The sequence below is a fragment of the Nicotiana sylvestris genome, chromosome 8 (assembly GCF_000393655.2).
Source record: "Nicotiana sylvestris chromosome 8, ASM39365v2, whole genome shotgun sequence".
In the NCBI taxonomy this organism is placed as follows: domain Eukaryota; kingdom Viridiplantae; phylum Streptophyta; class Magnoliopsida; order Solanales; family Solanaceae; genus Nicotiana; species Nicotiana sylvestris.
This window is the reverse complement of record NC_091064.1, coordinates 215,246,390-215,390,568: the sequence shown is the minus strand read 5'-3', so window position 1 is coordinate 215,390,568 and position 144,179 is coordinate 215,246,390. Positions and strand designations below refer to the sequence as shown.

General features: G+C 38.2%; 6 protein-coding genes across 6 annotated transcripts; 4 read left to right on the top strand and 2 right to left on the bottom strand.

Moving 5' to 3' along the window:
* The first annotated feature begins 8,280 nt into the window (after positions 1 to 8,280).
* Positions 8,281 to 11,632, top strand: LOC104232713 (uncharacterized). The gene is made up of 2 exons (XM_009785972.2): positions 8,281 to 8,479; positions 10,583 to 11,632. Exons 1-2 carry the CDS (start codon positions 8,281 to 8,283, stop codon positions 11,551 to 11,553), a joined length of 1,170 nt encoding a protein of 389 aa, XP_009784274.1. The 3' UTR covers positions 11,554 to 11,632.
* A 4,963-nt stretch (positions 11,633 to 16,595) lies between these two features.
* Positions 16,596 to 17,462, top strand: LOC138876339 (uncharacterized). Its single transcript, XM_070155251.1, has one exon. The coding sequence runs from the start codon at positions 16,596 to 16,598 to the stop codon at positions 17,460 to 17,462; it is 867 nt and encodes a 288-aa protein (XP_070011352.1).
* Positions 17,463 to 94,022: 76,560 nt separating this feature from the next.
* On the top strand, positions 94,023 to 94,876 carry LOC138876338 (uncharacterized). The gene is made up of 2 exons (XM_070155249.1): positions 94,023 to 94,229; positions 94,433 to 94,876. The coding sequence occupies exons 1-2, from the start codon at positions 94,023 to 94,025 to the stop codon at positions 94,874 to 94,876; spliced, it is 651 nt and encodes a 216-aa protein (XP_070011350.1).
* Positions 94,877 to 95,540: 664 nt separating this feature from the next.
* On the bottom strand, positions 95,541 to 100,360 carry LOC138876337 (uncharacterized). The gene is made up of 11 exons (XM_070155248.1): positions 100,130 to 100,360; positions 98,782 to 99,357; positions 98,473 to 98,676; positions 98,156 to 98,266; positions 97,946 to 98,051; positions 97,777 to 97,857; positions 97,578 to 97,658; positions 97,414 to 97,497; positions 96,943 to 97,324; positions 95,909 to 96,319; positions 95,541 to 95,787 (listed from the first exon to the last, which is right to left on the bottom strand). Exons 1-11 carry the CDS (start codon positions 100,358 to 100,360, stop codon positions 95,541 to 95,543), a joined length of 2,514 nt encoding a protein of 837 aa, XP_070011349.1.
* Positions 100,361 to 101,680: 1,320 nt separating this feature from the next.
* On the top strand, positions 101,681 to 113,386 carry LOC104214923 (AT-hook motif nuclear-localized protein 5-like). The gene is made up of 5 exons (XM_009764650.2): positions 101,681 to 102,753; positions 103,380 to 103,447; positions 103,962 to 104,093; positions 112,543 to 112,704; positions 112,792 to 113,386. Exons 1-5 carry the CDS (start codon positions 102,270 to 102,272, stop codon positions 113,011 to 113,013), a joined length of 1,068 nt encoding a protein of 355 aa, XP_009762952.1. The 5' UTR covers positions 101,681 to 102,269; the 3' UTR covers positions 113,014 to 113,386.
* A 221-nt stretch (positions 113,387 to 113,607) lies between these two features.
* LOC104214924 (putative ripening-related protein 1) lies at positions 113,608 to 114,510 on the bottom strand. The gene has a single exon (XM_009764651.2). It carries the CDS (start codon positions 114,464 to 114,466, stop codon positions 113,876 to 113,878), a length of 591 nt encoding a protein of 196 aa, XP_009762953.1. The 5' UTR covers positions 114,467 to 114,510; the 3' UTR covers positions 113,608 to 113,875.
* Positions 114,511 to 144,179: the final 29,669 nt, after the last annotated feature.

Here is a 144,179-nt window from a genome sequence, read left to right as displayed (position 1 = left end):
TAACTCCTAAGTTCTCAGTAGTCTGTGAAATTAACGAAGGATAAAGAACCAATTTTTATGTTTTACTGAAGAAACAAGAAAGAAAAGGGCACCTAAGGTTTGTGCTATAACAGCTAGTACAAAAAGCTAAATACACTCTTCAAGAAAACTGAAAAACATAAAAGTAAGTAAAGAAAACTTACTGCTAAGCCCACAGACTTTCATGGAAATCCTTTTTTTCTTGTAACAACGTTTGAGTTTTGGAGATGATGAGCTAGTGCTACTATTTTGGAGAGACCTTCTTCGAGCCAAGCTTAACCTTGTCACCACCATTTTTCAACCACTTCTTCAAACCTCTAATTCTCTCTTTCTTCCTAGAGAAAAAAATTTAGTATATTATCTCAGAAATAAGTAGTGGATTTTGAAACACTTTTTGATTTTTGAAAAACTCATTTTTGAATTTTTTTTCAAGAACTTACAAAATTTCATGGACAAAAACATTTTTGAAAAAAATAAAAAAATAAATTGTGGACAAACAAGGCCTAAAGCTCGAATTGGAAAATGTACTTCATATAACATAGAATTTGTTTTGTTCATATTTCAGAAAGAAGCTTGTGTCAGCGTGCGTGTACTGAATTCCTTTGGATAATGATACAAAACAAATGGAAATTCTCAGAGCTTTCATATCTGATTTTTCTTTAGCCTTGTAAGGATTTATTCAACGGCTGTGATCATATCAAGTGGTAAGTTTTCATATTTCCTCAATTGAGCTCTACAGAAAAGCTATAAGGAGATTGAACTGAAACTAGAAATGGTAGCTACATTTGTAAGTAGCTGAAAATAAAATGTGCTCAAGACGTCATAAGATTCTTCAAAAAGACCCCCGAGTTGTGGTCTATACTAGGGGTGTGTACAAACCAAACCAAAAAATTGCACCAAACCGATTAAAAACTCAAGTAGGTTTGGTTTGATGTGGTTTGATATTGAGTTGATGAAAACCGAACCAACCCGATCCATGTACACCCCTAGTCTATACAATGTTACAGCCTTTTTTTTTACTATTCCACTACGTCACCAAGGGAGGTGGATGGGGATCGACGATGCGCCCCGATTGGATGTGGAACGGTGTTGAGCCGGTACATCGATAGACTTAGGGCATGAACTAGCATAGACTAGGAGGCGTCCAAAGCCCAGGCTTTGATACGCTCGTGAAACGCCATCTCCTTGATTGTGGTAGGCAGCGCGCACCTCTGGCGTGCTTCGGCATCTGTGCACTCCGAGCCCTTGCCCATGGGCTCCCCATTTTCATCTACTTTATATGTAGAACAATCTTTCACCAAAAATTATCAGCCCCATAATCATTTAACTAATGCACCTAGTCTATGTTCACATGAATCTATTGTGAAGTTACAATCATGTTCACATGAATCTATTTGAGCGAGGTCGAATGTGAGTCGATTCGAGCAAGGTCGAATGTTTGACTCTTAAGTGATTCGAACGAGGTCGAATGTGAGTCGATTCGAGCGCCGTCGAATATTTGACTCAAGTGATTCGAACGAGGTCAAATGTAAATAAATTCGAGCGAGTTCGAATATGGGTCGATTCGAGCGAGGTCGAATGTTTGACTCTTAACTTGGCGTAATGTATGAACTTGGCAGAGATTAAAAAACTCATGTGTTTGCGATTTTTGCTTTGTCTATACATTCATTGGGGAAGTTTACATGTTTTTGCTCTGTTCATGCATACATTGGACAAGTTTACAAAAGTCTCAGTCCATCTAGTCCCTTCATTGGTCGGCCTGGAAAAGTAGTTGATAGGTTGAGCGATGAACTTTTACCTAAAACTTCGAGACGCTCCCTTCGTCGCCTCGTTAAAAACCTCCCTAAGAAAACCCAATTAGGACAAAACTCGGGTAAGGGAAAAAAGAGTACGATTCGGGGGACGACTGTCCTTAGAAGTTGAAGTATTTGAGGTGGGCGACGTTCCAATTGTTTGCTAGTAATTTTCCTTCCATTGTTTCCAGTTGGAATGACCCTTTGCTTACTGCCGCTGTGATTTTGTATGTGACATCCCAATTCGTTCCTAGTTTGCCTTCTCGTGGGCCTTTACACGCTTGTGTTTTGGTTTTAAGTATGTAGTCCCCGACTTTGAGTGGCCTGATTTTGGCTTTTTTGTTGTAGTATCATTCTGCTTGTTGTTTTTGGGCTATCATTTTTATGTAGGCCATGTCTCTCCGCTCTTCGGCTTCGTCGAGGTCTTGACTTCATTTTTCATCGTTGCTTGGCCCGCTCTCGTTTGAGTACCTTAGGCTTGGTTCCCCGACTTCAACCGGTATTACTGCATCACTCTCATAGACTAATGAATATGGTGTTTCTCCTGTGCTCGTTTTTGCCGTAGTGCGATATGCCCATAGCACTTTCGGCAGTAGTTCCGGCCACAGTCCCTTGGCGTTCTCGAGCTTATTTTTCACGATGTTCAATATTGTTTTGTTAGAGGATTCCGCCTGACCGTTACCTACGGGGTGATATGGCGTGGAGAGTATTCTTTGATGTGCCATTTTTCGAAGAACTCGGCGGTCTTTTTCCCGGTGAACTGGGGACTGTTGTCGCAGCTGATTTCTTTGGGGATGTCGAAGCAGCATATGATATTTCTTCATATGAAGGTGATTACTTCATGCTCGCGTATTTGGGTGAATGCACCTGCTTCTACCCACTTAGATAAATAGTCAATTAAAACTAAAAGAAATCGTACATTACCTCGTCCCGCCGGGAGGGGTCCGAAAATGTCCATTCTCTATTTGATGCAAGGCCAGTGCGAAGTGACTGAATGAAGGTGTTAAACCGCTTGGTGAATTATGGGGGCGTATATTTGGCATTGCTCGCACCTTTTGACGAAGTCGGCGACTTCCTTTTTCATCGTGGGCCAATAGTAGTCTGCTCGTATGAGGCATCTGAAGAGAGCTCAGTTGCTGGTATGAGCTCCGCAGTGGCCCTCGTGTACTTCTTCGAGGACGCGCCGTGTTTGATTTGGTCCTAAGCACTTTTCTAGGGGACCACCAAATATTATTTTGCACAAGTTGTTATCAACGATGTTGTACCTGTTCGCCTGTATTCGAAGTTTCTTGGCTTCTTTTTTGTCAGGTAGGAGCACTTCGTCCTGCAAGTATGAGGTAATACAATTGCGTCAGTCCCAAGTTAGATTTATAGATCGTACCTCGATTTGGTCTAGTGGTGAATGGAGGAGAGTGACCATGTCTCCCTCTCCGGTTATGCTTTTGGTGGCCGCTTCAAGTTTGGCGAGGCTGTCTGCTTCGATGTTCTACGCTCGGGGGTATTTGATCGAGCTGGCATTCGTCGAACTCGGGTAATAGTTTGCAAACTTCGGCCTGATATATTTGTAACCATGGCTCCTTAATTTGGAAAGTCCTTGTGACCTGATTGACGAAGAGTTGCGAGTCGCATCGAAGGATGACTCACCTTGCTTCGTACTTGAGTGCTAATTTTAACCCTGCAATCAAGGTCTCATACTCAGCCTCGTTGTTAGTCATATCAGGGCATCGTATGGATTGGCGAACCATTTCGCCTGTTGGGACCTCGACTACGAGTCCCAGTCCAAATCCTGATGCGTTAGAAGCGCTATCGGTGTATAAAACCCATTGGTCGTGTACTTTGGTGAAGGTGATGGCGGTTTCCCTTTCAACCGCGGACATTATCTTCGCACTGAAGTCGGCAACGAAGTCAGCAAGAACTTGCGGCTTTATCGTTGTTCGCGACTCGTGTTCGCTCAGCTCTATGGCCCACTTGGCCAATCTACCCGACAATTCGGGTTTGTGCAAGATACTCCTTAAAGGAAAAGTCGTGACCACCGAGATGGGGTGGCATTAAAAATAAGGTCTAAGCTTCCGCGAAGCTACGACCATGGTCAGAGCTAACTTTTAGAGGTGGGGGTACCTCATTTCAGCGTCGACCAAAGTTTTGCTAATGTAATAGATCGAAGATTGCGTACCTTTATTTTCTCGTACTAGGACGGCACTTACTGCGACGTCGGACACAACAAGGTAGACGAGGAGGCGCTCTTCGGGTTCTGCCTTAGCTAGCAACAACGGCGAAGACAGGTAGGCCTTTAATTCTTTTAGGGCGTTGACGCATTCGGAATTCCATTGGAGTCTGTTATCCTTTTTGAGTACGCCAAAAAATTTGTGGCATCTACCGGAGGATCACGAGATGAATCTCGATAGGGAGGCTATCCGGTCGGTCAGCTTTTGCACTTGCTTTTTGCTGGTCAGTTTTTTTGGGATCCCTTCTATGGCCTTGATTTGGTCAGGATTGACCTCGATGCCTCGTTGTGATACCAAGAAGTTGAGGAATTTTCCCGATGTCATGCCGAAAGCACATTTCCCGGGGTTTAATTTCATGTTGTACCTTCTGAGTATGTCGAAGGCTTCCCTCATGTGGTCGATATAGTCTTCCTTTCTCTTTGACTTGACCAACATGTCGTTTATATATACTTCCATGATCTTACCAAGTTGATCTTTGAACATTTTGGTCACCAGCCTCTGGTATGTTGCCCCCGCATTTTTAACCCGAACGGTATCACTCTGTAGCACTACGTCCCCTAATGGGTTATGAAGGTGGTTTTTTCCTGATCCTCCTCCTCCATGAGGATTTGGTTGTAGCCTGATTAGGCATCAAAGAAACTCAGTAGTTCGTTCCCGGTTGTGGCGTCGATGAATTGGTCGATATGGGGTAGTGGGAATGAGTCTTTTGGGCAGGCTTTGTTCAGATCTGTGAAGTCCACGCACATTCTCCACTTATCGTTCTTCTTTTTCACCATGACTACATTGGCGACCCACTGAGGGTATTTCGATTCTCTAATAGAACCGTTCACTAACAATTTCTTGACCTCTTTACGAACTGTGTCGTTTATTGCAGAGTTGAGCTTTCGTCTGATTTTGGGTAAAACGGGTTGACGTTGAACTTGTGAGTTGCTATTTCCTTCGGGATACCTGGCATGTCTGCATGTGAAAAAGCAAATAGGTCTACGTTATTTTTTAAAAATTGATGAAATTTACCTGGATCTTGGAGTTTATGGTCAATGAAAGCTTTCTTGTTGTGGTCGTCAGTCTAATTGGACGAGGTCAAGGTCCTCTACGGTTGACCCCGTGGCTTCTATGATTTCAGGGTCGCTGATGACGTCCTTCTTTTCATATCCGCCCGACCTCGATTTTGTTAATTGATATGCTTCCTCGACTTATCCTTTCAACAGTTGGGTGTACATGCAGTCTTGGGCGATGCGGTAGCATTCTCGGGCCGTGCATTGCTCTCCTCGAATACAGAATTTTCCCCAAAGGGTGGGAAATTTAATGATCTGGTACAAGCTAGAAGGGATGGCTTTCATGGCGTGTATCCATGGTCGGCCTATGATGGGGTTGTATATTGTATCCTGGTCCATGATGTGGAATGTGTTCTCCAAGGTGACGTCGCCGGCCAAGACAGATAGTGTGATTTCTCCAGATGTCCGCTCAACTGCATTGTTAAAACCTGTTAGTGTGATGCAACGTGGCATTATCCTGTCCTCGAGCTTCATTTAGGTGAGAACTTAAGGATGGATGATGTTTGCGCCGCTTCCATCATCGACCCTGATACGTCTTACATCAGTATCAAGAATACGTAAAGTAATGACAAGGGAGTCATAGTGAGGAAATACCAAACCGTGGGTATCCGGCTTATCGAAGATGATACTTTCTTTGAGTTCGTCATACCGGTCGTGGGTGATTGACCGCTTGAGCTTGTGAGTAGTGGTGAACTTCACGTTGTTGATGGATGCGTCGTCGCCTCCTCCAATAATCATTTGAATGGTCCGAACCGGGGAAGGTGGTTTGGGGGGCCCCTGATGCTGTTCTCGCCCTCGGGCAAAGTTGGCCCTCCCTCGATCGCTCATCAACTCTTTTAGGTGCCCTTAGTGAAGCATGTTCACGACCTCCTGTCTAAGGGTGATGCTGTCCTCGGTCTTGTGACCCTGTTCCTGGTGAAATTCGCAAAGGGCGTTTGACTTTCTAGTGCTTGGGTTGGACTTCATCTTCTATGGCCATTTTACCTTTGGGCCGAGTTTTTCCAATGCTTAGACTATTTTTGAAGGGGAAACACAAAAAATGTGAACTGATAATAAGGGGGCATACCTCTTTCATTTCGGTGGATTCCCGTTCGTGGCCTGGATGGACCTTCGTCGTGACGTGGAGGCGGCATGAGAGTGCCTCTGACGTAAGGCTAATGTCTTTCTTGATTAGGTCGTGACCAATAATTCTTAGATCTAGCTAAGAGTTTAAGTGATAGCGTTTACCTAGTGCTCAGAGTTGTCTATTCAATCATTAAATGCGCACTTTGGAGAATAAATGAAGAATGAATGATGAGCAATAAATATGGGAAATGACAATAAATGTAAATAGGAAGAACAATTCACCAAAATATCAAATGATGTGGAAGATTCTTCCTTCTGATAACGAAATGTGACAGTAAACAAGAATATGAACAATGCTTTCTTGGATTATGTGAGTGGAAAGGAAGAATAATCGATAAAATCAATCACTATGGAAAGGTGAACTTTGTATTTTCTTTCAAGGGTCAACTTCTTACAATGGTTTTTTCAGAATGAATCTCACGTGCCTCCTTCCTCTCTCTTTTTTTCTATTTACATGGGATGTTCTCTAAAAACCCTAAAAAGTACAACAAAGGGAATATTCCCATATCTAGTCCCGAGACAGCACTAGCTGTAATTCCTATTCCTCGCTATTCGACCTCAGCTTCAACGGCTTGCTTAGTGATTGCTCGTTGTTGGGTTTCGATCAACCTCGGCTTTGCCGCCCAAAGTCGACCTCTTCTCACTTAACGACCTTCCCAAGCCTGATTTCAGTCCGATTTTGACCCATATAGTGGTGTGTAAGCCCTGACATTTTGGGCGTCGCCTAGGCGTAAACCCCAACGTTCTAGGCATTCATTTGGGGCGTAAGCCCCGAGAACTTTTCCAAATTTGAGCGAAAGTTGCTTAATAAATCTTTTTTGTTTAACTTAAACAGCCAAAAATTAACTCATACTAAATTTTCAAACTAAAAATCTCAAAAGCGAAAGGTTTTTTCTAATTGTTTATCCCAATTTCATAATCTTTATCTTTATCGTTTACAACGGAGTAATAAATACACTTTAAACCTTTGTTGGCAAAGTGCATACTACAAAGCAACAAGTTTTGTTCTCCAATTCTTATTTTGCTTTCACGCTTGAATTTTTCTTCTTTATGCTTCATTTTCTTTAAGTTTTTTTTTTAAATTTACTTTTTCATGTTAGTTTTAAATAAGAGTTTCTTTTGGTATCATTCTAGTTTATATATTATTTTGATGACTCTATTATGGCTATTTATATTATTCAATGATTTGTGATTTATTATCTAGTTTTAGATTTTTAAACAATAACTTTATATTATTTTTATTTTTATTCTTTGAATTATTAGGAACTAGAATATCATTTTTATAACTCTAATTAGTATGTCCTATCATTGTCATGTTAATTATAGGTGTAAAGCATCTTTACGTCTTTCACCTTTTTAAGTAAAAAAAAATCTTTTATATGGTCCATGCACATCTTAGCATGTTTAAAATAGATATATACATTTTTTTTCTACCAATTTTATAATTTTCTTGAATGTATTACACTTTTAATGTATATTTTAATTTAAATATTTATTTTTTAATTTATAAAATATTTAAAATTAAATACCCATGTTACGCCTTGCGCCTCATGGTTTTTGCGCCGCCCGTGTTGGATAAACGCCTTGCCTCTTGCCCATGCCTTTTATAACACTATATATCATCATGGGCCATCGGTTCAAGAGATTAAGTAGATTATCTCGATATAAAATTTAGAATTATATTTATCTCGTGTTTGGTTGGAGGTATTAGCTAAAATTAATATTATTATTTTTATACCAAAAATCTTAGTATTACTTATCCCACGTAGAAGGTGATCCAGGTCATAACCTTGATTATACTCTTAGGATGTGATCTTCAGATATCCTGTTTTTGAATGATAATATAATAAGAATATTAAAATAATGAATTACTGGTTGAAAAAGTAATTTGATAGAGATTGTGTCAAAATTTTGATTTATGGTAAGCATTTTAGTACCTTAGTAAGTGAAAGTGAAAATTGTGTAAGAAATTTTGCTATAAATTACGTTAGAACTTTCAGAAATGAAAAGTGTAAGAATACAAACACTGCATTTACCAACTGAGTTTTACGCCTTTTGTTCATCATGAGGATACCTCCAAAGACTCCTCAAAGTATCTCACGCGCCGCCGCTATCGCCGCCACCACCACTTCGTCACCTCCAATGTCTTCTGTCACCTCTGCTGAACTTCCGGGTGGTGGGTCAAGGAAAAGACCTTCACCCGACCCGACCCATGTTCCTCATCGTGGTTCTTCACAGAAACCGAGACCAACTTCAGCATCGGGTGAGCAACCCTTTAACCCCCCCCACCCCCCACACGCCCCATCCCACTTTTTACCATTTAAAGGTTTTAGTTCTTTTAATTATTTTTTACTATTTAATGTCTACTGAAGTATTTTAATATGACTTGGTATCTGGCAAAATAATCTGACTCGAACACCACCCTTATAAAAAAAAAAAGTTTTATTTTCAAAATGACAATGTTTTAGTCAAAGTTTAACTTCATGACTTCATTTTGTTTATTACTATTTGACATCATTTGACAGGGTTGGAAGGTTATAAAGACATGAGCCGAGTTAATTCGGTTTTATTAAAATCAAACAAAATTAATTATATCGATTTGAATTGGTTCAATTTTGTCGGGTTTTTCGGGTTTCTCGGTGATATCAATATTATTTCAGTCTTACTTTGTTAAAATTATAGATAAAGTTTTGATGAGTGAATATATGTTTAGTAAAATCAAAAAAAACTGACAAACATATGATCTATTAAAATATTCTTATTGGAGAATTTTTTTAGTAACACATGGTAATTATTTTCTTAGTCGTCTAACAATAATTATTTGTTGATATACGCTTTCAAGGTTATTCGAATATATGAAACCTAAATAATGATATATTATGTTTAATTTTAAAATTACCGATAAGATATCATCTCAAATTCGCAAAAGATACAAGAGTTTAATAGATCTTGAAATATAAATATAGAAGAACAAAGGAGTGACTCATTTCAATAACACTTAATGAGAAAGTGATATGCAAATCATTATTTAAAGTAAACAAAAATAGATTCACTTCATAGTTTTATTAAATATTACATCCATGAGAGGATCACAAATATTTCTAGATATTTTTTAAATTTTTTTTTTATGTAAAGTCTTAAAAGTATGTATAATAATTATATATTTATATGTCGGTTTGGTTCGAATTTTTTTACTCAATACCAAACCTAATCAGGCTTTTTAATCAATTTGAACACCCTTAATACAGGGCATGGAGGCTGGATTTTCTTTTATTGTACAAAATAATATTAAAAGTAATGCCATAAAAAACTGGTTAGCATGTAAAGCCACTCGTGGAAGAGAAGAGCAGGGGTGGAGATCTTAGTTGAAAAGAGTATGAAATTGTGAAATAATACTGAAAAAAAAATATAGAAGATGAGATGAGAGAGAATGTAATATGATGTTTAAGTATGATTTAAGCTCTGAAATTATCAATCTATGTTATCACTTACTCTAATAACAGATTCTTAAGAATACTTTGTTGGAGTTCATTTTGTCTAGTTACTAATGGAAAATTGAACTGTTTAAATCCACATTCGACTGGATATATACAACAACAACAATATACTCAGTATTATCCCATATCGTGGATTCAACTGGATATATACGTTACTTAAACTATGTGACCGGTCGCTAAAGCAATGGTTGCACTTGTTACCTCGAAATCCTGGATTACCCGTTCTTTGTAACCAAGCCTGTAAGAAAGAAAACTATAAACTTGAAACTAAAGAACTTGGAAGAACAATCATATTCTGCTTTAGTTCATTGCAATAGCTTTAAGTATCAGTCGCGCTAGTTGTTTTGTAAACTTTTAACTGTGTGTTACAGAATTATTTTGCTAGTTCTTTCTTGTATTGCCTGAAATTTGGCAGTATATAATTTCCTTGTCAAGTAACACTTGGTGTAAGAAAGAAAGAAAGAACCAAAAAGAAGAAAGTAACATTTGGTGTTGCAGTTTTGTAAGTTCCTTGTTTTCTGCATCACCAATCATAGAACATGGTATAATAAGCTTCCTCAGCTGAAACTATAATATGGATTCCGTTCGGGGCTCTGAGTCCTGCTGCTATTTGTCACCCCAAGCACAATCAAGCATGTACATCTAGTGGAGTGTATGTAGATACTTTCTTTTGAAGTATTTAGAGGAGGTAGATCCACATATAACTAATGCGCATAATCAAAGATATATGTTGGTATGGGTATAATTTGCGATGTTACTTCGTATGAGGACCTCCTCTTTTAACGAGTCCGCTGTTCTTGTTTCAACTCGTTTGTTTAGTGATTAGGTTACTCTTAATTTGGTCCTTTACATGTGTTAACCTCATGCAGCTGGTGTTCAAGATCATCCAACATCATTAAGATCATCAATTCATCAGCCCGAAACATCAACCAAAGCCAAAGTATGCAAGAGAAGTCCGGTGGAAAAAAGTCAGTCGGGGCAAATTAATACTTCACCAGCTATGCAGCCACAACCAGGATTAACGACAGAAGTAAAGGCGGAAATTGAAGATGTTGCACCTGATAGTATTCAAGGCGGTAATGGTGAAGGTCCTCCTCCTCGTACTACTGGCATTCAAGGGACAATTGTTAGTCCCTCGATACAAGAAGAACTGCGCACGACTAATGGTGCTCAGTTGGATCACAAAACAAAGAAAGAAGCTGATTTAAGTAATCAGCCAACCTGCAGCATTGATGTGAATTTCCTTCAACAAGTAGTGGTTGCTTTTAAAGAAGTAAAAGCAAACCAAGAAGAAAGCACAACATTGGTGAAAGAAACAATTAGCTTGAATCCAAGTCTTGAACCAACTTTTCTTGCCATCCGAGAAAAACACGGTGACATTACAAAGGATTGTCCTCTGGAGTCAGGCCAAATGCTGAGTTCTGTTTTAGCAGTTATATGTAAAGTTGTCCAAGAACTCCAAAAGAAACATTTGACTGATGTTGATTGTAATCTCTTGAACTCCTATTACTTGGTAGTCAAGGATGCTGAGAAAATGAAGGTGAATGTCAACTGGTTACGAGCTCGGCTTGATGAGATTAAAGATGCAGTAAATTCTATTGTCGAGACAAAAAATCTCAACGATGAGAAGAATAGGCTTGCGGAACTGATTGAAAATGAGAAAAGGAATCTGGTATTTATGAAAACTGAATTGGAGAACCTTAAGGTTGAAATTGCAACAAAGGAAAGTCAGCTTAATGTGGAAACACTGGTGAATCAAGAGCTAAGCGGTATGATTAGTAATCGGGCACTCGAAATTCAGCAGCTTCAAAACATGCCCTTGATGGAGGCATTTCAATAGTTCTAATGTGTCAAAATGTTCTCTACTCTCAGAAGCGGATGTAAAGTTTGAAGTTTATGGATTCTGAATTCATGTCGAACTCATAGTTTATCTTAGTTACTGGATTTACAATTTAATATTTATACATATTTTATGAATTTTCTAATACAAATACAAGTTTTAAGTAAAAGTTACTGGGTTTGCCTGCCGCTAATGCTCTCCCTCCACCCCTGTCTATTCTTAGGCTCTTAGATTTCCCCTCTAGCTCATTCATACCTACATGTTAAGGGTGATTTTTTTTATTTTTAGTTATGGTTCAGATATCTCCCCAACTTGTTTGGAAATAAGGACTGAGGGTAATTATTGTTGTTGTTATGGTTCAAATAGCTCATCGAATTCAACTCTCACATCTCATTAGTTGGTGCGAGAATTTTGTGTCGGATACAGCAAAATGTCCAACGGGGAAATATAAGCATTTTTGCTACCACGTGCTTTCAAATTCCTCTTTTTCTTCTCTGACTAATGGTATTATGGCTGTCATGCTGCATACGCATGCCTTAGCAGTAAATATTTTTTGATAAGTGGTATTAGCACATTTTGATAAGTGCCGATATACACCGCACCGAGGAAATTGGGTTGTGAGGCTAGTAACTATATTCAACAATTATTTGTCAACATCGTTCCAAAGCCCTACTAAGTAAAGGGGATGTGTTTGGTCTCAAGCATCTTCGTCAATACTCCATTTGTCCTCATTGGCGGGGCTTTGGGGGGGGGGGGGTGGAGATAATTAGTATCTTGTTGATTGTTAATTTTTAACCATTAACGGTATAGAGAATTTTCGCTTGATCAGTATATTTTCACATGCAACAGATACTTGGCATTATTTTCAAGGTTACTAATTCAACTTTTTATGAGCGGAACTGCAATTTTTATTGGCTTTCTGTGTCTCATGAAATGGTGTGGCTACTTCCTTTTGAAATGTTTGAGCTTAAAGGAAGACATAGGAGTTGTCTGTGGTACAACAGGATGATGCCAACACTTTGGACTCGTTTGGCCATAGATTTTAGCAAAATATATTTGGTTTTTTTTGCAAATACATGTTTGGTCATAGATTTTATCTATATTTTGGTAAATTCCCAAACCTAAAATCCAAATCCCAAAAGCTGGTTATGGTCCAAAATATCACTATTGCATTTTTTTAAAATTGTCCTAAACTTTTATATCTTATAAAAGAGCCCGACCTTTATTATTTTGTAATGCTGCTTCGTCTTCTTGGTCATCTGATAGTGTATTATGTAGTTCATTATAAAAATGATAATTTTGTACCAAATTTATTTATATTCAGGATTATGATTTGCGATAATATAATGAGTATTATTGATAAAGGTATTGTTGGGTATTTGTGATAGTTTTTAGAATTTGTGGATATAAATCATGTTTCATGTTTTACCAAAAAAAAAAAAGGCGAAATACATAAAGCACCCCTTTAATTTGTCCTCAACGATCAACTAAACACCTCAACAAGTGTCAAAACGGGCTTACCCAGCCCAGCCCAAGCCTCGCGGGCTTTTAAATTTGGTAGGCTAGGATGGGCTAGCCCGCCATATGAATAGGCCTTAAAATGTCCGGCCCAACACAGCCGTAAGAGGGTCGCGGGCTAGGACGGGCCGACCCTTTAATTTTTTTTAGAAAAAAGAATTTCTTTAAATCCTTAAATATTTTTTTTGTGACATAGTTGATTAATCATATAAACAACTTCTGTTTGCTTAGAGCGTAAAAAAAGTTTGATATTTGACGAGGAATCTCGTAATTGAAATGCAAATTCTTTATATTTCTAGCTCTTCTTTTTTAAAGTTACATGAATATTTTCTTAATATTTTCAAATTCAGAAATTGCTTCATCTCGCCATATAGGGGTGTTCATAAAAACCCGAAAAGTCGAACCAAACCGAAAACCAAAACCGACCAAAAAAAATGATATTTTTTGGTTTAGTTTGGTTTTGGTTTTGAATTTTAAAAATCGATCAAATTTGGTTTGGTTTTGGTTTCAATCAGAAAAAAACCAAACCAAACCGACTACAGGAGTAGCTATTTAAAATTTATTATTACACACACACACACACACACACACACACACACACACACACACACACACACACATATATATATATATATATATATATATATATATATATATATATATATATATATATATATATAAAAGTTTCATTTAATGGTAAATGTTAATAGTTTGCACTTTTAGTATAGTTCTTTACCTTTACATTCTAATTTGATTGATAATTATTTTTTGTTAAGTGTAAGAATCCATTTCGTGTTAAAAATAATATATTTTTAATTAAGTCTTTAAATTATTCATCACTATTTAATTCAATTATCATCAATATATCTTGGTAAATAACAGATTTCTTAAAGGGCAATTGATTTGATAGTGTTACGTTGAAATGTGGTCGCTGAAATATGTGTTTGGTAGTGCATGTCTTATATTTAACAAAAACCCAACAAATAACCGAAAAAACCGAAAAACCGACATAAACCGAATCGAGAAAAAACCGACTTAATTGGTTTGGTTTGGTTTTAATATTTGAAAAACAGACTTACTTGGTTTGGTTTCTTTTAAGGGAAAAACCGATCCAAACCGAACCATGAACACCCCTATACTGAGGTTTTTTAATATAGGATTAATATCATTTGTTGATTTCATCATTATAGTCCATAAATTTTTTAAAATTCCTGAAATTTGCTAGTGGTTAATTTTTTTAATGTGTATTTAAAATTTATCTTTTTCTATACTGAAGAGCAGTTTAAATATTAATAATATATTAAAGTACAAACTGATCATTGGCCACTTAAAGTAATATTTGCTTTCGAAAAAATATAATTATTGGCCAACTAAAACTTTTTGAGTTCGTTATTAATTAAGCAAAAGAAAAATTAATTTTGTCATATCATATACATGTCAAAAATCTAAATTCTAGTCTAAAGATGGGGAACGAGGATTATAGTTAATAGTTTTTTTTAGTTTTTACTTTTTTAAAATATTAAATATTTAATAACCAATTAATTTGAATTTAATTAATTTTTAGCCCACGGGCCGGCTCAGGCCCAGCCTCGGTCATGCCTCAAGAGCCAGCGGGCTGACTTGGGCCGAGCTTATAAGCCTCAGTCTTATATGGGCTCAAAAATTCCTAGCCCAATCCTACCTAAGTAGCGGGCAGGGTTGGGTTGGCCTCACGAGCCAAGCCATTTTGACGGCTATACCTCAACTGGCCAATTTATCATTTTGGCACTTCAAGTAACTATTAATTATATCAAGTAAATAACCTAGTGCAGCATACCATATGCGCGAATTAAACTTACCTAATGAACCAATTAAAAAGTGACACGTATCATTTTGATTAAAACACAAAAAAACATCTGAACCCTTCCCCGCACGCTCGCCCAACCTAACTTCCCTTATTCTTCACCTGAAATTGCAACACAGCAGCAGCGATGGAGGAATCCTAAAGCTTTAAAGGTTTAATATCTTCTCATACTAATTGACAGAAACTTTTCAACTCAAAATAAAATCTTTTTTTCATTCTCCACCGTTTATTTCTAATTTTGTTCCTTCTTTCTTGTTCACATTTTTGTATTCAAAACAAGTTTTTGAGCAATAAATTTGAAAATATCAACAATCCTCAATATCATCTTCTTCATTGTAGAAACCAAGTTTTGGTTTTTCTGGGCGTTGTTATCCGTCGTCTTCTTCACTAACGAAGCCAAATGCCATTACTCCCTCTACAACCTCAATATATTGAAGAACTCCATTTCTTTATCCGCAAAATTCGGCCACAATCGAATTTGGAATACCAAATCGGCATCTACTCACATTGTATACGGTAGAAAACGGGGCTACCCGATTTATAGGCTCGAGGGCGAGGGCGAGGTCGAGGTCGAGCCCGATGGACCAGACTCGAGCTCAAAGACAGAATGTGATGCCCGGATATAGGAGCATGAGGAATATCGAAGCCGAGTTTCCTCGACCCCGAAATAGTAACGTTGCGTATTTGTAACAGAATGAGCTAGATTCCTGCCACGTCCCCAAAATCATGGTGCAAATCCCAGAATAGGATTGTACGATTCTGTACTAGGTGGTTAGATAGTTGTATCAAGAATATTCCTTACTGTAAATAGAAATATACCTTATTTAGGGTTCCCCTATTATATAAATAGGACCCCAACCATTTTGTAAGAGGATCTAATCACTGAGCAAAGAATATACTCTCTACTTTTTGGTCTATTGTTTGTCAGAATTGTCTTTAGCTCAATTGTTCTTACTTTATTTTCTTACTTAATTGTTCTTACTGTTCCAAGCCCGCTTCGAGGTTACTAAGCTCGAGGTCACTGCTTTTGAGTAATACTGGTTTGATTCACCTATCTCATTCATTTCTACTTCATATTTCTTGATTATTAATTGGTATTGAACTAAATCACATATCTTTAAAACCACAAATCAAGTTTAATTGTTACTCATATTTTCGAGGTAAATAGTTTGGTGCCCACCGTGGGGCTAAAGATAATAGTGATTATTCTTTACCAATTCTCATTACACATGTAGTTTTTACACTTTTTCTTGTCAAGATTTTTTGATTCTCAAGCTGAAACATGTCTAGCTCACAAAATATACTTGTTCATGACAATGAAGATCTTGGAGAAAACGGCAATGCAGGGGTTGGTGTACCACCGATGAACCCAGGGGAAGTGCCAATTATGGAACCAGTTGATGTTAGTTCACACATTTCTGTAAACACGGATTTAGGCACAGACCCCGGGGGAATGCATGCAAGGAAGCCCCGATCTGGTGGCCAAAGAGCACCAGGAATAGGAGATAGGGGAGTCAGCCTCCAAGTGATATTCGAGATGATACAAGCTTAGCAAATCGTCATCGCTCAATTTTAGAGTCAGAATAAGACTCCAAATACAGCTGAACTAGTAAATACTCGGCGTACTGAACCGCCGCTAGAAAAGCCAGGTGAAAGTGGCTCGGGGACTGACCCCACGATTATGAGGATGCTCGAGGAACTCATCAAGAGAATCGAGTCCGGGGAGAAGAAGATCGATGATAATGACAAAAAAATGGAGACTTATAACACCCGTGTTGATCAAATATCGGGGGCACCCCCGATCTTAGAAGGACTAGACTCTAAAAGGTTCGTGCAAAGACCATTCCCCTCTAGTGCGGCTCCGAAGCCAATTCCCAAGAAGTTCTATATGCCCGAGATTCCCAAATATAACGGGATGACCGATCCAAATGAACACGTTACCTCGTATACGTGCGCTATCAAAGGAAACGACTTGGAAGATGACGAAATTGAATCCGTACTACTGAAGAAGTTCGGGGAGACTCTGTCCAAGGGTGTCTTGATATGGTATCATAACTTACCCCCTAATTCTATTGATTCGTTTGCTATGCTTGCAGATTCTTTTGTAAAAGCACACGTCGGAGCCATTAAAATTGCAATGAGGAAGTCAAACCTTTTTAAGGTAAGGCAGAAAGAAAACGAGATGCTCAGGGAATTTGTATCTCGGTTCCAAGTAGAGAGAACGGATTTGCCTCCGGTCACCTATGACTGGGCCGTTCAAGATTTCGCTCAAGGTCTCAACACTCGGAGTTCTATAGCTTCACGTCAGCTGAAGCAAAATTTGCTCGAGTACTCGGCTGTTACTTGGGCCGACGTACTTAATCGGTACCAGTCAAAGATTAGAATCGAAGATGATCAACTAGGGACTCCTTCAGGGTCCGTTTATCCTACCATGCCTATGGGTAGGATCAAAGGGGACGTCGATCGAGAGCCAAGGTCGAATAGAGATCAATATCAACCGTACAATGGGGACCATGGATGCAACGGGTCTGGGTTTCGCACAAAGTGAGAAGAGAAATGGTTGAGGTCAAAATTCACGAGGGCCTGATCACATTAAACCTCCAAAATTCGAATAAAGGTAAGACAGCATTCCGATTCTCTCTATTTTTTCGACTAACACTTGTAGGCTATTGACAAGGATCCGCAAGCTTTGAATCTTAGAGCACGCGTTGCACTCTTTTTCCCTTGGACCGGTTTTTGTCCCAAATGAGTTTTTTCGACAAGGTTTTTAATGAGGCAACCATTGTTCGTGCTGGCTTAGGACAGTTCAAAGGTACCCGATGTTCCCTGAGATAAGCCTCGAGATCTGGGAGGCATTACCCTTGAATGTCCACTTTGTTGCAAGGAAATTACTCCATGAAAACAGGGCCTCGATAGGAAAATATTGTAAGGGTCAAACGGTCAGTTGAGGCGTGCCCATATAGGTTACTCGAGCCATAACGTCAAACATATGCGCATATATAATCGTCCATTGAGAGTAGTATTTTTCCTTGCCGATATCTCATGCTTCTAGAAAAAATTTCTATTTCATACCCTTGATTTATTATGTAAATAGGCTTAAGGGACGATCACAACAGAAGTTCAAATTGCCAACATTTCGAGACCATAAGACCTTAAGGGCGATCCTCGATTTTACGGGCCAGGACCACCCCACTCAGGGACTGACTCTTCGGTCAAGCTCGAAGTGAAACAGAAGATAAGCCCAAAAGGCAAGTTCCAAACTACAAAGGCTATGACCAAGTTAATGCGAATCGGGGGCGTCCGAAATCCGTAACGAATACAAAAGCCCAAGGGACATCTTAACCCGAGTTCGAGCAATTCTCATTCGAGGACTATCTACGAAGCCTAAGGACTAACTTTACTTCGAGTTCGAGCAAATCCTCACTCGATCATAAAAGCCCACGGGCTATCTTAACCCAAGTGCGAGCATACCTCGAACACTCGGGGATATACCTACTCGAGTTATCCAAGTTCGAAATTATAAGACCTCAAAGAGGCACACACACACCCCACCCCACCCCACCCCCACCCCCACCCCGGATATATAGGCCAAGGCCATCATATTCGGGGACTAACCTTTCAAATAAGTTCGGGAGGCTATCGGGAAACAATTCCAAGAGACATACCCGAAGGCTACGGCCATATTAAAGACTACGGTCATGTAAAAGGCTACGGCCAAAATAATGCGGCTCGGAGACGTCCGACTTCTGCCATAAATTAAAAGGCCTTCAAATACTTCGAAAAAACGATTAAACCCGGCTACCCTAGGCAAAAGCAAAAAGGGCTTTGATAAAATCAGTCCTTGAATAATTTAAAGGCTTCGATAACATCAGCCTTCGAAAAAAGCCTCAAAAGGAATTAACACAAATGGGTCCTGGTTGATTGAACCTTCAAAAAACCCAATGGATACAAAAAACACATGCTAAGGCATAAAAAGTCACTAAGTCTTTTAGCCAAAAAGAGGGAAAAATTATAGTCGTCTTAGAGGTAGAATTGGCCCGACTTAAAGAGCGCCCACCTAAAAGAGCCTAAGGGCCAATATAAAAGAGCCTAAGGGCCAATGTAAAAAAGCCTAAGGGCTAACTTTACTTCGAGTTCGAGCAAATCCTCACTCGACTACTAAGCCCGAGGGCTACCCGAGTTTGAGAAAATTCTCACTCGGGGACTATCTATGAAGCCTAAGGGCTAACATTATTTCAAGTTCGAGCAAGTCCTCACTCGATCATAAAAGCCCAAGGGCTATCTTAACCCGAGTTCGAGCAAACCCTAACTCGGGGACTATCCATAAAGCCTATGGGCTAACTTTACTTCGAGTTCGAGAAAATCCTCAACTGGCCATAAGGTCTAAGGGCTATTTTCATTTCATTTTCGAGAGTATATTCTTTGCTCAATGATTAGATCCTCTTACAAAATAGTTGAGGTCCTCTTTATATAATAGGGGAACCTTAAATAAGGCATATTTCTATTAACAGTAAGGAATATTCTTGATACAGCTGTCTAACCGACTAGTACGGAATTGTACAATCCTATTCCGGAATTTGCGCCATGATCTTGGGAACGTGGCAGGAATCTAGCTCATTCTGTTACAAATACGCAACGTTACTATTTCGGGGTCGAGAAAACTCGGCTTCGATATTTCTTATGCTCCTATCTCCGGGCATCACATTCTGTTGAGCCTAAGAGCTACTTAAGTTCAAGTTCGAAAGGTCACTCAGGGACCATTGATCAGAAACGTTCGAGGGCAAAACTTATTATCGGTCATTACCATCTTAAACTTTGGACATTCAAAGAGAGTTTTGTGCTAAGGCGTTTTTACTCGCTCAAAAGGGTAACAGATTCGGAAGCCATGGAAGGAAAAGAAGGCTTTGTATAAACCTCTTTACAAGAAGTTATAGGTCACAATCGAAAGTTTCTTGCAAGGGCCGATCAACCTCAAATTACTAAGAAGAATGAAACCTAAGTAGCACGGTCCTTGTTGGCAGAAGTGCCTTTGACCTCAGAATCTTCCCGCCGTCGGACTCGCTGAAGGTTCTTGAAGTTTTCCTCGAAAAAGCCAGCTTCCAAGCTTTTGTTTCAGTCGTTTGCGTCACGATGATGATGCCGTGGCAAATCGGGATAAAAATCAAGGACTCAATTCGTTTCTTGTCGTTACACTCTAAGAAACACAGAGACTATCTGTATAAGGTAGAAATCGGAGCTACCCGATTTATAGGGACTATCTGTATAAGGGAAAAATCGGAGCTACCCGATTTATAGGCTCGAGGGCGAGGGCGAGTTCGAGCCCGATGGACCATACTCGAGCTCGAATACAGAATGCGATGCCCGGAGATAGGAGTATGAGGAATATCGAAGCCGAGTATCCTCGACCCCGAAATAGTACCGATGCGGATTTATAACAGAATGAGCTAGATTCCTGCCACGTCCCCAAGAACATGGCGCAAATTCCGGAATAGGATTGTACGATTCCGTACTAGGCGGTTAGACAGTTGTATCAAGAATATTCCTTACTGTAAATAGAAATATGTCTTATTTAGGGTTCCCCTATTATATAAAGGGGACCCCAACTATTTTATAAGAGGATCTAATCATTGAGCAAAGAATATACTCTCTACTTTTTGCCTATTGTTCATCAGAATTGTCCTTAGCTCTACTGTTCTTGCTTTATTTTCTTACTTAATTATTCTTACTGTTCTAAGCTCACCTCGAGGTCACTAAGCTCGAGGTCACTGCTATTGAGTAACACTGGTTTGATTCACTTGTCTCATTCATTTCTATTTTATATTTCTTGATTATTAATTGGTATTGAACTAAATGACATATCTTTAAAACTACAAATCAAATTTAATTGTTACTAGTATTTTCGAGGTGCACATACATATTCCCAATTTGCGAAGTCACATAAAACTAAATTAAATGTTGAATTGCAAAATAATATAAGACAAATAAGAGAACATCCTTTATCTACAACCAAGACAATAGACCTAGGCTTGTAACAATGTATGACTGCACTCACAAGTGCACATACTTCTGGATCCTTTCACCAATAAAGCTTCATATTGAGAGGAGAAGGAGGTGTGAAAATTGGAGGAGGAGGAGGTGCAAAATTAGGTAGGGTCCAAAATTAGATTAACCTATCCAAAAAATAAACAACCAAGTGCCAAAACAAAATGAAGTCCTTCTTCCATTTTGTTTTGTTCTTAGCTAAATACTAGTATTTTGTAATTGATTCTAAGAGATTGCAGGTCATTTACTACAACTTTCTGCCATTTGATTTCAAGTGTATCTTCTCTTCTTCTTCTTTTTTTTTTTTGTTGTTGTCGTTTACTCGTTTTTATGACAGTATTCGAGTGAGCATGTACGCACTTTAAATATTTCATCGGGTACCTCATGCGTCACACCGAAACAAGTATAATTTTTAAAGTTTAAATGGTTGAATAGAAATCACCTAGTTAGTTATTCTTTTTTCTTTGTTTATTTCGGTTCGCTTTTTCAAAATAAGATTAATTTAGTACGGGGCAAGCTAAAGGAATCAAGTAGAAGATTCTATGATTACCCATATCTATCAAAGTAAAAAAAAATGGTGTACTTTTCTAGCATGGCCAGCTTGAAAAGACTGAGAAGAATGCAAGTTGTCAAACAATTTCATAATTTAGTGTTGTAGTTTTCTTCATTTAATTATCACAAAAAGTAGAAACCTGCAGACCCTTTTTAAAAAAAAGTTTCAACTGTTGGAATTTACTTGTCCATCTTACTCGAAGCTATATAAAATTACAGTTATAAAATTACATTCTCAATTTATGTGATGATATTCGGATTTGAAGAGTCATACGGATTATATTTTGACTGTAAAGTTTTTATGTCTTTTAAATATTTTGAATTATATTGTCACTTGTAGTGTTTTTTTATATAGTATTTAAATATGTAAATTTTATTTTCAAAAATTTAAAAATTTTATGTCTAAATGCACGGAATATGTCACATAAATTGAAAAAGAGAAAGTATGATTTTCCACGCTAATAATTTGAGATTCAATGGTGCTCTTTTTATACATCACCAAAAGCATGCTTGGTTTAAAGTTAGCAAAATATTAGGATTCAAGCTTTGTAAATAGAGAAACTTCTAATAGGGAGCACTACCCGCTCAATAAATCATACTTGATGGCTGACGCGAATCCGAATTAGTTGGTTATATTGGTATCAGATATGATGGTTACGCACACAAAAAAAAATTGCAAATTTCTGAAAGCTTATTAGGAGTAAAACGCAGCATTTGCTTGTTAACATACGTTCTATTAGCTAGCTTTTTTATTTGATATTTCAAATGCACAGTTTTCTCCTCTTTTACAACATGTAATTGTCTTTTGTTTTGGGGTCTTGAATTTTCTTTTCACAAATATTTGGTGGGATTAAACTTTTAATTTAAAATATAAGATATGGGACTCGTATATATGACGCTTAAACTCAACATGACAAATAACATAATCTATTTGACAATTTTATTAGTTGCAAAATTCCAAGAAATTTGGTGAGGTAAAATTGGGAAAAGAACCGGATTCTTGATTTTTGTTGAAATTTCTTCAAGATTTGAAATTCTGGACTGAAAAAGCCGATCTGGGTTCTTGATTTTTGTTGAAATTTCTTCAAGATCGAAGTTCTAGACTGAGATTTTAAGCCTATTCCAATTTATGAGTTTTTTTAATAGACCTGAGGAAGATGTATTTTGGTGGAAAAATCAAATGGGTGTTGATTAATATCGGTGAAATTATTTGGGTGAAGCTAAAAATATTGAAAAAGCTTTTAGTAACTTGAATCTAGAGTACTGGGTTGATTAAGCATGATTAACATTGGTTTTGAGAATCATATCAGTTGAAAAAGGAAATTGAAGGTGAAATTCAGTTTTCGTACACAACATTATACATCATTATACAATATTATACAGCATTATACAAAATTATAATAAGTGTATAATATTATATAATATTGCATATTAGGTGTGTAAATAGTGTTATACAACATTACTCTTTCTATTCGCGATTTCTATTCGACTTTGGTGCAGTGGTCTTTCTCTTTGAAGTAAGTTTCTCTTTCACATGTGCAGCTAAAGCTAATTTTGCTTTTCTATTGTTGCTGAAATACTAGAATACATTATTATACATTCCATATACGAGTTTATACTAAGTTATACATTTTTATACACTAGTTTTAGTGTACGTGCGTTGTACGTGTATACAACGTCAATCAATTAAAACTTGTATACAAGAACAATTGATTATGTAAAATAGCAAATGTCATTAAAATAAGAATCATTTAACAACAAAAATAAATGTGATTACATAAATGTAGTAATTAGATTTTTTTGAGCTTACAAAAATAAATAATTCAGTTAAGTTAATTATAGATATTTTATTGTATGAGATAATAATATGTTAGTATATCAAAGGATCTAATCTAACTTCTCTTTCATAGACGATATTGTTGGTCCTAAAAAGCCAAATCATTTAAAACAAAAAAATGATTCTCTATCATTTAATCATTGATGCATTTACTTTAGAATAATAATAACAACTTACTAAGTAAAACATTTAATTAAAAAAACCGTGAAAACTATTTCTTAAGTTAATCAACGTATTTAATTATAACAATCGATTTAAAGTTGTAAATAGAACAAAAGATTCAAAAGAGTAAATTTATCGAAAATAAAAAATCTGAATGAAGAACATACTAACTTCAATGAACTATATGCAATCAAACTTGTGAACATGTAGGCATATAATGCAAATACTAATAGTATAAAATTCAAGAACAAAATATTAATAGAAAATATAAAATAAAAACAATATATACATTTAGTTAATTCAAACATTAGTTTGAATATTAGAATTTAGAAACATAAGAAAGATCAAACTTTTTTCAGAATTGTCGAACACAGTATGCACGCTTAACAAAGCAAACCTGAAAGACAAAGTTGCACTCTAGCATAACTTACCACAATCATTGGTTTTGAGCCTACAAATAGTGATCCGGGAATAAATATAATTCATATAGTCTGAATGCAATAAAAAAAGGACAAAGTTTATCCAACAAATCATTAAAATTTTAATTGATTTCTAACTCCTCTATTAGGCAAAGTACACAACATTTCATATTACAATTTTTTTTAGCATGAATTTATGAATGTGAGATTAACAAGAAGAGAGAGGGAGAGATTCCTTTCCATTAACAAAGAGGAGAAATTGCAGTTATTTTTATGAATAATACTTCTTGTACAGTCTTGATTCATGCCCAAATTCAATTTTCTACCCAAAAGACAAGTTTTTATAAGTTGTAAAATTTAAGCTTGAATCTGTTGAAAAAAAAGAAGCTTGAATATTAATTTACTTTCTGTGTTTACACAATACAAATAAAGATCTCAAAAATTTAATGAAGAAAGATAAATTCCTTTAAAAAGAAAAACAAATCCTAAAAACAGGGAAGGGTATGCCTCTAGGATTCAATCACAATTCTTTTGTATCTCGTAAGTACCAAAAAGAAAAGAATTATGAACAAAAGATGTAAGAAATTATAGTCCTTAATATTAAGAATTATACATAAACACATACTCCTAAACTTAAAAGGAGGTACAAGTGCTTGAGAATTTTACCAAAAAAAATTAATTCCTAAACCTAAAAGGAGGTCCAAGTGCACAAAAAGTTTACCTAAAATATTTATAAAGTATTGATAATTCTTTTACCTAACATAATTACAAAGAATTAATCTTTTTCTTCTAAAGAATTAATTGGTTAGTTTTTTCTAAAAAAAAATATATTCCTAAACCTACGTCAAACCCTCAATTTTTAATAACTTATAACGAAAGGAAAAAAACTCTTAAACCTAAAAGAAACTGAAATTACTCAAAACTCTTACCTAGATTACCTAAAAAAAAATTAAAGAATTAATTGCTGAAATGTGACAAACAAAAGTATCCCCAATACGTAAGAGTGCTTCAAAGTTTATGTAAACGACTTTTTTGGAACATTTTACAAAATATTTAGATCTTTCTTTTACAAGTTTACTATGTTACATAGTTTAAATAAGGAAGAATATTATACACAAAATCTAGTTAATCCCGAATTCCTAAATATTTAGAAAAATATTAAATGACTATTACTAATATTAGAGAAATAATCAAATGACTATTTTGTCTAGTATGAAATCTATTTCTAAAGGGTAAAAAAGACAAACGATATTTTGCTAAAGGTCTTCGTGTTTTAAATATAGTATAGATGTACGATATATGTGGACTTAAAACTGATATTAAATTTGTTCTTACTTTTTCTCGAACAATCGATGGATAAAGTCAATTTTTTGTTGATTTCTCTGCCAAATTGCGAATTTGTAGGAATGTTTTTCAATTTTTATTTTTTATTTCTTTTGTTTTTGCTATTTAGAACTTGGGATAGAAGAAAATTTAAATTTTTTTCAAGTTGCATTATAGTTGGTTTGCATTGTTGTAATTGCAATAAGAATGTATATGATCGATTTAAGTTGGTTGTGTGCAAAGAATAAAAAATCACATATAGATATGTAAAGTTATATCCAGACGATGATGTCATATTGTAAGACTTTCATGGGCTATACGGATGAAAACTTAAAATGATGGCTATGCGAATAAAAAGCACCTACGCTGACTGTACTTTTGTGCAATTATCCCTATATACAATATGGGTCTCAGCGTGTAAAATCCCAAAATATGGGCTCTTTATGGTTATAGAACTGGGTCGGGTGATATAAAGTGTAATTGTTCCTTTATCCTATTAAATTATTTTTTATTTATATAAATTTTTTAGTATTTCCATGTTTTATGTAATCTTTTCAATATAAAAAATTAGAATCCTAACCAAGAAGTTGGTGATGTTGTTAGAAAAACAAGTACACTTTGCATCTTAAAATTCATTCCATACAGTTAAAATATAAATTAGTGCACGGTGATTAGTACAACAGGTAAAGGGAAGACTAAAGTTTGATACATTTGAAGAACTTTTAGAAGTGCGTATTAAATATCTTTATCTTTCTCTCTACTAGATTTTATTTTGGGATTATCACTTTTAATCTGCGTCAGAAACTATTTACATTTGTGGATACAATAGAAATTGGGGCCACCCGATTTCATTCTTTGGTCGAGATAGTGTGATGACCCAAAAGGTCATCACTTTTAGAAATAAATTATGTGTTTCGAGGCTTTAAATTATGTGTGCAGTCTGGGCGCGTAGCCGGAAAGCCATTATGTGAAATCTATGAAAAATAATGAATTTTGACTTTAAAATGAATTTAAGTTGACTTCGGTCAACATTTTGGGTAAACGGATCCGGACCCGAAAATATGGGATTTGGGCGTATGCCCGGAATCGAATTCCGAGGTCCCAAGCACGAGAAATGAATTTTTAAAGAAAATTATTTTCTAGAATATTTATGAGTTTTTGGAAATGATATGTGTTTAAAACTTGATGGTATCGGACCCGTATTTTGGTTCTGAAGCCCGGTACATGTCTTATATGTGATTTAAGATGAGTCTGTGAAATTTGATAAGAAACGGAAGTCGTTTGAGGTGATTCGGGCGCGTAGTTATGAAAATTAATACTTTGAAAGTTTTGAGATTTTTCCTAGATTTCTATGCTAAATTCGTTGTTTAAGAGGCTATTTTGGCGATTTAATCGCATGGATAAGTCCATATGATGTTTTTGAGTTAGTATGCATGTTTGGTTTGGAGCCTCGAGGGCTCGGGTGAGTTTCGAATGGGTTTCGGAAGGTTTTGAACTTAGAAAAAAGTTGCAGGTTTTTACTTTCTGGTGTTCTGGTGTGTTGTTCTTTGCGTTCGCGGAAGGACTCTCGCGAACGCGAAGGGTAAGTCAGGCTGAAGGAATTTTTCTTCTACGCGAACGCGAGAAACAGGATGCGAACGCGAAGCCTTGGGGGTGTTTCCCTGCGCGAACGCGGACCTGCTATCGCGAAGGACTTTGGGCCTCGGCAGGGGGAAGGAGATTTTGTTCTACGCGAGCGCGGCCACTGGCCCTCGAACGCGAAGGCTCGAGGAGTCAAAGCTCCGCGAACGCGAGCTTGAGATCGCGAATGCGATGGTTAATTGGGCCTGACCCATCGCGAATGCGACAGACCCATCACGAACGCGATGAAGGTCTGCCCAGTGATTTTAAAACAGAAGCAAAAACGGGATTTTACCAAAATTTCATAACTTCTTCTTCTAAACTCCAAATTGGGCGATTTTTGAAAGAGAACTTCACCACAAATTCATAGGTATGTAATCTTAGACTCATTTTCTTCAATTTCCGTTAACACTCATTAGATTTCTAGGCCTAAATCATGTTCTTAAGGGTAGAAAATTAGGGATTTGGGTAGAGTTAGGGTTTTTGCATAATTGGGATTTAGACCTTGTTTTGGGGTTGGATTTTGGAACTAATTGCATATTCGGGCTCGTGGGTGAATGGGTGATCGGGTTTTGGTCCGAACCTCGTGTTTTGACCACACGGGCCCGGGGTCGTTTTTTGACTTTTTGGGAAGAATGATAGGAAATCTGTAATTAAGCATTGGAATTGGATCGTTTAGCGTTTATTGATGTTATTAAGTAGATTATGTCTAGATACAATTGATTTGGAGCCAAATTCAAAAGGAAAAGCGGTGTTTGAGGCTTGAGTTAGCCGTGGAAGTTCGAGGTAAGTGTTTGGTCTAACCTTAGCTTGAGGGATTAGGAGTTGTATCCTATTTGCTACATGTTACTTGTCGAGTACGACGTATAAGTATGATGACGAGTATCTATACATTGGTGTCAAGCATGACCGTGAGTCTTAAATTGGAATTGTTGTGGTCTTAATAAATCCTACAAATGCCTAAGTTGTTGGTTCTCTGTGTTGAGCAAGGATTATGATTATTCTCGTGGAAATTACTTATGATTGAGTATGGGTGCTAGTTGAAGTAGTTAGATGTTGGAACAAGTTTGGTTATAGTTGATTTTCCCTTGCCAGGACATATTTACTTATATTGTCGATACCTTTGCCAGGATAGTGTTGTTTCTTTATTGATCCCTTGTCGGGACTCTCGTTGTGATTGGTGTTGAACTGTATATGTGGATCGGGTTGCGCACCGCAATAATATTATATTTGGATCGGGTTGCATACCACAACAATATTATATTTGGATCGGGTTGCACGCCGCAATAATATTATGTTTGGATCGGGTTACACACCGCAACAATGATATAATTAGATCGGGTTGCACACCGCAACCATATTATGTTTGGATCGGGTTGTACGCCGTAACAGTGATAAATGATGGATTGGGTTGCACGCTGCAATAGTGTTACTATGATTTGGATCGGGTGGCGCGCCGCAACAATAGATAATACAAAGTGCTTATAGATTGGTTACGAGTTCCTTATTATTTTGCTATAAATTCTAAATTGTTCTTTACGTTTCCTCTTAAATTACTGTTGGTAAAGGATATTCCCCCGCAGCATGTCCCCCTCCCATCTTTACTTGCTTATTTCTGTTTTACTTTTCGTTGTATATTACATAACTGCACAGGTTTATTTGGTAGTCTCGTCCTAGCCTCGTCACTTTTTCGCCGGGGTTAGGCCAGGCATTTACCAACACATGGAGTCGGTTGTGCTGATACTACACTCTGTACTGTCTGTAGATCCCGGAGCGGCAGCTTTTGGACCATAGCTTTGGGTGGCTACCTTTAATCTAGTCAGAGATCCCGAGGTAGTCCTACAGGCGTCCGCAAGCCCAGCGTTCTCTTCTATCTTTATATCCTGTTTTCATCTACTTTAGAGACAAATTGTACCTTTCTTTCAAGACATTTGTATGTAGTATTCGTAGAAGGTTCGTGATATTGTGACACTGGTTCCGGGTAGAGGTGTATGTTGGTATTGTCGTACTTGTTTTTGGCTAAGTCATCAGATTACGCCTTCCGCATGTATTTATTTATCGTTAATTTTTCACTGTTGATCGCATGTTAATTTAAATTGTTAAAATGGGCTAAATAAAAGAGTTAGTGAATCTATAATGCAAGGCTTTCCTAGCTTTTATGAGTAGGTGCCATCACGACTCCCGAGGGTGGAAAATCCGGGTCGTGACAAGTTGGTATCAGAGCTCTAGGTTACATAGGTCTCACAATTCATGGACAAGCTTAGTAGAGTCTGAGGGATCGGCACGGAGACGTCTGTATTTATCCCCAAAGGCTACAGAGTTAGGAAAAACTTTACATTTATTCCTTCTTGTCGTGCGGTTTGGTTTCTCAATGCTAATTGAATTTCTACTCTGTTCTTTCACAGATGGCGAGAACACGCACTTCCTCATCCATCGATCAGTAGCCCGAGCCCCCAGAAGCTACTCCCACGAGGGGCAGAGGGCGAGACCGAGGTCGTGCTAGAGGACGAGGTAGGGGCAAAGCTCAGCCCAGAGTAGCAGCACAAGCGGCGGAGCCTAAGGTTGACTTTGATGATGAGGTTCTGGCCTAGACAGTTCCGGTAGGCCCAACTCAGGTCCTAGAGGGGTTTATTGCTACCCTAGTACTCCAGGATGCTCTGGTCCGTCTGGTGGGCCTTATGGAGAGTGTCGCCTGGGCAGGCTTACTTCCTGTAGCACCAGCCGTCTCTCAGGATGGAGGAGGAGCCTAGACTCCTGCCACTCGCACTCAGGAGCAGATGGCTCCCCAGTTCCAGACTCCAGCAGCTCAGTCAGTTGGAGCAGTTTAGCCGGGTGTGGTAGCTTAGACCAGTGATGGAGCAGCTATATCTGTCGATGCTTTGTGGAGATTGGACAGGTTCACCAAGCTCTTCACTACTACCATCAGCGGTGCATCTTCTGAGGATCCCCAGGATTATCTAGACAACTATCATGAGGTTCTCAGGAACATGGGGATAGTGGAGACCAATTGGGTCGACTTTGCTACTTTTCACTTGTCTGGATCCGCCAAGACTTGATGGAGAGATTATTGTTTGGCTAGACCAGACGGATCACCAGCTTTGGCTTGGGAGCAGTTTACTCAGCTATTTCTGGAGAAGTTTCTTCCCATCACTCAGAGAGAGGCCTATCGGAGGCAGTTTGAGCGTCTCTAGCAGGGTTTTATGATCGTTACTCAGTATGAGACTAGATTCAACTTGTCCCGTCATGCTCTTATCATACTTCCCACCGAGAGAGAGAGAGAGAGAGGGTGAGGAGGTTCATTGAGGGACTTATTCAGCCGATTCGACTTTAGATGGATAAGGAGACAGGGAGTGAAATTTCTTTTCATGAGGCGACCAATGTGGCCAGAAGAGTGGAGATGGTTCTGTTGCAGGGAGGTAGTCAGGGGTCTGACAAGAGGCCTCATCATTCAGGCAGATTCAGTGGTGACTCGTCTGGAGGCAGGGATTCGTATGGTAGAGGCCATTCTCCTAGGCCCTTTCAGTCTGCACTTCAGGTTTCTCACGGCGCTTCAGGTGGCCATGGTTCTCATATGCAGTATTCAGATCAGCAGCCCTACAGTGCACCACCAGCTCCTATCAGTGCACCTTCGCTCCAAGTTTTTGGGGTGGTCATTCAGGTCGCCAGGGTCAATCTTAGTTTCCTCAGCCGAAACACTCAAGTGGATGCTTTGAGTGTGGTGAGTATGGTCATATCCGGAGGGCTTGTTCGAGAATGGTGGGTACTCAGTCGCTACAGCAGGGTTTCCGTGCTATGGTTCAGGCACCAGGTGTTCCACCACCCGCTCCGCCAGCTAGGGGTGGGGGTAGAGGTGCTAGAGGTGGAGGTAGAGGTATTAGAGGTGGAGGTCAGACAACTAGAGGTGGAGGCCAGCCAGCAGCAGGTCGTCCTAGAAATATAGTTTTGGGTGGTGGGGCCCAGCCCCGATGTTATGCTCTACCAGCCAAGCTTGAGGCTGAGGCTTCCGATGCAGTTATCATAGGTACTGTTCTAGTTTGTAGCAGAGATGTTTCAGTTTTATTTGATCAAGGGTCTACATACTCCTATGTGTCATCTTATTTTGCACCATATCTGGTCATGCCTAGTAATTCCTTGAGTGTTCTTGTATATGTGTCTACACCGGTGGGTGATTCTATTGTGGTATATCGAGTCCATCGTTCTTGTATAGTTTTGATTTGGGGTCTTGAGACTCATGTAGATTTGTTACTTCTGGACATGGTTGATTTTGATGTCATACTGGGGATGGACTGGTTATCACCTTACCATGCAATCTTGGACTATCATGCCAAGATTGTGACCTTAGCCTTGCTGGGTTTACCTCATTTAGAGTGGAGAGGGACTCTTGGTCATTCTACCCGTAGTGTTATCTCTTATGTGAAGGCTCGGCGTATGGTCGAGAAGGGGTGTTTGGCCTATTTGGCATATGTTCGTGATTCTAGTGCTGAGGATCCTTCTATTGATTATGTGCCTGTTGTTCATGAGTTCCCTGAGGTATTTCTTTCAGACTTGTCGGGTGTGCCACCCGACAAGGATATTGACTTCTATATTGATTTGGCTCCGGGCATTCAGCCCATTTCTATCTCGTTGTATCGTATGGCCCTGCCTGAGTTGAAAGAGTTGAAGGAGCAGTTGCAAGACTTGCTTGAAAAAGGTTTCATTAGACCTAGTGTTTCACGTTGGGGTGCGCCGGTGTTGTTTGTTAAGAAGAAGGACGGATCGATGAGAATGTGTATTGATTACCGGCAGTTGAACAAGGTTACAATCAAGAATAAGTATCCATCGTCGAGGATTGATGATTTGTTTGGTCAGCTTCAGGGTGCCAAGGTATTTTCGAAGATTGACTTGAGATCTGGATACCATCAGTTGAGGATTAGGGCCTACGATGTCCCTAAGACAGCTTTCCGCACTCGGTATGGGCATTATGAGTTCTTGGTGATGTCATTCGAGTTGACAAATACCCCAGCAGCTTTTATGGATTTGATGAACCGAGTGTTTAGGCCTTACTTGGATTTGTTCGTGATAGTCTTCATTGATGATATTTTGATCTATTCCCGCATCCGGGAAGAACACGAGCAGCATCTTAGAGTGGTTCTTCAGACTGTGAGGGATAGTTAGTTGTATGTTAGGTTTTCGAAGTGTGAGTTCTGGTTGAGTTCAGTTGCATTCCTGGGTCATGTGGTATCAGCAGAGGGTATTCAGGTTGATTCGAAGAAGATTGAGGTAGTCAAGAACTGTCCTAGGCCAGTATCAGCTATAGAGATCCGGAGTTTCTTGGGGTTGGCAGGCTATTATCATCGGTTTGTGGAGGGGGTTTTGTCTATTGCAGCCCCGATGACCAGATTGACCCAGAAGGGTGCCCAGTTCAGGTGGTTGAATGAGTATGAGGCGAGCTTTCAAAAGCTCAAGACAGCTTTGACTACAACACCAGTGTTGGTTTTGTCCACAGGTTCAGGGCCATATACAGTTTATTGTGATGCATCTCGTATTGGACTTGGTGCGGTGTTGATGCAGGATAGCAATGTCATTGCCTATGCTTCGTGGCAGTTGAAGATTCATGAGAAGAACTATCCGGTTCACGATTTGGATTTAGCAGTCATTGTTCATGCGTTGAAGATTTGGAGGCATTATCTGTATGGCATCGCGTGTAAGGTATTCATAGATCACAAGAATCTGCAGTACTTGTTCAAGCAGAAGAAGTTGAATTTGAGGCAGAGAAGGTGATTGGAGTTGTTAAAGGACTATGATATCACCATCTTATATCATCCGGGAAAGGCCAATATGGTGACCGATACTTTGAGTAGGAAGTCAGCCAGTATGGGTAGTCTTGCTTATATTCTGGTCGGTGAGAGGCCGCTTTCTTTGGATGTTCAAGCTTTGGCCAATCAGTTCGTGAGGTTGGATGTTTCTGAGCCCAGCCGCGTGTTAGCTTGCACAGTCACTCGATCTTCTTTATTGGAGCGTATCCGAGATCGGCAGTATGATGATCCCCATTTGTGTGTCATTAGAGACACGATGCTGCACGGAGGTGCCAAGCAGGTTACCTTAGGAGATGATGGAGTTCTGAGATTGCAGGGTCGAGTTTGTGTACCTAATGTGGATGGACTCCGAGAGTTGATTTTAGAGGAGGCTCATAATTCCCGGTACTCTATTTATCCGAGCACCGCTAAGATGTATCAAGATTGGTGGAAGCATTATTGGTGGCGGAGAATGAAGAAGGACATTGTTGCTCATGTGACTCGGTGTTTGAACTGTCAGCGGGTTAAGTACAAGCATCAAATGCCCGGTGGGTTGTTCCAGAAGATTGAGATTCCTTAGTGGAAGTAGGAGTGTATTACTATAGACTTCGTTGTTGGACTCCCACGGACTCAGAGGAAGTTCAACGCAGTGTGGGTTATTGTTGATAGGCTGACCAAGTCAGCACACTTCATTCCTGTGACAGTCTCCTATTCTTCCGAGATATTAGCTGAGATTTATATCCGGGAGACTGTTCATCTTCATGGTGTGCCCGTGTCTATCATTTTGGATTGAGGTACGCAGTTTACCTCACATTTCTGGAGAGCAGTTTAGCGAGAGTTGGGCACATGGGTTGAGTTGAGCACAACGTTTCATCCTTAGACGGACGGGCAGTCCGAGCGGACTATTCAGATTTTGGAGGATATGCTTCGAGCTAGTGTCATTGACTTTGGAGGCTCGTGGGATCAGTTTTTGCTTTTAGCAGAGTTTGCCTACAAGAACAGCTACCAGTCAAGTATCCAGATGGCTCCTTATGAGGCTTTGTATGGTAGGCAATGTTGGTCATCGATTGGATAGTTTGAGCTGGGGGAGGCTCGGTTGTTGGGTACAGATCTAGTTCAGGATGCCTTGGACAAGGTCAAAATTATTTAGGACAGGCTTCGTACGGCTCAGTCCAGGCAAAAGAGTTATAGCGACCATAAGGTTCGTGATTTGGCTTTCATGGTTGGTGAGCGGGTATTACTTCGAGTGTCGCCTATGAAGGGAGTGATGAGATTTAGTAAGAAGGGCAAGCTTAGCCCTAGGTTCATTGGCCCATTTGAGATTCCTGATCGAGTGGGAGAGGTGGCTTACAGACTTGCGTTGCCACCGAGCTTATCAGTCGTGTATCCAGTATTTCATGTGTCCATGCTTCGGAAGTATCACGGCGATCCATCCCACGTGTTAGATTTCAGCACCGTCTAGTTGGACAAGGACTTTTCCTACGAGGAGGAGCCGATAGCTATTCTAGACTGGCAAGTTCGCCAGTTGAGGTCAAAGAGTTTTGCTTCTGTTCGTGTTCAGTGGAGAGGTCAGCCTGCGGAGGCATCGACCTGGGAGTCCGAGTCCGACATGCGGAGCCGTTATCCCCATCTTTTCCCCAACTCATGTACTTTCTTCTTATGTCCATTCGAGGACGAACAATTGTTTTAGACGTGGAGAATGTGATGAGGTCATAACTTATTTTAGAAATAAATTTTGTGTTCGGATGCTTTAAAAACCTCTTTTTGCATCTCCTTGATTTGTGTGCGCAGCCCGGGCACATAGCCAGAAAGTCATTATGTGAAATCTGTGAAAAATGATGAATTTTGACTTTAAAATGAATTTAAGTTGACTTTGGTCAACATTTTGGGTAAACGGACCCAGACCCGTGATTCGATGGTCCCGGAGGGTCCGTAGAAAAATATGGGATTTGGTTGTACGCCTGGAAGCGAATTCCTAGGACCCAAGCACGAGAAATAAATTTTTAAAGAAAATTGTTTTCTGGAATATTTATGAGTTTTTGGAAATGATATGTCTTTAAAACTTGATGGTATCGAGCCTGTATTTTAGTTTCGTAGCCCGGTACAGGTCTTATATGTGATTTAAGATGAGTTTGTGAAATTTTGTAAGAAAAGGAAGTCGTTTGAGGTGATTCGGACTCGTAGTTGTGAAAATTGATACTTTGAAAGTTTTGAGTTTTTTCATAGATTTCTATGCTAAATTCGTTGTTTAAGAGGCTATTTTGGCGATTTGATCGCATGGATAAGTTCATATGATGTTTTTGAGTTAGTATGCCTATTTCGTTTGGAGCCCCGAGGGCTCGGATGGGTTTCGGAAGGATTTGATCTTAGAAAAAAGTTGCAGGTTTTCAGTTTCTGGTATTCTAATGTGTTGTTCTTCGCGTTCGCGGAAGGACTCTCGTGAACGCGAAGGGTAAGTCAGGCTGAACGAATTTTTCTTCTACGCGAACGCGAGAAACAGGACGCGAACGCGAAGCCTTGGGGGTGTTTCCCTTCGCGAACACGGACCTGCTATCGCAAACGCGAAGGTTTTTGGGCCTCGGTAGGGGGGAAGGAGATTTTGTTCTATGCGAATGCGGCCACTGGCCCGCGAACGCGAAGGCTCGAGGTGTCAAAGCTCTGCGAACGCAAGCCTGAGATCACGAACGCGATAGTTAATTGGGCCTGACCCATCGCGAACGCGACAGACCCATCGTGAATGCGATGAAGGTCTGCCCAGTGATTTTAAAACAGAAGCAAAAATGAGATTTCACCAAAATTTCATAACTTCTTCTTCCAAACTCCAAATTGGGCAATTTTTTAAAGAGAACTTCACCACAAATTCATAGGTATATAATCTTAGACTCATTTTATTCAATTTTCATTAACACCCATTAGATTTCTAGACCTAAATCATGTTCTTAAGGGTAGAAAATTAGGGATTTGGGTAGAGTTAGGGCTTTTTGCATAATTGGGATTTAGACCTCATTTTGGGGTTGGATTTTGGAACTAATTGCATATTCGGGCTCGTGGGTGAATGGGTGATCGGGTTTTGGTCCGAACCTCGTGTTTTGACCACACGGGCCCGGGGTCGTTTTTTGACTTTTTGGGAAGAATGATAGGAAATCTGTAATTAAGAATTGTAATTGGATTGTTTAGAGTTTATTGATGTTATTAAGATGATTATGTCTAGATACAAATGATTTGGAGCCAAATTCAAAAGGAAAAGCAATGTTTGAGGCTTGAGTTGATCGTGGAAGTTCGAGGTAAGTGTTTGGTCTAACTTTAGCTTGAGGGATTAGAAGTTGTGTTCTATTTGCTACATGTTACTTGTCGAGTACGACGTATAGGCATGGTGACGAGTATCTATACGTTGGTGTCAAACATGACCGTGAGTCTTAAATTGGAATTGTTGTGTTCTTAATAGATCATACGAATGCCTAAGTTATTGATTCTCTGTGTTGAGCAAGGATTATGATTATTCTCGTGGAAATTACTTATGATTGAGTATGGCTGCTAGTTGAAGTAGTTAGATGTTGGAACAAGTTTGGTTATAGCTGATTTTCCCTTGCCGGGATGTATTTACTTATATTGTCGATACCCTTGCCGGGATAGTGTTGTTTCTATATTGATCCCTTGTCGGGACTCTCGTTGTGATTGGTGTTGAACTGTATATGTGGATCAGGGTGCGCGTTGCAATAATATTAATTTGGATCGGTTTGCACACCGCAATAATATTATGTTTGGATCGGATTGCACGCCGCAACAACATTATGTTTGGATCAGGTTGCACGCCGCAACAATATTATATTTGGATCGGGTTGCACACCGCAACAATGATAAATGATATGGATCAAGTTGCACGCCGCAATAGTGTTATTATGATTTGGATCGGGTTGCGCGCCGCAACAATAGATAATACGAAGTGCTTATAGATTGGTTACTAGTTCCTTATTATTTTGCCGTAAATTCTAAATTGTTCTTTACGTTTCCTCTTAAATTATTGTTGGTAAATGATATTCCCCCGCAGCATGTCCCCCTCCCATCTTTACTTGCTTATTTTTTTTACTTTCCGCTGTATATTATATAACTGCACAAGTTTATTTGGTAGTCTGGTCCTAGCCTCGTCACTACTTCGCCGGGGTTAGGCCAGGCACTTACCAGCACATGTGGTTGGTTGTGATGATACTACACTCTGCACTGTGTGCAGATCCCGGAGCGGCAGCTTTTAGACCATAGCTTTGGGTGGCTGCCTTCAGTCCAGTTAGAGATCCCGAGGTAGTCCTACAGGCGTCCGTAGGCTCGGCGTTCTCTTCTATCTTTATGTTCTATTTTCATCTACTTTAGAGACAGATTGTACCTTTCTTTCGAGACATTTGTATGTAGTATTCGTAGAAGGTTCGTGATATTGTGACACCAGTTCCGAGTAGAGGTGTATGTTGGTATTGTCGTACTTGTTTTTGGCTAAGTCATCAGATTACGCCTTCCACATGTATTTATTTATCGTTAATTTTTCACTGTTGATCACATGTTGATGTAAATTGTTAAAAAGGGCTAAATAAAAGAGTTAGTGAATCTATAATGCGCGGCTTACCTATCTTTCACGAGTAGGCGCCATCACGACTCCCAAGGGTAGGAAATTCGGGTCGTGACAGATAGGAATGTCGCGTCAAGAACTAGGACATCGAGTTCGGACTGAGGTCAACACCGAACGGCCAGAAAAAGACGGACTTTGAGTGATATCGGTATAACCTGATGACGGAAAAGGCGAGATATCCGCGATTGGTCGAGGATCGTGGCGTGAATCTCGGAGCGGGTCAATCTATGGAGGTTAATCAGATGTTAACGTGATTACCTGCTATAATAAGAAATGTACCTTATTTATGACTCCACTATTATAGAAAGAGCGATCTCATTCATTTGTAAGCATCATCATTGTTCAGTGATAAGAATATATACACTCATTACTTTCCTGCTATTTCACTTACTGTTCATCGGAGTTGCTTTATCATTTATTATTCTTACGATCCCACCTTGAAACTACCCCAAGTCGAGGTCAAGACCTGGCTAGCATACTAGTTTGATTTATTTTATTCTCTAATTTATTCATTTATTTTCTTACTTATCAATTAGTATTGAACGAAATCACATATCCTTAAAACCATAATATAAGTTTAATTGTTATCCGAATTTGAGGGTAACAATATGGCGCCCACCGTGGGGCTAAGGATAATAGTGATTGTTCGGTGCTGATTCTGATAACACACATTATTTTACGCTTGTTCTTATCAAGTATCTTTTCTCTCAGGTTAAAACATGTCAAACTCACAAAACGCACCCACACATGGTGAATATGATCTCGGGTTTCACGGGAAAAATGACAATGTAACTGCTCCAGGAGCGGATGTGCCACAGGCTAATCTCGGGGGAGCACCGGTTGCCAATCCAGTGGATGTTAGTTCGCACATTGCTTTAAATGCTGACCTAGGCGCAGACCCCGAATGGAATGTGTGTAGAGAAGGCCAATATGGTAGCCAAGGTACACAGGGCAGATGAGACAAAAGAGTTGGTCTCCAAGTGATATTCGAGATGGTACAGGCTCAACAGGTCATTATTGCTCAGTTACAAAGACAACATAGAACTCCGAGTGGGGTCAAGCCAGAAATCACTCGCCGTACTAAGCCATTGCCAGAAAGGTCGAATGGTAACGAATCGAGGACGGATCCTGCAATAATGAAAATACTCGAGGAGCTCACCAAAAGAATTGAGCCAGGAGAGAAGAAAATCGAAGCTAATGATAAAAAAGTAGAAACATACAACACCCGAGTTGATCAGATACTGGGGGTACCACCAATCTTGAAATGGATGGATTCGAAAAAATTTGTACAAAAGTCTTTCCCTCTTAGTACAACTCCGAAACCCATTCTGAAGAAGTTTCATATGTTGGACATACCTAAATACAATAGGACCACCGATCCCAATGAGCATGTCACCTCCTACACATGTGCTATCAAGGGTAACGATTTGCAAGATGATGATATTGAATCTGTTTTATTGAAGAAGTTGGGGGAAACCCTATCGAAGGGAGCAATGATTTAGTACCACAATCTATAGTCGAATTCCATTGACTCGTTTGCCATGTTGGCGGACTCTTTCATAAAGGCACATGCCAGAGCCATAAAGGTTGCGACAAGGAAATCAGACCTTTTTAAAGTAAGACAGAGGGATAATGAAATGTTGAGGGAGTTTATATCCCGATTTCAAATGGAACACATGGAGTTGCCACCGGTCACAGGTGATGTAATGACCCAGTCGGTCGTTTTAAGAATTTACGCCTTGATCCCTTATTAGCTGCTTTTCCCGTGTTTGTTTCTGTTATTTTGATTTGTCGGGATGTTTGGTTTTGAGATTCGAAGTGTTTTGGGACACTTAGTCCCTAAAAGAGAACTTAAGCTTTAGCATTTGGACCATAGTCGGAGTAGTGTGAAGACGGCCTCAAAATGGAATTCTGTCGGTTCTGTTAGCTCCGTTGGGTGATTTCGGGCTTAAGGGTGTTTTCGGATTTGTGTTTTGGAGGTTCGTAGCTTATTTAAGCTTGAAATGCCGAAAGTTGAATTTTTGAAGTTTCTGATTCGATAGTGAGATTTTGATATCGGGTTAGGAATGGAATTAAAAAAATTTGGTAGCTCTATAGTGTTGAATTTGACGTGGTTGCAAAATTTCAGGTCATTCAGACGAGGTTTGATAGACATTTTGATCGAAAGCGTAATTTGAGAGTTTTTGGGGTTTTTTGGCTTGAATCCGATGTTATATTAGTGTTTTGATGTTGTTTGAGCATTCCAAAGGTTGGAAAAAGTTTGAATGATGTTTTAGGATTGGATGGCATGTTTGGTTGAGGTCCCAGGGGGCTCGGGTGTGTTTCGAATGCTCAACGGGTCATTTTTGGACTTAGAGAATTGCAGAAAATGCAGCAGGTCTCCAGTTCTGGTTTCCTTCTTTGTGTTTGTGAGTGGGGTCTCGGGTTCACGAAGAGGAGCTGGGGCTGGTGGAAGTTTAATGATTCGTGTTCGCGAAGGTGGTCCTGCGTTCACGAAGCTGTAAGGTCTTATACCTACACGTTTGTGAAGATGGTCCCGTGTTCGCGTAGGAGGGGGAAGATGGTCACCGCGTTTGTGATAGGGACATCGCGTTCGCGATGAAGGAAAACTGGACCAAGCAAATTTGTGCTTCACGAACACGAGGGTCCTTCCACATTCGTGAAGTAGGATTTACCTGGGCAGAATATAAAATTTCAAATCGAGGGTTTAGCCATTTTTATCAAAACTAGAGCTTGAGAGCTCGGATTTGAGCGAGATTTTGAGGGATTTTTAGAGATATCAATTGGGTAATGATTCCTAACTCCTCTTAGCTTATAACCCATTAATATAAATGTGAATTCATCATCTAATTTCGGATTTGGGGTGAGAAATTGAGGGAAAATTTCTTAGGCCTAATTTTCGAGTTTTGATTGGGCATTTGACATCGGATTTGGATAATTTTGGTATGGTTAGACTCGTGAGTGAATAGGGGATCATAATTCGTAACTTTTACCTGATTCCGAGACGTTGGTCCGGGGGTGTTTTGGTCATTTTTCCTAATTTCGCGTATTAGATTAGAATCAATTAGTGGAATTAGTTACTTGAAGTTATATTTACATTATGCAATTGATTTGAATAGATTTGGGCCATTTGGAGTCGAATACTCGTGGCAAGAGCGTGGTTTCAGGTTGATTTTTGAGCCAGTTCGAGGTAAGTGGCTTGCCTAATCTTGTGGGGGGAACTTCCCTTAGGATTTGGTATTGTTGATATTTGAGATGCCTTGTACGTGAGGTGACGAGTGAGTACTTGTGCTAATTATTGAAAATCTTGTTTTCATTAAGTAACTATAACTGTGTTTCCTTTCCTGTTTATACTACCTGCAAGTTAAGCCTACTATTAGCTTAGGGAAACATATCTAATTGATTTACTTGCTCAAACTGCCTTATTTGGATTATGTGCAGCATGCAAGGTTACAAATACATGTTTTACCTTGGTTCAAAATTTGAATTGAATTGAGTATTCTTCGTGTTGCTGCTGTGTGTTTACTTTGGAACTAAGGGACGGTATCCCGGGAGATCCCCCAGCCTGTTTACTTTGGGACTACAGATTTGTATTCCGGTAGATCCCCCTGCACATTTATATTGGAACTATGGGACTGCACCCAGTAGATTCCCCCAATACTGGGTATTTACATTTGGGACTACGGATCAGGATTCCGGTAGATCCCCGCACACTATGAGTTGGACTACGGGACGACACCCGGGAGATCCACTGGATATTTACATTTGGGGACTACAAGACGGTATCCTGGGAGATCCCCGGTTGTTATCTCTATGTTGAGTTGTATTCCTTCTGTGATTATTTTGTCTCTATTATAGTTGTTGTCAATCCTATTATCCTATGTTACTTCATACTGTTAGCATTTAATTATATTGACGTATTCTATACGGTTTTACCTCGTTTTTCAACTATAATCAGTAGGGCCCTGACTTTCTTTGTCACTACTCGACCGAGGTTAGGCTTAGCACTTACTGACTACCGTTGTGGTGTACTCATTCCCTTTCGCGCATGTTTTTCATATGCAGATCCAGGTACTTCGACTCAACCCTACTACCCTTGAGGCGAGGCGATTCTCCAAAGACTTCGAGGTATATCTGCCGCGTCCGTAGACCGAGGAGTCCCTTTCCATTCTCTCTTATAGTATTAGCGCTTCTGTATTTACTTTTGTTTAGACATTCTGGAGTTAGACACTTGTAGTTATTTAATAGCTTGTGATTTCATGAGATTCCGAGTTTTAGGAAGTTATTCAGTTTGAGATTTATATTGTATATGGCGAGAGGCATCTTTAAACCTTCACTATGTTTATTCCACATTTTTATTTGTTTTATCTGTTGTTTTCCCTTTTTCGCAATTGTTAGGCTTACCTAGTCGTAAAGACTAGGTGCCGTCACGATAGTTCACGGAGGGCGAACTGGAGTCGTGACAGATGATTGGTCCATTCAAGCTTTCACTCACGGATTGAATGAACGAAGTTCGATAGCATCACATCAGCTGAAGCAAAATTTGATCTAGTATCCGACTGTAACTTGGAAAGATGTACACAATCGATACCAATCGAAGATCAGGATCGAGGATGACCAATTAGGAGATCCTTTCGGTTTAGTGCACTCAAACAGGTCAGCAGCCAAAAATCATAGGGACATCGACAGAGAGATAAGATCGAACAAAGATCGATATCAACCGTACACCTCAGATCGCAGGAACAACGGTCTAGGATGCAATCCCGCCCGGAACGATCGAAGAAGCGATCGAGGACAGAATATTCGGGGACTCATGAGTAAAAGTGGTTTTGATAAGTACACGATCCCATGGAGGCACCTCGATTTTCGGAATATAATTTTAGTGTCGATGCATCAGGCATTGTATCGGCAATTGGAAGAATCAAAGACACCAGATGGCCCATGCCTATACAAGCCGATCCTTCTCAAAGGAACCCCAATCTGATGTGTAAATATCATGGCACGCATGGTTGTCGCGCCCTCTTTTTCTCGGGAAATCGGATTTATGACATTTGGTATGGGACAACTCGTTCCTTTTGGGAGCTAGGTTTTTTCAATTTTGAGGAGTCGCCACCTAATGATTTAAGGTGCATTAGAACACCAATGGGGTTCAATTCTAAGTTTCGTTTGAATAACCAGAGATAGGGTAAGGGCTTGAAATTATCCCAAGGGGAAGGTGTTAGGCACCCCTCGGGATCTACTAGTGTGGTTCCCGGCCAGACAGTTTATTGTGAATTTAGCAAATAAACAAGTATGGGCTCAAATATTAGGGGATTTAAACGCATAAAAAGAAAGAACAATTAAAAGAAGAGTTTTAAAAAGGAATTTGCAAATAAAGGGAAAGGGGGTTCTAGGTTTATATTTAATATGGATCACATCAATGCAATACCCGGTATGACACTCCTCAAAAGAGGGGATACACGTGGTACTAGCGTACCGGTCATTATATCCATATCTACCCTTCCCACCCTGTTAAGGTATTAAAGCGCGGATTGGTCTCGATTATTATTGCATGCTATTACCCGTCTCATTCCTATTAGTTCCGGAGGAGCTTAGGACTACTATTCCTAAAGGGGAGGGATATTAGGCTGATTGGTTTCAAAGGGTAAAAATCTAAGACGACATACAAAACACATACTGCATGTTGTGGAAAGCATATAAACAGGTAAAGGCCCATATACACCTCCTTAAACAAAACAAAAAAGAAACACATAACTAGCATGACTTGCACATACTTTTTAGGTCTGATTAAAATACTAAAGACGAGGGGAGTTTGATTATTAAAACTAATCTGTTTATTACATAACTCAGATAAGAAGTCTGAATCAAGCCTGCCTGCTGGTTGTAGCAATTAACAAAGGCGGATTCAGTTTTTTATGGTTATTACTCTAAGACTTGCCTAAGTGTTTAGATGGGATCCTATAGGCATGATATCTAATTGATTCAGAATGCGGCGAAAAGTAATAACTCAAACTGAATTGTTTGAAATCCCATAGGAATGCTTGCTAAACCTCGTTAAAGAAGGGAATTAGATTATTTAAAAACTGATTCAGAATAGACTGATTTTTAAAACAGACTAGTTTCAGATTCTGCAGGCGATGATATCTACTATTGCTGATTTTAAGCCCTATGGACATGATATCTAATATTGAATGTGAATGGAAATGAACCGGATTTACTTGAAAATCCCTATAGGCATGATTTCTATATATTACTGATTTCGATATTATGAAGATGACACTTATTTATAACCGTTTAGAACCTAAATCATGATATCTAAGTGGCATGCAGTATGTAAATATGTCCTATATGCAGGTTATTTAGGTGTGACATTGACCATGAAGAAATTGAGATAAACCCTACAGACATGATATCTAAAAAATGTAGAATTGAACATAAAGAATTTAAAACAGTCCTATAGGCATGCTTTCTACCATTGAGCATACATAGTTACCCAACCATTTTCACTAGCCAGCCCCCAAATGTTTATTACAAATTATTACAAACCAGAAATAATGAATTACACTAGAAAAGTACAAAGAAAAGTTACAACCAGAGGAGGCCTGATTCTTGACTTCCTCTCTGAGTTATGGAATAAACCACCTCAAAAATGCCATTGATCCAAAACCTTTCTCGGACTTGAGTGTGTCAAAGTTCCCTAAGGATCTCAATAGGACCCCGGGCAGTGCTCATACCCAAGTTACATTACCAGAATAGGGATGAGTGCAGTATGGAAATGCCAGCCCTTATGTGTCCAAGTTCAGAGGGAGATCATGGGTCCCAAGTCAAGGCTCACACAAGGGGGCAGAACTTAAGTCTAAGAAGATAGTGAAAGTGCAAAAACAGAGTTTTAGAAAAACTGAGGGTATAAAGGAGAGGAAAGGATGATAGGGAGACATCCATTAACATTTTACAAAGTTAAAAATTTCATACAAAGGGGTCAGGGGATTGGGAGTCCATTGCAATGAGCCTATACACTTAGGTATGGGTTACCATTGGGCATGCACAACAATAGGAAGTGCTGACATGCCTGTAACCCAATCACAACATATGATATAAACATGGAGGTTATGATCCCAGGGAATCAGGTTTGGGTCATGCACAGCAATGTCCAATGTTGTGATGCCCCAAACCAACCACAAGTATTAAACACATTGGGGTAGGGATTTAGGATTCACAAGTCATGATACATTAATTCAGAACAGGAAAAAAGGGAAATTACAACATGCTTTAATAATGGTACTGGGTTAAATACAAACAGTAGACAAGCAAGGATGCAAGAAACAGTAAATAAGCATGTTGGTGGTGGTGCAGAAGCTTAATTAAAACATACCAGTAAGAAATGAAAATGCAGAGAAAAAGAAGCAAGTTTCCAACAACCTAGCCTGGGCGTTCAACTGGCTTGGTAAGGCAGCAATATAATAGTAACAGAGGAAAAAGAGAGAGATTTAATGGAGTGTGTGTTTGAACTCAAGTGTTTATGCCTTGTGTTCGTGTCCTTGAAAGAAAAGAAGTACAAGGTATTTATAGTTTTTGAAAACGAGTAAGAGAGGTAATAAGCTACAAGCATAGAAACAATCATGATTCAGAATCAATTATACAAGTGATTACCTTTAATTAAGGGATCACTTGCTTAACGGGCAGTGATAGGTTCTAAATAAGGAAGGAAATCAATTTGTCAGCAGGCTGACAGTTGCCATAAAAGAAGTAGTAAAACATTAAGTAAGCAATCGAGTCTAGGTACAGAAATACTCTAATTTTGGAAAGGATTCAGTAAGGCAAAACAGGAAAAGAAATCAGTTAACCTTAACAGGCGTGTGAAATCAGAATTTCACAAAGGAAAAGTTTGAAATCAGTCACAAGTTTGAAGATTAGTCAAAGAAGGAAATTCAGCATATAAATAAGGTGCATAAACACTATACATACGAGGCCAAGCCTGTTGGCAAAAGGAAATAGCATACAATAGTAGCACAAAATCCAATAGATAGCAACATTCGAAGCATGATAGTCTAGTAGGTCAAGTCACATTAAACTAGTAGTGAAGAAAACATAGAATATAAAAGGCATGCGAAGATCTCATAGTAGCAGGTGAGAAAAGCCCCCTTTAAAAATTAGGGTTTCGAGCATAATCGAGTTTTAGAGATGATAGAAACCAGAGTCAGAAGAATCACACAAAGGAATAAAAGGTTTTGAAATAAAGAACTTCAAATTGAGTCATGCACTTAAACGAACAGTCTTAGACTCAAAGTCATAGGATTTTCAACAATAGTAGAGTTTTAAATGAGGATAAAGAAACAAATCGGACAAAACTCAAGCAAACAAGCAATCGTCTAATAAACAGTCAAAAGAAATTAGGGCTTTTAACATGCAAACTTAGGTAGAAGAATGATATGAGCAAACATAGCAAAACATGTCAAAAATCAGAGGAAAGTTTTGAAATAACTTAACAAGAACCCTAATGAGAAAAGATAAGGGGTTTTGAAAGCAGAGTTTTAAAAAGAAACTTCGAGAAAAATGCTTAGAAGTCCAAAGCAAACATAGATCTGAAGCAGATCTAAGAGAAATCGAAAGAACTTTAGAGGATAGGGTTTCAAAAGAACCCCAAGTGATGAGAAAGGCCTTAAAACCATCGATCTAAGTAGGAGAGTCAAAAGTCTGACTCGAATAGCCATGGCTGACCGGAGAAAGGTCAGAGACGACCGGAGAACAGTCATTGAGCAGAGACTGGACAAAACCCTTTTAGGATCTAGTTAGAGAACAGTCATTGAGCAGAGACTGGACAAAACCCTTTTAGGATCTAGTTATGAGACCACAGGAACGAACACATAGGGGCCATGAGAGGTTGATACAGGTCTCCGATGACCTTGGAAGGCCATGGATTAGAGCGGATTAGGGTGGCGGCGGCTAGGGTTTGATGTGGTTATAGAGAGGATTTGGGAGAGGAGGGGTTCAGAGGCAGCAGATTATGAAGAATGAAATGGTTTTGGGGGGTCTTTGGGTTTAATTAGGAAAGGTACAATGGGAGCCGTTGATCTAAACGATCAACGGCTGGGATTAGATGGGAGTCTAGGTGGGTCATTTAAATGGGTTGTGGGTCGGTTTGAATGGGAATTGGGTTAGGGTAATTGGGCTTCAAATTGGGTTCAATTGGGGTTCAAAATTGGGCTATAATTGAAATAAAATGGGGCTAACATTTAAATAGCCAATTTTTCCTATTTTTGATTTATAAAAAATAGTAAAATAATTTCTGAAAATAAATTAAAGGTACTAAAATGATTTATAGTACATAATTATCAAATTAAAAATACTGGACTTAATATTTTATGGATATAAACGTAATTAAATCTAAAATAGGCTAACATTGCAATTACATGCAATTTAGCTTTAAAAATACTAAATCAATTTGTAAAAATATGCAAAACATATCTTAGCTATATTTTAGTATAAATATGAAAATCCAATAAACGAATCACCAAAATGAGAACTTTGGAATTATTATTGGGTTTTTATGAATAAAATAGGGGAATAAATTGGTTTAAAAATCTTTACAAATTAAGGAAAATGATAAAACATTTGAACATACTTATACATACATATATATACTATTTTGAAAGTATTTTGCATATTAAAAATATATAGAGAAAAATTGGGTATCAACAGCTGCCCCTCTTTACCCGAGAAGGATGAAAGAGTTGTCGGGTAAAGATATGATGGCCAATTTTGTCCGAGCGGAACGGTTCGAAGAAGTTTAGGCCGCAGAGACTTTCGAGAGTGGACGCAATATCCAGGGTGGAGTGAATAGTTTAGGTTTGATATCACTGCGGGAACTGGAGCGGGATCGCTCCTGCCGAGATGGTCGTTGCTCGCCGGTTTACCTGCAAATAAGTAATACAAGCATATATTGTGCATAAATTTAAACATGATGCAATTTCCCGTCGGACCATGAAGATTGTCTTCGGACGATTAGAATGACGTCCTTAGACCATGACGTCCTGGGCCATGAAGCGTATAATAAAGGATTCGCAATCCATGAAATGATTCTTTCGGACTATGAGGATGGTGACTCTGAACCATGATGCCTTTGAATAATGATATGCAAAAGATTAAAAGGGGTCCTCAAGCCATGACATGGCATTCTCGGGCTATGAAAATGGTTCCTCCAAACGATGACGCCTTTGGATAATTTGGCGATCTTTCAGCCCGTGAGATGCAGTACGTGGCGATCTTTCAGCCCATGAGATGCAGTATGTGGCAATCTTTCAGCCTAAGAGATGTAGTATGAGGCGATCTTTCAGCCTATGAGATGCAGTAGGTGGCGATTTTTCAGCCATGCAATGTAGTAGGTGGCGATCTTTCATCCATGCAAATGTAGATGAGGTGGCGATCTTTCAGCCATGCAAATATAGATGATGTGGCGATCTTTCAGCCATGAAAATGTAGATGAGGCGGCGATCTTTCAGCCATGCAAACGTAGATGATGTGGCGATCTTTCAGCTATGCAGATGGATTAGGTGGTGATCTTTCAGCCATGTAGACGTAGATGATATGGCGATCTTTCAGCCATGCAGTTGTAGTAGGTGATGATCTTTCAGCCATGTAGATGCAGATGGAGGTAGAGCTTAACCTCAGAAGGCAGAATGGTAGCCTTATGCAATGCAAAAAATATAGATGGAGACAATGTTTAGTCTTGGAAGGCAGAATGGTAGCCTTATGCAATGCAGATGGAGGCAGCATTTAGTCTCGAAAGGCAGAATGGTAGCCTTATGCAATGCAGAAAATACAGATGGAGACAGCGTTTAGTCTCGGAAGGCAGAATGGTAGCCTTATGCAAGAAATAAAATGGCAAGTGGTAATAGAGCTTTCTTAGTTGATATCAGGTTACGATATTATGACTGGTGGAGACATTATGACACACGGAATGTCATTGGTGTATATGGATAGCAATATGGGTAAGTGCAACGGTTATGAGAGTTGTAGTCCTGAACAATTTTCGTCTTGTGAGTGTATGATATGTTTGATGATTACGCAATCCAAGTGCCTGCATCCAAAGAAAAATTATGAGTTGGGGGAGGTTTGTTCGTATCCCTGCTGGCTCTGCTTGACCTGCTCGGCTTTGATTTGGTAATACTATATATATCATTAGGGTAGCGTTGCTAAACAAAGCAATTTCAGTAGTAAACATGTATGATTTCGTAAAAATATGACATAATAATAATAATAATAATTTTTTTAGATGAACCGATGACTGTGATGTGGTTCGATACATTGCAACCTTTCTTGCTACAGAATTTTGAGGGTCCTCCTCAAAATTCTGCCCCAGTTTAAAGGGTCGATGCCCCCAATTTCCAATTGCGGGGGAAATGAAAATTTTATTAAATTGTGACCGAACCCATAGGGCTGCCTACGTGTCCCCTCTTAAACGGGAATCAGGTCAGGCATAGTTCAAATTACATCATATAACGAAAGCATAAAGATCACACATAGTAATGCTTGACTGCATCTGAATTGACCGGCTTTGGCCAGACTTCTCCGTCCATTTCTACGAGTATGAGGGCTCCTCCTGTCAGAACCCAGTGAACCATGTATGGACCCTGCCAGTTAAGAGAGAACTTCCTTTGGCTTCATCCTGATGTGGAAAAATTTTCTTTAACACCAGCTGTCCCGGTGTGAACTGTCTCGGCTTGACTCTTTTGTTGAAGGCTCTGGACATTCTGTTTTGATAAAGTTGACCATGGCAAACTGCATTCATTCTTTTCCCATCTATAAGGGCTAGTTGCTCGTAACGACTTTTCACCCACTCTGCGTCGTCGAGCTCAACTTCCTGCATGATCCTTAGGGAGAGAATTTCTACCTCAGTGGGAATGACTGCCTCTGTATCGTAAACCAGCATATAGGGGGTTGCCCCCGTTGATGTGTAGACTGAGGTGTGATACCCCAGTAAAGCAAATGATAACTTCTAGTACCACTGTTTATGCTTCTCTATCATTTTCCTTAATATCTTCTTGATATTCTTGTTGGCGGCTTCTACGGCCCCGTTCATCTGAGGTATGTAGGTCGTGGAATTTTTGTGTTTGATCCTGAAGGTTTCACACATAGCTTTCATCAAGTCGTTGTTGAGGTTGGATCCATTATCAGTAATGATCGACTCTGGAATCCCGAATCGACAAACAATGCGATCGCGTACAAAGTCTACCATGACTTTCTTGGTTACTGCTATGTATGATGCTGCTTCGACCCATTTGGTGAAATAGTCGATTGCTACCAGGATAAATCTGTGTCCATTGGAAGCGGCGGGCTCGATTGGTCTAATAACATCCATCCCTAGGCGGTGAACAGCCAAGGTGAACTTATTGCATTAAGCTTATTTGGAGGTACCTTTATCATGTCTGCATGTATCTGACAGCGGTGGCATTTTCGGACATACTGGATGCAGTCCATTTTCATAGTCATCCAAAAGTAACCAGCACAGAGTATCTTCTTGGCTAAGACAAAACCGTTCATATGTGGACCGCAAGTCCCGGCATGAATTTCCTCTAGTAGCTTGGATGCTTCCTTTGAGTCAACACACCTTAATAGTCCCAAATTGGGAGTCCTCCTATACAAGATTCCTCCGTTGTGAAAGAAATTGTTGGAAAATCTCCGAAGTGTGCATTTCTGCGTGGGGTTTGCAAGCTCTGGGTATTCTCCTTTAGTCAAATATTCCTTGATGTCATGAAACCAAGGCTTTTCGTTTGCGTCTTCTTCAACATTGACACAATAAGCTGGCTGATAATGGATTTTCACTAGAATGGGATCAATGAAATTCTTGTCTGGGTGTTGTATCATAGATGACAAGGTAGCCAATGCATCAGCGAATTCATTCTGGACTCTGGGAACATGTTGGAACTCCGTCTTCGTGAACCTCCTTCTCAATTCCTATACATGATGCAAATACGAGAGTATCTTGCAGTTCTTTGTCGCCCATTCTTCTCGTACCTGATGTATAAGCAAGTCTGAATCTCCGATCACTAGCAACTCTTGAATGTTCATGTCGATGGACATTTTAAGCCCTAAGATGCAAGCTTCATATTCATCCATGTTGTTGGTGCACGAGAACCTGAGTTTGGCAGACACCGGATAATGCTACCCGATTTCTTATACTAGCACTGATCTTATGCCAACTCCTTTGAAGTTCGCCGCTCTGTCGAAAAACATTCTCCAACCATCATAGGATTCTGCAATGTCCTCTCCTATGAATGACTATTAGTAAATTTTCATTTTAATTTGGGATAATCTTCTAGGTACATGCCCCACGATAAAAATGTCAAAGCACAACAGGTGCGCTCTAATAGAGAGTGTCGGGTCTCGTACGGGGTGAACTTCTTACTGAGGTAATAGATGGCTTGCTCTTTCCTCCCCGTTTCATCATGCTGCCCCAGAACACAACCGAACGCTCCATCCAATACTGCAAGGTAAAGTAATAGAGGTCTACCTAGCTCGGGCGGGACCAATACTGGTGGTGTTGACAGGTATTTATTGACTCTGTCAAAGCCTTCTGGCAGTCATCAGTCCATTTGGTAGCGGCATCCTTCTTCAACATCTTAAAGATTGGCTCACAGATAACTGTAGATTGCGCTATAAACCGGCTGATGTAGTTAAGCCTTCCCAAGAAACTCATCACATACTTCTTGTTCTTTGGCGGTGGCAATTCTTGAATAGCTTTGATTTTTGATGGATCCAGTTCTATTCCTTGGCGACTCACAATAAACCCAAGTAATTTTCTAGTAGGAACCCCAAATGCACATTTTGCGGGATTCAGTTTTAGGTTGTACCTTCGCAGTCTATTGAAGAACTTCCTCAAATCTTCCATGTGATCGGTGACTTTCTTGGACTTGATGATGATATCATCTACATATACCTTAATCTCCTTGTGTATCATATCGTAGAAAATGGTGGTCATGGCCCTCATGTAGGTGGCCCCTGTATTCTTTAACCCAAATGGCATCATCATGTAACAATACATTCCCCACGGCGCAATGAAAGCCATTTTCTCAGCATCTTCTTCATCCATACAGATTTGATGATAACCAGCGAAACAATCTACAAATGATTGCAACTCATGCTTGGCGCAATTGTCGATTAGGATATGTATGTTTGGCAAAGGGAAGTCGTCTTTCAGACTGGCCCGATTGAGATCCCGGTAGTCGAAACAGACTCTAACCATTCCGTCCTTCTTCGATACTGGTACGATGTTGGTTAACCATGTCAGGTATTCTACTACCCTGAGAACCTTAGCTTTGACCTGCTTAGTGACTTCTTCCTTGATTTTCAAACTCATATCAGGCTTGAACTTTTTGAGCTTTTGCTTTACCGGTGGACATGTCGGATCGGTTGGCAGTTTATGAGCCACAATAGACGTACTTAGACCAGTCATGTCATCATACGACCAGGCGAATATGTCCTCGTATTCCCTTAGAAATTCTGTGTATTCCTTCTTTTCTGACGGCGATAAGTGAACATTGATTTGCGTTTCTTTGATGTTCTCTGCATCTCCTAAGTTAACAATTTATATCTCGTCCAGGTTGGACTTAGGTCTGTTCTCAAAATTCTCAACTTCCTTAACAATCTCTTTTGGTATGTCATCTTCCTATGAATCTATGTCCGTTTGTTGCATTGTCTTATTGCATGTCACAGTCATTGGCTCATCAAGGTAAGTAATAGTAACGTTGTATAAGTAAAGTAATGAGAGAGAAATAATAATAAGCGTCGAATTATAAGAAAAGATAAAATGCTTGGATAAATTGCATAATTATTTTGGAACATTGGAGCTTTTATTGCGGGAATTAAAATGCAAAAGAAAATTATTTAGTAAATAAAATAGTGCATGATGCTTGTTTTAGCCTTGCTACCCCGAGGCTCGTCGGGCTCTAGTTGTCCTGATGGTCCAGTTATTGAGGCGTGCTCCTCTGCTTATAGCCTATATGGAAGGGCCTTCCTCCCCTTCCTCCTCGAGAACAGCACAACAGTCCATGTCATTGTCTTCTAAGAACAAGTTCTTTATCGCTGCTAGTGCTTTTTCTTTGTCTGAACCATAAAAAATATCGGCCAGTTGGAAAGTCTACTCCAGATGTGGTATCGGCTGCTCCAGTGGATAGTAAGGATCACGCCATGGTGGCGTCCAGTTGTTGAATTCTTCCCAGGTGTATTCTTATCCCAAACCGATAGTGGTGCCATGCTTCTTGAGTTTTATGGGCTTAGTGATTCCTTGGAGGTTCTTGCCGAGCCCTTTGTGAGATTCGTACCTACTCCAATTTAGTATACTCTCGATCTTGTTATCCCACTATTTGTCTTTGTCAACAACATTTACTCGTTCGATATGATGGTAAGTCTCTCTACCTAGCTTTTTTCTTCATTCGATTGACGGAATGGTCTGGCGACTGTATATAGGGTTGCTACCATCGCCGTGAATGATCACCTCCTGGTGATTCCATTCAAACTTTACCGCCTGATGTAGTGTTGATGCTACAGCCCCAGCAGCATGAACCCACAGTCGTCCTATTAGCATATTGTAAGATGCTAGCACGTCTATCACTTGGAAATCAACATCGAACCAAGTTATCCCCATTTGAAAATACAGACTAATCTCCCCAATGGTGGACCTTTGGGAGCCATCAAAAGCTTTCACATTGATAACTCCGTCCTTTATTTCATGCAGTCCCTTACCCAACTTTTTAAGTGTTACTAGTGGATAAATGTTGAGACTGGACCCTCCATCGATTAGGATTCTGGTGATAAAACAGTCTTCACATTGCACGGTGATGTGCAGCGCCTTGTTGTGACCCAACCCTTCAGGTGGAAGCTCATCCTCATGAAAAGTAATTATATGACTATAAATACCTGTCCTACCATATTAGCCATTTCCCCGCCAGTGATGTTGCTTGGCACTTATTCTTCACTCAGCACCCTCAACAGAGCATTCTTGTGTACCTCAGAATTTTGTAGCGAAGCAAGGATAGAGATTTTCCCCGGTGTTTTGTTCAACTAGTCGACGACCAAGTATTCCTTGGCCTGTATCTTTCTCCAAAGATCATCCGACCCTGTCTCAATGATGGGTGGCCGATTGGAGGCCTTCTTGCTTGACTCAGCTAAGTGTTCAGGGGTATAAACTCTACCAGTTCTTGTCATACCATGTGCCGCAATAGTTTCTTCGAACATAACCTTGCCTTTCCTCCTTGCCTCGGTTGTATAGTCCCATGGTATAACCTTTGTATGGAATGGAGTCATGGTCGACATCGCCACTGGAATCGACATGGATATCTTTACTCCGAATGGAGCATGTGCCTTGGGTGGTAAAGCTGCAACTTCAAATGGTGCGGGTGCATTTGCTAGAGACACGAATTCGACTTCAATTGGTGTTGGTGTCTTTGCAGATGACGTTGCTTCAAACTCAAGTGGCACGGACATATTTACCTCGGCGTCCCCAGAGGGCTGAGTCTAGACCACGATTAGATTAAGAGTAACTATTGGCTTCTTTGGGTCATCACCTTCTGCTATCAATCTGATTGATCCCTCGGGATCCCAATCATCCTCTATTTCAATCATGTGGATGCCTCCACCCTTATGGTCTGGCAGAGAGTTGTTGCATATATTTGGAGTGGGTTCCTTTGCCACAATAATCTTACTATCAATCAGATACTGGATCTTGTCTTTCAGAGAACGACATTCGGCGATGGTGTGTCCCTTTATGCCGGAATGATATGCACAGTATTTGTTCGGATTAACCCACTAAGAAGGGTTCTCAGGAGTTGCAGCAGGGATGGGGGTGACATAACCAGTAGCTTTGAGTCTCTCGTATAATTGGTCAATAAGTCCAGCAACAGTTGTATATTATTTTGGAAGTCTGCGATCAAAATTTGGTCGAGGTCTGGGAAAGTTTTGGCGTGTAGGAGGTGATTGATAGTGGGATGGTTGAGCATTGTAGGTTTGGTAAACATGTGCGAGTTGGGAATATCTGGGTGAAGTAGGCTGATATGCGGAAGGTGGAGGTGATTGATAAGTGGGTGGTGGAGTTTGGTAGGAGAGTGAGGGTGCTTGGTAGTTCGAAGTTGGTTTATATATGAGTGGAGGTGTTGGGTAATTTGGTATTTGATAGGAGATTTGGTTCTCTGTGCAACCATTACGGCTCCAACGTCCCTTTTCTTGGATATACCACCTGACTGCAAGGCCTTATTTGTAGCTTGCAATGCCTCGAAGTTTGTAACCATACCGCTTTTGATGCCTTCTTCGATCCTTTTACCCAGCTTGATAATGTCAAAATATTTGTGGCTCTAAATCATCATTAGCCTTTCATAATACTGCGGGTCCTGAGCCCGGACAAAGAACTTGTTCATTTTTTCCTCCTCTAAGGCAGGTCTGACCTTAGCAGCTTCAGAACTCCAGCGAGTAGCATACTCGCAGAATATTTCCGTAGGTTTCTTCTTTAGATTTTGAATATAGAACACATCTGACGCATTCTCTGTGTTGAACCTGAACCTGTCTATAAAGTCGGACACCATGCCTACCTAGTTTGACCATTTCTTTGGATCTTGGCTAACGTACCAGGACACAACATCTCCTTTCAAGCTCCTCATGAAAAGCTTCATGCGGATTCTCTCGTCTTTCCCTACTCCAACTAGATTTTCGCAGTACATTCTCAAATGGACCCTTGGATCCCCTGTACCATTAAACATTTCGAACTTCGGAGGTTTGTACCCCTCGGGCAGTTCGACATCGGGCTGTATGCAAAGATCTTCATAGTTCAGCCCTTCAATTCCCTTGCTTCCCTCGACGCCTTGAATCCGGCTAGTTAATTTCTTAAGTTCTTCAGTCAGGTTCTTGATGAGCAGGTCTTTATCATCAGACTCGGGTGTGCTTGATATGGGTTGGGTAGAGTGTGGCATGGTCTCCACGTAGATGGGGGTGTTATGGTGGGTGCGGAAGTGGTCATTTGTGGAGTTTTGGGGTTCTGGAATGAGTAACGGGGTGTTGTTTGAGTTACGGCAGGTGTTGCAATGGTGGTGAGGAGTGGGATGGTTCTGTTGCTTTGGGATATTTTGTGGAGGTGTAGGGTTCTGAGCATTTGGGAAATTGATATCCGGGGTGGTGAGGGAAAATGACAGATTTGCCAGATTCTGAACCTGATCAAGTTCTTCTTGGAATTTCAGCAGCTTTTGTTCGAGTTGGGATGCATTTTCCTTAGGAACCTGAGTACAATGACCATGAGTGACCTCTACCCATTCAGTTGAGTTCTCTTTTCTGATGTTATCCAAATCTTCTATCTTCCATTTGTTCTTGTTTTTGATAGGACTAAGAGGAGGAGTGGGTGGAGGGCCCCTGGATCTCGTGGAATAGGATGATGTTGCCATAGTGCACGAACTAACCTTTGGGAGGGGAATAATAAAACAAAAGTAAAAACAAAAAGGTAACAAGTTAGTGAGGATCAATGTTGCGATATTTAAACACATAGTGCAGAATATAAATGTGTCCTAATTTGGGAACCTCTTTGTGCCCGAGGTAGGCCTAGCGACAAATTAATTTGGAGAACTTAGAATTCTAAATGCCTCATTTTATTGATAGAAAATAAGAAGAATCCCAAATCTACACTAGACAAATAGGAAATAAATGTCACTAATGGCCATTGGCCTCATTACATTTTATAAAGCGAAAAGACAAACTCCTATCTATTTGGTCCCAGAAGGACCTTCCCCAGATTAAATGTTCTCGTTGATCAAATCCTCCAGTTCCCGTAAGTTCACCAGTAAAAATGCCTTTTCCAGGTGTTCTCCTTCGTTTCCCTCAGTGTTTTGGCAGTCGGTGACTCTCTTCCTCACTTTTCCTTCCAACTCCAGCAGACTGTATTCCAGATATTCCGACTTTTCGCTAGATTTGGAGGCCCTCTCCTTCCACTCATTGATTTGGTCATTTGATGGAAGACTCTTCCACCAGTCTAGCAAGAGTGAGGGTGTGCTAACCATACCAAAGTTGGGACCTCGTTCTTCATTTTCAGCAAAACAAAAGGGTTAATATCATACCCCTACCGGACTCGACTATTTAATATCGACAATTAGCATGAAGCCTTTAGTTCTCCAAATAAATGCAAAAAATGTGATGATGTCCATTTGGGTTTAGGGAAACCTAGTGGACTTGGGACAAGGCTATCTTAAAGGATTATTATGTGGACAACATAACTGACTCGGCTAGGTTTGACCATGATGCATGCACAGTTTAAATAGAGTGAGGTTTCTATGGGGTTTTAGACTGGTACCCTTGAGCGGACAACTCAAGGGAAAAAGGTACGGAACCGTCGACTACACCGTTGATCGACTGATATTACCGCAAATACGCCTTTTCCGGATTTAGGGGTAATAATATAGGAAGAGCGCAACCACTTATTATAAGTGTTGCTATGGTACTTGTTTGGGCACGAGTGGAATATGATGTTGAGCATGATTATGCAATAATTAAAAGCATGTTGGCATGTATTTGCACGTTAAGAAAGTAGTAAATACAGCAGTTTCATAATTTAAAGCAGTAGTAAAGGAAAGAAACAAAGAAGACAAGTCAGTTTCGCGATTGAAATGGGAATTGAATGCTTAAAGAAATTAAACAAGTAATTGCCACATAAAGAGGTATAGATTCACAATAACAGTCTGAAATGGTAAAAGACTAAAGTCCCCAGCAGAGTCGCCATGCAGTCGTGCCCCTTTTTCTCGCAAAATCGGGTTTATGACATTTGGTATGTGACAACTCGTTCCTTTTGGGAGCTGGGTTTTTGCAATTTTGAGGAGTCGCCGCCTAATGATTTAAGGTGCATTAGGACACCAATGGGGTTTAATTCTAAGTTTCGTTTGAATAATCAGAGATAGGGTAAGAGCTTGAAATTATCCTAAGGGAAAAGTGTTAGACACCCCTCGGGATCCACTAGTGTGGTTCCCAGCCAGACAGTTTATTGTGAATTTAGCAAATAGACAAGTATGGGCTCAAATATTAGGGGATTTAAACGCATAAAAAGAAAGAACAATTAAAAGAAGAGTTTTAAAAAGGAATTTGCAAATAAAGGGAAAGGGGGTTCTAGGTTTATATTTAATATGGATCACATCAATGCAATACCCGGTATGACACTCCTCAAAAGAGGGGATACACGTGGTATTAGCGTACCGGTCATCATATCCATATCTACCCTTCCCACCCTATTAAGGTATTAAAGCGCGGATTGGTCTCGATTATTATTGCATGCTATTACCCGTCCCATTTCTATTAGTCCCGGAGGAGCTTAGGACTACTATTCCTAAAGAGGAGGGATATTAGGCTGATTGGTTTCAAAGGGTAAAAATCTAAGGCGACATACAAAACACATACTGCATGTTGTGGAAAGCATATAAACAGGTAAAAGCCCATACACACCTCCTTAAACAAAACAAAAAAAGCACATAACTAGCATGACTTGCACATACTTTTTAGGTCTGATTAAAATACTAAAGACGAAAGGAGTTTGATTATTAAAACTGGTCTGTTTATTACATAACTCAGATAAGAAGTCTGAATCAGGACTGCCTGCTAGTTGTAGCAATTAACAAAGACGGATTCAGTTTTTTATGGTTATTACTCTAAGGCTTGTCTAAGTGTTTAGATGGGATCCTATAGGCATGATATCTAATTGATTCAGAATGCGGCGAAAAGTAATAACTCAAACTGAATTGTTTGAAATCTTATAGGAATGCTTGCTAAACCTCGTTAAAGAAGGGAATTAGATTATTTAAAAACTGATTCAGAATAGACTGATTTTTAAAACAGACTACTTTCAGATTCTGCAGGCGATGATATCTACTATTGCTGATTTTAAGCCCTATGGACATGATATCTAATATTGAATGTGAATGGAAATGAACTGGATTTACTTGGGAATCCCTATAGGCATGATTTCTATATATTACTGATTTCGATATTATGAACATGACACTTATTTATAACCGTTTAGAACCCAAAGCATGATATCTAAGTGGTATACAGTATGTAAATAAGTCCTATATGCAGGTTATTTAGGTGTGACATTGACCATGAAGAAATTGAGATAAACCCTACAGACATGGTGTCTAAAAAATGCAGAATTGAACATAAAGAATTTAAAACAGTCCTATAGGCATGCTTTCTACCATTGAGCATACATAGTTACCCAACCCTTTTCACTAGCCAGTCCCCAAATATTTATTACAAATTATTACAAACCAGAAATAATGAATTATACTAGAAAAGTACAAAGAAAAGTTACAACTAGAGGAAGCCTGATTCTTGACTTCCTCTCTGAGTTATGGAATATACCACCTCAAAAATGCCATTGATCCAAAGCCTTTCTCGGACTTGAGTGTGTCAAAGTTCCCTAAGGGTCTCAATAGGACCCCGGGAAGTGCTCACACCCAAGTTACATAACCAGAATAGGGATGAGTGCAGTATGGAAATGCTAGCCCTTATGTGTCCAAGTTCAGAGGGAGCTCATGGGTCCCAAGGCAAGGCTCACACAAGGGGGCAAAACTTAAGTCTAAGAATATAGTGAAAGTGCAGAAACAGAGTTTTAAAAAAACTGAGGGTATAAAGGAGAGGAAAGGATGATAGGGAGACATCCATTAGCATTTTATAGAGTTAACAATTTCATACAAAGGGGTTAGGAGATTGGGAATCCATCGCAATGAGCCTATACACCTAGGTATGGGTTAGCATTGAGTATGCACAGTAATGGGAAGTGCTGGCATACTTGTAACCCAATCACAACATATGAGATAAACATGGAGGTTATGATCCCAAGGAATCAGGTTTGGGTCATGCACAACAATGTCCAAAGTTGTGATGCCCCAAACCAACCACAAGTATTAAACACATTGGGTAGGGATTTAGGATTCACAAGTCATGATACATTAATTCAAAACAGGAAAAAAGGGAAATTACAACTTGCTTTAATAATGGTGTTGGGTTAAATACAAATAGTAGACAAGCAAGGATGCAAGAAACAGTAAATGAGCATGTTGTTGTTGGTGCAGAAGCTTAATTAGAACATATCAGTAAGAAATGCAAATGCGAAGAAAAAGAAGAAAGTTTCCCACAACCTAGCTTTGGATTTCAGCCGGCTTGGTAAGGCAGAAATATAATAGTAACATAGAAAAAAGAGAGAGATTTAATGGAGTGTGTGTTTGAACTCAAGTGTTTATGCCTTGTGTTCGTATACTTGAAAGAAAATAAGTACAAGGTATTTATAGTTTTTGAAAACGAGTAAGAGAGGTAATAAGCTACAAACATGGAAACAATCATGATTCAGAATCAATTATACAAGTGATTACCTTTAATTAAGGGATCACTTGCTTAACGGGCAGTGACAGGTTCTAAATAAGGAAGGAAATCAATTTGTCAGCAGGCTGACAGTTGCCATAAAAAAAGTAGTAAAACATTAAGTAAGCAATCGAGTCTAGGTACAGAAACACTCTAATTTTGGAAAGGATTCAGTAAGGCAAAATAGAAAAAAAAATCAGTTAACCTTAACAGGCGAGTGAAATAAGAATTTCACAAAGGAAAAGTTTGAAATCAGTTACAAGTTTGAAGATCAGTCAAAGAAGGAAACTCAACATATAAATAAGGTGCATAAACACTATACATGCGAGGCCAAGCCTGTTGGCAAAAGGAAATATCATACAATAGTAGCACAAAATTCAATAGATAGCAACATTCGAAGCATGATAGTCTAGTAGGTCAAGTCACATTGAACCAGTAGTGAAGAAAACATAGAATATCAAAGGCATGCGAAGATCTCACAGTAGTAGGTGAGAAAACCCCCCCCCCCTTTAAAAATTAGGGTTTCGAGCATAATCGAGTTTTAGAGATGATAGAAACCAGAGTCAGAAGAATCACACAAAGGAATAAAAGGTTTTAAAATAAAGACCTTTAAATCGAGTCATGCACTTAAACGAACAGTCTCAGACTCAAAGCCATAGAATTTTCAACAATAGTAGAGTTTTAAAAGAGTATAAGCAAACAAATCGGACAAAACTCTTGCAAACAAGCATTCGCCTAATAAACAGTCAAAAGAAATTAAAGCTTTTAACATGCAAACTCAGGTAGAAGAACGATATGAGCAAACATAGCAAAACATGTCAAAAATTAGAGGAAAGTTTTGAAATAACTTAACAAGAACCCTAATCGGAAAAGATAAGGGGTTTTAAAAGTAGAGTTTTAAAAAGAAACTTCGAGAAAAACGCATAGAAGTCTAAAGAAAACATAGATCTGAAGCAGATCTAAGAGAAATTGAAAGAACCTTAGAGGTTAGGGTTTCAGAAGAACCCCAAGTGATGAGAAAGGCCTTGAAAACCATCGATCTAAGTAGGAGAGTCAAAAGTCTGGCTTGAATAGCCATGTATGGCCGGAGAAAGGTCAGAGACAACCGGAGAACAGTCAGCGAGCAAAGACTGGACAAAACCCTTTTAGGATCTAGTCATGAGACCACAGGAACGAACACGTAGGGGCCATGAGAGGTTGATACAGGTCTCCGATGACCTTGGAAGGCCATGGATTATAGCGGATTAGGGTGGCGGTGGCTAGGGTTTGATGTAGTTGTAGAGAGGATTTGTGAGAGGAGGGGTTTCAGAGGCGGCGGATTATGAAGAATGAAAAGGGTTTGGGGGGTCTTTGGGTTTAATTAGGAAATGATTAATGGGAGTCGTTGATCTAAATGATAAACGGCTGGGATTAGATGGGAGTCCGGGTGGGTCATTTAAATAGGTTGTGGGTCGGTTTGAACGGGAATTGGGTTAGGGTAATTGGGCTTCAAATTGGGGTTCAAAATCGGGCTATAATTGAAATAAAATGGGGCTAACATTTAAATAGCCAATTTTTCCTATTTGATTTATAAAAAATAGTAAAATAATTTCTATAAATAAATTAAAGGTACTAAGATGATTTATAGTACATAATTATAAAATAAAAAATATCTGACTTAATTTTTTATAGATATAAACATAATTATATCTAAAATAGGCTAACATTGCAATTACATGTAATTTAGCTTTAAAAATACTAAATCAATTTGTAAAAATATGCAAAAAAATATATTAGCTATATTTTAGTATAAATATGAGAATCCAATAAACGAATTACAAAAATGATAACTTTGAAATTATTATTGGGTTTTTTATGAATAAAATAGGGGAATAAATTGGTTTAAAAATCTTTACAAATTAAGGAAAAATGATAAAACATTTGAACATACTTATACATACATATATACTATTTTGAAAGTATTTTTCATATTAAAAATATATATGGAAAAATTGGGTATCAACAATGGTCACAAGACCGAGGATTGCAAGTAATTGAGAGAGAAGGTAGCCCGTTTATTCAATGAAGGCCACCTTCGAGAATTCCTAAGTGAACGAGTCAAGCATCATTTCAAGGAAAGGGATGCCAACAGGAAAAATGAATAGGAGGAGCCGCAACTTGTAATTAATATGATCGTCAGAGGGGTCGATAATCCACAAGGGCCCGTATTCAAATGCTCTAAGGTATCAATTACTAGGGAGAAACGGACCTGGGATTATGTGCCAGAAGGCACTGTATCGTTTAACAACGAAGAAGCAGAAGGAATCTCTCAGCCTCACAACGACGCTCTGGTAATATCTATCTTATTAAATAAAGTTTAAGTTAAGCGTGTCTTAAGGGATCCAGGTAGCTCGGCAAATATGATCCGATCAAGGGTCGTGGAACAGCTCAGCCTACAAGATCAGATTGTGCCCGCAGCTCGGGTCTTGAATGGTTTCAATATGGCTAGTGAAACAACTAAATGAGATATTATCCTACCGGTAAACGTGGTTGGAATTATCCAAGAAACCAAGTTTCACGTGATCGAGGGCGACATGAGGTACAATGCCTTTCTCGGGAGGCCTTGGATCACAACATGAGGGCAGTCCCTTCGACTCTCCACCAAATGATGAAATTCCCGACGTCGGATGGGGTAAAAATAGTGTGCGAGGAGCAACATGCTGCAAAAGAAATATTTGCGATCAATGAGGTAATACTGACATCGGCGTTATCAACACTGGAAGGATCGGGCATCAAAGGTAAATAGGAAGCCAAATAGCAATCACCGCCACCAGCCTCGACCAAATCGGAGATAGAGGAAAAGGAAGGGGAAGAGGAAGATTTTTTGACCCCTCGAACTTTTGTTGTTCCCAAAGATTCTGGCGCCACCAAATCAACGGTCGAAGAGCTGGAACAAGTTATATTGATCGAGTACCTGCCCGAGCAAAAGGTATACCTAGGAACGGGGTTAACCCTCGAACTCTGGAAAAAGCTTATTCAATTTCTTATTGATAACATAGATTGTTTTGCTTGGTCCCACTGAGACATGACAGGGATCCTACCGGAGATAACAATACATCGACTAAGCTTGGACACAAAGTTCATACCAGTGAAACAAAAGAGAAGGCCCCAGTCCGAGGTAAAGTACGCATTTATAAAGGACGAGAACTAAACTTCTCAAAATAGGGTCCATTCGGGAAGTGAAGTATCTCGAATGGTTAGCCAATGTAGTCGTAGTTCCTAAAAAAAAGGAACAAACTTAGGATGTGTATAGATTATAAGCATTTAAACAAGGCATGTCCCAAAGATTCTTTTCCACTGCCTAACATCGATCGCATGATCGACACCACGGCCAGCCACCAGATTCTTAGTTTTCTTGATGCCTATTCCAGGTACAATCAAATTCAAATGAACCCAGAAGACCAAGAAAAGACTTCATTTATCACCAAGTATGAACATATTATTACAATGTAATGCCTTTAGGGCTAAAAGACGCAGGAGCTACCTACCAACGCCTAGTAAATAAAATGTTCGAAGAACGGATAGGAAAGTCAATTGAAGTATATATTGATGACATGCTAGTCAAGTCCTGCGCATAGAGGACCATTTGAAATATTTGCAGGAAACATTTGAGATACTGAGAATTACAACATGAAGCTTGACCTTGAGAAATGCGCTTTCGAGGTCGATTCGGGCAACTCCCTTGGCTTTATGGTATCGAATTGGGGAATCGAGATCAACCCCGACAAATCTAAGCTATCGAAGACATCACCATCGTAGACAGCGTAAAATCTGTGCAAAGGCTGACAGGGCGAATAGCTCCCTTAGGCCGATTCATCTCAAGATCATCGGAGCGGAGTCATAGATTCTTCTCTCTACTCAAAAAAAAGAACGATTTCGCCTGGACCCCGGAATGCCAACAGGCTTAGAAGAATTGAAGCAATACCTCTTGAGCCCACCAGTGCTTCATACTTCAAAGATAGATGAAAAACTCTACTTATACATGGCAGTCTCGGAGATCGCGGTAAGTGGTGTCCTGGTTCGAGAAGAGCAAGGTACGCATGTAACGACCCGACCGGTCATTTTGAGCTTTTGCACTTGATCGCCAGTTCTCGGACATGACTTGCCCCATGTAATGTATTATGACTGATGTAGATCGTCGGTTTTGGTTTTCAGGAAAATCGGAATGAATTTGAAAGAACAGTCTCAGTGAAAGCTTTGAATTTGAAAGGTTTGACCAAGAGTTGACTAATTTGTATATGAACTCGGAATGGAATTTTTATGATTTGGTTAGCTTCGTTGGGTGATTTATGACTTAGGAGCATGATCAAAATTGGTTTTGTAAGTCCGGAGTATAACTAGGCTTGAATTGGCGAAGTTGAGATTTTGGCGATTTCCGGTTGGTAGGTGAGATTTTGATCCGGGAGTCGGAATGAAATTCCGAGAGTTGTAGCAGCTTCGTTATGTCACTTGGGATGTGTTTGCAAAATTGCAGGTCATTCGGACGTGGTTTGGTTGGGTTTTTTATCGAAAATGTATTTCGGAAGTTTTTAGAAAACTTACGCTTGAATTCGATGTGAATTGATGGATCTGGCATTGTTTGAGGTGTTTTGATGATTGGAACAAGTTTTAATGAGGTATTGGGTTGTGTTGGTGCTTTTGGTTGACGTCCCAGGGGCCTCGGGGTGATTTCGGATGGTTAACGGGAAGATTTTGGACTTAAGAGATTTCAGAAGATTGCTGCTTCTCGTATTTCCGCACCTACGGTTTGGGGACTGTAGGTGCGGCATCGCATGTGCGAAGGAATTTCCGCAGATGCGGATTTGAGGAGAGAGGTAAGAAATCGCAGATGCGGAATAGGAACCGCACCTGCGAACCCGCAGATGCGGCAGTGTACCGCAGGTGCGGTTTTGGCTCGTCAAATGGATTCTGTAGGTGTGGAGAAAATGACCGCAGAAGCGGTACCGCAGGAGCGATAGTGGGGTCGCAGATGCAAAAACCCCTGGGAAGAATGTTTTAAGTTATTTCATCCGCGATATTGGGTCATTTTTCCTCCATAGTTGGTCTTTTTGAGAGTTTTTTGAAGGAAATCGAAGAGGGATTCAAGGAGAAACGTTTGGAGGTAAGATTTTTGAATCTAAAACTCGAATCTATTGTGAAATCCACCTAAAAAATATGGAAACTTAAGCTAAATATGGAATAACTAGGGCTTGGGATTTTGAATCTTTGATTGGGGATTTGGAGGACCATTTGGGGTCGGATTTGAGAACTTTCGATATGTATGAACTCGTGGGGTGATAAGGAATCTAATGATGTGAAAATTTCTAAGTTTCGAGGAGTGGGCCCGGGGCTCAGGTTTTGCTAATTTCTAGATTTTCGATATTTTTCGATTGTTTTTGCTTGGGATTTTCTCCCTTAGCATATTGTGATGTATTCGTTCTGATTTTGGATAGATTTGACGCGTGTGGAGGCCGATTTGAGGGGCAAAGACGTCGCGAGCTAGAGTTGTAGCCGGTTCGAGGTGAGTAATGATTGTAAATGATATTCTGAGGGTTTGAAACCCCGGATTGCACATCATAGTGCTATATTAAGGTGAGACACGCGCTTGATGATGAGCGTGGGATCATTTACTATTGGGGATTGTGATTTGGTCTGTCTCGACTGATGTTTTTACCACGCATTTGACTGAAACTTGTTTGTTATCATCATGATTTGGGCATATTGCCATATGTGGGCTTCGTGCCAATTATTTGAACCCTTCGGGTATTTTTATCACTATTTCCTCACTGTTTTTGAATTATTACTTGAACTCAGTCCTGTTGATATCTACTGTTTTACAAACTCAGCCACTTTTACTCAGATTTGAAACTTAAATGATATTTCTAAATGATGTTTTCGGCTGAGAATTACTGTTTTACTAATGCCCGAGGGGCTTGTGATGATTTTCGGACTTAGTGAGGCCGAGGGTCATATGTGAGGATATATTGAGTGATATGAAGCCGAGGGCTTGAGATACTTTTATATGCCACGAGGTGGCTTGAGTGATATGGGGCTGAGGGCCTAGATTTGATGCCATAATATGGCTTGATATTGCGCTTGGGCTGTAAGGGGCCCCTCCAGGAGTCTGCACACCCCCAGTGAGCGCGGGTACCCATTGTGATCACAGAGTGAGACCGAGGGGCTGAGAGTGTTTTGAGAGTGAGCCCGAGGGGCTGGTATTGTTCTATGTGTTTACTTTATTTCCATTTGTCTTTCATTACCCGTTGATTGTGTTATTTTATGTGTTATCTTCCTGATTGCCTAGCATTACCTGCTAAATTGAGTGTTGAGCCCGAGGGGCGGATTTCTGTGCTTATCTGCACTAATTATTTTGCATAACTGTTGAAAAAGCCATTTTCAAAAGAGGTTTAAACTGAGCGAAGGTATTTCTAAAGATTTCACAGCTTCACTGTTTTCTTAAGGGTTTTTACACCACTTCTATACAGCATGTTGGTTTGCTTTACGTGATTTCTGACTGCTCAGTTGTTGTTTACCTTTATTACTCACTGAGTTGGAGTACTCACTTTACTCCCTACACCTCGTGTGCAAATGCAAGTATTTATTCACCCAGTAGCGGGTGTTGAGCTGATTAGACGCTGAGTCATCGGAGTTTAGCATGGTGGCTGCTAGCGTTCGTAGCACCGCTCTTCTCCCTTCTCTTTCATCAGTCCTGTTTTGTACATTCAGACCTTGTAGTCGTATTTATATTCTAATAGATGCTCGTGACTTGTGACACCCCGGTTTGGGCTGTGTCGGGATGGTTTCTACTGTTGTTATCGTTATTTCCGCAAATTATGGTTATTATATCATGTTTTAGAACTACTTATGGTATCTAACTGTTTAAAAGAGGTGGTCTATTTTGGTCTGGCCGGCCTTGTCTTCACGAGAGGCTCCACCACGACCGGGTTCGGGGTTAGGGTCGTGACAAGTTGGTATCAGAGCCTAGGTTACATAGGTCTCACGAGTCATGGGCAGGTTTAGTAGAGTCTCGCGGATCGGTACGGAGACGTCTGTATTTATCCTCGAGAGGCTGCAGAATCTTTAGGAAAAACTTTGCATTCTTGGATTCTTATCGTGCGTCCCTGATTCAGCTTGAAAAGTAACTCTTGCAATTCCCTTTATGCGTTCGCATGCGCGCATGAGCGCTCAGTATCAGATGTGCCTCGATGGCTTGTGATCCCCCGATCGAGGGACGAGATGTGATCTTTGTAAGTTTGATGTTGGGATAGTCTGGAGGACTTGAGGCCGGATCTTTGCCTATGGCTTGAGCACCGAGGTGCTGGTTGTGTGAGCAAGAGTTTTGAACTTATATGTTCGGTATTGTCCCTATTAGTGGGAGTGACGGTTGGGTATCTATGTGATGAGTATCTTAGCACTGCGAGATGTATCTATATGACTTGGAAGTGACGAGGAAGGTCTGTTGGATGATAGAAGAACTATTAAGTGCTTGAATTCCATCGCGATTCGCGGTATAACCCCGAGTTATGGGCGTGTGAAGGATCCGTTCATGTTTTCCAGTTGAGAGAGTGAAGTAAATTTTATGTTGCAGTACGAGTTACGACTCCAGAAGACTAAGTGACTGCGTACAGTTTATGACGGTGGAAGGTTTGCAAAAATATTAACTGAAGGCAGAGCAGGTGGGTTATCTCCTGCGAAGAGTTTTGGGATGGTGTGACCCTTATGTGATTGTTAGAAGATCTCATGTGCAAGTGAAATGTAAGTGTTGAAATTTGAATTTTGGGTCGCTTGAGAGAGTAGGCTTAGCTGCTATGAGAATGAGTGTGAGAGTTGCTGAAGATTTAAAGTATTAAATGATCTGTGTTTTCACAAGCTTGCAAAGGATCTGAGTGTAATCTTACTATGGTATTTTGGCATCAATAGAATATAAGTGTTATGAGTTATTAAGTGTATTTTGATCCATGGCTTCGAGCCAAGTGAGGGAGTTTGTTGTGAGTGGTTGATTGCACGGTTAGGTGCTATATTGGTTCCAGTTTGAGGCGTGCGGGTGAATCAGTTATGGCTTGCGGAAATAGAGACCGAAGATGGCTTGAGTAAAGGAATTTTTTTGACAAAGGTTATATTATGCTTCATAGGGTATAGGAATCACGTGATGTCTGAAGTGGTGGTTGGTAAAGAATGCTCAGTGCATAGGGTATGAAGTTGCTTGGTTGTATTGGGATGAGGATTTCACTCTACGGTGTCGGAGTACCAATGAGTCACAGGTGGTTCTGTTCGTTGGGTCAGGTGAATTGCAGTTTGAATAAGAGTGAATGACTTGCAAGAATGATTCTAATGTGTTCAAAGAGTCTGCATATATCAATTGAGTATTCTAAAGTTGTATATGCGGTTAGAAACTTGTTTTCATTGGAAGAGTCAAGACTTGTGGTATTTCTATGTTACTTATGGGATTCTATGTATCAGTATCAGGAAAGTAAAGGTAACAGAGTTGGATTCGTAGGAAGCTCTTCAGAGTAAAGTATTCTGGGATGTGGTGTTTCTAGGAGTATTTGAGAGAGTATTCAGCGGCTTATGGGTCTTAGACAGTGTGATTTTATGATTGGGTCTCGTGTGGTAAGCCTGGGTATAGGCATTATGGTGCTACAGCAAGAGGGAATATCCAGTTGAAGATGAATCAGAAGGAAATTTTGATAGATGGAGTAGCTTGATAGTAGACCGGACCGATAGGGTAAGGATTTGATTAATTTCGTGTGTGTGTTCGAGGTAATGGGTTCTTGCGGGTATTTTGAAGCAATGCTCTTAAGTTTTGATGGCTTGCTTAGCTTGGTCGAGTTAGAAGGATTCAGTCCTGGCAGGTCTGATTTGTGCAAAGGGGACTCAGAGAGTTCTTGATGGTTTTTACCGCGATTTGGAGATGTATATTTTCTATGGGCATGCGGAGCAGGGGATGTAGAATGATTTTTCTTCTAGATGGGACCGATGGAAAGTTCTTGACTAGTTGAGTGCGTAGATGTATGTAGCTCAGAAGGGAGATGAAGTTCTCATGTTATCCTAGGATGGTATGGTATATGCGGTATGTTGTGCGAATCGAGATTTGCATGTGTAAGGTTACGGTTCAGTTCTAAAAAGAAGTTTATGAAACTCTTAGGCAGCGGGTAGCCTCAGATGATTAAGGAAATGGTATTGCCAATCAGAAGTGATTTGACGAGAATATATGTTTCAGGAAAGGCAATGTGATTAAGTTGATGGCACTTCGGTAGTATTGTGACACTTTCTATCTAGATCGGCTGCTGACATTCGAGTTTACTTGGGGGCACAGGGGAATATTTGAATATCGCTCGTGGAGTGATTTGGTATTTGAGGTGTGGTATGTGTTCGGACGGCGGAATTGGGATCAGATATGATGATTCGTGTGCTATATGGAGTTGGAGACTAGGAGTCCTCATATTCAGGCTATGTTGCGGTCGTGAGTCGCGTGTGTCAGCACTGTGTAGTGACTATCGGGGTTTGGAGACCCGAGCGGATCTTTTGTTGCTTGGTATGTTAGCTTTGGAAGTGACATTGGGTTCAGACTGGTTGTCTCCGTGTTGTATCATTCTGGACTATTGCGCTAAGGCGGTGCTGTTGACTATGCCGGAAAATGCTACGGATTGAGTGGCGATGTTCGGCGGATTATGTCCTATTGGAGAAAAATTTTACATGCCAAAGACCTAGCGGACGGCTGGGAAGGATTTGTCTGTCTTACTTGGGCTCTTGTGACGAGTGTCAGTGCTGAGGCTTCTTATGTTGATCAGTTCCAGTGGTGAGGGACTCTTCAGATGTGTTTCTTACGGCCGGGCATCATACCGTATGGCACCGGCAGGAGTTATAGTAGTGGAAGGAACAGCTTCAGGATTTCCTTGATAAAGAGTTCGTTGGTAGGCCTATGTGGATGCGTGTTCTAACTTGAGTCAGCTTGGTTGGTTCCGAATTGCATTATTGAGGGATGTGTCGATTCGACTGTTATTAAGCTTATTTGTAATCTGGGGAGGTCTATGAATTACCTTTCTGTGCTGCAAGATGTATGATTTGTTGGTTATGGGCACATATGGTGCAGTTCTATTGGGGTTCATAGTCGAAGTCGAACGGGAAGAGTAATTGGGTATTGCTTGGTGAATGGCATATCGGATATGTCCTTGTAGGTTAGATTCGTGTGTTCTATTCTATGATGTGAGACGGGTTCTCAGCCTTGTGTTGTGGTGGTACTGGTGAGCTTGAGGTACAGCTCTTCCATTTGAGTTATTTCATGATTTGAGTAAGTTCGAATTGTGGTGCATAGATTGCACAAGTTGTGGCTTAAGCCTGTATTGATGTGTCGTGTCACCAGAGTAGTGTGTTGGACTAGAAGAGATCATTGGGATCATTAATGAATACGAACAGATTCGATTTCAGCATGTTGGAAGGATAATATCGAGGTCCGGCTCGGAAATTTGCTATGGTATTTGCCAAAGGAGAAGTGGCTTCATGAATAGTTGATTTGAGAAATGGTTATGGTTTATTGCGTATTTCATTTATCGTTGGCAGTATATGACAGTGTTGGAATGAGACTTTGGCTGATAAGAGGTTTTCCACTAGTATTCGGTTGTTGTGGACAACTGCTATGAATAGAAGTTATCGTTACGAGTGTTTGAGTTATGTGGTATATCATGGGATTGCTCCCGAGGTTGCAAGCATGGGTTATTACAGCTGGTTCGGGTCTATTCAGAGTATAGGTGTGAGGTTTTGATCGTATTGATGGTTTCAGAAGTGGAAACGTGGTTCTATGGCTTAGGGGCCAGACTGGATTGTGTAATTTCAGTTGCAATGTGTTATCGGACCTATATGAGATAGGGTGACGTGGGATCACCCCCGGGTATATGCATGATAAGGTTATTCAGCGCTTGGTTAGCTTTTAGAACAACTCTGGGCACGTTCGAGGACGAAGGTGTGTTTAAGTGAGGGAGGATGTAACGACCCGATCGGTCGTTTTGAGCTTTTGCACTTGATTGCCAGTTCTCGGGCATGACTTGCCCCGTGTAATGTATTATGACTGATGTAGATCGTTGGTTTTGGTTTTCAAAAAAATCAAAATGAATTTGAAATAACAGTCTCAAATGAAAGCTTTGAATTTGAAAGGTTTGACCAAGAGTTAACTTATTTGTATATGAGCTCAGAACGGAATTTTTATGATTTGGTTAGCTTCGTTGGGTGATTTATGACTTAGGAGCGTGATCGGAATTGGTTTTGGAGGTCCGGAGTAGAACTAGGCTTGAATTGGCGAAGTTGAGATTTTGGCGATTTCTGGTTGGTAGGTAAGATTTTGATCCGGGAGTCGTAATGTAATTACAAAAGTTGCAGTAGCTTCGTTATGTCATTTGGGATGTGTGTACAAAATTGCAGGTCATTCGGATGTGGTTTGGTTAGGTTTTTGATCGAAAACATATGTGAATTCGATGTGAATTGATGGATTTGGCGTTGTTTGAGGTGTTTTGATAATTGGAACAAGTTTGAATGAGATATTGAGTTGTGTTGGTCCTTTTGGTTGAGGTCCCGGGGGCCTCGGGGTGATTTCGGATGGTTAACGGGAAGATTTTGGACTTAAGAGATTTCAGAAGATTGCTGCTTCTAGTATTTCCGCACCTGCGGTTTGGGGACCACAGGTGCGGTATCGCATGTGCGAAGGAATTTCCGCAGATGCGGATTTGAGGAGAGAGGTCAGAAACCACAGATGCGGAATAGGAACCGCACCTGCGGACCAGCATATATGGCAGTGTATCGCAGATGCGGTTTTGGCTCGTCAAGTGGATTCCGCAGATGCGGAGAAAATGACCGCAGAAGCGGTACCGTAGGAGCGGTGGTGGGTCGCAGATGCGAAAACCCCTGGGCAGAATGTTTTAAGTTATTTCATCCGCGATATTGGGTCATTTTTCCTCCATAGTTGGTCTTTTTGAGAGCTTTTTGAAGGAAATCGAAGAGGGATTCAAGGAGAAACGTTTGGAGGTAAGATTTTTGAATCTAAAACTCGAATCTATTGTGAAATCCACCTAAAAAATATGGAAACTTAAGCTAAAAATGGAAGAACTAGGGCTTGGGATTTTGAATATTTGATTGGGGATTTGGAGGACCATTTGGGGTCGGATTTGAGAAATTTCGATATGTATGAACTCGTGGGGTGATAAGGAATCTAATGATGTGAAAATTTCTGAGTTTCGAGGAGTGGGCCCGGGGCTCGGGTTTTGCTAATTTCGGGATTTTCGATATTTTTCAATTGTTTTTGCTTGGGCTTTGCTCCCTTAGCATATTGTGATGTATTAGTTCTGATTTTGGATAGATTTGACGCGCGTGGAGGTCGATTCGAGGGGCAAAGGCATCACGAGCTAGAGTTGTAGCCGGTTCGAGATGAGTAATGATTGTAAATGATGTCCTGAGGGTTTGAAACCCTGGATTGCACATCTTAGTGCTATATTGAGGTGAGACACGTGCTTGATGATGAGCGTGGGGTCGTTTACTATTGGGGATTGTGATTTGGTCCGTCCCGATTGATGTTTTTACCGCGTATTTGACTGAAACTTGTTTGTTATCATCATGATTTGGGTTGATTGCCATATTTGGGCTTCGTGCCAATTATTTGAACCCTTCGGGGATTTTTATCACTATTTCCTCACTGTTTTTGAATTATTACTTAAACTCGGTCCTGTTGATATCTACTGTTTTACAAACTCAGCCACTTTTACTCAGATTTGAAACTTAAATGATATTTCTAAATGATGTTTTAGGCTGAGAACTACTGTTTTACTAATGCTCGAGGGGCTTGTGATGATTTTCGGACTGAGTGAGGCCGAGGGCCATATGTGAGGATATATTGAGTGATATGAGGCCGAGGGCCTAAGATACTTTTATACTCCACGAGGTGGCTTGAGTGATATGAGGCTGAGGGCCTAGATTTGATGCCACGAGATGACTTGATATTGCGCTTGGGCTGTAAGGGGCCCCTCCCGGAGTCTGCACACCCCCAGTGAGCGCGGGTACTCATTGTGATCACAGAGTGAGTCCAAGAGGCTGAGAGTGTTCTGAGAGTGAGCCTGAGGGGCTGGTACTGTTCTTTGGGTTTACTTTATTTCCATTTGTCTGCCATTACCTCTTGATTGTGTTACTTTATGTGTTATCTTCCTGATTGCCTGACATTACCTGTTAAATTGATTGTTGAGCCCGAGGGGTGGATTTCTGTGCTTATCTGCACTAATTGTTTTGCATTCATTTGCATAACTGTTGAAAAAGCCATTTTCAAAAGAGGTTTAAACTGAGCGAAGGTATTTCTAAAGATTTCACAGTTTCACTATTTTTCTCAAGGGTTTTTACACCGCTTCTATACAGCATGTTGGTTTACTTTACGCGATTTCTTACTGCTTAGTTATTATTTACTTTTATTACTAACTGCGTTGGAGTACTCACTTTACTCCCTGTACCTCGTGTGCAAATGCAGGTATTTATTCACCCGGTAGCGGGTGTTGAGCTGATCGGAGGCTGAGACATCGGAGTTTAGCATGGTGGCTGCCAGCGTTCGCAGCACCACTCTTCTCCCTTCTCTTTCATCAGTCATGTTTTGTACATTCAGACCTTGTAGTCGTATTTATACTCTAATAGATGCTCGTGACTTGTGACACCCCGGTTTGGGCTATATTGGGATGGTTTCTACTATTGTTATCGTTATTTCTGCAAATTATGGTTATTATATCATGTTTTAGAACTATTTATGGTATTTAACTATTTAAAAGAGGTGGTCTGTTTTGGTCTGGCCGGCCTTGTCTTCACGAGAGGCGCCATCATGACCGGGTTCGGGGTTAGGGTTGTGACAACGCAATTTCCTGTTTATTATGTAAGTTGAACTCTAGGAGAAGTAGAAACTAGATATCCACACTTAGAGAAATTGGCACTTGCATTGATAAGCGCCTCTAGGAAGCTAAACAGTGTTTTCAATGTCACCTCATATGTGTACTAACCACTTACCCACTTCGTAATGTTTTGCATAAGCCCAAGCTATCGAGCCGATTGGCCAAATGGGACATCGAACTCAGTGGGTACGATATCGAATATCAACCCAGAACGGCCATCACGTCTCAAATTTTAGCAGACTTCGTGGTGGATTTCAAGCTAACCCTCGTACCCGAAGTCAAGAAGGAACTCTTCTTAAAATCAGGTACATCATCGGGGGTGTGGACCCTTTTCATAGACGGTACCTCGAATGTGAAGGGGTCCGGGCTAGGCAGTGTTTTGAAGCCGCCTACGGGAAACACTATTAGACAATCTATCAAAACTTCTAAGCTAACTAACTATGAGGCCGAGTACGAGGCCATGATTGCAGGTCTTAAACTAGATAAAAGCTTGGGGGCGGAAGTCATTGAAGCCAAGTGCGACTCTATGTTGGTAGTAAACCAAGTAAACAAAACCTTCGAGGTTTGAGAGGATAGAATGCAAAGGTATTGGGACAAGCTACATGTGACTTTGCACCGTTTTAAAGAATGGACCTTGCAGCACGTACCTCGCGAGAAGAACAGCGAAGCCGATGCTCTTGCAAATTTGGGGTCTTCAGTCGAGGAGGACGAAATCAGCTCAGGGACTATCGTTCAACTCTCGAGATCAGTAATCGAAGAAGGTCACACCGAGATAAACTCCACAAGCTTAACTTGGGATTGGAGGAATAAATGTATCGAGTACTTAAAAAACGGAAAGCTCCCATCGGACATTTAAGAATCGAGGGCCCTACGAACAAAAGTTGCTCGATTCACATTGACTGAAGATGGAACATTATACAGGAGGACGTTCGACGGACCATTAGCAGTATGTTGGGACCAGGGGACACCGATTATGTTCTACGAGAAGTCCATGAAGGTACTTGTGGGAACTACTTCGGTGCCGAATCACTAGTTCACAAGGTCATCAGAGCAGGATACTATTGGGATAGTATGGGAAAAGACGCTAAGGAGTTTGTTCGAAAGTATTATAAATGCTAAAGGTATGCACCAATGATCCATCAGCTCGGAGAACAACTTCATTTGGTCTTATCCCCGTGGCCATTCATGAAATTAGGGATGGACATCGTCGGCCCTCTTCCATCTGTTCCAGGTAAAACTAAATTCATTTTATTTATGATTGACCACTTCTCTAAATTAGTGGAAGCACAGACCTTCGAGAAAGTCAGAGAAAAAGAAGTTATAGACTTCATCTAGGATCACATCATATGCCGATTCGGGATACCTGCCGAAATCGTATGCAATAACGGAAAGCATTCCATCGGCAACAAGGTAACGAAGTTTCTCGAAGAACATAAAATAAAAGGATCTTATTGACACCATATCATCCAAGTGGAAACTGACAGGCTGAGTCAACGAACAAAATCATCATTCAGAATCTAAAGAAAAGATTGAATTACGCCAAGGGAAAATGGAGAGAAATTTTACCCGAGGTCTTTTGGGCATATCGAACAACATCGAGGTCCAGTACGGGGGCAACCCTGTTCTCCTTAGTATATGGCTCTGAAGCCTTGATTTTGGTCGAAGTCGGAGAACCTAGCGCCAGATTTTGACAAAGAACGGAAGAATCAGATCACGAAGCTATGAATATTAACCTCGAACTATTGGATGAGAAACGAGAAGTCGCACTCGTTTGGATGGCTGAGCAAAAACAACAAATCGGGAGATATTATAATCAAAGGGACAATCTTCGGCACCTCAAAATAGGGAACTTAGTCATGAGGAAAGTCACCCTCAATACTCGAGACTCGAATGAAGAAAAGCTCAGCCCAAATTGGGAAGGACCATACCAGGTCCTCGATGTCATCGGAAATGGATCTTACAAAGTTGCCACAATAGAGGGCGAACAATTGTCAAACAATTGGAATGTATCACTCCTTAAAAGATATTATTGCTAAGGTTTGACTTTCTCCCTTTTCATTCGTATCTGGTGCTAACTTATTGCAGGTGTTCGATCGAAGACGTAGAGAAACTCGTCAACACAAGGACCTTAGGCTTTAAAGCATGTGTTGCACTCTTTTTCCCTTAGATCGGTTTTTATCCCAAATAGGTTTTTCTGGCAAGGTTTTTAACAAGGCAACAATTATATGTGCTAACTGGGGACAATTCAACAGTATCCGAGGCTTCTCTACATTTAACCTCGAATAATGGGGGCATCATCCTCGGATGATTTATTTTCAAGGGAAAATACTTCGTGTCGCAAGGGCCTCGACAGGGAAACTTTGTACTGGGCCAAACGGTCGAATGAACCATATCTATGTAGATTAATCAAGCCCTAATGGCAAAACATGTACACATGTATAAATTATTCAAAGAAGCATTTTTCCTTATCAAATATCTTGTACCTCAAAGAAAATTTTCTACTATACAAGCTCCATGTTTATGATTTTTGTGAAAATGGCTCAAGGGCTGAATACAACTATACCTCGAACGGTAAATGACTCAAGGGCCAAGTATAAATACATATTGAATGGTCAACCCCCCTACTCGGGGACTGCCATCAAAAATCAACATATTCGAATTATCTAAAACCTCAAAGAGGCACCCCTCGATTTGTAGGCCAAGGACATCATTCTCGGGGACTAACACTTTGAAAACGTTTAAAGTGTTGATGGGAAAGTAAGAACAAGTGTCACACCCAAAGGCTACGGCCAAACTAACGCGGCTCGGAGACGTCTGAACCCCTCAATAAAAACAGGCCTTTGAATTCTCTAAAAACAGGTACAAAAAAATACATGCTAAGGCATAAGAAAATTTTACTAAGTCTTTGAGCCGAAAGAGGGAAAAAGTAGCCATCCTTTGGAGGCCATATCGGACCAATTCAAAGAGCCCAAGGGCCAACACACTTTGAGTTCGAGAACACGTTCTCAGTCGATTCAAACCTAAGGGTCCCCCTATCACGAATTCAAACAGGAACCTACTCGACTAACAGATCGAGGATCTTGTGTCGTTCAAAACAAACCTAAGGATTTTTTCACTTCGAATTCAGGTTTTCACTCGAATCCGACTACAAAAACAGTATTATTATTGTGGCTTAAATCAAGTCATTTAAAACCAAAATCTCGAACATATTGTTGAAACATCAAAATGTGCTAAAATTTTACAAGGCACGGAACATGTTTGAAGACAAAATTTGAGGGGGCATTCAAAAGAGAAATTTCTTTATATATATGGGCAAAAATATATACAAGGGACCGACAAGGGTCTTACAAAAGAGAAAAGGAAAAATAAAGTCCTAATATGCCCGGGGCTGATTTCTCCCTCGGAGGGAGCTTCCCCTTCGGGCCCCTCGTCGTTATCAGACCCGTCCTGGTTGCCTTCATCATCATCGTCATCATTGGAGGAGGCAAGCAAACTGCCATCAGCTTCAAGCACCTTAACTTAAGCTATCTCCTTGGAGAGGTCAAAACCTCGAGCATGGATTTCCTCGAGGGTCTTCCTCCGAGATTGGCACTTGGCCAGATTATTACTCCACCGCACTCGATTGACAGCCTCTCTCAACTGAGCTTGGGCAGCCTCGGCATCAAACATGAATACAAATATGGACTTGTCAGCTAAGGCCTTCGCCTTTTTGACCTCAGCCTTGGCCTCAGCAAGCTCGGCTTCGAACTTTTCGATCCTTTTGGCTTGGGCTGAGCTCTTCTCTTTAGTACTTTGAAGTTGAACTTTGGCTGATGACAGCCGTACCAAGGCAACCTCTTTCTCCGCAGCTAGGCGGTCCATGTTCTCTTTCCACCGATTACAGTCAGCTTTAACTTGACCGGCTCTCCCTCGGAGCAGCTCGATCCTTTCAATATTTTGCTTCAACTAAGATATCAAGGTGTTAACCTCCACTCTTGGGTCAAGCCCATATTTTCTCAAAAGTACATTTACCTGCTCATCTAGCTCGGCCTCTTCCTTACGAGCCTGGGACAAGTCTACTCGAAGATCCCTGAGCTCTTCATCCTTTTGACTGTAAAGGAGCATTCTCCTCCGAGGTCTTCTGAAGCTCGACCTCGCATTAGCTCAGGTCGGCCCGAGACTTGGTAAAAGCCTATATGAGAAGAAATATATAAGTTAGGTAAAAGGGAGAAGAAGGAAAGGAAAATTGAAGCAACGGAGATTAGCACTTACTTGAGATAAAAGGCATTGGGCCTCTTCAAAGAGGGAAGACGCATCATTGAGGTCAGCAGCATCATCGGCCCCGGTAAAGCAATCCCGAAAGATATCCTCTTCACTGGGGACTCTGCCTATGTCAGGGATCTATAGAGTTGGAGCATCCCTTATAGCCTCATCGGAAAAGGCTGGTAGAGAAGGAGAGTGACCTATTGTCATAACCCCGAGCGAATCGCTCGGGGCGCTCTGTTCAGCCCTGGGGATCTCAGAACTGGCCCCCTCCGATATGTTCGTTGATAGCCGAGGGATAACCTCAACCTCAGATGATTCGGGGGCTTTAACCGAATCTTCTTTCGAGGCCTTCTCATCACGAGGCTGGGTCTCGACAATCGCCTCTGGCTTGGAAGGCTTGGCGACCTCGACCGACTTCCTTGCTCGAACCACCAGCGCTGAGTCATCGCCCTCATCTACCTTTTATTCTTCCCCCAGTTGGCGGACCAACTTTATAGTCAGAGGGATGACACTTCTCATGCATCTTCGAGTTGGAGTCTTTTTAGGTTAGGGGTCCTTGGACTCCGAGACCCTCTTTCTCTTATTATTTTTCCCTGACTTCAGAATCGGGGACTCGGCCTCTTCCCAGGCGAGGCCGGCCTCATTTCAGAAATATCCTCGAGGCCTGCATGAAAGGGATTCAAGTATAAAGAAAAAGGAATGCTTGAGAAAAAGCATCAAAAGTGTACGGGATAAGCTTACTTTAATTCTTGGCCTCCCACCGGCCCTTTTGCTAAATCGCGCCACGAGCGCTCGACATGGGAGGAAGTCGAGGCCAACTTCTGAACCTAGTCTTCGAGGTCAGGGACCGCGTGAGGCATCTAGGCAACCGCTGCATAACAGATAAAAGCATTACATAAAGCAAAAACGGAGTACGAAGACTAATGGGTAATACGTTACTTACGATCGGGGTTCCACTTCTCAGGGAACGATAGTTTCTCCTACGAAACGGCTCGTCCAACCCCAGTCCTTGTCCTCATTGATGCTCGCAAACAAGGGCTTTGTCGCTCGGCGTTGGAGTTTGATCAACCCTCGAAAAAGGCAAGGTCGATATAACCGCATGAGGTGGCTGAGAGTGAACTTCAACCCCTCAGTCTTGCTAGAAAAGAAGCAGAGCATGATCACTATACGCTAGAATGAGGGATGAACCTGGACGAAGGTGACCTCATACATCTTGCAAAAGTCAACGACAATTGGGTTAAAAGGACCCAATGTGAAGGGGTAAGTGTAGACATTTATAAACCCCTCCACATAGGTAGTAATACTCTCTTCGTGAGCGGGGATTTGTACCACAACCTCGACCCCCCAGTTACAGTCTCTCTTCACAGCCTCGAGATGACCCGCCATTATCGAGAAGATGTATCTCGACACATGTTCACATCAGCTAGGGACCGATGGAGGGTTCTCGACTTTGAAGTCAGATTTTAAGACGCAAGGATCGGGAACATACTCGTGCGGGAGCGGTTCCACCGGCGTTTTGTCCCAGCCAGCCAGGAAGAAGAGGAAGAAGCTTTCTCCTTTTATGGGACGGTCTTGGAGGGTTTTGCCATTGATCAGGTAAAAGGAAGCGGAAAGAGGTGAAATTTAGTATTTTTGGTACTAACAAAGTTGACTCAATGGGTGGTGAAAAAGAAGAGATAGAGAGAGTAAGAGGCTTAGAAAACTTGGTGGAGGTGAAAGTAAACTTTTGATTCAACCAAAGAGCATGTACTTATAGAATAACGACGACGGTTCGGTGGCGCTAGTGACCGACCGTCCACTGGCAAGCATTAATGGTTTGGGGAACGGTGTCGATGGGATGCTTCAGTCACTTTGATCGCTTACGTCACGAGGATGACATTATTATCGGGGCTCAAGTCGTTTCTTATCGTTTTACTCTAAGAAATGAGGGGATTAGCTGTATACGGTAGAAATCGGGGCTACCCGATTTCATTCTTTGGTCGAGATAGGAATGTCGCGTCAAAGAACTAGAACGTCGAGTCTGGACCGAGGTCAACACCGATCGCGGCCAGAAAGAGACGGACTTCGAGTGACATCGGTATAACCTGATAACGGAAAAGGCAAGATATCCGCGATTGGTCGAGGATCGTGGCATGACTCTCGGAACAGATCAATCTACGGCGGTTAATCAGATGTTAACATGATTACGTGCTATAATAAGAAATGTACCTTATTTAGGTCTCCTCTATTATATAAAGAGGGATCCCATTAATTTGTAAGCATCATCATTGTTCACTGACAAGAATATATATACTCATTACTTTCCTGCTATTTCACTTACTGTTCATCAGAGTTGCTTTATCATTTATTATTCTTACGATCCTACCTCGAGACTACCGCAAGTCGAGGTCGAGACCTGGCTAGCATACTGGTTTGATTTATTTTATTCTCTAATTTATTCATTTATTTTCTTGCTTATCAATTAGTATTGAACGAAATCACATATCCTTAAGTTTAATTGTTATCTGAATTTGAGAGTAAACAATTTGGTAGTCGAAAAGTGTATAAAATTCGTATAGTTTTTGTATATAACATATGTAAGCACGTGATGTTTGCCCTATATGAGAATTACTCCCAAAAAATTCAAAAAAAATAAAGTAATTTTTCTTGGTGTACAATTTTGTGATGTTTTGTGATATTTTGAATAATTATTTGCATTTATCTGTGCATGTTTATTTGCTAAATTAATAAAAAATACAAAAATATGTCGCATTTTGCATATAGAATTTAATTCTACAATTGTTAGTAATTAAATTTGTTTTACAAAAATTAAAAATTACAAAAATAGGCATCGTTTGCATTTTTAGCATTTAATGTCCAAATATACAATTTTATGCTTAATTAATACTTAATTGTGCGTTAATTGTTATTGGGAGTTAATTTGCGCTGTTATAACTTAATTTAGTTCTTAATAATAGTTTAAGTATTTTTATAATTTAGTTTTAGAAAAATAAAAGAAGAAAAGAGAGCGAAAATATAAAGAAAGTCGGAATTAGGCCTCTTCTTCAATTTCAAGCTATAGGCCCAAAAAATGGCCCAATCTTCCCTACGACCCAGTCCATTTCGAACTGGGTCGACCCAGTCCATAACCCAAAAGACCCAAACCCCTTTTGTCTTACATTTTACAACACAAAACAAAAGAAAAAAGAAGAAAAACCCCTAAAAACTAAGGAAAGCATCCGCCCCCCTATTCTCCTTCTTCTTCCTCACAACTCCAAAGCACAACCATGGCTGCCTTTTACCCCACCCCCTCTCATCCAAACACCATCAACAAATAGTTCGTCATGACCAAACGACCTCAAGAACCATAGCTACTGCTGTCCGCGTAGCTATCTCTGCGTCGTCACTTCATCTTCTTCGTCTTTCGTCAAGCTCGAGCTTGAGCTCGACATCCATGGCTGCCTAGTCGTGGTAGTTTGTTTCCGTCCCCTCCATCATGCTGCTGCTGCTCGTAACCATGGCTACTGTCTCGTCTTCTCCGGCGTCGAGTTTGAAGCTCGACACCCATGATAGTTGTTGCCTTAGTTTCGACCTCCATCGCACATGGCTGCTGCTGTCCGTTCTCTGAAACCATAGCGTCTTCCTCCTGCTTCGCTACGTCCAAACCCGCCTTGTTTTGCTGCGTTGTTGCCACGACGAGCAACTTATTTTGTTTCAGTTGCTGCTGCCACCATATCGTTTGGTCGAGTTTCAGCCGAGGTCGTCAAGCTTCGTCTTGAGTTCGTCGTTGAGTTTGTTGTCGAATCCGGACAGATTCATTCCCATTCGAGGTTCGTCGAAACAATCCGTACATATTTCATTTCGATCCGGTTAGTAGTTTTTGAGTTTTATGTTGTCCGTTTTGTTTTGATATTTTCAAATCTAAAATCAACAAATGTTTGTTTTGTTTATCGTTTGAATTAATTTTTAGTTCATGTTCATGTGTTGTTTGTTAAATTAATTTTCAGATTTTAAAATGGAAGTTTAATTAGTTGTTTTCATGTTTATTTCATGTTTGTTTTATTGTTTAAGTAAGTATTTGTTAGTTTGATGTTTGTTAGATTCAAATTGAAATTTAATCAACTATTTCTTCAATTTGTTTCATGTGTATGTATTGTTAGAAATTGTTAATATTGTTAAGTTCAAGTTTAAGTTCATAATTGTTTCTTCGTCGATCTTGTTATTTGTTTAAAGAATTTAGTTGTATTAAAGGAATATATTGTTTTAATCGTTTAATCCGTCATGTTTGTTGTCTTAAAATAGATTCAATTCATGTTCATACTTTGTTTGATTGTTCTTGAATCCGAAATTTGTATAGTTTGATTTCTTGTTTATCATTTATGATTATTTCTTGAATTTGTCTCATAATCTTGTTGTTTAAGTTTAATATAGGAATTGTTGGTTGTAATATTGTTAGAGTTGATTTTAAGTTCAATATGATTGAATTTAGAAATCTTCATACTTTGTTTGTTGTTGTTGTTGAATCCGAAAATAGAATTGTTTGTTGCCAAAATATTGTTCAATCAAATTTTAGTTGTTCTTTGTTGTTCAATTTGTGTTCATGTGATTTGTTGTTGAAATGTTGTTAAAATCATGTTCATGTGATATTGTTGTTATGATGTTCATCCATGTTCATATTGTTGTTTGAACATTGTTAGAAATTGATCATATTGACTATATTTTGGTTATGTTTGATTAAATGATGTGTTATAGCTGATGGGTAATTTGGTAAATTTGTAGTACGTTCAGGGGTAGTTTGGTAATTTCAGTAAGGTTGGAGGGGGTAGTTTAGGAATTGTACATTTTGAAATTGTTTATTTGAAGCATGGGGGACAAAATGAAATGGGGTGGGTTGTGATATGATTATTTAATATAAATGGGGGACAAGATTTAAATTAAAGGGGAATCTTGCATTATTTTAAATAAAGCATGGGGGACAAAATATAATGGGGGGTGGTGTGATATGTTTATTTAATGTAATGGGGATGAGTGGAAAGATAATGGGTTGGGTAGAGAAAAAGTATTGATTTAATTGATTAAAAGATTTATGGGATGAGATTATATATATGTGAAGTCTTGAACACAAGACATAACAAGAAATACAGAGAGAGAAAAAAAAAACGGACAGAGAATAGAAGAGAGAAAAAATTCCGAAAAATATTTAAGTTTTCAAAATAAAAAATAAAACTAAAAAAAATCTACTGCTTTCTTTCTTTGTTAGAAATTAGTATTAATGGTTGTTGTTTTATTTAAAGCTTAAAGCTTTTGTTTTTGGGATTACTACTCCACTGGTCTGTTACTGGGTTGTTACTGTTGCTGGGCAGTTGTTGCTATTGTACTGTTATTATTGCTGCTGATTCTCATCATCATTTTCTTTTGCTTCCAATATCAGGTACATATCTGAAAATTCATGTCATGAAAAGCTTCAACATGGCAAGTAAATGAAGTTTGATTATAAGGATGTCTTCTTACTCATTTAAATTTTATTAGTTTAAGTTTCAGTTTTGTTTTAGTTGGTTAATATAGTATTAAATCAATTGGTAGATTAGTTCTCTTTCTTAATAACAAATGGCTTAGTTATTTTAGGAACGCGATCAACTCATTTCTTTTAATATATGAAATAATGTCAATGATTTTTTACAAAATATAGAGTTAGTGTTTGCAAATATTCGCATAGGCAGAATATAAGAATTGGTTTATTTATCTCAAACCCAATCTTCGTAAGCAAAATTAACCAAACAATTATAACTTTGGACTAAAAACAAGTATATGATAAGGATATGGGATTTACAAGCACGAATTGCAACATTTTATGTCAAGGATATGTAGAAATAGAATTCGCATTAAATGTAACAATAAAAGTTCTGCAGAAACTATTAATTTGTTTATCAAATTAATTCTTTTTCCAGTTTTATATGCGATTCAATTTTTGGATATGTTAATGTTGTATCCACGATAAAAATGGTAGTATTTTTAGTTACATGTTGTTTGTTTCTTTTTCATATCATTAATTCTTTAAAATTTGAATAGTTTTGAGGTATATAATTCATACGCGTAAAATAAGACTTGTAGCAACGCCTAATAAATTTTGAATTCTTTGTCAAGAAATTTGGTGGCATCCCAATCGGTAATTCTCCACGATTCTTACATTTAAAATAGATAGATGCAATAAACATTTATGGAAAATCTATACTATTATTAAGAATCTTTTGCGTGATTAGGGATGCGTTCGCGTAACCTGATTATATTTCTAAAAGCAATTCGGATTATGCGTTCGCGCAACTTCGAAAGAACATTTAATAAAAAGGGGGCTCTTCGGAGAATATCAATATTAATTTCATATAACTCGAGATGTGCGGTTCAATATTTAATTATACAAGAGCGACGAACGTTCATAATTTTATTTTAGCACAATTTCGAACTTAAGTTTTTTTTATATATAATAAAAAATTTCGAAAAAATAAATAAATAATAATTATTATATTGTGTATACGTACGCGTGACACGATTTTCACGTTAAAAAATATTAATATATAAAACGAATACACGTACGCGTGATTCGATTCGAAGAAGGGTCTTTAATTATAAACAATTTAAATAGAAGCGGTAACAATAAAATCATGCAATAAAAATGTATTTAATAAATCAAAATAATCAAGCCAAATATAACAGTTGAGCGACCGTGCTAGAACCACGGAACTCGGGAATGCCTAACACCTTCTCCCGGGTTAACAGAATTCCTTATCCGGATTTCTGGTTCGCAGAATAATAAACAGAGTCATATTCTCCTCGATTCAGGGATTAAAATTGGTGATTTGGGACGCCTCAAAATTCCCAGGTGGCGACTCTGAAACAAACAAACAAATCCCGTTTCGACTGTCCTTTAATTGGAGAAAACCCCCTTCACCCCTCGCGGGCGCGGAAAAAGGAGGTGCGACAACATACAAAATGTATATATCTACAAAAAAATATACAAATTTTATACATTTTTCGACTATTATTTTTACAGCTATAAAGTGTCATTTTTTCATTTTGTATTTATTTTTATTTAGATTCTCAAGTGCAATTGAGAAATGACACAAAATCGCCCACGGTTATGCAAATAGTATTTTGAATGTGGTGAAATGCGAATAACTTATACATTTGAATTTGTGTGTGGAATAAAGATATATCACCGTCTTCGTTATATCACATAAATAATTCATTTTGTTTTGAAATTAGAGTTTTTAAGGGGAAAAATGATGAATATAAATTTTGAAAAAATTCTGAATATTCTTTAATATTTGTTCGTACATATAAGAAAAATTACATTGATTTTGTGTCTTTTACAAACAAAACAATAGAAAAGGTACCAAGAAGAGTAAATTTGAGTTCATAACACTTCTTACATTTTAATGAAACTTGTAGCTTGTTTGGTCAAGCTGCCTTTTTTAGCTAGACGTATTTCCTTTTTAGTCAAAATTGCTTTCTTAAAACATTAAACTATTTGGTTAAGTTCTTAGAAGGAATTTATTTTTTTAAAGTAGAAAAAAAAAAACTACTAGTTTCTCTTCAAAAGTAATTTTTTGAAAAGCGTTTTCGAGTAAAAATATACTTAGAAACACTTTTTAAAAGCTTGATTAAACACTAATTGTTGCGGAGAAGTATTTTTGAAACTAGTCTTAGGATATGCGCTTTGCGCATGTTCCCCATGTCAATAAGTAAATAATTTTTAAAAATCACATAATAAAAATAAAATGTATAACTTTCTAAAAATATATATGTTGATCCCAAATCTATATCTTTTTTTATGTTGCCGGCTCACTACTACCCTAGACAATTATCGATAATAATTTTGAGTAACTTATGATATTGTTTTTTTTTAAAAAAAAAAATTGAACTTATGTGTGTACTTACAATGGAAAAACATACTATTATAATGGGATCACATTTCATTTTTAAAACGTTTTTTGTGCGGATATAGACCTTAAATCAAATTCCATTCAAAATTATCTGTAGAATTGTAGTTAAATTACGTTGAGTTTAAAGTTCTAAATATTAGGCAAATTCTTCCATATAAATATGTAAAATAATTAAATGTAAATTTATTTTTGAAGAAATAATTTAATTTTTAATAGATACGAAAGTTAATATTTCGATCAACTTTAATTATGTGACAATTAACTGTATATAACTTATTCTACAAACTATTAGGTTGTTAGATGTGTTAAATATTTATGGTTTTTGTTATATTTATTTTTTTGATAATTTTAGATAGAATTACTTTCTGGAACAAATTATTTTATTCTTTGAGAACATTTATTTCAAAAAAAAAAGTGATTGCTTAGGGTTCATAATATATTTGGATTTGATAGTATCTAGAGGAAGAAACTGCTCATAATTATGAAGATAATTATATCTATCTGACATGTGTTTTTTTTTTTTTTTTTTTGAATTAAGATTATTTATGCTATGGTGTAATGTTTTAGAAGACTTCTTAGGGTTTACGGAGGGAAAAGTTTCACGCTATAGGATATTAGGTATTGGAAGTTTGCAAAGGAATCCTAGTAAGAACACACTTAAAATAGGTTATGCCAAATGGCGGATTTCGAATTTTTAAGTCGGGGGTGCTCAACCGTGTTTAACTAAATATCTACTCTCCGTGATGGGTGCTCAATCAATATGTTGTGTATTAGTAGTATTAGTTTCCAACATAAAAATTATGGGTGTTTAACGGGTGGGCCGGGCCGGACTGGGTAGGGAATTTTAGTACCCGTACGGGTTATGGTTCGGACCGGTTACGGGTTGGGGCATACCGGGTTTAACGGATTCGGGTTCATCCGGGTAAAAAATGAACCGTAAGGGTTACGGGTTGAGGGGGCGGGCCGGGTTTAGTGTTTAGTGTATTTTTTAATTTTTTTTGTATTTTGTATAACTATTGTAAGTTATATTAATACAAAGTATTAATATAAAGAATACAAGGAAGATGGGGAAAAATTGCACTTATAAATTGCAAGTGCTACATTTATTTCAAAATTCAAACGTACAAATTGAAAGGTTTACATTTAACAACAAGTAAATTAACCAAAAAAGAGTAAATTCAAAGGTTTTGCATTGCCTTAGTAAGTTCTTCATAATCAATATGAACTGAGTGACCTTCTTCTAGAAAGTTAAATTCGGATGGGTTACCATGTGTTAATATATCTCCAAGTTCCTCGTCTTCTGGACTATCAACATCTTCACGTCCTTGATTTCTTCGTTCCGATCTAATCCAATCTTTGAAACATACTAAAACTTCCAAAGCATTGCTTCCCAATGAGTGACGGGTGTCTCCAAGTTGTTGTCTTGCTTGACTAAATGCACTATCTGATGCAACAGTTGAAATTGGCACATTCAGCACGTCCCGAGCCATAGCGAAAAGAATAGGAAATTGTTTTCTATTCTCATGTCACCATCCCAACGGTGAAAATTCCTTTGTGCGAGGCTCTTTTTGCTTCTGCAAGTAGAATTGAAGTTCATCAATGTTTGTGCTACTAGTTTGAGTGTTAGAAAATGTAGAAAAAATATTAAAACTATCAAGGCCTTCTTCATCATCCACAGTAGCAAAAGTGGTACAATGCATAGTGGGATTAACATTGCCTACATTAAGAGCATCATCATCAATTACATTTGCATAATAATTATATAATTGTTATAAATATTCATTTAGCTTGTTCATACAAGTATATAAATTTGGGGTTTCAGTTGGTCCAATCTCCATATAAGTATATAAAACATTCATTAACTGGTGACAATCAGACATCTTAATAGAAAGATTTAAAACAACACCAATTAAGTAAATCGAAGGAATTGGAAAGAAATATTTTTTGAATTTTGCTTGCACTTTTTCAACAACAACCCCATATTTTTCTTTCTTCTTAAATTCAAAGAGTAGAAAAGAAATTTCAGCTATATGTATTAAAGCCATAGTAACAGTAGGGTAATATGCTCCAGAAAACTCAACAGTAGCTGTATAAAATTTATGTAAAAAATTAACAACATCATTAATGACCTCCCAAGTAGTAGTTGTTAACATACGGTTTGGATTAGTACAATGCGCATTAGCAACTTCAGTTATTGGGAATCCATATTTGTAGCAACATTTTAAAAATATATATGTATAATTCCATCTAGTAACAATTTCGTCTGGCATGAATCTGGGTTTAAGGTTATACTGGACACACTTATTCTTAAATTCCTTTATTCTAGATTGTCTATTATTTCCTTGAATAACACCAACTGCTCTTCTAACATGAGTAATCTCAGTTGAAAATAAATCAAGGCCACTTTTAACAATTAAATTATAAACATGACATGCACACCTAACATGAAAATTTTAATCAAGAGGTGGTTGCAAATGCAGTTTTAATATTGAAATTGCGGCATTATTGTTAGAAGCATTATCAAAAGACATACACAATATTTTTTGCTTGAGATTATAAAATTCAACAACTTCACAAATAGTACTACCTATAAACGCACCAGTATGACTCTGATCTTCATCATATGTAAAAGCGATAATACGTTTTTGCATACAAGTAGTATCATCTATCCAATGACATGTAATTGTCAAATAATCATTTCCATTAACATCATGGCCAATATCAGAAGTTAGAGAAACTCTACGAGGAAGGTGGCTAAACAAATAACATATGTATGTTTGATATTCTCCATGAAGTCTAAAGATATCAGATCTACAAGTACTTCTAGAGATACCTTTAAATAAAGGATTGTAAATCCTTTGAATATACATAATAAGATATGATGAAGAAGCAAAAGAAAAAGGTACACAACCCAAAATAATTATTTTTGCTAACTCCTCACGATCCTTCATTTTATCATATTTCACAAGACCTCTAGTAGTAGGGTTTAGAGTTGATTGATTTCCATCTCCATCAGATCCCCATTCTATAGGATGCTCAATTCTCATATGTCTACTAAGTGTTCCAGTCCCCCCTAATTTTCCTCCAGTCTTATGTTTAAAAGTATCATTACAAAGTTTGCATTTAACTCTATCAGTACCTTCTATTTCCTCAAAAAATTTATAAACCTTACTTCTTTTTCTACGATTACTAGTCGGGGCCACAAGTGGTCTACTACTAACACCACCCCTACTAGCAGCTCCAACACTACTAGGTGTAAGTGGTATCTCATCTTCTATTTTTAATTCATTATCATCTATACCAAAATCTTCCTGCAATTGTTCATAATCTATATTATTATCAGGTAATGTTTCCGGAATATTTGGAGAGGTATTTAAGTTACTACCAGATGCTGAAGCTGAAGTACTAGCTCTTTTTTTATTTTTTCGATTAGTAACCTTATTACAAACTCTTTTTGCAGCATTAAACACATTGTAAAAATTTAATTACTAGCAACAAATAAATATGCAAATAAAATAGTAAATAAGAGAAAGAGTTGGAGGGAGTGCACCGAATTCGGCAATAAATTGAGCACTTGATGATTTCGCAACTCCAATGTTACCACAAAGAAACGTCAATTGTTCCAATTTTGAAGTTCAATTGTTCAAACTTCAAATAATAAATACTGCGATAAATTAAATTTCCAAAAAAAAGAGCCAAATAGTTGATTGCACTTTAATAGTGAAGAATGAAGATTGAAGAATGAGAGAATATGAGAATTGAGAGATAAGTGAAGAAATGAGGAAGAGTGGGGGGGGGGTTATAGTTTTTCAAAGGGAGGTTAATTTTCTTTTAAAAAAAAAACAAAATTGGGCTATATGTGTAATTCAGCCGTTGGGCAACGACCATTTTCTGAAATGGACTGTTGCCAACGGTCAGATCTGGGCCAAGTTTTAAAAAAAATCAATTTTTTTTATCGTTAAACCGGTATGGGCCAGTCCGGTTAACCGGTTTAACAACACTGTTCATCGACCGGGTTATACCGGTCCGGGTAACCGGTATTTTAAATATAAACGGTGCAACCCGTTGGTCGCCCTTAACCCAGCCCCTTCTACCGATCCGGGCCGATCCGGAACCGGACTGACCCGACCCGTTTAACACCCTTAATAAAAATGGAGTACAATTTTAGTAAACATAATGGGTGTTTGGGCACCCATAAGTTTCAATGTACATCCGCCGCTGGTTATGCCTTGTGTCCTAAAAAAATAGTTTTCCTAATAAATACACAAGTGTAGTCCTAAATATTAGGAAAATAAATAAATATCTATTTCTAAGTATTAAGAAAATAATTAAAATAACTATATTATTTAGTGTAAACTCTATTTTAGAAGGGTAAAAAAGGTGAACAACATTCGATAAGGCTTTCGTGCTTTTAATATAGTATAGATTAATTAGCCAAATACAAACTATTTCTTACCGAAACTACTTTTTGAAAGCATTTCGGAAAAAAATACTTTTTAAAATAAGTTAATTTTAGAAGCTTAGTCAAATTTACTATTATTAAACTTTGAGACACCATTCATGTCAGTTTGTGGAAAATTAAAGGGCATGAAGGATAATTTTGAACTCTTATATATTCCTCCCACAGTCCCACTAGCCACTAAAAATTTAATTTCCCTCCTTGTTTGACTATGTTTGTCTTTTACAGAAAACTTTGACTCTCTTATTTTCTCTCTCCTCTATTTAATCACCCTGTTGTCTCTCTCTTTAGTCACACTTTAATGTCCAAAAGTTTAAAAAGCAAAGGTCACAAAGGTCTCTCATTAAATTCATTAGACAGTACAGAACAGGCCTTGAATAAAAGAGAAAACTAAGAAAGAAAAGGGCAGAGAGCCTTTCCTTAAGAAATTAGATATACTAATAATAGTAATCTGATAGAGACATTTTTGGTACTCTAGGACTTTAGGTGCACCAACTGTCCCCCCAAAATCTCCACAAATAAATTTTAGGGACTTTTTTTTATGAAACTATACATTTATTGTAGAAATTCACATATTACTAATAATGAATAATGGCTCATAAATTCTTATAAAATAAATAAACATATATGAACAATTAAACATGATACTATATTTAGGACATGACTTTGTACATTTTTGATAATTTATATTTTATTCCATATGAAATATTAATGTAAGTTTAATTATATAGAGATAAAAGTTTTATATAAAAAATCACCCCTTGTATTAATAGCACAAGTTTATACTATGATTTTTGGGAGAAATTAAAAAATAGTCAGATTTACAACTGGTCATTCAAAAATAGCTCAGTTTCAAAAGTAATTGAAATTTAGCCACTTTTCATGTAAAGATAAATCTGAGCGAAAATACTGTTCAAAATGCGAAAAATATGTCAATATATTATGCTGGAGTTCCAGCATAAGTATACTTGAACCCCAGCATATTATACTAGAGTTCCAGGATAAGTATGTTGGAACTCCAGCATAATATGATGGAGTTCCAGCATAAGTACACTAGAACTCCACCATAATATACTGGAGTTCCAGCAAGTACACCGGTCTAGCATAATATACTGGAGTTTGGAGCATCGGTGCTCCAGTCTCTAGTATATTATACTGGAGCCAACAAAGTATACCGGTCTAGCATAATATGCTGGAGTTCATACACAGGTGCACCGAACTCCAGTATCTTATGCTGGACCGGTCACTCTTGCAGCAAAATAGTGGCTATTTTTCATTGACTTGGTAAACCTGACTATTTTTGAATGACCAGTCCGAAAACTGGATATACCGTGCTATTTTTACATGATTTTTATAGGAATTTTTTTCTATCTATACCATATATGAAACCTTATTACCAAAAATGTTCATAATTTGTTAATTACCCGCCCAGTCCACACTTTTACTACAATTTATATACCAATCCATAATTAGGCAGATTCTGCCATTTAAAACGCGCTAAAAAGAAGGCACGAAATCTGCGTTTGATTCTTTCCACATTTAGTTCGAATTTTGAAACGGAAAGAGATCTCATTGCTGCGTAATTCTCTCATTCACTACAATTCTAAAACAATGCAAGCTTCAGAAGCTCCAGTACTCAAATTGCTTTTACAAATTCTACAACGCAATACAAATTGTAGAATTCAAAATTGTTCTTCATCGACCTCAATACTCAAATTGTCGAACCTATATCTGTTCTTCATCTTTTTTCTCTCAACTACACGAAATCATGTCAAAAATCTCAATAATGCTAAAATTGAATGGAAATTGGGATCACTATGTCAGATTTAGAGATTTTGAAGTTGATGTCATTGTGGTAGATGAGAATGCAAGCTACGAAATTCTGATTTCTACAATTGTAGAACAACTATCGATTGATACATCGGATAACCTTGTAGAAATCAAATACATTGTGAACGACAATTATTCTCCAATGGAGATTAGGAATGATATGGGGGTTAGTGTGTATATGGAGACCAAAAAGGAGAATAAGAACTTAGGTTTGTATCCTTTATGTATAAACGTAAGAGATTTCAATATGGAATTGGCAATCACCAACGATAACACAAGTGCAGGTATGTTTAATTCTACATTGCAGAGAGTTATTGTGTTAGTGTGTTATCTACAATATTACAACATTTATCTAATAATTAACTACAAAAAACAATGTACTGAAGCTCATAAAGCAATGTTGTTTTCAAAATTATCTACATAGTTACTACATTTATCTCTATGTTGCTGCAGGTTCGTCTGGATCCCTAAACTTACTTGAAATTCCATCCTCACCAGCTACAGAGGAATATCAAAGTGAAATAATAATTGAATCTACGCAAACATATATTGAAGAAGGACAAGTTTATCAGGACAAGCAAATTGTAGTTGCTGCAATGAAGAATTTTTCTGTGATGCACAAGTTCCAGTTCAGAGTAAAAAGATCTAGTCATAGAAGGTATGGATTTATTTGTGGAGGATATATCAGTAAAAGCAGTGTTTTAGTGAAGATATGTGGTTTTTATAAATTGTAGTTTAATTGTAGTTAAACTGTAGTTAATTGTAGTTTTTAACGAATTTGTGTTAAAGCAGTCCTTTTTGTTGCTTCTACATCTATAGCCTGTATTAAATATTGTATTTTTTTTGTAGCTATTGGCTTATATGCGTTGCTGAAAACTGTAAATGGCACTTCAAGGCAACGTCAATTAATGATTCGGCAATGTTCAAGACAAGGAGTTTCAGCCGACAACACACATGCTCCTTATTGGACGAAACATTCATACAGCACAAACGTACTGCAGCTGTAGTTGGTAGCATGGTCGTTCCAAAGTATTGTGATCCTAAGACTGTTTACACACCAAAGGACATACAAACTGACATGTTATCCGAACATGGACTGAACCTAAGCTACATGCAAGCATGGAGAGCAAAGGAAAAAGCTTTACAGTTTTTGAGAGGGAATCCGTGTGACTCCTACAACAAATTACCCAAATATTTTTATATTCTTGAGAAGAATTATCCTGGTTCTGTTGTTAAATTGAAGAAGGCAGCAGATGATTGCTTCTTATACGCATTTGTTGCTCTTTGTACATCAATAAATGGTTGGCAACATTGTAGGCCGGTAGTAGTGGTTGATGGGACATTCTTAAAGTCAGCCTACAGGGGGATTATGCTGACAGCAAGCACCATGGATGCAGCAGGTAAATAATGTAATAATTTTGTAGTTATTTTGTAGGCATTCTATAAAATGTAGTTAAATTGTAGTTAAATTGTAGTTATTTTGTAGCTAAAGGAAAAAAGTGTAGATAAATTATCTATATTCTGAATATATATTGTAGTTGTTATTTAATTATATTTTTATATACCTTTTTAGGGCTGCCAATTAACATTTTATGAATTAAAAATGTAGGTACTATATTTCCCTTGCATATGCTGTGGTTGATTCTGAAAACGACGCATCTTGAAAGTGGTTCTTTGAGCAATTCAAGGAGGCATATGGTGAAAGACCTTCAATGTGTGTTGTTTCAGATAGGAATGAGAGTATACTGAAGGCAACATCAATTGTCTATCCGGGCATGCCACACTACTCTTGCATGTGGCATATTTGGATAAATATAAGGTCCAAATTCAAGAAGGGACATTTACAATTACATGAATTGTGCTTTGATACATCACGGTCATACACTCTGGATGAATTTAATGAAAGGATGTTGAAGATTTAAGAGGTAGACCCGCGTGTGAAATCTTACCTATATGATATTGGCTATCATAGATGGTCAAGAGTACATGCAACGGTGAATAGAACTTTTACTATGACATCAAACATTGCCGAGTCGTTGAATGATGTAACAAAAGAGGCAAGAGAGCTGCCAATATTTGATCTATTAGAGTATATGAGGACGCTTCTTGAATGTTGGACGAAAGAGAAGTTATTGAAGGCAAAAGGTACTTTTACATACCTTGGGTACAAATTCAACAAAGAATTGGATGACAACAATACATTATCTCAGAAACTAAGGGTAAGATCTGTTTGTTTGGTGCAAAAAAAATAAATTGTTTAATATGCATTGTTTCCAGATTGTAGATAAACTGTAGTCAAATTGTGGGTAATTGTAGATTGTAGATAAGTTGTAATGTATTTGTAGCTGATTTGTAGGTAAGTTGTGGATAATCCTTTTTAATGATTGATATATTATTATTTCTGTTTGTTCTTCAATTGTAGGTGAGGGCTTCAACAGATCATATATATACTGTGTTATATGGTGTGAAGTGGTACATTGTGTGTCTAAAAAACAAGAAATGTAGCTGCGGACAATTCCAACTTGATGAACTTCCATATGCACATGCTTTGGCAGCATTAAGGCATAGGAAGGAAACATACGAAAACTATTGCTCTCCGTATTACACAAGGAAGAGCCTTCTGCTTACCTATGAAATGCCAGTAAATCCTCTTCCTGATGAAAGCAAATGGGATGTGGCACAACATATTTTGGATGAGGTAGTAAAGCCACCGGCGGGAGATAAAAGGCAGCCAGGGAGACCTCACAAGGAAAGATATAAAATATTTGATGAAATAAAGTCAAAGAAGTACAAGGTGTCATGTGAAAATTGTGGAGGTGAAGGACATAACAAAAGAACTTGCAAGAATGCGCCCAAAAAGAAATGAATATCATGTAATTAGAATAGTTATTCAAAATAAATGTTAGTGAGTTCAAATTATCTGATTTTTTTGTGTAATCGTTCAATTTTATGAAGATAATTATGAAGTATACTACAATTTGTGTATTTGCGTTTAATATGATTTTATGTATTCTGTCAGGCATCTAAATTTGTCTTTTTTTTATAGCTTAGTTAAACTTTAGTATTTACTATATACAAAACAACTAATATTAATGAAGAATTCATTCAATGTAAACTGTTTCCAGATTGTAGTTAAAATGTACTTTAAATGTAGTCTAATTGTAGTCCTGTTAATAATTTGTAGTTAAAATGTAGTTTAAATGTATTTAAATTGTTGTCTTGTTAATAATTTGTAGATGATTTGTAGATTAATTGTGGATAATTTATTTATATGATTCCTGTATTTATTTCATATTTTGGTTGTGTACCTTAATTACAAATGACAGTTATATACAGAAATTACCTACAACTTGAAAATATTTCATAAAAATTACTTGAAGATTAAAGGCAAATTGTATTCTAGCAAATCAGAGTACTCGAGTTTAATGTAATAAAGATAAAGTGATGTAAACAACCAAAATGACATATTTCCTACAGTGTATTCCACTTCAACTACAAAATGACATCAACTAAACTAGGAACACAAGACTCTATTTCTTCTTTCTCTGTACTCTAGTCCTCTCATTTTTAGCAGGAGCACCCTTCCACCTTACTAGCCTGCCTGTAACCTCACTTTCACTGATTGACCCATCTTCTTGCTTCTTTGTAGCATAGTCCCATAGTAGAGCTCCATAGCGTCTACGGTGTTGGTCGATATCAGAAAGATCTTCTTTTGGGATTGCCAAATCTCCAAGGCTAACATACTCCGCAAAAGCCGCCACAAATACACCACAATCGCTGCATAAGATCAAATTTTTTTATTATGTAACAATTGATTAAAATAAAATAATTAAACATATAGAAAGGGAGAATAGTTTTTTTACAGTGATCCTTCCTTTTGTTGTGGAATCTCCGCAACCATCCACTGTATGTTGAGAGGGTCTGTAACTGGTTTCTCAATGTATGCCTTTGTGGTCTTGAAGTCAAAGTCATTCGTTTCCCGTAGAAACCAGTGCAAAATAAATACAGAGGGATAATGATTGAAAACTTATCAACCAATGATTCAACAGTATTATGACGGTTTGAAGACACCATGGAATCATAAACATAAAGTTGCCTGTCCGCTATGTCGAAAACGAGAAACAACCAATAGAAATTCTCTACAATGTTCACAGGCATGATGACATAGTCAACTACATTCCAGGCAACATTAGCAAGAAGTCTATACCCAAGGATATATTCTGCAACATCATCATCTGATTTAACAACCGAATACTTAAGTTCTGGTGGAGAACTTTTGAACTTGTCATAGATTCGTTCAATCTTAGTCCTGAAAAAGCAATCAATTGTTGTGAACCTAGTGTCGTTATTGGGGCCATACTTGCCTCTTTTTCTCAAATAATACATAATAACATCAATGTACTGCAAAATAAAATAAAGTCTACTATAAGATACAAAGTAACCACAATTATCTACATAACAGCTACAACTTAAACTACAATTTGAACTAATCAAATAATCTAACAGATTGCTACACTTTAGCTACTATACAGAGGAACAAATTCAACAGCTGAAGACAAAACATAGTAACCTATATATCTTGTCTACAATATAACTACAATTACACTGCACAACTGAAGACAAAACTACAATATAACTACAATTACACTACACAGCTGAAGACAAAACACATATTGTGAAGGATTATGTTCTTTATACTTACCGTGTTATTGATGACTTGTCCTGGGTGAGCAAGGGCATAAAACCAGTCCTTCTTATCCACCTTTTTCACAACCAAAGTCTAACCAAGGCTTGATTTGGTTATCCTTTTTTGAAAAGTATTCTTTCCTCATGTAATAACAAAAAAATATCAAATAAAAAAAATGACAGAATGAATTACATATTTAAAGTTTAAAAATGGTGAAATGAAAGTGTAAAATTAAGCATTCATACCTCTTAGATACTTTGTCACTACGAAGGTATAACCAGTTGGTGAACCTTTCTATCAAATCAGCATCTACATTTTCACCTATAACAGTTGTGAAGGGGTGCTTGAGGTACAAAAATTTAGGTCCGACAGAGGTGCTGCCTCCAGAACTATACAGAGGTGTGAAAGGTGATCGTGTATGTTTCCCCGGTTGCCTGGTTCTACCCGGATGAATAGGGGTTGCTTTATCTGGTATGGTCTCGCCATACATGACCAATTGTGTTAAGTTGTCTGGCAACTCAAAGTCATCCAATGTCGGACCTTTCTTGTCAATGCTTAAACCTTCAGGAACAACTTCATTCACAGTCACACCGTGAATTGGCGACTGTGGAACGTTATCTTCAATATCTGTTACATATAAAATAACATACTTAACATCATTGTATAGTTGTATAAGCAAAAATTTACTACTTCAAAAGTATATTATGATACTATACCTGTTTTTTCTACCTCAGCTCCTTCCTGAAATCCTGGTTTTTCCTCAACCATTACTGGCACACCCCTAGGAGAAACTTCAGCTTCTGAAGATAAATGTAGATGTATGTAGTTATGCACAATATTGTTGATATAAAGTGAATATAATGAACTTCTGATATTATACCTGCTTGTTGTGCCTCAGCTACTCCTTCAAATTCTAGTTCTTCCTCAACGTGTGCTTGGAGATGTTCTGTTGAAACTTCAGCTTGAATAAATAATTTAAAAAATGAGAATTGTAGATATATGTGGGAATTTGTAGTTAAAGTATGAATTATAAAATTTTTGCATTGTAACCTTATTGTAATGAAAGTATGATAGTATACCTGCTTTATATGCCCCAGCTGCTTCTTGAAAATTAGGATATAAGTCAACATGTGCTTGAACATGTTCCGGAGAAATAGCAGCTGCAAAACATAGTGAAAAGGGGGTTATAATAATTAGATAATGATGTCTTGAAGTTTGTAGATATATCTGAAGGAATTCTATAAATACCTGTATTGCTTGTGCTTGCATGCACTTGATCACCAATATTGAACTGAAATTGCTGGTTGTTTTCTCCTTGTTGTTGGTCATTATTTTTGGATGAACTACCAGCAAACTACAATTTTTGGGTATGTTTGAGTATATTTGATTCATATGTCATAATTAGTTTTACTACAAAAATATATGTCAATTCTTACCTTTGACTCGTCCACATTATACCTCATATTTATCACCCTTCATAACACTGTTCACAGAAACATCTATGAACTCTCGAAGGCTTGAGAGTTCCTCAAAAACAGTCTTCCTAAATTCAGCTAACTTTCCATCAACCTAAAAATTAAATATATAATTAGTTGGTAATCTTATTCAAAGTGCTACAGTTCCACTACAATTTAACAAAGATTTGTGCAATACCAACAGGGCTCAATATAGAATTATACCACAAATTGACTACAATGTATAACATACAATAATTGTTATGGAATGAAGTTAAATTGTAGCAAAAACTGTCTTTATATTGTAGTTATTTATATTACCTGCTCAATCCCCTTTTCCAACTTCCTGAGCTTGCTAGTCACAGATTCAGTGTCCTCTTGACAATCTGTATCTTTGGGTTCAAATGTTGGAGAAACATCAATTAGAACATGTGATGATTGAGCACCATGTGCATCTTCATACTGAATCTTGTCTGGCAGATTAAGCACTCCAATCTCTTCTCCAGATTCAGTGATGCTTGTGAACTGAATGATGGAAATAACAGTTAGTTCAAGTAAATAAAAAAATGTAGATTAATTGTAGTTATTATGAAGGTAAATGTAGCATCATACAAAAGTGAAAAAATATACCTTGAGCCACTCAGGCTTGATCATCTTCTCTTCAATTGCAGTTAACCAAATCTGGCCCTTTGTAGCTGACCATCTTAAAATGCGAGGTATAGATTCAAAATACCTCGTAGCAAGCTCTGTACTGACGGACGAGCAACACTCATATAGCCACACTTGCAAGGCTAATGAGCATCCCCGTATCATAAGAATGTACATGGGGATTAAGACGATGTCAGACAGATTCAATAACCTGCTTAAAGTATTGATACCCCATGGGTATGACTCAAAATTACCAGACTCTATCAGAAAGAACATAAACTTGTCTATGAAAGACACATGGTCTTTATCAGAAGGACAAACAAAAAATTCCAACAGATAAAGAATGCACAACCTCACTGCATCCTCATCTTTTGCCCAAGCTTTATTTGTGATTACATTTTTCAAATGCCACTTTTCAACCCTTTGTTTGTTCGAAAAATAGGTAGTCATTAAATGACTAACATAAGTGGAAGTGTAACCATAGTCTGAAAACTTATTCACACAATTTAGACCAGTAATCAACCCAAACTCTCTCAAGGAAAAATTCAATTTTTCACCCTTCAATAGTACTGAAAAATATGAGTCAGTAGACTTTGACAATTCATACTTCATCAGAAGATGAATTGCTTGGTTTTGCATACTGATTGTGGGGAGACCAAATAAGTAACCAAAACAAGTTTTTTGGAAAAGCTTTAAAGCATTTGGAGAGAGTAAAGCTTTTATCTGGCTAGGTATGCTCGGATCACACAAACTGTGGAATCTAAGCACACCATAATCAACATTTTGTGGTGCAAAGTAATGGCCATTATGCAGAAAATAAAAAATTATTGAACATTAGTAGTTAGCATAAAAAAGAAGCAGTAATCTACATATAACTACATGATAAATACAAAATATAACTAAAAGAAGAACAACCTACCCACACCTATAACTACAAAACAATACAGTACATCTACACATGTAAACATTATCTCAAAACAATAAGGAAGAAAAGGGTAACCACAACTCTATAACTACAAAAATATAACAGTTAGTTCAAGTAACTCACAAAATGTAGATTAATTGTAGTTAGTATGAAGGTAAATGTAGCAGCATACAAAAGTGAAAAATATACCTTATCTACAATTTATCCAGCAGACTACAAAACAACTACAAAATGACTACATTTATGCACTGTCTAAAAATCACAATTACAATTAACTTACAAAATTGAGACAAACAATCTACAAAATTTGGACAATTCCACATTTTACCAAAAAACACTTGAACAACAGATTTTTACAACCAAAATCACACTAAAAAACTGTAAAGAAAAATAATTAGTGTTTACCTTTACCAAAATCTTTTTGTGAACCAATTTTGGTACTTTTTTGGAGGGTTTCTTCTTTTTCGGTTTTGATGAAGAAGGAGAGACCTTGGGTTTTTTCACAGATGGAATTTTAAGAGAATATTCAACAAAATCATCATCTACACACAACTCTTTGCCCTTTCGTTTGAGTTGTTTCTCGACTGGTTTATCACCTCCACCAGCATCAACATCGTGCAAATGCTTGGTTCTCATCTCCGCACGGATTTGTCTAGGAGATGAAATACTAGTAGTAGGTTCACTTGCATGTGTCGATTTTGCGATTTTGGGTGGTGATTTTGGTGTTAAAACACCCAAATCAAAGGATGGGATATCAACTAATGTAGCTTTTGAAGCTTTTTTTTTTGGAGTGCTGATTTTTTTCATGATTTGGGACTTGAAAAAACAAATGCAACTTCAAAATAGGATTTTGTGAAATTAACTGGAAAAGAAAATTGTAGAATCGTGGGTAACTGATGGTAAACGTAGGTGAGAGGCGAGTATACGAAAATGAGGGAATTAAGTGAAGGTAAAACGTGGGGGGGTGGGAGGAGAGAGAGGCGGGTAAACGAAAATGGGAGAATATACGCTCCTAAATTAACGCCTAATGTAAATGAAGCATTAATTATACCCTTAATTTGAATTGTGGTATATAAATGGTAATTTGGTATGCTAAAATGTAACTAACACAATCCCTAAACATTGAGGGTAATAAGGTTTCATATATGGTATAGGAAGGTAAAAATCCCATTTTTATATTGAGGATAAAGAATATTTCGATATGAAACGTTGAGGTATTTGCGCCATACGATCATTTTTGAGTTCACTATTTAAAATTTATACCTAGTATAGCTCAATGAGCTAAATTTTGCCATTCAAAATTGCTATTTGCTGGATGAATTTTTGTTTTTGCAGACAAATTTAATTCATGGGCTAACGGTGACAATATTTAAAAAGTGGCTCCAAAATGGTCATTTATGCAAATGCAAATTAGTCAAGCATGTTAATTTGATATAGAGGAATTTTTAGAAATTATTATTGTTTAGTGGCTATTAACTCTGTATAGCTATCATATACATAATTACTACCTATAGCAATTATTCAATTGTTATGGTATTCGTTGTATACGCGTTGCTGTATTCATGAATAAAGTAGCAAAAAACGCTTTAAAAATAGGACAGTCCGGCTGTACGCAACTGTATTAACATGTATTTGCGCTATGTATTCATGAATATAGTAACGACAATCCCATTAAAAATAGGTTTGTTCAGCTTTCTAATAACGAAAAAAGGATCAATTGGCATGATACACTTATAATATAACTCAACAAAATTAATTCTAATACCCTCATTATCAATCCAACTAATTAGAATGATTTTTGATATAATGCTGAATTAAAAATATTTTTCACATGTGACAAATCAAACAAACCCTTACATCATTCCTGACTTATTAAACCCTTTCCAAACCCCTTAAATCCCCCACCCCCCACCCCCCACATTAAAAATAAATAATCCTATTATTATATTCTACTTCAATGAAGAAAGGTGGCTTCTGTTTACTTTAATTCAAAAGCTGAAAATTTTCTACTACTATTTCACTTTGCTTTTGTCTTCACTCTCCTCTTCCTCTTTCCCCAAAAAACTCAGTTCAGTTCAATCACTCCTCTCTTTCTCTCTCATTTCAAATCTAGGGTTTTCTTTTTTCCTTTTCACTTTTCCTGTTTGATGTGCCTTAGCACAGTTTTTTCATCTTTTTCACTCAAAATTACTATGTGGGGTGGGCTTTTAGAGCTACAAATATTAAGCATTCTTCTAAGTAAAGCTTAAATGTATGATCTTTAGTAGTTTTATTCCTTCAAAATTCAACTTTTACTTTTTTCCTCACTCCAAGATTTCATTTTTTTTTGTTATTTTAACTCTTTCCTCAACTTCCTGAAAAACCCATCTTAAACCCTTGTTAGGAATTCTTTAAAAAAGCTTTTTTTCTTAGTTTAATTAGGTTTCTGTTGTTGGTTTTTGTGTTTTGGTTGATTAAACTCCAAAAAGTTACAATCTTTAGTAAATAGAAGGATCAAGACTCAGTTTTTTCTTTTTCTGGAGTGTAAATTTTAGTGAGTAAATGCATGGATTTAAGAGAAGGGATGACACTATCTGGTTCTGCAGCTAATTACTATCTTAACAGAGGGATTAGTGCTTCTGGTTCAGGACCAAGTTCTGGTGCTGTTAGTGGAACTGGGACACCAGGTGGGGTACCTGTATCACCTGGTTTTAAGTCCCTAACAAATGCTAATATTGCAGTTCAGTCCAATGTAGGGAGTAGTAGTACTGGTAATGTGAACTCAACTTACCAAGTTGAGAATCCATCACCCAATTTTGGTCATGGAATTAATATTAGTATGGCCTCTAGTGTTTCACCTAGTGGTAGTGATCCAGTGAAAAAGAAAAGAGGTAGGCCTAGGAAATATGGTCCTGATGGGACAAACATGTCTTTAGCATTGTCTCCTCTGTCTAGTAACCCTTCAAGTGGTGGGTCCATTACTCCTGGGCCGAAGCGAATACGGGGCCGGCCTCCCGGTAGTGGGTGGAAGCAACAATTAGCTGCTGTTGGTGAGTTATGGTTTGAACATTAATGTGTTATGGTATTTCATATATGTGTAATCTTATATGTTTGTTTCATTTCCTTGCCATACTTATTATGTTGATGCTACATTTATGAAATGGTAAATGACATTTTCCCTACATTGTTAGCATGTGACCTATTTTATTCATGTGCTTCTTGTTTTGAGATTTTATTAGTGTCTAATTATGCTATATGGTGCTGCCTGTCACAGGTAATTAGGGCTAACAGCCTGAATCTTGTTCACAATTAGAAGAGAAAATAATTTATGCAGACTCAAATTATGTTTTATCAGATACACCTGCACTCATTTAGTTAGACAATCTTGCTGAATTGTGGCTTAACGCGAGCTGATTTGCTTAAATTACTTAAACGGGTACACTCGACATCATCTTGATGGCTGCATATCGCATTATAATAATATTGAGCTTCCCCTTCCCGAGGTTAGGCCCCATAAATTCCCGGTAGGGAGGATAGAGGTGTTGGGGTATGCCGGAAAGTTCTCCCCAATAATTCTAATCATGTTGGTTAATTTATACCTCAATTGGAGTAGTAACTTGCAAGATGTCTTATTTATTTGGTTGTAGTCTCTGAAGATTAAATTGCTATGCGGCAGGTGAATGGATGAGTAGTTCGGCTGGATTGGCTTTTACTCCTCATGTTATACACATTGGTGTAGGAGAGGTATTGCTTACACATTTTGTATGTATAATCTTTTTCGGAGCAAATGCTACTAAGTTTGTCTTTAGCGCATGACTAAAGTATTTTTACATGTTTGCCTTTATTTGATCCGAGTATAAGTCTTTCGAACAATAAATCCGGGTTATGGATTAAAGTGAATTGATGTCTGATGTTGATATGTGATTTTCATTACCTGACAAACAAAATTAAAGTGAATGCTGTGTATTTTCCTTCTCACTCATTCCTATGGCGGGAACTTGAGTCGAGATGATGCAAACAAGCAAAAACGCTCGTTTGGTAACCAAAGCAGAAACAGTGTTGACATTTTTGGGAAGGTTATCTCACAATGTTTGTCCAGAGGGAAGAGCTTTCAGATGTGGAAAAATATGATTTGACTGATGTTGGATCTTAAACCATGCATGTGCTTAAACATTCTATTGTCACCAAATTTTATAACCTGTATTTTATTTTGCTTGGTGCGAAATGCACTTAGAAATATTCTCCCTCAATTTTACAGGATGTTGCGGCAAAATTGTTGGCATTTGCCCAGCAGAGGCCTAGGGCTTTATGTATCTTATCAGCTAATGGCGCAGTTTCAGCTATAACATTACGCCCCCCTGCCAGTTCTGGTGCCACTGTTACATATGAGGTTAGACTTTGTTTAATATTTTGTATTTATTTGGACTTGGAGAGTTGATAATACTAGTAAGTGAGTTGTTGAGAGTCCTTGACTGGGATTTTACATAAAATATTCTACCTTCGAGATCCTAATTGAGATTATGGAAAGTGAAGAGCGATTAATACCATTAGGCATGTTATTGAGAGTTTGAATCATAGTGAAAAAATGATGTTCTGTATGTTTTGATCAAAGCTTGTTGAAACTGTGGACATGGGCGGATCCACATGCATACTTATGGGTGCTGAAGCACCAACTTCAGTAAAAACTTTATTAGTTGTGTAGAAATTTCTTAAGATTTTGACACACAGAATGAGTTAGCATCCATTGACTTGGAGGAGCTTTGGGTGCTTTGGCCTAAACATAAGTTTTTTGTTCGAACATCGACGGTTCGATCCACTTAATCCTTCTTTCCATTTAGCGCCCTATTTATCTCGTTCCTTGCTTCTCTATCTCTCTCGCTTTAAAATTCTTATTTCCCCTATTTTAAGCTGAATTTAGCCAAAATAAATGTATATTGCTCTCTCCTTTTTTTTCACCTCTGAACACTTTTTTTTTTTGCATAAATAGGAACAAAATCAACTAATATGATCAAACTTATAAGCAAACCGTTCTGAAAGTAGGTCGACAATTTGATACCTAAGTATTGTTTTTATCCATCATATTCACATTTCTTTCATGAGTAGGTTAATAACTATGCTGAGCTTTTCTTAAAATAATTTTAACCTTTATTTTCTAAATTGATTGATAAATTCAATTTTCTTTACTTTAAAATATTTATAATTGTATTTAGCTCCACTTGCGCCTGTAATATAGTATAGTACAAATTTTCTTTTGAGAACCTAGCTCCCTTTACATATTATATAAGTTAAGAAAAGTACACTATCAAAGAAGATCGAAAAATATTAGCATAATTCCATATTGATTTTGAGGTGAACTTATTTAAAATTCCGTATCAAATTGATGTCTAAATATTCTCTATTTTGTTACAAAACACTATTCTCATATAAAGATTTTTCTTTTCTCTATTTTGAAGATGAATATAGAATAGATATGATCTGATAAAAAACTTGAATTGATTCATTTCAGTTTAATGAACATATAAACGAAAATTAATTAAATCGAGTGAATCTAAAATTGGCCAAACTAATAGATTACATACTTTTACTATGATTTTGTGACGAGTGTTAGATTTACGGTAACTAGTGGTGTTCATAAGAATCCGAAAAACCGAACCAAACCGACCAAAAAAATTGATACTTTTAGGTTTGTTTGGTTTTTGTTTTGGATTTTAAAAACCGATCAAATTTGGTTTGGTTTTGATTTTAATCAAAAAATAACCGAACCAAACAGGCTTCTGTCGTTAACCCTGGTTGTGGCTGCATAGCTAGTAGGGGTGTTCATGGTTCGGTTTGGGTCGATTTTTCCCTAAAAAGAAACCAAACCAAGTAAGTCGATTTTTCAAATATTGGAACCAAATTAAACCAATTGAGTCATTTTTTATCGATTCGGTTTATGTCAGTTTTTGTCGGTTTTTCGGTTTTTTTGGTTATTTATCCTTTTTTATTAAATATGAGACATACACTACCAAACGCATATTCCGGCGACTACATTTTTAAACACGGGCTTGGGTATAGTAGAGTGGAATAACATATGGACTGACCTGTTTATATATGGCTTCTAACATTTTGACCACTTGTGAATTCTACAGAGCTTAAGTATTTAATGGTAAGTAGATAATGCCGACAACACTGAAGTCCGATTTACAGAAAATAGGATCATGTTTTAATCGAAAATTCATTTGAACAAAGTGATCTAGTAATTACAGATTGCTATTTTAAATTAGAGATGCACATTAACGCATATATAATCGTACTTGCCTGGAGAAATATAAGTCCTCGTATACAAGGCATGATTAAAGCATTTAAAACTAATAAAGTATCAAGCATCATTAACTAAATCAAAGAAGGGAATGAATGAAACAAAATAACATATACTGAAAAGATATTAGTAGCATTCGACAAAATAAGTACTTTATGCACTTATTCTGCATTTGAGATTGAAAGCATTAGTAGAAGTCCACTGTTCATGGCCCAGAAAAAAAGGGGAAAGGGTGAAGAGAAGAGAACTGCCAATCTCGTAGTTTTACAAAACCAACACAACTGCAATTGAACTTAATTTTTACAGAGTGCCTATTTGGATACCAATTTTCTTCTCCACTTGTGCAACTTTACTTGGGCATGCCAACCTCAACTTTATCGGCATATGGTCCGAAATATCGCTTCCTAGAATCGTTGGTGTTACACATTCAAATGAAGTGTAAAATTTCTAAGTGCAGATTATCCTATCAAGTTTGGATAATCTTTCTGGTGATTTGTATCTCCATATGTAAAGGGGTTGAAATCTAAATCTGAAATGCCGGTGTTAGCTGTAAAATTGATGAAGTTACTCATCTGCTCTTTTGTATTTGGAGATCTGATGCTTCTCTCTGATGGGCGGGTTAGATTTGCATCCCCGATTATAAGTCATGATGTGTCATATAACTTATTACGTGATTCTGGATGTGGTGTCAATTTTAATGGTTCTAAATCTAGACCATATGTTAGATCTCCATAAACTCCATGAAATTTGAACTTAACCGATGAATATTTAACTAGCTGAATATTTGCCGATATATATTTGTCAACCCTCTAGCGTTTTCTTTGTGATATCTAAAAGATATATCATAGTTGATGCGTTCTTTGTCCCATAGTAACACCAAGTTTTCATGTTTAGTGCTAGTTTTCCATTTGATATGCGTTTCACACTCTTGCAGTATTACCAAGTGAGGTTTGTGCATCCGTTTACCAAGTGAGGTTTGTGCGTCCGTAGTTACGCTTCTATAACCTCTTTTCTAAATGTATTTTGCTCATAACAATGATTGACATTCCACAAAACAATTTCCAGGTAATCTTCATTGGAAATGTTCGATGGACTTGAAACGCTCATTCTGTTATGCTTCTCTCTTTTTTCAAACTCTAGTTTTTTTTTTTTTTTGAATTTGTATAGCGCCTGTAAGTAAGAAATGGTTCTTGGTGCATATATATTGAGTTCTTGGTGTATATGCATCCCCTACACCTCTTCTTAATTATTGGTGTGTTTCCTATACTAAAGATAAATCAGAGATGAAAAACTCAGAATTTCCAATTGTATTATTTAACTTGTTTTTTTTCTCCATTCGATAATGATGCTGTGATACCCCAGACTCTAGACAGAGTCTCACATCGGCAAAACACAAGAGTGATATTGGGTATATAAGTTAATAAGAGAGAAGCATAAAAGAAGAGAGAACTAGAGTTTGGTCAAAACAAAAAAGAAGAGAGAAGTAGAGTTTGAAAAAAGAGAGAAGCATAACAGAACGAGCGCGTCAAGTTCATCGAATATTTCCAATGAAGATTACTTGGAAATTGTTTTGGTGAATGTTAGTCACTATTATGAGAAAAATACATTTAGAAAAGAAGTTGTGAAAGCGTATCCGCGGATGCACAAACCTTGCTTGGTAATACTGCAAGAGTACGAAATGCACATCAAATGGAAAACTAGCACTAAACATGAAAACTTGGTATTATTATGGGACAAAGAACGCATCAACTATGATATATCTTTAAGATATCACAAAGAAAACGCCAGAGGGATTGACTAATATATATCGGCAAATATTCAGCTAGTTAAATATTCATCGGCTAAGTTCAATTTTCATGGAGTTTATGGTGATCTAACATATGGTATAGATTTAGAACCATTAAAATTGACACCACATCCTGAGTCACGTAATAAGTTATATGATACATCATGACTTATGATCGAGGGATGCTAATCTAACCCGCCCATCACAGAGAAGCATCAGATCTCCAAATACAAAAGAGCATATGAGTAACTTCATCAATTTTACGGCTAGCCCCGACATTTTAGATTTAGATTTCAGCCCCTTTACATATGGAGATACAAATCACCACAAAGATTATCCAAACTTGATAGGATAATCTGCACTTCGAAATTTTACACTTCATTTGAATGTGTAACACCAACGTTTCTAGGAAGCGACATTTTGGATCATATGCCAATAAAGTTGAGGTTGGCACGCCTAGGTAAAGTTGCACAAGTGGAGAAGAAAAAATTTGTATCCAAATAGGTACTCTGTAAAAATTAAGTTCAATTGCAGTTGTGTTGGTTTTGTAAAACTGCGAGATTAGCAGTTCTCTTCTCTTCACCCCTTCCCCCCTTTTTTCTGGGCCATGAACAGTGGACTTCTACTAATGCTTTCAATCTCAAATGCAGAATAAGTGCATAAAGTATTTATTTTGTCGAATGCTGCTAATATCTTTTCAGTATATATTATTTTGATACTTTTCATTTATTCCCTTCTTTGATTTACACTTCATTTGAATGTGTAACACCAATGTTTCTAGGAAGCGACATTTTGGACCATATGTCGATAAAGTTGAGGTTGGCACGACCAGGTAAAGTTGCTCAAGTGGAGAAGAAAAAAATTGTATCCAAGTAGGCACTCTATAAAAATTAAGTTCAATTGCAGTTGTGTTGGTTTTGTAAAACTAAGAGATTGACATTTCTCTTCTCTTCACCCCTTCCCCCTTTTTTTCTGGGCCATGAACAATGGACTTCTACTAATGCTTTCAATCTCAAATGCAGAATAAATGCATAAAGTACTTATTTTGTCGAATGCTGCTAATATCTTTTCAGTATATATTATTTTGTTACTTTTCATTCATTCCCTTCTTTGGTTTAGTTAATGATGATTGATACTTTATTAGTTTTAAATGCTTTAATCATGTCTTGTATACGATGACTAATATTTCTCCATGCAAGTACGATTGTATTTGCGTTAATGTGCATCTCTAATTTAAAATAGCAATCTGTAATTACTATATCACTTTGTTCAAATGACCTTTTGATTAAAATATGATCCTATTTTCTGTAAATTGGACTTCAGTGTTTTTGGCATTACGTACTTACCATTAAATACTTGAGCTTTGTAGAATTCACAAGTGGTCAAAATGTTAGAAGCCATATATAAACAGGCCAGTCCATATGTTATTCCACTCTACTATACCCAAGCCCGTGTTTGAAGAAGTTATCGTTAGGTTTGGACCAAGCTTATAATTAAGATAATTCTAATTCTTGGTCTAGTTCTTTGCTATTATAATAATCTAATTCTTTGGCTTTACATTATAGTTTGATTGGTAGTTTTATTTTACTAAGTACTAGTGTTGTAAATAGCGAGCGCTATGTCGCTAATAGTATGTAGCGACACGAGGTGAGGCAACTGCGCCTTTTTGGGTCTGTGGCGTTGCGAATCAGAAAAGCGAGCGCCTCTGCCTGTGTAGCGAGAGGCATTGTGAGGCATCGCTATTTGAAAATAACGGAAGAAAAGGCCACGATTTATACTAAAGCACAAAATTAGGGCTTGGGTTTCACTTCTTCTCCTTCAACGACAAAATTAGGGCTTGGGCTTCATCTTCTTCTTCTTCCATCATCAGCCATCATCATGTATATTACTTTCCTTTCTTTTCTTCTTCTTCTTCTTCTCCTTTCTTCTTCTTCTATTTCAGCTCTGGTCGACTTAGTCTTCACCATTGATGTCTTCTTCGTTTTTCTTTTTCTTCTTCTTTCTTCTTTCTTCAGTGGTCAACTCTTTCTTCTTCTTGTCTTTCTTTCTTTGCTCTGTTTTTCTTCTTCTTTCTTTCTTTGCTCTATTTCTCGACCAGAGCTTTTTATTTTTTTTGGGTTCTGTTTTTCGACATTCGACCAGAGGCAGTAGCCCTTTTTTTTTGTTTGCTCTGATTTGTTGCTCTATTTTTTCAATTATAGACTTATAGTCTTATAGAGTAGAATTAATTGCATATTGACTTGATAATTTTTTTTCTACAAAACAACATTGAAATGGCGTCATTGTAAATCTACTATGACTATCTATTGAGTCTTTAATTTTTGAATTGATAATTTATTAATATATTATTGTTATTGAGTTTTTAGTTATATGTATATAATATTTAATGTTTTTGTATAACTTGTCGCTTCACATCAAAAAGGTGAGCGCTTCGCAGCACGCCTCTCGCCTCAGTGAAGCGGGCCCTCGTCGCTATTTGTCGCCGCACGCTATCTAAAACACATCTAAGTACAAGAATTTATTTCATGTTAAAAATAATCGATTTTTAATTGAATACTTAAATTCTTCATCACCATTTGATTCAATCATCATTATATCTTGAAAATGATAGATTTCTCAAAGATCAATTGATTTGATAGTGTTACGTTGAAAATGTAGTTGCCGGAATATGCTTTTGGTAGTTTATGTCTCATATTTAAGAAAAAAAATCAATAAATAACCAAAAAACCGACATAAACCGAATCGATAAAAAACCGACTCAATTGGTTTGGTTGGGTTCCAATATTTGAAATTTTGACTTACTTGGTTTGGTTTCTTTTTAGGAAAAAACCGACCCAAACCAAACCATGAATACCCCTAACGGTAACATACAAGAGCACCATTAACTTGGATTCCTGAATCCGCCACTGACTGTGGAAGGTGCTGCATATGTTCTAGTTAATAACTGCTGAGATGCTGATGCATGGTTTGTCTGACGGTTAGCTTTTATATTATTGCCTCTTTATTCTCCCATCTTAAGAGCAGCTTTATTTGGAGCATTGCCACTTCCTTTATTTAGGGGAAAGAAAGAGAAAAAGGGAGGCAGGTGGGGCTCTTTGCTTCGTGGCTGTTACTTAGGAGCTTCAAGCTTCTTTTGAAAATACTGTAACAGTTAATATCAACTGATTTTGCGATTAGGAGAGATCAGATAATACACTGTGATTTTAAAAGTTATTAGCAGGTGGTTCTTTTGGAATACTGAATGTGGCTGACAATATGCGATTGTTAGAGACATTTTCATAAGCTTGTCTAAAATAAAAATAAAGTATTGAATTGTTCGTGATCGATTCTTGATTTGGTTCCGAGGACCTTTCACCTGTTTAGAACAACATAGGTTCTATAACATTTCAATAAAACAAACTCAGGCAACACTTATAATTGTTTTACATGTCTTGTGTATCAAACTTATCGCCTGTGAAACTGAAAAAAATATATCATTTTTCTTTATTGCTGATGTTGTTTGTTGTGATTGTTACTTGTTATATAACATCTTATATTTAACAATTTAGCTTACATATGCAAATCCAAACTATAGGCCATTTATAACATGTTACCTGGTCATGTAACCTTCATGTTTCATGCTTAATTTGACTTCAATGTTAAAGACCTGAATTATACTTTCTTTAATAATTCAAGAAAGTATCTGAAGCTTTTATTTTTGCTCTTTGTTTATCGTTAGAATGTGTGGAAAATTTCCCCTTTTTTCAATCTAGTATATTGAGTGGATTAAGATTTCTCCTGTATCTAAGTGCCAGAACTCTTTATTGGTCCATGATACTGTTTTGATTCTTCACTTATCCATCAACTTTCTTGTTTAATACTTTAATGATCCATCCATAGCCATAGGGATTCAGTATTATGCCTAAGAAAATTACAATAAAATTCAGTGCTGCATCAATTTCTACTTAAAATGATAGTATAAGAGCCATATCATCATCGGTTATCAAAAAGAGCCATATCGTCCTCTCAAGATTGCTTATTATTCTTCCTCAATGGTTAAAATTATACTTACATAAACAAGAAAGCAATGATATTTAGATTGGAGAAGTCATTGTCATTTCTTTAATGGAAAACTACAAACAGAGTGGATATGAACATGAGATATAAACATTTGATGCTGCAAATATAAAAAGTTTATCAAGTACTTCGACATATTAGTCAATATAAAGATCATATACAATAAATCCTGGTAATTTAATGGAGTACCCATGACTGGGGAACCAGAAACCTCCAATAAATAGTTTGGTTTTACTAACTAACATGCACATAATTGTAGCAATTTCTAATTTAGGTTTATTTGTCTCTCCAATCCTCTCTTTTCATTACATGTTGGCAATGTGATACATGCGATTTAACAAGTCCATCTGAATTGTTGATAGTGATAAAGTCGATGCAAAATTGAGAAAGTAGCACGTTTTTTTTTCCAGTTGAAACACTTTTGATATGTGTCTTCCTTGTTGCTCAATCTTTGTCTCAATACTTGGACCATCTTTTTTCATGCACATGCGCACACTTATAAATCATGTGAAGGGATGTTGACACTGATCGGAAAATGTCTATAACAACTTTGTTCCCTTTGTGTTCTCTCCCCTCTAAAATTTCCGTTTTCTCCCCTCTAAATTTCCGTTCTCTCCTTTCCTTTTGCCATATGTGCATGTGATTCTGCTTGTGACAAATCATGTATCCTGATAACTACATGTTTCCTATTCTGTGCAGGGCCGTTTTGAGATACTATGCTTGTCTGGTTCATACTTGGTTGCTGAAACTGGTGGCCCACGTAATCGCACCGGTGGTATAAGTATCTCCGTTTGTAGTTCTGATGGGCATGTAATTGGAGGTGCTATAGGGGGTAGGCTCATAGCGGCCAGCTCTGTTCAGGTATTTGCTGAATGCTTGTTTATCTCTCCTTACTCTTTTGGGAGTATTTGTTTTCTGTTTTCTGTGTAACAAGCAAATTTGCTGCAGGTAGTTGTATGCAGCTTTGTATATGATCCAAAGGTAAAGAGCAAACCAGAAAGTAGTACTCCTATTAAAGAGGAGAAAGAGTCTGCTGAAAAGTCATCTACACCAATTGGTGCTACTCCGAGTCAAGATCCTACTTCAGGTTCTGGCACGGGTGTTTGGCCTCCAAGTTCCCGGCCAGATGTAAGAAATTCCCAGACTGGGATTGACCTGACGCGTGGATGACACTATTCGCTGCAATGCACACATGACAGTTTTGTATATATGTGCTTTTGTAAATGAAACGCGCACCAGGAGATCAGCTCAGCGATTTAACCGTCTGTCTATTAGTAGGATGATGGATTATGCTAACTTTATAACAAAATTCTTCTTTTTAGGTACTGTTAAAGTAGTAATGGTAGGGATGATGGCTGTTGAAAGTAGTAAAATGCATTATTGCATTTGTAGAATGTTACGTGTGATGGACCAAATTGTCTGAGGAAAAGTGGTGGATTTGCTTTTGATCTCTTTTATGTAGTAACTTAGAATTTTTTTTCTGTGGACAAATTAACAAGCCAAAAGTTTAGATATTATGATATTATGGCTTATTTTCGTAGAACCATTGTTTTATCTTGCTTGCAAACGCTGCAAGTTGTTTTGCCAGGGTATATATTATATACATGTGGCACATCTTGAAAAGCAAGAAATCTGATTTGTGATTCGGGAGGGCAGAGTGTACGTAGATCTTACCGTACCTTGTGAGGTAGAAAGGTTGTTTTCGATAGACCCTCCGCTCAAGTAAAGATGACAGTATAAGCAGATTAATTTTGTCAAATTCAGTTCAAACAGATGCATGTATATACTTGATCATTATATTTTAACAGAGAAGCAAGTAGAAACTTCTTCACCATATGATAACTTGAATGGAAAATAACAATAACAATAATAACAAACTCATTGTAATCTCGCAAGTGGAGATAACTTCAATGGAAAAGAAAACTAAAGAAAGAAAGAGTATTATTTGACGAAGGGAACTGAAACTTGTTGTCAGTTCCTCGGGATATGCAGGGTATTTATTAAAAGCCAGAAGATTCTATATCAAGATTCATTATTCAGACCAGGAGATGTCAAGCCAACCCCAGTCTTTCTTAGGAACACCTAAAGCTTTCCACACTGCTTCAGAAGCATCCACAATGTTATTCGGGCAAGGAGGTTGGTATGCATGTGGTGCATCACACCCTTCACCCGAATCACATTCATCGACAACCATGGCTTTCACACTCTTCCCATTTGCATGTATGGTAATGTTTTCAAAACATCGTCTCCCTTTACTGTACCATCCGGTGGACAGAGCCACCACCGGAATAGAGTTATGGTAATACGTGCCACTACATTCAGATGGACCGCCACCATCACCACCTTTGTCAAAGTCGTTGATAGTAAGAATTGCCTTCGTGTGACCTGTAACCGGAGGTGAACATTTGTAAGTAGTGTAAAATTTCCCTTCTTTACAACATTCATCACCAGGGCTACATTGATCTTTTGGGGGCTTTTTACCCTTAATTTTTCCACTTGGCTTGCATTTTTGAGCCTCCACTAATGTGTTAGTACAAACCAAGGAAAATAGGATCAAGAAAGTAACAAAATGAATTAGGCTGAAATAAATTCCCTTATTCATTTTTGCAATTATAAGTTTCATCTTAAGTAGTTGTGAATTAAACAAGATGTTTTTTTTTTGTTTGAAAAGTTGATATAATTGCTTGCTATTTATATGAAAAATTTGCCGCCCAATTTATACTTGGAAATAAATACTGTTGGTCATGTAAATCAAAACCACGGAAAACAATGGGGTAAAATTGTAAAAATACTGAGAAACTGAAGGAACAAGAACAATAACAATGTCAGTAAACTCTACTATGAACATTTTGGTTTTATTAGAGAAAGAAAATATACAAATAAAAAATGTTGCAACTTTACTGTTTGCTTAGCAGTGTGCATGTCCCTTCATATTCTTAGATTTTTATTATGTTATGTGGTTTGGTTCGCTTCAGGTATTGTATTCCTGTTGCTATTATTTGGTACCACTTATCTTTTATCTCTCCCTTTTTCTTTTATCTTCCATCTTTCTTCCTCCCTTGCTTTCCTCTTCTTCTTCTTGCCCTTTCTGGGCCGAGGGTTTATTGGAAACAACCTCTCTACCTGCATTAGGTTAGGGTAAGGTCTGCGTACATACTATCCTCCCCAGACCCCACTTGTTGGGATCAAACTGGGTTTGTTATTGTTGTTGTTGTATATTTTTAAGCATTATTGATCTAATAAGCAAATAGAAAATATAATAAAGAAAGTATTAGAATGAAATGGATCCAAGTCATTGAAACTTCAACTATACACATGCATCATCAAAATAGTCCATTGAGAATTACTGGACATTACATTACTGGAGGGGATCCTATCCCTTATTTTGTTATCCTCTACCATAATAAGTGGTATTCTCTAAAAGCAATGGCTGGACCACGATGCTTGTTTTCTTTAATTGACAACAAAGAAAAATGATCAATTGGCTTAATGAGTATACCTACGATCATGTCTTGTTTTCTTTAATTGAGAAATTGTTAAGTGTGTACGGTTCTGCATAATTGTATTGAAGAAATTTGACTAAACATCAAGTTGCCAACGATGTAAAGAAGCTAGTCCAAATGTATCATAGTTCTAGCTTTGGGCTACTTTTGAATGAGGAAGCGAATTACAGAAATAGACAACAATATTAATAGCCAATTGCGTCCAAATCAAACTTTTCTCTAATACGCATGTGTGCTACTTGAAGAAAAACACACTATAATGAGAGAAGCTAAAAGTGACTTTATTTAATAAAAAGCTCATGGATTGTCTGGCCGTAAATTGCACTAGGTAGATACTCCATCCGGTCCACAATAAGTGATTTTTGATTGTTTTCACGATGATTAAGAAATCTATATTTTAATATTAATTAGGAATAAAATTGACCATATTAACTTTACTATCTCTTCACATAAACACTCCTAAACATACTCCAACATAATTTACTCCAAGGATAATGTAGGAAAAAAATAGTTAATTCATTCTTGAAATATGGGAAAATCACTTATTTTGAACCACAAAAAAGGCCAAAAAATCACTTATTGTTGATCCGGGGAGTAACAGTGAACGAAATTTCATTAATTTCAAATTGAGGGGAAAAATATTTATTTAAGAGGAATTAGAATTGCACTAAATGATAATAATGTCATTATGTATCACTTAAGTGCATGATTCAAATTCCAGCTCTGTTCTCTTCTTCCTATGTCCAAGAACAAGGCCAACCCTATCCTGAAAAGTTTACTAAAAAGACCAAAGGGATTTCCTTAAGGACCACTTTTTTTATCAAATAGATAACTAATCTGAAGAAGAGGACACTGTAAGAAGGGGTGTACATGGACCGGGTTGGTTCGGCTTTTATCAAAACCAAACCAAACCAACTATATCGGTTTGGATTGATTCGATTTTGTGGGATTTTTCGAATTATTCGGGTTTTTTTGTTACTTAAATATTATTTCAATCTTACTTTATTAATTTTTTGATAAGTAAATATATGTTTAGTAAAAATATAAAAAATTGACAAACATATTATCTATTAAAATATTCTTATGAGAGAATTTTCTTCGTAACACATAATAGTTATTCTTTTTAGTCGTCTGACAATAATGTTTCGATGATGTATACTTTCAAGGTTTAATAATTAAGCATAAAAATCGATACGATACCTAAATAATAATAATCACTTCATATTCGAAAAAGATATAACAATTTAATAGATCTTAACATATGATATAATATGGAAGAACAAAAGAGATTTGACGCATTTCAGTAACACTTAATGACAAAATGACCATACAACCCATTATTTAAGGTTAATAAATATGGAGCACCTCATATACTATTAAATATTATATCCCGCAAGATAATCCCAAATATTTCTAGATATCTTTTTTTAAAAATTTCTATATAAAAATTATACATTTATATGTCGGTTTGGTTCAAGTTTTTTTTACTCAATACCAAACCAAATCAAACCAAACCTAGTCGGGGTTTTTAATCGATTTGGTTTGACTTTTCGGTTTGATGCAGTTTTCCGGTTCGGTTTGTACACCCCTAGTTCGGTTTGTAAAAAATTTCGAGTTCAAATCTTGAGAATGATATCGTCATTGGTACGTAGCGCTTTATCCTTCCAAAGTTGGACTTCTTGGAGCAAAATGAATTAATCGGGTATCAAAGCATGTATCAAACATTGAATGGAAAACCAAAACAAAAATGACTCCATATTGTACCAAATAAATGAATGTAAGATATGTTTTTCATACACACATTTATCACTTAACAATATATGCATCTCTCATGCAAGTTGAATTAATTAGCATTTACTGTGATGAACTAAGTAAAGAAAAGGGGGAAATTAATGAAGAAAATGAGTGGTTTAAGAAAGATAATTTAGTACTTAAGTAACATTCTTGATGAGTCCCCAACTCATTTTGGTGAATATTCTTTGAACTTAAAACTTTGTTTCCAGAATTTATTATTAAACTGTTTTGATTCCTGATTCCAATTGTACTTACCAAACTTAGTTAACTACTCCCTCTGTTTCAAATTAGATGACATACTTTTCTTATTAGTCCTTTCCCAAAAAGCTGACATATTTTTACAATTAGAAATAATTCAACTTTAAACGCTTTATTTTATCCATTTTACTATTAATGAAAAGCTTTTATAACCACACACATGTCACGGTCCCACAAAATTTTTACCCCTTAAGTTTTTCACACCACAAGTTTCAAAAATCTTCTTTTTTTCTTAAAATTCGTTTCGAATCAAATTATCTCATCTAAATTAAAACGGAGGAAATAGTTAATATGACCGTTTTCAGAAATTTGAAGCTGTTATTCTTTAGAGGCCGTAAAACTCATTCAGAAAGTAATAGGGATTCAATAATGTAACCATGTGGTTGAACCATTTAGTCGTGCTCTGATTAAGCCTATGGAGAAATTCAAAATGATTTAGATATCACTTAAGCACACACGGTAAAAATTTATTCGCACTAGATACTTACATCAGCCCATATTAACTTACTACCATTCAGTGATTTAATGAGGTCAAAATATGCAATAATTAATTATGGTTTATTGAAAAAAGCGTATGACCAAACAAATATCATGCATCAATTAATCTAGTGTAAACATCCAATACGAGTAAATTTTTATCCGTCACAAGCGCCAACTCCGTTATCCGACATTCTCAACCAAGGAAGTAATCGAGCTTGCCCAACGTTGCTGAAATAAGAGTATCAAGTTACGCATCTCGATAAGTATTTTATGTGCTCTTCCTTATCTTCCCTACATTTTCCCACATTATTTCACGAACAAAATCAATACTTAATTTATAAGGATCTGCAGTTTCATCTAGTTTTTTTTGAGATGTGCATAAAACGTGCACATTTAAAAAAAAGTTGCACGAAAAGCACGAATTTTATAATATTTGGAAAAAAAAGTGCACGAAATTAAAATTGCACGAATGATCATTACATTTTTTTAACTACTTACTTGATTCTTGAGTTTTTCACTTTGTAAATAAACACAATGATTAATTTGACAAAAACTATTAGAGGTAATAAGTACAAATCTCTTAAACTACAAGATGGCTATAATCATGACGACAATGTCATGTTTATAGCCGGTGGCTACAATTTGAACATTATGTTTATAGTCATCCATTTAAATATACACTTATGGTGAAATATATGATTACAAGGAAGAACCCGTACGTACATAGTCTTTACAAACTCACATAAAAAGATGTGACACACACCATCTGTGAAGTTTATGCCCTCTTGTACTGAATATTGTACACGAGGGAATAACCTAATTACTTGTCTAATAGGTCTTAGAGCGGCATCGCGAGTTCGCGACTAATCTAATACCGAGCTGCTTTATAAAGTAAAACAATAACAATAGTAATAAAAATAACTATAAGAACTACGAGTACCGTCTCCTCGACAAGTAAGATTAGATTTGCTCCAAAACTATTCAGCCATTTTTCGCTTTCTACATTGACACAATTATAAAATGTGTAAAATTTTACAATAAGGCATGCTATTCTAGTGATCCAAGCATCTTGATCTTAATCGTACAAGATGGCTATAATCATGACGACAATCTGGACATGTCATGTTTATAGCCATCCATTTAACTATACACTTATGATGAAATATATGATTACAACGAAGAACTCGTACATAAATAGTATTTTCAAACTCCCCTAAACAGACGTGACACATACCATCTGTGAAGTTTATGCCTTCATGTACTAAATATTGTACACGATAGAATAAATTAATGAATCATCTAATAGGTTTTAGAGCGGCATGGCGACTAATCCAATACCAAGCCGCCTTAAAAAGTAAAAAGATAACAATAACAATAAATATAATACTAAAAACTACGAGGACAGATGCCTCCTCGTGAAATAAGCTTGAATTTGCTCCAATAACATTAAACCGTTTTTCTCTTTTTGCGTTGACACGACCAATGTATGAAAATACTGCTAAAATCTGTCTCAGACAAAGCCAAGCAAAAGAACATTGAATTAGTGTTTACCCTAAAATCCGAGTAACAATTAAACTTATATTGTGGTTTTAAGAATATGTGATTTAGTCCTGTAGACATGTGATTTTTGACCTCCCCAAGATTTTACATATTTTAGCACTTAAATACTTAGTTTAGGCCTAATATAGTTATTTCAACTAATTTTGACTCTTTTACATTATTTTTTATCACATAAATGAAAATTACAAAAATAGTTTCGTTAAGGTTTTGTAGTCATTTTTAATCTTGAAAAAATACCAAAAAAATAGGTTTGTTTTAAACGGTTAGTATTATTTTAATAGTTATTTTCTTAAGTAAGATTAAATAGTATTTTTAATAGTTATCTTGTTTGCTCTATTATTTTTATATACAAAAGGAGGAGAGAATAGAATTAGTTTTTGGACCAATTTAATCTTGCTTGTAGCCCAAATAAACTAATCCCTTAGCCCATTAACTCAAAAGCCCAAACCTAGACACCCAACCCATTTAAGATAATATACAAGAAAAAAAAAAAAAAAAACCTAGACCTAGACTTGGAAGAAAAACCCTAGAGACCACCTGAACTTCAGAACTCGACAAACACACCCAAAAACACCCATGATTGCCTTCTTTTTCTTCTTCAGCTAGAGAACACCCCTAACCAAAAGAACCAACCAGCCGCCCAATACCAACAGACCCCTCACTTCACAAACACCAACGAGAAGAAGCAGATCGCCGGACGCCCTAAGCTCCAAACGCCGAAAATCTCCAGACCCACCAATCAGCCATGGACCCTTAGGAAAAACTCTAATATTCAGCCGCAACACACACACACACACACAAAGAAATGAAAAAAAAGGAATACATGAGAGAGGAAATGAAATAGAGAAACAGAAGAATGGGGAAAATGTACTTTGTTGTGTTGTTACACTTTTAAAGGGTTGTAAATTTCCACCTCAAGAATCTGTTGAGGAGTGCATAAAAAATATATGCTCCCTAATCTTAGTGTCTCAAGTAGAAGGCTCGTTTCCTTGCTTATATGGTAAAATGCCTCTTGTACTCTTTCATCGGACGCAGAAACAGAGTTAGAGTTCGATTTTTTTATCGGAGTTCATTGCTTGAGCTCCTGTGGAGTTTCAGTCCATTTTTGGTTCGGAGATCCGTCGAGGATCGAAATTTTATTTTAGCTGCCGATTCGGAGTACCGTTTGAGGTTAATTTCGTGGTTCGCGGTCGACGCTCCTGCTGCGGCTTCACTTTCTGGTCCGTATTTTGCTGTAATCGAGTTCTTATTAATATTATCGATGTATGATTCTAAACTCTTTGTCTTTTACCATTTCTTATGTGAATGTTCTGTGTTGGTTAGTTGTCACATTTTGGTTGCTATTAAGTGATGTTGCAGTGTTAATTTCAAATTTATTTGAGTTGATTCTTTGTTTTAAATCTTTTATTATAAGAAAGTAGTTAAATTTCACGTTATTCTTTGCAAATCTGTGCTAACATGGATCATGTGAGCTTGTATGAAATTGTAAGCAGACATATGTTCTTTCAAATTGAGTGAGCTAGCGTAGTATTCATTTTCCCTTTTTGTTTACCATTTTAAAAAAAACAACAAATTCATTCATCATCTCTTTGTTTGCGTGGTTATTAGTTTCACGTGATGGATGCTTTGTTGATTATCTGTTTTGGACATTAGAATTGGAAAGAGAGTGGGGGAAGGCCAAAGCGCATTAATAGTTAATTTGTTCGTATTCTTTAGGAATTGGGTTTAGTCAAACACATGAAATGAGGAAGCCAAAAAAAAATGATCATGAATTAAGTTTTATATACTTTAGCTTAAGTTTATTTCTATTTTTCTTAATCGCTAGGAGAATGTTTAGGTCGACCACACACGGGTAGGCAAGCCTTAGGATTTTGTTAATTTCGAGGCGAGAGGTCGTTCCCTTAGTTAAATTTATCCAGGGAATGCCCCGAAGAATTTGTATATATTTTATCCGGGGTATGCCCCGTAGTATCATATATTTGGAGGCCATGACGAACTTCGTAGGAAAAGTATAGTATATATTAGTATTTAGGATTTTACATTTATTTTCTTCTTTTATTTTCTTTTGGTTAGGTGGGGACGACCTCGAGCCTCTATTGTGTTTATTTTTCTTTTCTGTGTTTATACCTCAATTTGAATATTTTAAATGCCAACCTGATCAAGTATGTAACCGTACTAGTTACGGGACTTGGGGAGTGCCTAACACCTTCTCCCCGAGTCAAATGAACCCCCTTACCCGAATCTCTGGTGCAAACTTAGTTTGGAGTCCAAAGTGTTTTAAATGAAAAATTATTTTTTTTAAAACGGTGACCTGACACACTGAAATCAAAGTCAGGTGGCCACTCTGAGTTATTTCCTTTTGAACACTAACTTTTGTCACTTTCAAAATTGAAAAACCCTTCTGATCTTCATAAAATCTTTTTATCCATTTTTAAGAGAGTTTAGTGAAGTTGGTAAAAAAAGGGGGTGTGACATCTCTGGCGACTCTGCCGGGGACTTGCAGGTTCGAGCTAATACTTGATCGTGTTGGTTTTTAGGATATTCAGTTGAGGTTTTTATGTGTTTTGTTTGTTTTTTATTTTGTTTATGTCGTTTTTATTTGCTAGTTGCTTATAAATGAACCATGGGTCTTCTTTCTGCAACAAGTTTCGGAGCACGCATCGCGTGCACGAACTCTTTGTTGAGTCACCCTTAATTTAGGAAGGGGGGGGGGGCGTTGGACGTATGGAGTGGGTGGAAAGCTTGAGCAGCCACCATCGACCATACGCTCCCCCGAATTGCCTTGTTAGTGAACCCCAAACTTAGATCAGCCTTTAGGTCATTTTTATTTGCATCATGTCATTTAGATCTAGTAGGGCTCGGTCCCAGGTACCGTGTTCCTTTGTAGGAAGCCTGTCCAAATTTTGTCAAAATGGGCCCGTGACCCAAAATGATATTTAATCATCCTATGTGCTAAATGTTGCATATGTGAGAATAGAAAAGTCATTTGGCGGACCGATGCTTTGGAAAGAAGGGTGAAAAATGAAGCAAGTAGGGCTAACTCACATTTTTCTTTCATAGTTTTTCAAAAATCAAAAAGAAAGAAAATAAAAAAAAATCCAAAAACAAAAAGATTTTACACTTTTCCATTATTTTCTAAAAATTCAATAAAAGGGGGAAAAAGAAAATCCAAAAAGATTTTACACTTTTCCATTATTTTTCAAAAATTCAAAAAAAGAAAATCCAAAAAGATTTTACATTTTTCATCATTTTCCAAAAAAATCAAAAAAAGGAGAAAAAGAAAATCCATTTTTTTTTTTACATTTTCCATCATTTCTCAAAAAGACACAAATATAGTTTTTGGAAATTGGATGCATTTTTTCTAAAATCCTATCCCTTATCTAATCTTCTCGAACTACGCAAACCTGATTCTCATCTTTCGAAACGTGATACGTAGACAACCCACATAGGGTCCGGTCTTTCTTAGTAAGTTTTAGGTTCTTGCCTTCGCGAGTTCTTAGCCAAATCTTGCATATATAACCACTTTTGGCCACATCGGCTTTGTTGCAAAATAGGGCTATTTTGCGAAGTGGCTTGTTGAACCGTGTTTGGAGAGTCTAGAATCCACAATTAGCTGTCTCCTTACTTCAAGGCCCTTTCCTGTTGAATTTGAATGTCTAGCCACTTTTGGACATCGGCCATTCTTGCAAAATGGGGTCATTTTCGTAAAAACGTGGTTCAATTACCCATGTCTTAGGATCTTGAGTCCACAACTCGGTGTTATATTACTTCAAGGTCCTTCCTTTTTGAGTTTGCATCTTTAGCTACGGCCATATCGGTCATTTTTGCAAAATTGGTCATTTCCGCAGAGTAATTTTTTAAGGCCATGATTGTTGGGATGTTGGAGCCATGTGAGCTTTAAATGGAGTATTTTTCATTCATTAGGGGGAAACTTTGTCAAGTTTGCGCTACTAGCCACTTAGGTCATTTTGCAAAAATAGCGAAATTATGCCTTGCATGTGTCCAATAGGAGATTCCATGGTGTCTTGAGTCACTAATCTATTTGATCTTATTTTTCCCATTCAGGTATGGAGCGATTTGCTAAAGTTTGAACATGACAAAATACACCAGGACCATTTTAGTCAAGACCATTGCATGCACGAGCTGCTTGAGGAAACTTTTATGTTTTGAGTCTGTCATTTATGTAGTCTTTTAATTATTAGTCTTGTACAGTAGTATCGAGTCTGTCAGTCTAGTTAAGATTGTCGAGTCTTTCATTATCGTACTATCTGTTTTGTATTTGAAAAACCAATAAATGAAAAATCCAAAAAGATTTTTATTTTTAGTTTATTCGTCCCATTACTTTTTCAAGAACTACGCTTGATTTGATTCATGAGGGACATGATACGTAGGCAACCTATATAGGGTTCGATCAAATTATTTTTTAAAATTAAAAACAGGAGGTAAAAAAGAGAATGAAGTTGTGGGATGTGAAAATGAGAGGAAACTGCGGGAATAAGGAAAATGAGCGAGCCAAGAAGCACTAGAAAAGAAAGAAAAGAGAAGATTGAAGTGAACAAAATTGGGATAATGCCAAATGACCTTCGTACCCTCGAAGCCACTCTAGAACCGTCAATTATTGTTAGGACCATTGCATGCAATGTGATATTTCTATCTGATAAATGTCCTAACGCTAACATGTTGGCTTTGTTTTGCTCCCCTTTGTTACTTTCATTATTATCACAACAAATGGTGGTTAGTTTGTGGTACTTTGGCGATTCGTCCATACAACACAAGGTCGAAAGAGCAAGGTAGACATGGTTAGTAAAGACTTGGACACTGGAGTTGTAGACCCACTAAGGGAGATTGTAGAATCAGAATCGGAACTGAAAGAGGAGGTCCGAAGGTTGAAACATCAGATGGCGGAAATGTATCAGGCCTGGTTTAAGGGACTTCATCCACCTTCACTCCCCACCAACTACACTGAAAACCCTGCAACTATCCCGCCACTATCACAAGCCCAGGTTCCTAATGCTGCTGATATCTCCCCATAACCTTTTCACACTCTACCCCTCAAAAACACATCATATCCCGCTCCTTTGACCACTCGTATTTTTGTAGCTCATACACCAGCTATTCTTCCTCGATCCTCCAGCGAGACTATGTTCCAAGCTCCAGATGTCCAACACTATGCTCCAGAACCAGCTTTCAAGGTCTCGGGTCCATACTCTTACGCTCCTCATTTTGAGCCTCCCGGTGAGACTACTAAGCCTGCTAAGACAGTGGAGCAGGATGAGATATCCAAAAAGTTGAAAAGGTCTAAAATGCCAAAGCTTAATTTATATGAGGGGGGTGGAGATCCAGTAGCCCATCTGAGGGGTTATTGCAGTGAAATGAGAAGTGTTTGCGGGAAAGGTGAAGTATTAATGGCGTATCTCAGTAAGAGTCTAAGTGGTATATCTGCCAAGACGCTAGTAAGTGGCACGCATGGGGTGACATGGCTCAAGATTTTGTTCGGCACTATCAGTACAATGTAGACATTATCCCAGACCGCTCCTCCCTATCTCAGATGGAAAAGAAACCCAAGGAAGGCTTTAGAGAGTTTTGGTTCAGATGGAACGAACAAGTTACTCGGGTCAGTTCTCCGATTGGTAGAAAAGATGTTGCTGAGCCCCGCCAACGACAGAATCCAGTGAGCATTCCTGCTAAATGCTTTCAGCCTCAATACCGACCCCATAAATATCCTTATACTCCATATAATCCTCCCCAATGCTACTTTCCTCCACAGAATCCCCAAAGTCATACCTCACTTCCTCAGTACTCTATCCACAATGCACCGCCATATGCTCCCCACTGGCAAAACACGCAATGGCTTGCACCCCCTCCATAGATGTCTTACCCACCTCTACAAGCATATCAACCCCCTACTCGAAAGAGGTTCCAACCAAGGCCAGAATACAAGATGAGAAAGCAGCAGCAAAGAGAAAAATCTTTCACTCCAATCGGAGAATCCTACACAAGCTTGTTTGAAAAGTTAAAACAGTCTGGCCTGATTGAGCCACTCATCGGCTATACTCCGGACCCATATGCAAAAGGTTTTGATCCTACTGTACGGTGTATGTACCACTCTAATGTCCAAGGGCATAACATTGAAGATTGCCGTGCTTTCAAAAGGGAGATAGAAAGAATAATTCAAGAAGGGATAATTGTGGTCCAGGACAGTGACACCCAGAACATTGCACAGAATCTTTTACCTGTACATGATGATGTACACTTTTTGGAGAAGATGCGTGGTGACAGGGAGTATGAGCATCTTTTTGAAAACTTGCTGACTGAAGTTATTGATATTGAAATTGGTGAAGGTCCTAGTAATTTTGATGTGTAACCCAGTGGCTAAGATGTCGAGCTTGGTAATTGGAAAAACACTCCTTTCTTGGTTAGCGAGGGAGGAGTTTTGGTGGTTTATTTTGTTGTCATTTCTGTCGTCCAGGTTATTTCAGGGTTGTAATCCAGATATTGTCTTGTGGCTCAAACCCTTCTTTTTCTTATTTTGCCTAGTTCGTTTAGTGGTAGTAACTCATCTAGTGTTATCTAGGACTATTCCAGGGTTGTAACCCATGTCTATTTTGCTTGTTTTGTTCAAACCCTTTCCACCATCTGTCTAATGCAATCTCATGTTTTCTATTAGTTCTGGTCAGTTTTGTTTAGGTTACTTTTTCTTTTATAGTTATTTTCATCCTGATTTTAGTGACATGACATGCACACATAATTCTCAGCCTGGTCCTGAAAGTTAGTCTAATTGTGAAGCAATGACACGGTTTTGAATATGATAAAATGAGGCCTTTGAGAAAACAAGTAAAGATTCACGCATTATGAGGTAATCTGAAGCTTAAATTGAGTGAAACTGAGGCAATTAGTCTGAAAAATCAAGAGGTTGAGGAGAGCCTCCAACAAGGGAATATCTCTCAAGTAGTTTGAGGTAGATCAGTTAGTGCTGAAATGTGTTCTTTCACATCAAGATAAAATTGAATCAAGTCTGCTTCGAACTGGCAAGGATCCTTCATTGGGACAAAAAGTATTGCCCATTGGCACTTTTTAGTTGTGTTGATGCCATCAATAGATGTTGTGTATGGTTTCTTTGCTGATCCCGATTGCATGTTTGTATTTGGCATTCTTAAAGTTTGGTATGACGAAGACATTTTATTCTGCTACCTAAAAACTTTTATCTTTTGTTACCCCTTTTGAGCTTTAATTTATTACATTTCATAGCCCTCTTTTGGAATCAGAAATACAGTTAGGAATTAGAAAAGGAAAAGAAAAAGAGAAAAAGAAAAAAAAAGAAAGAAGAAGAAGAGAGAAAGAAGAAGAAGAAGAGAGAAAGAAGAAGAAGAAAAGAAGAAGGAAAGAAGAAAAAGAGAAAAGAAAAAAGGGAAAAAGAAAAAAAAGGAGAAAAGGAAAAGAAAAAAACAAACAAACACTTTATCTTTTGAACTACATTCGACATGATTCCTTTTAAGGATACGTAGGCAGCCTCACGGTTCGGTCCCATCAAAATAAAAATTAAAATTCCCTAGACCCAAAGAAACTGGGGCAGAAGTTTTGGCTTTGAAAAGATCCGATTCCAAAAGTTGTAATTTTGACCCCTTTCATCTTAAGTTAGTTTGAGCCTTCATGCCACCCTTTCTTTCTAACCATGTCCAAAAGCCTACATTACGGTCCAAAGAAAGACCTTCTGATAAATCTTTGAGGATGCCAAGTCAAGCAAGATAGAGGTATGATTTACATCATGGGTAACACTTTGTTCATGGGCGCAAGAGAGAAAATTTAAAATGAGAGAGTCTTGTTGGTGAAAACCCTCACGGGCATCGTAAGGCGATGATGAGTTGAGAAATGAACAAATGATAGAGGCTTGTTGGTGAAAACCCTTCAGGGCACTACAAGTCGAATGAGGCTCATGACTTTACAGAGAAATTGGATCAGTGAAAGCTGGTTTGGAAGTATGAATACAGGACATGAACTGAAAATATGATTGGTTAGACGGATTAGGCTGATCAGTCTGAAATGCATGCCATGATCAGTAGAGCTGCTGCTTCCCTCAGATAAGTCTTCTTTTTCTCATTCTTCTTCATATGGTCATCTGTGTTCAAAATTTTCCTTTGTTCCTTTTGTCAAAAATCATTTTGAATTACTCTTTGAGTCTATCCTTATGGGTCTCTTTCGAGTCAGCCCTTGTTGAACAAGCAGGAAAGGATTTCAAAGCCTACTACCAGCTTCTAAATTGCACAAAGCGGAGTCCGGCTGGGCACATCACAATTGACTTGATTTAGAATAAGCAGTATGGTGATAACTGAGGTTCAGGCAATCAAGTGAATCTTGAATTTTGAGAAAATACAAGGATTCAGCAACTTTCAAATGAAAACACAATGCAACAAGTGAGTGTGAGAGATTCAGGTCATGCAGAGGTTTTGTGGTCTAGTTCCAATCAAAAGGTCAAACAACTCCTTGCTAGCCTGAAGCAGCTAATCAGAATGAAGCATGACAGTGGCGAAAGCAGATGCTCAGCAATGATGCCACAAACTAACCACCACGTTTTCAAACTAACAAGATTTTTCTGAAACAGGGGCAAGAATTTTTTTAATCTATAGGGACCTCCCATGGAAAAACATGGTTCAGAGAGCAAGAAATTCTATTTAGAATCCTCCAAGATGAGAGCATGGCTCAAAGATGGAATTTAATTTTAAAAGTTCTCAGGACCCTCCTGGATAATGGGGTTTAGTTTTTAAGTTTTCAGGACCCTCCTGGATAATGAGATTTAGTTTTTAAGTTTTCAGGACCCTCCTGGATAATGGGATTTAGTTTTTAAATTCTCAGGACCCTCCCGGATAATTGGATTTAGTTTTTAAGTTTTCAGGACCCTCCTGGATAATGGGATTTAGTTTTTAAGTTTTCAGGACCCTCCTAGATAATGGGATTTAGTTTTTAAATTCTCAGGACCCTCCTAGATAATGAGATTTAGTTTTTAAGTTTTCAGGACCCTCCTAGATAATGGGATTTAGTTTTTAAATTCTCAGGACCCTCCTGGATAATGAGATTTAATTTAAAAGCTTTCAGGACCCTCCTGGATAATGAGATTTAATTTAAAAGCTTTCAGGACCCTCCTGGATAATGAGATTTAAGTTTTCAGGACCCTCCTAGATAATGGGATTTAGTTTTTAAATTTTCAGGACCCTCCTGGATAATGGGATTTAATTTAAAAGTTTTCAGGACCCTCCTGAATAATCGGATTTGATTTAAAATTATTAGGACCCTCCTGGATAATGGGATTTAGTTTTAAAGCTTTCAGGACCCTCCTAGATAATGGGATTTAGTTTTTAACTTTTCAGGACCCTACTGGATAATGAGATTTAATTTTAAGTTTTAGCGTAAGTTTTCCTTTTAGAAAATATAATTTAGCTTTAAAGTTATCACTCTTAAGATGAGATTTAATTTGAAGTTTTCAGGGCCCTCCTGGATAATGAGACTTAGCTTTTAAATTCTTAGAGCTCTGTAGGTAACATGATCCGATTGACACTCACAAATATGCCCAGATCCCAAACTGGGGTAGAAAAATTTCTTTTGTTTTGTTGCAATATCAGGCGCCTACCTGGATAACGAGGGAATACGGTTTCAAGTTTTAGTAATCAGGCGCCCTCCTGGATAACGAGGGAATACAGTTCAAGTTTTAGCAATCAGGCGCCCGCCTGGATAACGAGGGAATACAATTCAAGTTTTAGCAATCAGGCGCCCACCTGGATAACGAGGGAATACAGTTCAAGTTTTAGCAATCAGGCACCCACCTGGATAAGGAGGGAATACAGTTCAAGTTTTAGCAATCAGGCGCCCACCTGGATAACGAGGGAATACAGTTCAAGTTTTAGCAATCAGGCGCCCACCTGGATAACGAGGGAATACAGTTCAGGTTTTAGCAATCAGGTGCCCACCTGGATAACTAGGGAATATAATTCAAGTTTTAGCAATCAGGCGCCCACCTGGATAATGAGGGAATACAATTCAAATTGTCGATAATCAGGCGCCCACCTGGATAACGAGGGAATACAATTCAAGTTATTGGTAATCAGGCACCCACCTGGATAACGAGGGAATACAATTCAAGTTGTTGGTAATCAGGCACCCACCTAGATAACGAGGGAATACAATTCAAGTTTTGGTAATCAGGCACCCACCTGGATAACGAGGGAGTACAATTCAAGTTTTTGGTAATCAGGCACCTACCTGGAGAGCGAGGGAATTCATTTCACAGTTACTTCAATTCGCAAATTCAAGAAGCATCAGGAGCCCGCCTGAAGAACAGAGTCCATTTTTCAGTTGCATATTGAAGACCAAGAGATTCATGGAAGATTCAAGACAAGAAATAGATAGGATCTTTTATTTTTCTTTTATTTTTGCTGTAATTTTTCCCTTTTATTTTTGATGTAATGGCAGGAACCGCGGACCGGAACCTCGACGGCACTTCACTCGACTCTCCACCTCAGTACTCCATCATTTTTCTCACTCCGAACTACATGTGGCCCGATTCCTTTATAGCCAAGGATATGTAGGCAGCTTAGATAACAGGGCTCAGTCACATTCTCTTCCTTTCTCTTAGTTTTTGGCCTTTCTAAATAAGGGTCGGGTCAAAAAACCTGTCTAGTCGTTCTTTGTCTGAAAATACTTTGTATTTTCAGTCAAAGAGGGGCAATTGTAGACATGTGATTTTTGACCCTCCCTAAGATTTTACATATTTTAGCACTTAAATACTTAGTTTAGGCCTAATATAGTTATTTCAACTAATTTTGACTCTTTTACATTATTTTTATCACATAAATAAAAATTACAAAAATAGTTTCGTTAAGGTTTTGTAGTCATTTTTAATCTTGAAAAAATACCAAAAAAATAGGTTTGTTTTAAACGGTTAGTATTATTTTAATAGTTATTTTCTTAAGTAAGATTAAGTAGTATTTTTAATAGTTATCTTGTTTGCTCTATTATTTTTATATACAAAAGGAGGAGAGAAAAGAATTAGTTTTTGGACCAATTTAGTCTTGCTTGTAGCCCAATTAAACTAATCTCTTAGCCTATTAACTCAAAAGCCCAAACCTAGACACCCAACCCATTTAAGATAATATACAAGAAAAAAAATAAAAAAAAAACCTAGACCTAGACTTGGAAGAAAAACCCTAAAGACCACCTGAACTTCAGAACTCGACGAACACACCCAAAAACACCCATGACTGCCTTTTTTTCACCTTCAGCTAGAGAACACCCCTAACCAAAAGAACCAACCAGCCGCCCAATACCAACAGACCCCTCACTTCACAAACACCAACGAGAAGAAGCAGATCGCCGGACGCCCTAAGCTCCAAACGCCGAAAATCTCCAGACCCACCAATCAGCCATGAACCCTTAGGAAAAACTCTAATATTCAGCCGCAACACACACACATACACACACACACAAAGAAATGAAAAAAAAGGAATACATGAGAGAGGAAACGAAATAGAGAAACAAAAGAATGGGGAAAATGTTCTTTGTTGTGTTGTTACACTTTTAAAGGGTTGTAAATTTCCACCTCAAGAATCTGTTGAGGAGTGCATAAAAAATATATGCTCCCTAATCTTAGTGTCTCAAGTAGAAGGCTCGTTTCCTTACTTATATGGTAAAGTGCCTCTTGTACTCTTTCATCGGACGCAGAAACAGAGTTAGAGTTCGATTTTTTTATCGGAGTTCATTGCTTGAGCTCCTGTGGAGTTTCAGTTCGTTTTTGGTTCGAAGATCCGTCGAGGATCGAAATTTTATTTTAGCTGCCGATTCGGAGTACCGTTTGAGATTAATTTTGTGGTTCGCGGTCGACGCTCCTGCTGCGACTTCACTTTTCGGTCCGTATTTTGCTGTAATCGAGTTCTTATTAATATGAGCATGTGATTTTTGACCTATATGAGAATTACTCCCAAAAATTCAAAATAAAATAATTTTCCTTTGTATGTAATTTTTGAATTTTCGTGGCATTTTTGATAATTATTTGTATTTTTGCCTGTGCATGTTAATGTGTTAAATTAATAAAAAATATAAAATATGTCGCATTTGCATTTGATATTTATTTATGTTTTTCTTACAAAACGAAAAAATCATAAAAAATAATGTACGTTGCATTTTAGCATTTAACGTCCAAATTGTGTGATTTTATCGTTAATTGCTACTTAAATGTGCGATAATTGTTATTAGGAGTTAATTAGTATTTTGAGATAATTTTGGGTTTTATAATTTAATCTTAGCATTTTTAGCTTTATTAAATAGGAATTTGAATAAATAGAAAAGAACAAAAAATAGAAGAAAACCGGATTGGGTCTTTTCTTCAAATTTAAACCACGAGCCCAAAAGAAACAAACCCATACCGGGTCAACCCGACCCGGTCCGACCCATAAACCCAAAGATCCAACTCCCCCTCTTCATTTTCATTTTCATTTTTCCAAAAAAAAAAACCCAAACCCTAAAAAACCATCTACCCGCCCCCCTCTATCTTCTTCTCCGTCGTCCCAAACGACCCCAACACGAGCAGCAACCATGGTTGCCTCCTCATTCTCACGCATACACACACACACAACAACACATACACAACACAGTCACCCTCGTCGTCGACCACAACGCAGCGTTGCTGCTGCTGCTTCGTCTAGCTTCGTCCAAACGACCAAACGACCCCTCGCCACGAAGCTCAAGCTATGAACGACCAAACGACCCCTGACCTCTCTAACACAACCAGCTTCGTCGAGCTCCAGCAGCCATCCCTGCTGCTTCATCTTCTGCTTCATCTTCGCCTCATCGCCAAGGCTACCATTGCTTGCTTGACGACCATGGCTGCCACTGCTTCGAGCTCCAGCCACATCGCCTCAAACAGCCCACAGTTTTCATAGTTGTCCTTCGCCTCCAGCCACGAACGACCACAGCTCGATCGTCACGTCCAAATGAGCATCGTCGCCTCCATCGCCCGTCCAGTTGAGTAGCGTTGTTGCCGCTGCTTCATTCTTCTTCTTGTCAAAACAAACGAACCAGCGCCGCCACTGCTGCATTCCTACTCGTCAAGTTATTTTCCGGGCAGATTCGAGTTATTTTGGTTTCAAAGTTTCCAGGCAGATTTGTTTCCGTTCGAGTTCATCGTTGTTCCGATCCGGTTAGTTGGTTTAAGTTTCAGTTCTGTCCGTATTTTGTTTGATATTCTCGGATCTGAAATCGGTATATGTTTGATTCTTTTCTTTTTCGTTTGTTTGTCATTTCTTGATTATTTCTTCAGTTTGTTTTTATTCATTTTTCTTGTTTAGTTTTAAATACAGAAGTGTGTTAGTTTAATCACTTGAATCCTTCATCTTGGTTGTAATGTTGTTAGATTTAATTTGAAGTTCAATTGATTATTGGGTCTAGTGATTTGAATCTACTTATTTGTTGTGTTTCAATTTGTTACTGTTATTGAATCTGAAAGTATGTTTGTTGTTAAAAATGTTGTTCAATTTGTTACTGTTATAGAATCCTTAGTCTTTGTTTTGATGATATTTGACATAATCTGAGTTTCTAGCTTAAATTTGTTGATGAAATTTGATTAGGAATTGGTTATAGCTGTCGTAGTCGGTTAATTGATTAGGATTTGGATATAGCTGATGGGGGTGTTATGGTAATTTCAAATTATTTCAGGGGTAAAATGGGAAACGAGCCTTAATTTTGAGTGCTCCGTCCACTAGGCATTAATAATATTACAATAGTACATGGTGGGGGGCAAGACATGGGGTAGTGAGGAGTTAATACATTGTTTAATATGGTGGGGGACAAGACATAATGGAGTGAGAATAATGCATTTGTTTAATATAGTGGGGGACAAGACATAATGGAGTGGGAATAATGTATTTGTTTAATATAGTGGGGGACAAAACATGTAGGCATGGAGAACAAGGGATTAAATAAGAAAAACATTAAGTAGTGGGGGCAAGACATGCAATTATGGGAATATTTCGGGTTAGTGGTTCAAGACAAGAGTCTTGTTATAAATAGAGTCATTTTTTACACAGTGTAAGAGGAGGGAGAGGAGAGACTTTTAGGGGATAGAGGAAAAAGTTGAGAGAGTTGACTGAATTTTGAGAAATAAGAATTTGAGAGCAAAAAGAGAAAAACAAGCTGAACTTTTACTTGAATAATTTCAGGCTGCTTTTCCTTGAGTGTTATTCAAAAATCAGTAAACTACTGCGTCTTGTATCCGTCTCTCTTCTGCTTTGACTGCGATTGCATTCTGGTACTGCTGGTTTTCAATCTGTTACTGGGTTATTCTACTGGTCATTACTGATTTTGCTGTGTTGCTGAACCTGTTGTTGCTGTGTATTTACACTACTGCTGCTTCTACTGATCTTCATCTTCTTTCCTTGCTTTCCAAATACCAGGTACACAAACTGATACACTAATTCATCTTGTAAGCTACTCGAAGCATGAATGCAAAAATGAGAAAGATTTGAAGCTGTAGTTTAATGTAGTCTTTTCTTTCTTTTACTGTCTGTACTTAGAACATTCTATGCGCTGCCCATATAAACTCTGGTTATATACTGAATCTCGGTTGTGTATATGTTAGCTAGTTGCCTTCACTAGAATCAGGTAGTTGTTGGTTATGTATAACATGGGCACTATCCTATAGCAGTTTAAGTTGTAAACTTCTTCCCCATAGGTTTTTTAGTTTAAAAGGACTAATAGTGTAGTTGTAACATTCTGCTAGTTCAATTTGTTCGATTAAACAACATGTTCCAAATACACATCAGGCCTTAGGTTGATTACTCAATAGTTCAAACTATTTTAGTTAACAACTTGCTCATCTAAATTCGTTAAAAACGGGTTTCATTAGGTATCACTTTCATTTCGGATTCTTAAAGCTCACATGTGTAGAATCATTTAGCTAAGCCCAACATCTGAATAAGGATGACACAAGTCCAGTTTCACCCCTTATACATTGGACCTGGGCCCATAATTGTTAACCGACTGCCTTTGTTGTATCGTTTTCAGATTTAACGACTCACTTTCGAAACTCAACTATAATAACTCGTGAGCATGTAAATAAGTTAGAATTCTTTTTCTTTCATTATAGAGGCAAACGAAGTAGAAAACATAGCCACTATAGGTCGATCCTTTCAAACAAAAATGAGGCGTGCCTTGCCAAACAAAAAATGCAAATTGCGGGGCCCTCAATAATTGGTCATAATAAAATACTTAGAATTTGGGATGGGCCGTTTAGCGAATTTTACAGCCTTCCTCAAAGATAATAACGTGTTAGACTTTTTAGGCGTGATTTTTTAAATTAAATTATATTCTTCAATTCGGGTGCGCATTTATGTGACTCAAATCCAAATCTCAACGAAATCGGAATGTATTAACAACCACGGGTGCATTGATTGTGACGTGGTTCGAGATGCATTTTCACGACGTTGCAATTCTATAAAAAAATAAAAAAAAATAAAAGCGGTTTAAACTTAATAAAGCACACAAGTTATAACATGTATAAAAATCAGATATTTAGCCATTACAACAATTTAAGCGACCATGCTAGAACCACGGGATTCGGGGGTGCCTAACACCTTCCCTCGGGTCAACAAAATTCCTTACTTAGAATTTCTGGTTCGCGGACTTCATTTGGAAAGTCGAATATTTTCCTCGAATTGGGATTCAAGATAAACCGGTGATTTGGGACACCAAAAACCAAACCTTTCCCAAGTGGCGACTCTGAATTAAATAAATAATCCCATTTCGAATATTGTCACTTAAAGTGGAAAAACTCCCTCACGCATTTATCCTTCGGGGTAGGCGCGCAAAAAGGAGGTGTGACAGCTCTGGCGACTCTGCTGGGGAACGAACCCAGAATCTCTGGTTCAGGGTTCAAGAATTCGAGCTTAGAATAATTGTTATATTTGGCTTTTTATCTGATCTTTATTAAATGTTTGGGCATAACGTGCTGAATATTGCCTTTTACCGCTTTGATATTATCTGAACTGTATATAAACTGTTCCGAAACCCTCCTCTTCTCATCTTCGGGGATGTGCTTGCTGGTCGAGACTCCCTATTCTGTTAGTGTCATACCCTGAAATAAGAAAGAGGTCGGACAAGTTACAAAGCCGGACGATCTCGCGGGTCCCCGGTACGTAGCCCCCTCCTCGACTCGAGTTGTCTGCTCGGGTACACAGTCCAAAACAAATACCCAGGTTATGAACCTAGATAACTTGACTTCATGCCGGATTCCTAGTAGGAACGTTTATTTGCATCATGTTGCATCTGACTTAGGGGACTCAACATAGGGGTTGGGTCCGTCTAGGACAAGCAACCTAAAATGAAAAAGACCATCCTGCTGCATCCTATTTATTTTGCGCATTTATTTGCTTCAGATCTGCATGCTGATCTGTTTCTGAAATCGGGATTTTTTTTTTGAAAATATTGTGAAAAAGAGGAAAAGAAAAATAGCAGTGTAGGGAGATAACTACTTATTTTTAGAAAAATAAAACCAATGTCCAAGTAGTGTCAAAACCCTGCCGAAATTTTGAAAAAAAAATGAAAGGGGTCTTATTTATAAGTTTAGTTTACATTGGCGAACTACGCAGATCTGATTCTCACCGGATGTGAGATACGTAGGCAAACCTTATTGGTTCCGGCCCATAATTTTCAAAAAAAAAAAATCAAAATTTTTTTTATTTTATTTCCTCTCTAGAAAAGTCTTTTTTTTAACCCCAATTTTCAATATATATATATATATATTTTCATTACTTGCTTCTTTAGACCCTAATTGTTTTTTAAAAAAATATATATATATATATATATATATATATATATATATATATAAATAAATATATATAAAAAAATATTTTCTTTTAATTTCTTCCATATATCCAAAAAATATTTTCATTCTTCTTTCAAAATTGAAAAGAAAATTAAAAAATATGTCATTTTTTAGAAGCATTTCTTTCATAAGAAAGGTCCAACTTCATTTTTGTAAAAGTAGCCCAAAAAGAATAATTTTTTTTTGTTTTGATTGTAAATAAGAAGGTGATGTCATTCTTGTCTAAAATAGTTGAATGTCCCCAAAAGGACGCCGGAAGGCCATTTTTGCAAGAACAACCACCTTTAGTAGTTTTTTTTAGGTTTTGGCCGTTTAGCAAACACAACCTTAAAATCTTCTTCCCCGAAGTGCTGAAAGACCGTATTTGCAAAGCCGGGTTTTTTATGAAATTTTGATAACCTTTTCTTGAGTCCAAATGAGTCATAACCTTTTAAATTAAATCACCCTAATAAATGTACAGGATGAGCACAGATGAAACGAACCCTTCGCAGCTCTTGAGGACATCCCCTTACAGCTCCACATGTGGTGGAATGACCTACGAAAAGGTAGCCGAGGAATTGTGATAAAAGTTTTGGGTGGCCTTGTCGGACTTTTTAACATCAAGCCAAGATTGGACGTGATTGAAGCCCTGATACCTTTTTGGGATCCGACTCTCAATGTGTTTCGCTTTTCTGATTTTGAGCTCACACCCACGCTAGAGGAAATTGCGGGTTAAGCCGGCCTTAGCGGAAACCTTAGAAGTCGGTACCCGGTGGCACCGAGACCAGTATCTCCTCACAAGTTTCTGGATATGTTGAGTATTAGCCGGGATATTCACGATGGGAATTTATCTGGAGGGTTTTGCACCTTCCAGTTCCTGTACCAACGCTATGGAAATCCCCATGGTTTCGAAGCACCGAATACTGGTCTGACCCATGCCGGAAATAAAGATAAATGGGAGGCAAGGCGAGGTTTGGTTTTTATAGTAGCATTCTTGGGTGTTATAATATGTCCGCGAAAAGACGGCAACATAGAATTGGGCCTCGTAGGAATGGTGGATATCGCAATCAAGAAAGCTAATGTCACATTAGTTCCCCTGATCTTATCTGAGATTTACCGAGCTTTGACCATCTGTCGAGAAGGGGGAAAATTCTTCCAAGGCTGCAACTTACTACTACAATTGTGGATACTGGAACATCTCTGCCACCGTGTCGGGTATATGAACTACGACATGACCGGTTTGGATTGCATCGAAGAATTTGAAAGCCGAGTGGCGGGGGTTGAATTTCCAGAGGGTACCGAAGCTTGGTTTGCCCACTTGAGTTCTTTAACTTCAGATAAAATTTAGTGGACGTTCGGATGGCTCCCTGCCACCGAAGTCATATACATGTCAGCTAAAGTGTGCTACTTTCTCCTAATGGGCATCCAGAGCATCCAGCCATATACTCCTCATAGGGTTTTGCGCCAACTAGGAAGATTTCAAATCGTCCCCCATGACGATGATTTGAGTGTACATGTCGTTGAATTGGGCCCAAAGGCTGTATTTCCAGAAGGAAGAGTTCGCCAAGTTTGGAATGAGTGCAGATTTCTCGAACCCAAGACTATGGTGCGGGATCTAGCTAGAGGTGAGGTGGACCCCAATTATATGGTTTGGTTTGGCAAAAGATTTCAAATTCCTCGAGAGCCCGAGAGACCTGCTAAGAGACCTCATGTCCAACAATTCACTAACGACTCGCAGGAGCAGTGGGGCTGGTTGACAAAAGAAGAAAGCTATAGGGCTAAGATAAGTAAATTAGAGGGACAAATCAGGGACCTCAAATTTGGCCACAGTATCCAAGCTGCCGCAGATGAAGGGGAAAAGAAAAAGCTAACTCAGGAAAACGAAGCTCTCAAAGCTCAAATCCATAAAATGAGAATAGCTGCTAGAAACCCGGAAAGAAGCCGGGCAGATGAAAGGCTTATAAGCGGTCTGAAAAAGAAAGTACTTGAGTGTCAAGATGACCTAGAAAAATCTGAGGCTAGTCTAGCAAAAGTCCGAGCACAATTGGCAGAGAATGCAGAAGGGCGGGCAGAGTTTGCACGACAAATGAAAAGCAAATATGAGGGGACAATCGCCAACTTAAAGAGAAAGCTAATCACCCTTAAAAATGAGGCGGACAAACAGGCCAGGAATTTTAAAGCCGATAGGAAACATTGTTATGCTTTGATGGCCCAAATGGACGAAGATATGCAACAATTACGGAATCAAAATCATCATGACACTCAAGTGTTGGAAGCCCGGAGTCAGCAAATCGGGCGTTTACTTCAGGAAAAGGGTATTGTCCGAGAGAGGGTTATAGCCATTGCCGACTACATCGTCATGAAATGTCACGCATGTGAGGATATGACTCAGACCACTTTCTTTGCTACTGTAATGACATTTGTCTGCTAGATAATGAATGATTTGAAGCGGCTTCAAGGGGATCTTGCACGTAGGCCCGTGAGATCGAATGATATCCCACGGGCCCTAGGAGTCGAAGCATTGATGTATTCATAATTTTTCACTTATTGAGTCTGTATTTTGGAAATTATTTTAGTCTATTGGTAGTTTTAAAATTCCAAGAAAATGAGTAATTTGAAGTCTTTTGCAATAGAGGGTTTAGGAGTTTTTATTAATGAAAATTTGAAAATTCCCAAAAAAAAATTGTTTATTTATTTTTCGTACTTGTTTTTCTTGAACTATGTAATGATCTGATTCACGCGGCGTCGTGATACGTAGACAATCCTCATCGGATTCGGTCACGTTTTTGTAAATAACTCAAATAAAGAGAGGAAAGAAAAGAGTGGAAAAGGGGAATAAAGGAGAAGTACAAAAGAAAAAATAATAATAAATAATAATAATAATAATAAAAAATAATAATAAAGCAGAGCCGGGATGAAACATGCAGCCGTTGCAAAACATGTAGAAACACATTTAACTGTATAGGTGCATCACACCCCAACGTGCGATTTCCTATGCGTTTAATTGTTTCAAACTAACTGGTTTGTTTGTCCAATTCAGAAGTTCTATAGTAAGGTGGTTGGTTTTGTAGTAGTCTGACTTCACATTCATACTTCACAAGGTCAAAAGGAAGTGTTGAAATGTCTTCGAAAATTCCTCTGCCAACAGTTCCTATTCCAGAGGATAGTCCGATCTAGGCCATCCAAACTTCTGAGTCAGCAACGGCTGAGGAAAATAGAATTCTGCGTCTCCGCATGATGGAAATGTGGGACGCCTGGGCCAATGGAAAAGAACCGCCAAGTGCGATCCCTGGATTCCCTGAGCTTTTTCCCAGGGCAAGTGGGACCTCCAACATCCCCATAAGTTATCCAAATACCCCACTGGGATATCCTACCATTTCAGCCCACTTTGCTGGAACGCCTTCTGAGTCTCGCCCCCAGATGTTAGCTTCAAGTGCGGCTTCAAACATATTCACCGCGCCACCTTGTTCAGCTACGACACAACCTGCTTTACCCAGGCCTAACTTTGATTCATCTTCCTTCACATTTCAAGCACCATTTTTCCCAGCAGAACCTCCTCAGTTTCCTACTTATACTTACCCTCAACCACCCTAATTTGAGTTCACTGCGGGGCAAGAAAAGACCACCAAAACTCCTGAGCAAGAAGAGATTGAGAGGAAGATGAGGAGTATGGAACAGAATCTCAAAAGCATACAAGGCTTGAGCGGGCAGAAAAGTGTATCCTATGCTGATTTATGCATGTTCCCTCATGTGCACCTACCATTGGGATTCAAAACCCCAAAATTCGAGAAGTACGATCGGCATGGTGATCCTATTGCTCATCTCAAGAGATATTGCAATCAGCTGCGAGGAGCCGGTGGAAAGGAAGAACTACTCATGGCCTATTTCGGAGAAATTCTGGTTGGCATCGCATCTGAGTGGTACATGGACCAGGATATATCCCACTGGCACATCTGGGACGATCTTGCTAAAGGGTGATGTTGGACGGAGGCTCTGGAGTAGACATTTGCCCACTTTCAACTCTACAACGCATGGAAATTGGGACCAAAATAATCCGACCCAACAATGTCTATGTACGTGCCTTCAATGGCATCAAAAGGGACACAATTGGAGAGATCGATCTAATTCTGACCATCGGCCCAGTAGACTTTGAAGTAACCTTCCAGGTTCTAGACATGGACACATCCTACAACTTTCTTTTGGGGAGGCCATGGATTCATGCAGCGGGGGCTGTACCCTCTACTCTTCATCAGATGGTGAAGTTCGAGCATGAGGATCAAGAGATCGTGGTCCACGGAGAAGATGAGCAATCAATTTATCGGGACCCATCAGTCCCATGTCTTGAAGCAAGAGAGGGGAGTGAGCACATAGTTTATCAGGCTTTTGAAATTGTGGTTGCAGACCAGTACAAAGAAGGAAACCCTTGCCCCCAACCCTTCCTTTCTAATGCATCAATCATGGTGGCCAAAGAAATAATCCGACATGGTTTCAGACTGGGTAAGGGACTTGGGAAATCATTGCAAGGGATAGTTGAACTTATCACCCTGCCCACCAGTGAAAAGTTCTTCGGGGTAGGCTTCTGACCCACTCCAGCTGATAGAAGATGGGCAAATGATAGAAAGAATGATGGTTGGGTTTTGCCTCAGCCGGTTCCGCATCTTTACAAAACATTTGTCAAGCCAAAATACCAAAAGAAAGAAGAAGATGAGGCCTTTATTGCCGAAGAGATTGAGGAGATCTGTGGGGCAATGAGGAAGATACTATATGAAACCCACATGGTCCAGCCAGGGGAGGGCTCAAGCACCGCTGAGGTGCTATATATGAGACCCAATGCCAAGCTGCAGAATTGGAAGGCTACGCCATTCCCAACCAGGCGGGAGTCCTGGTAGACCTGTCCTACCACTTTTCTGCATCACGAGTTATTTCAGGGTGTAACTCGGATGTTTTTCTTTTAGTTTCCTGTCTTTAAATACTAATGTGAACCTTGTTATCTTCAAAATTCAATGAAATGAAATTAATATTTCATCGTTCATCTCTCTTCATTCTTTCTGATTTTGTTACTTTTTCTTATTTCTTCTTTCAGTTCTAATAATGCGGCTTTAAATAACATAACATGCTTGCGGACTTCATGCCCAGATCCAAACACGCTGTCTAATTGCGAAATAATGAACCAAGAACCAGAATATGATGAAGAAGAGGCTTTTAAGGAAATAAATCGAGAATTGGAACAATTTGAGAATAAACCTAAGCCAAACTTAAATGAAACCGAGCCAGTTAATTTGGGTAGCTCTGAAGAAGTCAAAGAAACCAAGATAAGCATTCATACAGATGAAAGAACCAGTGACACATTGATCCAACTTTTGTTTGAATTCAAAGATGTGTTTGCTTGGTCCTACGATGACATGCCGGGATTAAGTGTCGATCTAGTGGTCCATAAATTTCCAACCTACCCCGATTATTCCCCTATCCAGCAAAAACAGAGGAAGTTCAAAGTTGATATCAGTGATAAGATTAAAGAAGAGGTCACAAAACAATTAAAGGCGGGGGTGATTCGAGTGGTCCAATATACTACATGGCTGGCTAATATAGTTCCTGTGCCAAAGAAAGATGGGAAAATCCGAGTGTGCATTAACTACCGAGATCTTAACAAAGCAAGCCCCAAGGACAATTTCCCTTTGCCAAACATCCACATCCTTGTTGATAACTGCGCCAAACATGAAATACAGTCTTTTGTGGATTGTTACGCAGGATACCACCAGGTGTTGATGGATGAAGAAGATGTAGAAAAGACAGCTTTTACCACACCTTGGGGCACTTACTGTTATAGAGTCATGCCATTTGGTTTGAAAAATGCTGGGGCAACCTACATGAGGGCCATGACTGCCATTTTTCATGATATGATGCACCAAGAGATAGAGGTGTATGTGGACGATGTAATCATCAAATCCAAAACCCAGGACGACCACGTTCGGGACTTGAGAAAATTCTTTGGGCGGCTGCGCAAATATGATTTGAAGCTGAACCCAGCCAAATGTGCATTTGGAGTACCATCCGGCAAACTTTTGGGATTCATAGTCAGTCGGAGGGGCATCGAGTTAGATCCAACAAAGATAAAGTCTATTCGGGATTTGCCTCCTCCAAGAACCAAGAAAGATGTTATGAGTTTTTTGGGAAGATTGAATTACATCTGTCGTTTCATTGCTCAGTTGACCTCCACGTGTGAACCCATATTTAAGTTGTTAAAGAAAGATGCGGCAATCAAATGGACAGTTGAATGTCAAGAAGCTTTTGATAAAATCAAGGAATATCTGTCAAATCTGCCAGTCTTGGTCCCACCTGAGCTAGGGAGGCCTTTGTTTTTGTACCTGACCGTCTTGGAAAATTCTTTTGGTTGTGTCCTTGGGCAACATGACATGAGCGGAAAGAAGGAGCAGGCCATTTACTATCTGAGCAAGAAGTTTACTAGTTATGAAGCCAAGTACACTTTATTGGAAAGAACTTGCTGCGCTTTGACATGGGTCGCTCAAAAGCTGAGGCATTTTTTGCAAGCTTACACCACCTACCTCATAACCAGGTTGGATCCTTTAAAGTACATATTTCAGGAACCAATTCCCACTAGGAGATTAGCGAAGTGGCAGATCTTGCTCACAAAGTTTGACATAATCTATGTCACTTGCACGGCAATGAAAGCCTAGGTGTTAGCAGATCATTTGGCTGAGAACCCGATTGATGATGAGTACCAACCTTTGAGAACTTACTTCCCAGATGAAGAAGTAAATTCAGTTGAGGCAATATCTGAAGACACTTATGCTTGGAAAATGTTCTTTGATGGGGCGGTAAACGCAAAAGGTGTTGGAATTGGGGCAATTTTGATCTCACCCACTAGTCAACACTATCCAGCCACAGCTCGGCTTCGGTTCTTCTGTACAAACAACACCGCCGAGTATGAAGCTTGCATTATGGGTATAAACATGGCAATCGACCAAAATGTTGAAGAGTTGTTGATCATGGGAGACTCAGATCTGATTATCCGGCAAGCCCAAGGAGAATAGGAAACCCGAGATTTTAAGCTTATCCCTTACAAGAAGCATGTGGAAGGCCTCAGCAAGCGATTCAAGTCAATAGAGTTCAGGTACATTCCTCGTTGTCACAACGAATTAGCTGACGCACTTGCTACTTTGGCCTCAATGCTGCCGTATCCAGGCAATGCTCACATAGATCCCTTGGAAATTCAAATTCGGGAAAGACACGGTTATTGTAATACAATTGAAGCAGCACCAAGTACCCAACCATGGTACCATGACATCAAAAAGTTTTCGAAAACTCAAGAATACCCCGAGCAAGCCAATGGAGACAAAAAAAGAACCATTAGGCGGCACACGAGTGGTTTCTTTTTGAGTGGAGATGTCTTGTACAAGAGAACTCCGGACCTCAATTTGTTAAGATGTGTTGACGCAGAAGAGGCTGGAAGAATCATGCATGAGGTACACGCGGGAGTATGCGGGCCCCACATGAACGGGTATGTTTTAGCAAAGAAAATCCTTCGAGCGGGTTATTACTGGATGACCATGGAAAAGGACTGTTTTAGTTTCGTTCGAAAATGTCATCAGTGTCAGGTGCACGGTGATTTGATTCATGCACCTCCCATAGAACTGCATCCCATGTCTGCACCTTGGCCATTTGTTGCTTGGGGCATGGGCGTCATTGGGCCAATCGAGCCAAAAGCCTCAAATGACACAGATTCATACTAGTTGCCATTGACTACTTTACAAAATGGGTTGAAGCAATCACTCTCAAGTCTGTCACTAAGAAAGCTGTGGTAGATTTCGTGCACTCCAATCTTATCTGTCGTTTTGGCATTCCTGCAACTATTATCACAGACAATGCTGCAAACTTGA

Bases quoted from the DNA above. Each gene is read 5' to 3' on its own strand.
- LOC104232713 (XM_009785972.2), top strand. From the start codon at position 8,281: ATGAGGATACCTCCAAAGACTCCTCAAAGTATCTCACGCGCCGCCGCT. The intron at 8,480-10,582 runs GTGAGCAACCCT...AACCTCATGCAG, and splicing joins GAGACCAACTTCAGCATCGG to CTGGTGTTCAAGATCATCCA.
- LOC138876339 (XM_070155251.1), top strand. From the start codon at position 16,596: ATGAGGATGCTCGAGGAACTCATCAAGAGAATCGAGTCCGGGGAGAAG.
- LOC138876338 (XM_070155249.1), top strand. From the start codon at position 94,023: ATGACATCAAACATTGCCGAGTCGTTGAATGATGTAACAAAAGAGGCA. The intron at 94,230-94,432 runs GTAAGATCTGTT...CTTCAATTGTAG, and splicing joins CATTATCTCAGAAACTAAGG to GTGAGGGCTTCAACAGATCA.
- LOC138876337 (XM_070155248.1), bottom strand. From the start codon at position 100,360: ATGAGAACCAAGCATTTGCACGATGTTGATGCTGGTGGAGGTGATAAA. The intron at 97,659-97,776 runs GTATACTATCAT...TATTTATTCAAG, and splicing joins AGCTGGGGCATATAAAGCAG to CTGAAGTTTCAACAGAACAT. The intron at 97,498-97,577 runs GTATAATATCAG...ATTTATCTTCAG, and splicing joins AGCTGAGGCACAACAAGCAG to AAGCTGAAGTTTCTCCTAGG.
- LOC104214923 (XM_009764650.2), top strand. From the start codon at position 102,270: ATGGATTTAAGAGAAGGGATGACACTATCTGGTTCTGCAGCTAATTAC. The intron at 102,754-103,379 runs GTGAGTTATGGT...GCTATGCGGCAG, and splicing joins GCAACAATTAGCTGCTGTTG to GTGAATGGATGAGTAGTTCG. The intron at 112,705-112,791 runs GTATTTGCTGAA...AATTTGCTGCAG, and splicing joins TAGCGGCCAGCTCTGTTCAG to GTAGTTGTATGCAGCTTTGT.
- LOC104214924 (XM_009764651.2), bottom strand. From the start codon at position 114,466: ATGAAACTTATAATTGCAAAAATGAATAAGGGAATTTATTTCAGCCTA.